This window comes from Lathamus discolor, chromosome 1, assembly GCF_037157495.1.
Source record: "Lathamus discolor isolate bLatDis1 chromosome 1, bLatDis1.hap1, whole genome shotgun sequence".
NCBI classification, from domain to species: Eukaryota; Metazoa; Chordata; class Aves; order Psittaciformes; family Psittacidae; genus Lathamus; species Lathamus discolor.
In genome coordinates, this window is record NC_088884.1 from 77,116,202 (window position 1) to 77,260,380 (window position 144,179).

Consider the following 144,179-nt stretch of genomic DNA (forward strand, 5'->3'; position numbering starts at 1 on the left):
ATATAGGCCTTGCTATATTTGCACTTAACCTGAATACAGCTATGCTGCTGGAAGTGTGACGCAACCTAACTTAAAATGTTTTTGGCCAGTGCTATGCTACATTACATCAGGAAGCATATACATACAGCTTCTCGATATTTTGATCAGTATGGTTATAGCAATTCCAAAGCAAAAGAATAGTACAAAAGTCACATATTAGCACAAAGTTACCAAAGCAAATATTTGTATTGTGGGCCAAATTTGATTGATTTTAAGATGCCTTGATTAGCAACAGATGAGCTAGCACATCCACTAAATATTTCGTTTTTCTTTAGAGAATAAGCAATCAAAAATCTCAGTGTTGTATATGTTCACATTTCTTGGGCTTTGTTAGCTGCCCTCTGTGTTGGACCCCATCAGTTTTACCATCTATCATAATAACAGCAGCGCAGGATGGTTTAAGCCTAGAAACACTACTGTTTGAGCAGAGACTCATTATTTCTTGGGCTTTCTTCAGTTTAAACATTCGTGTTTGTGAATATTTTTTTTTTTTTGCTGTGATTTTATGTCCTGAAAAGGTAACATCTGGTAATGATACATTCTTTTGCTCTTCTTCCCAAGTTGAGGAGCTTTTTGACTGACTAGTCACCATATTTCCACTTTTGGATTTGACCAATCAAATTACCCCCGATCAAGCCCAGATCAGGACTGTCTGCAGATGGAGTCATCTGTTTTCAGGCTGTAAAATTTCAGAAGTTAAAATGGATTAATTTCTGAGTACTCCTTGGATGCCATTTTGTGGTAGCTTTATAAATGTATGACTTGGAGCATGAAATTAATCCCTAAAGCATTTTATTCTTTGACAAGTTTTGCAACAAATGGGACTTCACAATAATGATGAAATCATTTTATTTCAAAAGTGTCAGAATGAGTTCGGCTGTGACATTTTTGCTGGGGCTATAGCAACGTGTTTATTTCTGTGCTTGAAAAAAATCAATAAAGATGGATGTATGTCACTTTAAAGCAAGGAGAACTCTGAGATCCGAAAATATCTATGCATATAGATAAAGTTCATTATAGACTTCTGTAGTTAAATTTCTTCATAATTTGTTAAACAGGGAGAAGAGCTGGAAGATCTATTATCTTAATGATTACTTAATGGGAGAAGACTACTCAAGTTCTGGGACACTGTTCACAGAATTATCTATGCTGCTTGAAGGTAACTATCCATATTGCTTTCAAAGTCTGATTCATTGAATATAAGAATGTCAGTGCAGCATCAGAATAAAGATTAATTTAGGTAATTTGCTATCCAGGGCCAGTAGCAGATGCTTAGAAATGAGCACCAGCTTATGGTTTCATAATACTGCTTGATCCAAGATAACAGCTCGCTGCCAAGAGGGAAAGGCTGGTCTTTCTTTCAGCTTCTGTGCCCTGAGCTCCTGGATTCATAAACCTCAGCTTGCCTGTGCATTTCCGGCACTCATCCAGATACAGGGTAAGCCAATTCTCCAAAATTGCAGAAGAGTCACTAAGATAATAAGAAAAATAAGTGCTTTTGTCTTTGGTGAGTTGAGCTAGTTTGCCTTACGATCAGTCAGGTCACAGAACCAGATGGAGGGGTCATGCACTTGGGAACAGTGGATATGGGAGGAAATAGCAGGGAAGGCTGGATACAAGGAGGAATGAAGGAAAGAACTAGGAAGGAAGGAGTGAGGCCTCCCAGTTGTGTCAGCAGCAAGACATTTGTTTGGCTAAGCCATCTATTGTTCCCTACTTCACACCTACTAGAAAAATCATCTGTTTTTTCCCAGAGAAGCATTTACAGTAGGTGGAAGAGCTCTTTCCTGAATGGAAATAACTAATTTACAATTTATCAACAAGTCTATGCAAGGTCGTGGTGTTTGGTTTTTGTTTGGTTTGGTTTGTTTGTTTTCCTTGAATTTCATTGGCCATTTTATTGCTTGGTCATTCAACATCATGCAATATTTCTGCAGCAGTTCACTGTAGCCAGAGCTGTATGCTGCACTAGTCTTCAGTATCCAGAAACTGTTGGCAGGTCAGTTTTTTAGCCTTTTTTCATGTTAGTTATTTATACGTTGATGAATACATATCCTGCACTGAATTTAGGAGGATCATGACAACTGCTTTTCCATTGTGAAAACTGACTGTACATAGTTCAGTGCTCTCTTTCCTACTTTTTAAGCAATTATCAGTCCTTAAGGGAATCTTTCCTTCTGAACTGAGAGGACTGAGTGCTTTTGATAAGAAGTACTGTTGCCACCTTTTTCAGAAGACAAATTTACCACTTGAGCAACAATTCTCTCCATGTGGTGAGTGACTTCCCTGAACAAAAGTACTGTGATACATATATTTAATATTCAATCTCTTTGGTGAGGAATTTTGTCTGTGATTTCCACCAGAGGCAGGGAGCTGTTGTTAAAGGCTGGGGCCATACTACCACCTTTCACTCTCCTGAGCACTTTGTCAGTGCTAAGCTACAGATTACACATCATGGCAGTTCCATAGCTGACCTGCTTTAAACTCTTGAATAAATATCATTTGATCTGGGTAGTTTTTCGCTGTTTCTCAGTTTCTTCCAAGTCATCCAGTAGTGATTTGTTAAGTTGCGGCAATACTTTCTGGTATTTTAATTAAGAATGTCTCCATTACAGGAAATTCATGGACATTTTTAGTGCCAGTAGATGCTTCTGAAAATCTCAGGTTCTTTTGTAGCTTAGCAGTATGTCCAATCAAAAACATTAAATAAACAGTCATTGTGGTAGGAAAAAGAAACCAAACAAAACTGTGAAGGGAGAGGGGGAGTTACAGGTGGCAGCTAATTGAGTGTTTGAACATCCCAGCTGAAGGAAGGAAGACCTTGGAAATTGGGGAGAACTATACAAGTAAATGTTAGGGATGCCTAGGAACCTTGGCTGGTAAGACTGCAGACTGACAACTGCAAGCAGCTGCACAGCAGGAACCAGCCTGACTTGCAGCCTGGCTTTCCCAAGCCAGGAGATATCTCCTGCCTGGGGAAGGAAGTCAAGACCTAGGGAAGATAGTGCTGGTGGGAGAGTCTGAGCATGTGAAGTAATCAGCTGGTGATCAGCTGGTTCTGAAATAGAAGCCAGTATGCAGATCCACAGTGGGTTGTTTGCTCTGTCTCAACCATACCAGGCATGAGGCAGGCCCACTGTATCTTTACTTTTTCTTTATAACAACATGTTGAGGCTTCTTCATTTCCTTTATTTTCTGTGTCTTGAAATGCACTTTGATCATGTTTTCAACCATTGCTTCTCAACTACTAATATAAGAATTATATTATTATTTTGAGGAAAAGTTTTATGTTTCCCTGTTTACCCGATTCCCAAAACTGGAGAATAAATGAAAGGCTTCACTGTCATTTATCTTGCTATAAAAGTGGAAGAACTGCCAATCCTGGACAAGGAATATAACTATAAATGCAATCAGATCTGGCATTATTACTATTTAAGCTGAAAGTGATTTCCTGGTGTAAGAGTACATTTAATTGTACATTTATTTTAAATTCATTATGTTTTATTCTGTGCAGTTAATTCTCAACTTGTAAGCCAAACTTATGTTTATTCTACTGCAAAGCTAATCTTTAGAAATATATTACTGTTTTTTTCCTGACCTAAAATATCTAACATATAATAGATAGATAGATATTTAATATAGTGACCTGATTTTTAATTAAGATTTCTCTTCGTGAAATTGTTATAAGAGATAGTTCAGGATCTTTTCCAAGTGCTTCCAATTAGATTACCTGCTTAATTTTTCTTTTTTAATGTGCCTCTGAAATTTGGATCTTAAATGCTTATTCAGAGGCTACATGAAGTAGAAAAGTGATTAATATTAACCAGTTTCTCTTAGATTTCAGCCTTTTTTTCTGTACCTTGGAGCCCTTTTCTTGTACTTAACAGACAGGCAGTCTCTTGTTTTACCCAATCCTGAAAACAGCATAGGAACTATTTCATTACTACCTCTAACCTAAGTCAGGTGCTGTCAGTAGTCAGTTATCCAGCTATTCATTTCAAAGGATGTGATGAAGTACAGTAATGTCAGAGACTGCACTAAACATGCCTTCATTATGTGGTTAGCCCAAGCACCACCTTAATCTTCTTCCCAGTTCTGTCTACTCAGAAAAATCCTTTATCCATGAGCTAATGCGTCCTCCCCTTCAAGGCAGTAGGGCAGGGGTTGGCTAATTTCTATCTCCAGGTAGAAGCTATCTAGAAACCAGTTAGGAAGCAACAAAGACATAACTCTTCAATGCCCTTCCTACAAGTGCCCCAGAAAGACACACAATTAATAAGTGGTACATCTGTGCTGTGGGTTGTATGGGCTGCTTTCAGAAACATTCCTCAAGGTAGGGATTTGAAGAACATGTTTCTTGTTGTATTCTACTACTGAGGGTACTGGGTACCTGTGTTAATCTCCTGCTTGACATACCAGATGCTTTATAATTCTTCTTTTCTCTCAAAACTTTTTTTTTTTTTTTAATTTAGACAATGACTGAGATATTTTTGGAAAAAAAAAACTTAAAAATAAAAAAACACCTACATTTATCAGTAAATAACTGAAACTAAGCTTTGCTAAAAGTATAGCAAAACATAGGAAGAATTTGTCTGGTTGTTGTGGTGTGCCCATTGCCAGTAGTTTTTAATAATACATTAGACTTAGATAAACATCTGTCAATATTGCAGTAGTGCAGTTGAACCCACCTTAGGGCAGATGGATAAACTAGTTATTTGGACTGAGGTCCTTTACTGCCCTAATTTTCCATGCCTGCACATCATCCCAAGGAAAGAGGCTGCTGTGCTCATCACCCATGCTATGAACAGTCAAGGTACTTCGTGCTGTTCTGTATGTCTGAAGCACTGCTATGTGGGCATGTAACAAGTCAACAGTGAGGAGGTGAATGTTGCTTCTGACAGGCTAGTTGCAGAGGCTGACACTACTTTCACACTGACAAAACCAGTGTAACCCTTCCCCCAGCAATAGGCTGAGCCTGGGCTGCACTGTGGAGTGGGAGCCCTTGACAGCTCCTCAACAGGCGAACGAGCTGGGAAGGCAAAGTGTTGTGTGGGACACCTATAGCAATAATTCTGCAATGCATTCGTTCTGTGGAAGAGAGACACAAAATTGAAGGAACACATCTGCAGGCCTTGCATCCTGCTGTACTACTTATTTATCTGGCTGATAACACAGAATTGTTCAGGGATTTAATTTGTGTTTTGAAATCACTCTGAGGGAGTTGCCAGAAGGTCCAAGAAAATCTGCTAATTTCCTGTTTAAAAACTCCACAGTCTGTGAGAAAAAAGAAAACCTGTAAATAGTTAAAATGGTAAATAAGTTGGGTTTTTGCAGGGTGTTATTCTTTTTTCTTCTATTTTAAATTTGACTGATTTTTGTATTCCCTATACATGTTGGACTGGTGTACTAATGGCATCTTAAGCACCAGAAATGTTTTACCAACATAATTTCTGAAATGAAGAATGGGTAGATGCTGTTAGCAGCTGATAAAGAAAATCTCACTTAAGGATCATTTGTATTGTTTGTGTCATTCCAACAAGTTGCTTGTCGTTTACTTTAAAATTTGTATTGGAAGACAAAGTAAGTACAAGTGTGGCAGTAATGGAGAATTAGATTCTACCATTGCGTAAAGCTTTGCATGACAAGGAATCTACAGCTGGCTGGGCTCAAACTAGAAGTTTCTTCATGTGATTCTTTCAAATGGAACTATTTACTGAAAGAAGTGGAATCAAATGAAATTTCACTTTAAAAGTGAGTGATATTTTGTGTTTAAAATAAAATTGTAGGGTCCAAGATAGTTTACAACATAAATAATCTGTCTTAGTAAAGATTATATTAATTCTTTTCATTTACATAGGGCTGTTCATCTGGAAGAACTGTATCCTGTGCTGATTTACATCCTGTTCATTTTTCATATATACCAAACTTCTAAGCAGCAGGCTAAAAGTTTCTTACCACTGCAGAAAAGAATTAGAAACCTAAAGAACTGCCAGGAAAATAATTGCAGGTGCATGAAATCTATCAATGCAAATGTTTTCTTTTGTAGTCACTTAGGATCAGCTTGTGTCCACTGCTTGGAGAGAGGCTAATTTCTCTTTACCCTTGCTGTTTACCCACCCGGTCAATCTAGGGCTGTCAATAGTGCACAGAGGACCAGGCATGAATCTGGGAAGCGATGCACCTTATCTGTCTGGGCTGATGTCACAGAATTAAGCATGCTCTAGGAGAGTTACTTTTCCCCCCCTGCAGATAGTCACTTGTGATTGAGACCAGGTCATTTAGGTTTTGGAGAGCTAAGGTAGTCAAAATGACCCCTACCTGACTGCTTCACAGATAAAGACTTGTCCATTTCTACACTCTTACAACTCTGTATGCTAGAAAGGCTTTATCAAAGTAGGTTAAATCAGAGGATATAGAGTTTGAATTGGTCAAAGTATCTCCTAGCAGTTCACTCCAGGAGAAAATATCAAAGGTTTTCTAAAAGTGCAGGTATAACTCCCAGTCCAAATGGGCCTACTTTCAAGAACAGGAAGACTTTAGCATCAAAAACTTCCCTCTGTATTTGTTCTGGGTTTGCTCAAAATGTCTGCTACCAGAATGTCAGGAGAATAGCGGGGTTCATTGCTTAATGTGCTCATATTTCCTGCTGATGTTGGTGAACCACTGGAAACAACCACAACCTTCTATACTGATTCCTTTTCTGCTTTACAGAAACAGACACTGAAACCAGTCATTTGCTAGAATATTTAATCAAGGAAATGATTGAATTTTGGAGTCTGTCTGCTCTTCTTCCTTCACTCTTTGACATTCTACTAACTGCACATGGAGCTCTGTGTAGGAGAGTCCATACAACCCACTAAAGAAATCAGGGAAGTATACTGACAACATTGCTGAGGTGGTATCTCTGGAGGCATGAGGACCAGTGGAGGAGTAGAGTCAATACAAAATGATGATGAAGACAGGCTTTCTTTCTTTAAATCTTATTTTACTAGGTGCTTTAGCAAATAATGAACTTTAAATATTAAATATCTCATTGAAACCAATGTAGAATCCTGCAATGGGACCTTTCTCAACAGAGCTATTTGTGTAAGAAAGCTTTCCAGAGAGTACAAATGAGTTACTGCATGCAGTAAAACGGATGAGCTGGTAGCCTCTGGCTCCCGGAGGGGAATAATTTACAATCACTGCATGAGTCATGGAGACAGGCAGATACAAATACTCTTGTTAGCTCAAAGTTAAAAAAAAAGCTCTGCTCTCCAAGATCAGCATTCCCATCAGGCCACCACCATGCCACATCTTGTACATGTTCTTAGCTCAAAGCAGATAAATAGGTCATTGGGGAGCAATGGACTACAAAGAATTACAAAACTGCAGTAAAGGGCAAGCATTGTCACACTAGTAATTTTTACATTACTCTCAAAGATACTGTTTGAATATTTGGGTTAGATTTAAATATAGTATGTCTAATTCAAACAGGAAATTCTAAGGTAATGTAATAGCAACCTAGCGAAGTTTTACATATTCTTCTTGCACATCTCTACACGAGTGTAGAGAGCCGTTCAGGATAAGGACTGCTTTCTCTCTTGTTTTCTGAAGGGAAGTCTTTTTGACATCTCGTGAAGTCTGATGTTCCTGTGTACTTGTCTTCTGTGAACTTGTCTCATCATTTCTCTAATCTGCATATACTTTTGACTTCCTGAAGCTTCCAGAGGCAAAGATTTCTACAATGCAGTGTGACATTCTTCTTTTTTTGTGCTACTACACATAAAACCACCCCAAAACAACAAACAAACAAAAAAATTAAAGCCTGTGGAGATGTTTACTCATGGTAATGTTCTCTCCTGTTCCATAGCTGTTTTTTAATAATGGGTAGATTCAGCTATTTGGACATGGCAAATAATAAATAGCTGGTTAGGGGAGTTATGTATCTGTGAGCATTTGAAATAAAATACGCACAGAAAAGAGAAACTGATATAAGGTGCAGCAGTACAGTGAGAGGTAGGGAAAGAGGAGAAAGAAAGTAGTAAAGCAAAAGGAGTTATTTCTCTGGAGTTTTAGTTACCAGAATCTTTTGTCAGAACCTAGTTTCAAAACTGCTTAGAGATTGTTCTATTAGTCCTCTTTGGGTCATGCCACTTGTCCATAGAGTGGGTGAAGCGGGCTTTGACTGTCAGCAGAAGCAGACAGATGCTCCTACCTCTGCTCTGTTTGCATATTACAAGGAGCACAAGGAAATGCTCCAGCCTAAAATCAAAAACAAGACAACAACAATAGCTCCAGCACATGCTGTTCAGGTGGCTTTTATGGGAATCAGTTGCTCGTGAATGTGAATAGCACTTGATATTTTTCCTTCCTTCACCACTGCCTCTTCTGCACTACAGAACGTGCCTGCTTTTATTCTCTCCTAATGAGAGGGAAGTGCATCAGCAACTCTTCAAAGATTAGAGATACGGCGGGTACATTGAAATACTCACTATGGTGTCACCAGAGCTACAGGCTTGTTTGTAAAGAAGAGTCTAGCTCAGGTCACTGAAATGCCCATTTCTTACATTTTTCATGTAGTATTCACATGAACATATATCAAATGGCTTGTGAGATATTGCAGCACTACTTCTAATTCAGGTTAAGAGGTCCTTAAGAAATACTTTAGAGTTTATTCTCTGAGGTTTGGTACTTTGCAGTTGCTGTAATTAAAAATGTACAAACAACTAACAGGTTATAACAGTAGCTTGAACTGAGAGGTTGTCTTTCTCAAGTTTCTCTTCTTCTTTGGTTGTTCACATTTCTAGAACCTACAGACAGAAAATGAGGTCTTTTTCAAGAACAGCAGAATACTGCCTCTTTTTTCTAATGCGCCTCTTTTTCTAGGGTCATGAACTGATTCTGCAATCAGCCAGTGCCTAACAAAAGCAATGTACAGTCACATAACAGAAACAGTCTCTTGTGCTGTGCAATTTACTGTGCAATCCCTTGAGTACCATGTAGAGTATCTCAGATAGGCTGGCTTCCATTCCCACTCTTCCTATATATCATATTTGCCCTAGAAATGTTCTGAGATTTACTGTTATACCACTGATGATGAGAAACGAGCTTTTACAGGCTTGATATTGCTCATATTTGGTTGTGGGTTTTTTTTTTTTTTTTTTGCGTCTTTATTTCTTTTAGGGACCTGTTTGACTTTTCACACACTTCAAAAAATGTACGTGTGGCACTTTCCTGAATGAAATAATCAGGGCTCTGTCATTTGTAATGGCAAAATAAAATTAAATAAAGCAAAGCCTGGACTTCTAGACATCCTCAGTGAAAGCTTTCTCTGTACCATTTTCATGTGGTATTCACGGAAGGTAGTAGAGAAGTGGAAGTTTCTCCTTGACTTTCTCTAGATCAATAAACTTCCGATCTCATCAATGTTCTTTTGTCTTTGCTGAACTGGCTGTTAGGAGAGGTGTATTTTCAACACTTACCTCAGCCTAAGCCAGGCAGAGGTTACTGTCCCTTTGAAATACCTTCTGACAGACATGAATTCCAATAAGGCATAGATCATTTTTCATTCACTGAAGACTTGAACCAGAAAGCAAGAGGTGACAAAGCTCAGTCTTGCTAATCTCCTTTCCTCACTTTGCTGAACTTGATCAACAATTGCTGACACTGGCCTTTCTTTCCTTGACATCGGGAAAAGGGTGGGCCTCCTAAATTTATCCCTTCCAGCCTGATGAGGATGTCTACACTTCCAGTAAAGTGTATGATGCAGATAAGGTCATGTATTCCCTTTGATGATCAAACACAGGTGGCCCCACTGGCATCATTTGTGAGGTGGACAAAACCCAGCAATTGAAACACTGAAGTAGAAACAAACAGTTCGCTACACTTGTGCAGATCCTCCCCTGCACCTCAGGGCAAGGGGAAAATACTTTGCAGTTGCATACAGAGTGAAATTACATTCTGGACATTATGCAACGTATTTTTCTTAGGCACTTTTTCAAGCCAAAATGAAACATGCATTTTTACACATGAAGTAATATAGAAATTGATCTGGTCATGTGTGGTGTGATGATTTGAGAAGAGCCGTGTACACTAATATGTATATGTTAGTGAGCTAAAGCTCTGCTGACCTGCTGGTGGTGGAAGAAAACTTGTAACACATGGTTTGCAAAATTTTATAAGCTTCTAACTGGAATTAGTCTGCCTCTGGGAAAGAAAAAAAAATAATCATTAAAACAGGATATAAAATCTGGTATTCCAATGTCATCCTCTATTCATAAGAAATTCACTCTCAAATCATAAAGATATCTCATTACCCTTCTCTTGGGTGCCTGGCATTAGGGAAGGAACTAGGGAAAGGAGAGGGCTTTGAAATATATTTGCATTTAAGAGGAATTAAAAAGCCCCTGAAAGACAGAAATTAAGACATCAGTATAGGATTTTACTTTTTAAAGTGGTAACCTGGATAAATGGTATTTTTCCATGGGAGCTGTATGTGACTCCAGCACAGCTGCTCTCCCCCTGATCTCTGCCCCCAAAAGACATAAAAGCAAACTAAATCAGGACTTTAAGCTATATTCTGACTTTTAGCTGGTTTGTTTTCTCTTTTAAATGAATCTGTAGCTTTGTGAACAAGAATATTGAGATTCTGACATCATGGTGACAGCAAATCTAAATAAAGGTTTGTTGCAGGCAAATAAATAAATAGATAGAGAAGCTTAGGAAGCCAAGACAGGGTTTTTTTTATCCCAGCGATTAGAAAGCATTGCCCATTAAACTCCAACTTGTTTTGGTAGCTGTTGTTGCCAGGATCTTCGTGACAACAGTCAGGAAGAACAGTCTTCCTGACAAGTACTACTGTAACTTTTCCACCTAGGATCAATGGAGACAAGGGTATCAATAGCTGCAGGAGCAGTCCTTACTGATGCATCATGTTTCTGTGAGGTCCAGACATCTTTTGTGGGATTTCATTTGTTTACAGAATAGACCCTTACGTCTGGGATTTTTATGTAACATTTCTGTGAGGTCGAGAGAGAAAAAGACACTGACTAATTCACTTAAACTCAAGGGGACATTTAAGCAGATCGAGACTATTTGCCCATTAAAAATGTAAATTTTTTTTTCCATCAACTATAAAAAGAGTCCACAATAACTGCCTGTCAGGCAGCTAGACCTAAGCAAAATGAATTCCACTCTTCACACCAGCAGGCGTTGTATAAATTAAATTATCAGAGACATCAGAATAACCAGATCATGTCCCACATATGCTTCCAAATACCCTCATGTGGCAAAGCAGTGAAAGTATTATTCCATAGTCCCACTATCTCTCCACATTCGTGCCCCAAATCCCCCATCTGTTGGTGCAGCCATAAAACAGCTGACTGCTGCTGCAAAAAAGAAAGTGAACAGTTGCTAGATGTTTGCTGGCTGCTGTATTCTTTGTAGCAGCAAACCAAATGGAGTACAGAAACCCAACAGGCTTTCTTGGCTTGCAGTCAAACTATAAAATGGTCCTATGAACTGAGCTGTAGCCAACTCTTCTCATGTCAGTTATCCAGGGAAGCAATCAGTGAGGCCTGCAATTTGTTTTGTCTTCCCTATTCCCACCCTTCTAGACTGAGACAGGTATTTTTCTTTCCTCACTCTTCTCAGCCACCTTTCCTGCCCTGCTAGAATGGGGATTTCCCCCCCCCTTATATAAATACATGTCTTTTCTCAGGCATACCAGTCTAAGTATTACTAGCATAGAAATGATATCAAGAAGCATATGAAAAAGCCATTTCCTTTACACTTTCCTTGTAATTATGGTTTAACTGCTTCAATAAACAACAAAATCATTGTTTGCACACATCATTACCCTTGAAAGATTAAAACAGTCTGGCTATGAGAAAGAAAGGAAACAAACGAGCCCCCACACAAAGGAGCAACTTCTGCATGCACCCATTCAACCCAAATTCCAGCGTGTGGCCTCTCCTTGCTAAGAAATGTCTTATGATGCTGCTTCCCTCCTTCTGCCCAAACAGGCCTGGAGTTTCTGAAGAAAGAGGAAGGAAAAGCAAAAAGAAAGAAACAAAAAACCTGAATAAAAAAGAGTAGGAAAGCTTTCTGCCTGCAACCTGCCAGGAAAATCAAGCAGAAAATCTGATTTCCAGAACAAGAGATGAGGCTGGGAAGGGCAAATATTTTAGTGCCTAAGCCATTTTTCAGTTCAGCTGTTGGTATATTATTGCACAGAAGAATGTGTTATGATTTGCACTGAGGAGTGCTAATTTATCATCCCAAAGAATGTATTGGACAGCTTCATTGCACAGACAATAGATACATTTAGCTGGTGTCTACCTTTTGTAAGGCAAGTTTTAAGAGCAGGCTATTGCTTCCTGTGAATTTGATGAAAATGCATTAAGCTTGTTTTCTCTAAACACAGGTTTATTTGATAGGTTCTATGTCCCAATTATACCATTTCACTGCACATAAAATCAAACTCAATGAAGAGCTGTTATCGCTGGATTGTTCAGCAATAGTACAGCTTGGTCACTTTCCTGATTTCACTGCTCTATTATGATGCAAATTATGTTAGAATAGCAGTAGAAAGTGTTTCTCATTGATTATGGAGTTTAAGCTATTTTATAAACAATATATGATAGTTTGCATCATGTCTTATGCAGCTATACGGAATACAATTGAAATAGTACCTATCTTATGCATAATGCTATACACAAGGCACTCCATTTTAGTTGAGGCTGCTGTGTATTTTTGTGAACATCTCCATTGCATTATAAACACTCATTTGCTAAAATAACCCTAGATATGTCATCCAGAGGTATGTCCTTGGCAATCTGATGTTACTGCTGAAAGCTCTGAGTCTGTTGTGGCAATCTTTGATTTCACCCTGTGAGTTCCCCCAGCTTTCAGGGTGATTGATGGCTATCTAGTGAATTGGCTCCAGCAGCCCTAACCAGAAAACCCAGGCTGCACACAAGGGAGTCTTCAGACCTCCACATCTGGCCGTTGCTCACCCAGGTGAAAGCCACACAGGCCTCAGTTTTGGGGAACTCTCTGTCATACCTCATATTCTGTAAGCCTCTTTTTCAAGCAGCAGCATAGTGAACAGAGATGGAAATTTTCCCCTGACCTCATTTGGAGATCAAGGCCAGCCCTCATATCCTCAGGGAATAGACAACTATGTGGGATGAACATGCTGCTTGACACAATTTGTCTTCATGAAAACACTTGACTTGTCAAAAATAAACACTTGCAAGAAACTCTTTGTGCCTGCTATAATTCCATCACTCAACATTATTACAAAAAATGAAGTTGTATCCCATTACTACACACTGCTTTGGTTTTACAACTTGTGTCTTTCTATGCTGTTGTCCCAGCATAGTCAAAATTCTGCAGTATTAGAAAACCCAACAATTAATGTGTTGGGCTAGGCTAGGCTGGAAGAGAAGTCGCAAGGCTGCTTGCATTAGTTTATAGCTTCTTTGACTTAGAGGCTTAAGGGCTTCTTTTTTCAGCATGGTGGTAGCTGGACACCTTTTTCTGTATTTAGAATGGCTTTGGGAAATGAAGATGAGCCACAAAACTGAAGTTGGAAGCTTGGTTTCTCTGCTTAACCATCATGACCAGATTTCTTTACACTTTTGTGATTGCAGAGATCTCTTATTTTGAGTGAGGTTGTGCACATCAGAAAAGCTGTGATTTGAATTTTATAGCACAGGGTAAAAAGGGATTACTTCAGAGACAGTAACTGCACAAAGTCATGTTTCCATCACTCTGCAGGTGTAAGACTGATATGAGAAACAGGCACAAGAACTGGATCACACAGAACTTAAGGTGATTATTCACCACCTTAAAATCATGATAAACACCACTGATTATGATAAAAAAGGTTCAATATTTGGGCTTCCAGAGCAGGTAAAAATACTTTCCAAGAAACTCTTTCTCAGGCAAAGATATATTCCTTCAATAATTAAAAAGTTGTTTAAATGTCTTACCTTATATTTCTATATGAAAATTTGTTTAACATTTTAAACACAGCTTAGATTTTGTATTTCCTGGGTCTGAGGAAAACTACAGGAATAGTAGTGTGATTTATTTCTTGGCTTTTGGGTACCAGCCCACACATTCAGTTCTAAATGAAAAGTTCTTCCTTTACTTTTTAAAAATGAGAATGTTCATATTTGAGTGCTTCAAAAAGCCTGACAAGACACATTTTATGTCTTAAAGATGACAGTCACCTGCCAGTATTTCTAAGGATTTGCTGATACTTACTTTAATTTCTTAATCTTCTTTTAAACTCCCTTCCAAGAGCAGAAGCCCCTGGGTTGGGCAAAGTCAATGGTACAAAAAGGCCCATACAGGTGTGTTCCCAGCAGTATCATATCACGCGAGGAGCACAAGGCATCCAGTGGTAGAACTGCTGTGTAATTTACAGTTACTTTTTTGTCTGAGTAGGGTATGTGGTGGAGTGTGATAACACAGTCATTTCAGGAGTAGCTGTAGTAGTGTAAGAAGTGATCCCATCTGAGCTCCTTAGCCTGTCAACATGAAGTTCCCTTCTCCTTCACAAATTAGGCCTGCAAATGCCTCTAATCCAATTCACTGCAAAGTCGCCCGTGTTACGACTTGCCCTTGCTACTAATCTACCTTCTATTACTCTGAAGTGGGAGTCTTTCTGTAATCCTTCACACAGTCTCAGACTCCAGCCTGGTAATGTTTTAGATCATTCTGCCTAATCCCAGAAAAACTCCATTACACTATGTAAAAGAGGTCAAAACAGCCCATATGCCAGAGAACTCTGTGCTTTATAAACTTCACTGTTCCTGCGTAGCTATGACAGTTCAACAGTTACATAAAAAATTGTAATAACACTGCAAAAGCTGCCAGGGCTCCAAGATGAGCTTTTGTACCAGTAACAATGAACAACACTTGTTTCTGTTAGGGAAAAAAAAAAAGAACAAGCCAGCATCTACAACTTTGGAAGGAACAAACCTCCACTGTGCCTAGCTTGAAGCAACTAAAGGTTCTTATGAGCTCTGTCTGCGCTCTGGCTTAAGAGAAACATACATCAAAGTAGTTAATGCTCCTCTCCCACTGTTTTGTTAGACATGAGTACAGGTGTACTCACATGGTTTCAAAGGTCACCATATAACAGAGTAATGCCCCATAGGGTAATGATGAAGTTTTCTTATGGAGAAATCCCAATTTATCAACATAACAGCAATCAATTCACTACTGGATACTCTGTTGTAGCCTTACCTTTACCCTCTGCATGCCTAACACCTGGAGTGGATGCCTATTGCACGGATTTTTTTCTCTTTTGTTTTATTCTATGGAATTTGAGTAAAAGCTTTTAAGCTGCTCACAAGATCTGATAATCTCTTAGTCCCCAGCAGCAATACTTATCTTTAGTTAAAAACACTGCTGTGCTCTTTAACGAAGACTGAGAGACACCAGTAACCACAATAAAAAAATATTGCTTCCCTTAGAAGGTCAGATTGCTTACACTTGGCATTCTCAAATGTTAATGTAACACTACTAGAAAGCAAAGCTTATATATACCCAGTTACTCAGAGAAGATGATAGCTGGGAAATGTGCCTTCTTTCTCTGTCTCTGGCCCTTAAATGGACAAAAGCAACAGGGACAGGTTGCAGCCTCCTGAGAGTGAGATAAACAAAAATCCCAAGGTCTTCTTAAGAAATAGGTGCTGGTACCCATGCATGGCTTTAAAGTCAAGTGCTGCTGTCACAACTGGTGACTGACCAGCAGCCCTGGGTCGCATGGTGCTGGCTTGCAATTGGCTCAGGACAGTGACTGGAACTACTGTGTCTTAACAAAGATGGCTGTGGTTCTCAGAGTCACTAGGACTCTCTCCTATCTTCTTCTGCTTAACACTCTGGACCACAATACCCCATCTTTCTCAGCTGCTTCCTCCAATCCCCTGTGGGCCCAGGCCCAGAAACCTGCACCTCCATGAGTGCAAATGTTCTCTCATCCCGGTTTCAGTCTCAGATTCCTTCCCCTGCAGGTCCATCATCATTGAATCTGGCTCCCCACAGCTGTTTCTATTCCCATTGGCCCCACATAAGCATTTTGCTTCTGGGAAGTTGGGAACTTTCAGTGTGGAGACAAGAGTGAGTAAAGGCACAGGCAAGTTGGAAGTCTTCTGGAGCTCCACACCTTCCTGCTCTCCAATGCCCAGGATGCATCTTGAGCTGCTCTTCTTTTATATCTCATGTGCCTGCTTGCCAACTTTACCATATTGATCCAGTCATCCAGCCCCCTAATCAAACACTTTCAATCTCTTTAAAGGTAAACTCCATCAGGAAGCTGTCTCCCTCCAGATTGCCCTCCACCAACACCCATTAGATAGGTTTCCCCTGCCTTTTTGCTATCCCACTCTTTTGATATGCATCTTCCTGGACACTGGGTCCTGCTACAAACTTGAAGTGATAAGGGGAAAAGATGAAAAAAATCATAGAGTTTTGAACTCCTTTAAACAGTTTGACATGCAAAGGCCTCCCACTATCTCACAAGATAAATTCTGCAAGAATCCACTCAAGCTGCCTTCCAGCAAAACAACCCAGAGCAGCACAGTACAGGCTACAGCAGAGGGTATTGCTGCATGCATGTGCCTGTCTATGGATTTCTCTGCAGCTGCTTACTCCAGCAGTCTCTGATTTTGTCTGCCTCATAGCAGGATAACTGGACAGATATATGACTGAGATATGCATTAACTTACGTAGTATATACTGACTACTCTTTTCAAGGGCAAGGCATTGTACATAACAATAAGCTATCACTCTGGTGTGAAAATACACTCATGGTTTTCACCCTTTGAAGGAGTTTCCTTATACCAGGCTTGGAAATGGCAAGTGCAATAAGGCAGTACTCTTTTGCTCTCCCAAAAGAAAGAATGAAGAAGTTATGACTGTGTATCCTTCCCTTCTAATATAAGCCCATTTTATGAAATCATCATAACAACTTGGGTATGCTGGGCTGTGTCTGCTGATAGTTTTCAATTCTGCTATCTTTAGGTAACTGTATTGGTCTGTGGCTCAGCTGTGTCTACATCTATTAAGAAGGCAAGTTGTATATGTTAGAGAGTGATCAAGTCAACGGTTGGTGATGGCCTCCCTGACAGCTGAAACCACAGTGACTGTTTTATGCACCGCTCCCAGTCACTGTGTTTGCTTCCTGCTCTCTTCCCTTTGCATTTGTCTGCCCAGCACTCTTTTCTGAATGCTGTCAACTCCAACACAGCAAATGTTTTATGCACAGGAGCAGCAGGCTTGTTTCAGGGAAACTGTGTCCATCCTGGAAGTAATGACTACACTTCGTGATCTTGCCAGTTTAAGGCCAAAATATTCAATACCTTTGAGCTTGTCACTGTCCTCATGTGATCCATGTGGTTGCTGATAAAAATCAAGGGTCTATTGCAACTACAATAAAGAATCAGATCTGATTTTTGCACAAGGAAAGGTAGGAGCTGAACAAATACATAATAAGCAAGGAGGAGTCAGGAATTTGCCCTGGGATTAAATGTTCATTTTTAAGTATATCTTTGAAAAGTCTGAGTTTTGTTTCCAGTTCATACATCTCCAGGAACTGTAACCACTGCCTGTCAGCACCACAGAGCCAGGAGAAATTCTGTTTTCCCTCCTATCTTATTACTCAGCAGAAGGCTAGTCATAGCTGCCCAAAATAAATGTGACTTCATAATATAAGGCCTTCACTATGCGTTGCAATCCGTCTCTTTCTCTGGGTAATTATTTCCTCTTTTACCTTCCATCTCCTTCTTCCAGCATACTGAATTTAAGTGACAGTGCCTAGGGCTACTCATTCATGTAAAATAAAAACCACTGCAGTCTCTTATTTTTAAGTGAATGAAAAAATGCAAATTTTTTTAAGTGAATAAAAAAAAGTAAAACTATCAAATTTAAAACAATTCTCAGAAGAAAAACCCTCACCAAGACAAATAAAAAAACCCCATACACTGCTAAATTTCCCTCATTTACACCACTGTTATTAATCTTTGACCATATTGGCAGAGAAAACCAAGGGGTAGAAACTCTCATTAAGGAAACAGAACAGGAAAAGCACAGCCCTGGAGGTCAAATCTTAACTTTTCAATAAAGATGTCAAAGGCAAACTACAGCAGCTAGTCTCTTTGTTCCAGTGTGTGCTCTGCAAAAGAGCACAATCCTTGACTTCAATTCCATTTCAAAGCAAAATATTTATCATTTCTCAAATTTGAAGGACACTCATTTTCCATTGGAAATATCACAATGTATTAAATTTTTATATGTAACTTCGTATGCTCAGAATTTCAAAATTACCATAGAACATAAATATGGATTTTATTTTTTTTTTTTTTACCATTGTTAGTCATGAAACAAAGGTGCTTATTGATAGACACAGAACTGACCTGAGTTTCAGGAATTAGAAGTATGCAGGCAAGACATTGATATATTTTGATATCCCACCTCACAAGACTAGAGAGATAAATTGCTGCATTATCCTAGATATATCCAATATTGAAGAAAAGCATAAAAAGCAACAGTTTCAAAGCCTAAAGCAACTTTACCTTCTTCAGCATGTGAGACATTCTTTCTTGCATGAGGTTTTCACCATGGTTTCTGTATTGCTAAATTTTCCCCACTGGGAGAGTAGAAGACTGAATTAGCATTTGGGCTGTAGTGTTGAGTACCACATAAGGGATGTTACAATGCAAACTATTTCCTGCTACACCTTTTTTTTTTTTTTTTTAAGTTTTTTTTTTTTTTAGGGTTTTTTTTCCCCTTTTCATTTGGCTTTGTTTTAGAAAGATAATTTGAAAACCAAAGAAAAAACCAAAACAAAAAACCCAAATACCAAAACAAAAAAAAAAAAACCCAAACAAAGATAAAAAACCCCCAACAAACAAACAAACAAAAAAACCCCACAAAACCCAATCAAACAAAAAATATAAATATCACCTCCCCCTCCGTGGACTATATTCTTGAATGTAAAACTTAATTTAACTTCACTATAATCCTAGTTAGAGCAGCTCTCTAGACTGGGCATCCTATGGGAACAGTAAGAAACTGTATGGCAATGCACATTCCTCAGCTTTTAGAGAGAAAGAGAAATCAGAAATGTGTACTCTTTAAAGGTAAAATCCACAGAGACAAATATTAGCATTTACATTATTCCAGTGCCCTTTAGTTGAGATCCAAATGTATCTTGTTAAATTACCACCTTTAGGCAATCTATTCTCTCTGCAAGTCTGAAAATGCTCTTTCATATGCCCAGTAAAATGTTGTTTAGCCATTAATGTTCACAACAATATCACAGTTATTATTTGACACAATTTTAGTCTTCTTTCCTCTCAAAGTTGGAGTCACACTAGGAAAATCAGGATGGCATTTGGGTGTGATCTCTTTCACTCAGTATCCAAATAGTAAACTCCATATAATGTCAACCTTATACGACTTCAAAATGTGGATTTTGCAAAAAAATTTTTGAAGATACATATCAGCACACATTCCTTCCAGATGAACACTGCATAAATAATAATTAACAACCATCACTAATATGATATAGTACTTAAAAAGTGGATCAAGATTTCAGTGCTCCAATGACTTCTGATTTGCCTCTCAGGTTCTGCCATGACAATGTGGGTCTGGAGCTCTTCCTCTGGGACAGAAGTTCTTGTGCTGTCAAGTGGCCACTCATCCACTATATCCATTCATCTTTGCCTAACGTGCCTACAAATAATTTTCCTGAGTGAATGGTGTTTGCACTTGAAAACTCAAAATGAGATTACCCAGTGAGGTCTTCCCCATTGTAAAATGAAATAATTTCCTTGTTATCTAAAATCTAAAATATTAGTATTTAATTTAGTACTCTGGATACTCTAACAAGCTGACACTGCCAATGCATCATTCTTGCTCCAAGAGCCTCACTCGAGACTGCCCTATTTCTTCAGCTTGACAGAGCCTACTTGTTTCATCAAGTGCCTCTCAGTGATCAAAACTAGATTTCAGCATGGTCCGAACTCTCCTCCCTGCGATCTGGCCTGAGGTCAAGGAGCCAATCACTTTCTATATGTTTAAGCATTTTGTTTCTAAAAAACCCTATCACCAAGAGATTTCCTTCTTTCATTATGTTACTAAAAGCAGCATTTGATCTGGAGGCTGGCTTCCCCCAGCTGCAGGGAAATTGCTAGATACAGTGTCATAGATAGACTAGATGGCTGCAAGAACTGAAACCCCTGCTACCCACCCAGCATGTTGGATGAAACCCTAAAACTCTATGTTTGGCATCCCTTAGGGCAGAAGTTCAGAGCTGCTCCTTTCACCCCCGTCCTCCTCTTGAATTTACTGGTTTCTTTAAACCACAATTTTTTCTCCCACATGAGTTGGCATCAGCAATTCATCAGGAGAGCCCCTATCCCAGTTCTGCTTCCCTGCCCCTGATGGGAAGTAGACCAGCAAACTGATACAGCTTCTCAGATGGAATTAAGGGGCTGACACTCTCACAGTCACCTTGGATGGCCAAGGGTTCACTGGAAAGGCAGGCTTGTAACCAGAAAGAGTGTGTTATGAAAAAGGGCATTTCTTCACAGCACCAAGTGCTGCCCCACTGCAAAGGCCAGACTTGCTGCTGGTCCTCCTGTAGTATCATCTATGTCCTAGACAATTCTTTCTTTCCTTGGGCTTAGTAGGTACAGCAAAAAATCAGGAAGGTGACTGCAGTGCAGCAGAACGGGGAAAAGACAAGGGCTAGCAGTGTGTGCAGAGCTGGGGTCCAGGGCTTACAGGAACAGAGGGGCTTTTAGTGTGCCTGTCAGGTACCCCATGCAAGAAAATGAAGTATTTCCCTATCCTTTCACACCCTAAAAATAATAACCTTGCTCAGGAGGAAGCTCACTTCTTGTCCTTCAGAAACAGGAAACATGATATTACAATCACATTCATTCTTTTATATCTCCATGACTTGAATACATTTAAATCCCAAGTGATTAGAATGAAGAAGAGCAGAAAGGAAAGATCATTTAGGGCAACTTAAAAAAAAAAAAAAGTCCCCAAAATCTTTCTTAAATTCAGATGCTTTGAAGGAAAGTTAAAAAATGGCATTTTATTCTCTCTGCAGCCACCATTCTCCTCCAGAGCTTGCTGGGTAGATCATGCAGTAGCAGGAAGTTAACTGCCTGTAGCGGGTTGACCCTGGCTGGACACCAAATGTCAGCAAGACCCCTTCTATCAGTCGCCCTTGTCAACTGGACAGGGGACAGAAAATATAACAAAAGGCTCATGAGTTGAGATTAGAACAGGGAGAGATCATTCACCAAGGACCATCAGGTACAGAACAAACCCTGTTTGAGGAAATTATTTTAATACCAATTAGAGTAGGGCAATGAGAAATATTACTAAATCTTAAAAATACGTTCCTGCCCCATCCCTTCAGTCTTCCCCTGCTTAACTTCACCCCAGATTTCCCTACCTCCTCCCCCTAGCACAACAGAGGTATAAAGGATGCAGTCAGTTCACCACATGCTTTTTCTGCTGCTCCTTCCTCCTCTTCCCTTTCTCCAGCATGGGGGTCCCTCCCACAAGAGACAGTTCTTCATGAATTTCTACAGCACAGGTACTTCCCACAGGCTGCAGTTCTTCTTGACCTACTTCACTGTGAGTCCCTTTCACATGGTGAAACCCTTCAGGAACAGACTGCTCCACTGTGGATCCCTGGTGGATCAGAGAGATAAACAAACCTCCTCCAGCTTGGGCTCCTCTCACCATGGTTCCAAATGTCCTCCAGCTTGAGCATCCTACAGAGCCACAGCCTTCTTCAGGTATCCACCTGCTACAACATAGGATCCTCCATGTGCTACAGGTAGTTATCTGCTCCACCATTAACCTCCATGGGCTGCAGGTGGATATCTGCTCCACCATTAACCTCCATGGGCTGCAGGTGTATACCTGCTCCACCATTAACTTCCATGGGCTGCAGGTGTATACCTGCTCCACTATTAACCTCCATGGGCTGCAGAAGCATAGCGTGCCTCACTGAGTTTTTTCATGGCAGGCTGCAGGGGAATCTCTGTTCTAGCACCTACAGCACCTCCTCCTACTCCTTCTTCAGTGATACTGGTGTCTGCAGAGCTGTTGCTCATGCATTCTCGTTCTTCTTTTCAGCTGCACAGTTCTCCCACCCTTCTTAAATATGTTGTCCCAGAGGTGCTATCACCATTGCTGATGGGCTCGGCCTTGACCTTGGTCAGCAGTAGGCTTGTCTTAGAGCTGGCTAGCAGTGACTGTATTTGATATAGGGGAAGCTTCTAGCAGTTTCTCACTAAGGAATGCTTTCATCACTTTGGACACAGGACTGAAAGCTTACTGCAATACAAGGTCAACAGCAACACCGAACAGAGGGGCAGTGTAGACCAAAGTTTGGGAAGCATGCAAATATCCAGTGCACTTTAGGGGCTCTGAGCTGCTAGTCTTCAACAGCTTGGGCATAAGGCAGTGCAGTGTTGCTTAAGGGCTGGGGTTGTCCATGTCAATTGATTGGAGAAGACAGGGTTCAGTCTGGTGAAGAAGCTCCTTTGTCTGTGAAGTTGGCCCAACTCTCCTGAAGCAAAGTCTTTACTGATCATATGAGTGAATGAGTAAGTCAAAGGCTTGCAACAGAAAAAAGGGTGGAACAAAGGCAGACATGGAATAACTCGGTCAGTTACAGTTACTCAAAGATTTGACAAAAACACTCACAGGAAAACCTATAAAACCCCAAGAAAATGCAAGCAATGGATCAGAAGATGACAATTTAGCAAGACCAAGAATTAGACTGTTCTATGGAGCAATCAATAAAAGCCAACATTTCCCCATCCCATTGGCTTCTGCCTGGCTGGCAGACTTGTGAGGATGAAGTAGGGAGGTTGCATGCATCTTCAAAAAATATTCAGGGGGTTGTATGGTGATGGCTCATGTCTATATAAGTGCGAGAGACTATTAAAACCTGGACTGCTAATATAATTTTATCATGTGGCATTATGCACAATTAGTTGGTGGCTTTGATACTGTTTTCTGTATTTGACCCTCAGTAGTGGAGTGTTTGAACATCAGGGCTCTTTAACATCCCTTGATTTGGCTCAGAAGAACTTTTCCTATCACATTCACACACTATGCCTATAGATAGACTGTGAATCATAATTTCCATTCTAGAAGAACTGCTGATATATTATCTTTTTTTTTTTTTTTTAATAATATTTTGGATAGTTGACATATTTTGTTTTAACATTTTTGACTGAAATTAATGTTGTTGATGTTCCCAAATTAGAGTGTTTAGTTTTCTGGACTCAGCTGAAATTTTATTTGAAGTCAATTCAAAATGAACATACCTCTGCCAATGGTGCTGCAGGCCCTTGGCTTGCCACTTGCTTTGAGATGAAGCTGCAGTGACCTAGGGGAAATACAGGGTGGAATAAAGGACCTTGGCCTGTAATGGAGCATGAGGCATAAGTCATGTGAATTCTGACATAATAGGACTTGAAATGTTCAAGTAGAGCATATTTCTGAATAGATAATTATGCCCTATAGTCATTCTGTCTAGGAGACAGGATGCACTAGCATGACAAAGGCAAAGGAATGGGACATTCTCACTCAGAGAGAAGCAGTGTCTGTAACAGTGAAACCTGTTGGAGCAGATTGACATGTGTTTTGTTCCAAAAGGCATCCACAGCAAATTTTAAGGAAGAAAAGACATGTTCATAGTGTGCAAGAAAAAAAGAAAACAATGCTACAAATAGCACTGATGATGAGCCTGGTTTTCAGTATCTGTTATCAGTTCTGGGAGAACAAAAAAGACTGCAAGACAGCAGAAGAGCAGTTGGATACCTTGTTCTCCTCCTTCTCCAATAAGTACATTGAAGGTATTGATTCAACATACTTGTGCATAGGGTAGGGTGCTGAAACATTAAATCCCTCGTTCTCTCTGTCATCTGATTTGGTTATGATAATCCTATGTAACAATTGCATAGATTCATTAGTATGCTTATGATGCTGCAAGGATATGCTAGAAAATATTTCCGCTAGGTTAATAAGGTAGGCTAACAGCTTATTTTATGATTATTCCTATTAAATTGTTCTCAGTGAGGTCTGGTCTGTCTTTATTTTCTCTGTACAGCAGAACGAAAATGTAGTGCCATTTGCCACATGCTAAAACCAGAGATATATGCCCGGCCTATGAGGAGTGTGTAGAGTAGAAGCATGCCTTGCATTATATTTTATTACACAACACAGAGGCAGAGCTATGCAGGAAAAAAACGTTCGAGGTTGGCTACTGGTAACTTATAAAAAATCTAAAGAAAGCAACCAAACCAACCCTCCTCCTAAAGATTTTAAGACTTTGTTCAAACCTTAAGATAGGCTTTAAGACCCAAGATAGTTCTTTCTCACTCAATGAAATTGACTCTTTTTTGTTCAGGGAAAATTAAGTCTTTCTTGAGACTAAAGGCAGGGAAAAATGGAATAAACTATGCAAATAGAGGTATTGGGTGATGTAACAGATCCTCTCTCTTGAATACTGAAGCTATTGCAGGGTTCTGAATTTGCAGTAATAGGGCTACTCAATGTGTATGATGTCAGTTAATAACTTGTCCAGAAAAGTGTCAGACACTACCCTATGGAACATTCATGTTTTTCTCCCATTCCACAGGGAAAAACAGTTTCTGAAAGTTCCTGTGGGCATTTTCATGTCACCAGCACAATGCTTTTGAAAAAATTTTTAAAACTAAGCTGACCCAGGGATTTCATTATGTGAAGTTCCTTCTTAGGCCACAACCCCTAGGACACCTAAGTTACCTAGCACCCAGTCCAAAAGTTTATCTATGATGATACATCAAAGTTTCCTTTATGGTGTGGTTCAGAGTATTAAGCCAGAAAGAAGCAACTCCAATGGATGCTCGGTAACAGAAACTAAAAGTAATTTCAAATCTATTTTTGCTTTGAAGTAGAGCATACCACAAAAAACAAACAAACAAACAAAACACACACACACAAAAAAAAAAAAAAAAACACAAAACAAAAAAACCCAAAAAACCCCAAAACAAAACAAAACCAAAGAATCCCACAAAAAAATCCAGTTCTGTTGACCAAACTGTGCGTCGATCATTGGAAAAAATACTGGATGCCAGCACCTTTCTGTGTAGATTGGAACTAATCTGCCAGTAGGCCTGGAGTATGTCAAGTACATTGCCACAAATGGGAAATATTGGTGGCAAGTTTTGCACTAAAAAAAACACAAACCTCCAAAAAAACAAACAAATCAAAACAAAACAAAACAAACAAACAAAAAAATCCCTCAGAAACTAATTCCAGATTTTCTAAACATATTTTGATGAAAGACACCCTTTTCTCTGCTCTTCTGCCTGTGTTCATCACGGAGCTCAAAGTATTTGCCTCATTGCACACCAGAAATGGTTTGTCCTTTACCTGCAAGATGAAGTAGCCCCCAAGGTAAGGGGCACAGTTCCCAAAATGGGCTCTTCAGTCATCACACAATAAAGTTCAATCCTGCGGGAAGCCTAATTTATGATGGCATGGACACAGGTCCTCTGTGGCCTGAGAGAGGAAGCAATGGGAGGAGAACAGGAAGTAAAGAGGGAAGTCAAGATTCTCTGAGACAACTAGCCAGGGTAAATCAACTAAATATGAACGAAATAAAGTTATGGACTTCTATGGAGTAAATGCTTTATTACTGTCATATGCAGACAACATTACGCTGTTTTAGCGTGCGCTGTATAGCTATCATAAGAAAAGTGTGCCATCTTGTGGGAAAATGTGGAAAATAGCAAACCGTGTCTTCACATACATTTTGTATACATTATGGCAGGTGCCTCCACGAACAAACATTTGTGGGAATATTCAGGAGGTCACTTCCAAAGGAAAGACCCCAGCCTGAACACTGGTGGACCAAAACCTTCCTAGATAAGTTCAACTTTCTAATCTAAAGAGTTATGTGAGCTTTGTAGTTCTAAGGTTGAGAAAATAAACTCAACCAGGAGATTTATTTATTATTATTATTATTAATAATAATAATAATATTATTATTATTATTTTATTTTTATTTTTAATAAAAAATGCTTCTCCCAGCCAGCTGTGGACTTCCACAGCAGGCTAATACTTGCCCAAAATCAGTCAGTGCAACCCAGCTATCTCATACCATACAAATCCGTGAGCTTTTTAAAGAAAAGGTATCCAGGTTGATCAAAAGAGTTGGAAATGAAAAGTAATGGAAAAGAAGAAAATCAGAACTTGCAGAACAAAACTTATATCACCAGGGCCTCAGTCTATGTAATTCTTGGCAAAGAACAAGCCAGCAAGACTTCACATCCAAGAGAATGCATTTATATTAGCAGTACAAAATGAAAACTAGACAATAGCAACAAATGTCTTGGTCAGAGATCAAATACTCTACAGCTAATCCTTGGATTATTTATACAGTTCAGAATAGTGATGCTTTTCAAACAGACATTTGGAAGCGAGTATTACTGGGTTGCTTTTGCTCAGGAGTCCTGTTGTGAGAGAAATCCCGACGCAGAGAAGATGAGAGAAGAGTAACATGCATCTGTGGGATCAAGGCATACAGATGGAGAAGAAAGGTGGGGGAAGTTGTCCTTTACCGAAGAAAGGAGAGGTACGAGAAATCTGATGTGCAAAAAGAAGGCTGTGCTGCATTCTTTTCTTCCCCAGTGACTGGAGCCAGAGCTTTCTCCTCTGTTGGAGCCTGCCCACGGCCCTACTGTTGTGGAAGGGGTCTCAAAGCCACCTCTTAGCCTCTCTGCTCACACCAGGTTCAATAATTGTGGCACACAGCTTCAAAAGTAGGAGGTTAATCAGTTCTGTACAGCCCAAGCTGCTCAAGCTTCACAGCTGGGCTTACCCTTTGACAGGAAGGAGTGTCAGATGTGTCTCATTAGCAGCTCTGCTTTCCCACAGCCATTTAAATATTGCAAAATATGAAAGAAAATTCCACTGACTGGAATACAAAACTAAAACCAGAACTGAAACCAAATCCCAAACACAGGTTAGGACAAGATGCATTGCTATAAAATCATATTTGAGACACACATGGTTTAAATTAAAAATGGCTGAGAAATGCTAGACAGTGGAAGGACAAAGGATATTAAAAAAAATAAAAAGACTGTTGTAAGTCTTAATAAGCAACAAAAAGGGAAATCTGATAACTTTTCATATATGCTGCTTGGAAAGTTTCCTTTGTTACTAACAGTCCCTTCAGATATAACAGTGTCCAGTGTAGCAGGGAGATAATTTTTAGTCTGGTTTGTTATTTTCGCATGAAGAATGTTAGTTACAAAATAAGGAGAAGGTCAAGACCCAAAACAAACAGCATGTTCATGTGATATGTCCATAGTGTTGGCAGAACCTATTTTGAGTGAGAGTAGGTCCGTGGAGTAGGGCAAGATTCACACGACTGAATTTAAAGCTCAGATGATGAAGTATGGAGCTTGATTTCATTCTATTCCCTTGAAGTCAATAAGGAGAGAGGGGCTCCAGGTAGAGAAGTTAGGATTCTGTTCTATGTATGAAATGTGGCAGGTTGAATTAGGATTTTGCTGTGTCCATATTACGTTAAGGATGTTTAGTTCAGTACACCAGACTGTATCTAGTGCAAAGTAAAATTGTATGCAGGATAGTTAGAGTGCCCACAGCAATGTATTCTTCAACCTATTGACCTGTCCTGATTGTGCCAAACTGTAACTTGTGTAAACACTCGCATGTGTTTGCTCATGCAGCACTGAACAAAGTCAGCTTGGACAGAGTGCTGAGTAAACACAGTTATACTGTCCCTATGCTAACTCGTGCAGAAATAGCTCAGAAGATATTTTTGCAGAGCATTTCCTTTACCTGCTAGAAAGATCAGGGAATGGCAAACATCAATCACACTGTCCCCTCAACTTAGCCAAAGCAGTTGTCCAACACCCTGCCTTGTGCCATGCAGGCTTACATGCACAGAGCTGCAGCCTTAACACTCAGGGCAACCAGGAATAATGCTGTTTTGCTGGTGGGGGAAAATGTCAGCCTTCAGCAGCAACAAAGCCTCTGCAGCAGACTGCAGCAGGGCTTTGGTAAAGTGGATGGAAGGGAAAATGAGTCACAAAGTTGGGATATGGCCCTGATATTGAGAAGAGAGAGAGAGAGGGAGAGAAGTAGCAAGGAGTCAACCTCAGTACCATGTTGCAGAAGGCTTTCTTGCATGTAAAGGTGGATTATGTAAACCTGTGCTGATCACGTCATGCCACTGATAAGCTTCACCTGTGAAGCTTCAGACTTTTAGTTTCATTAAGTGGGGCTTCCAAACCACCAAATTTGACCCAATTTTGATTTCCCAAAGCTTGGGATAGGGTTTTAGTCCCATATTTTGTTCCAAGGTTCCCTCTTTAACAAAATAATTTCTTTCAAATATGTAGAATATACAAAATGTTGTTGACAAATCTACACGTGACACTATTTCAATGATTTTTCTTTGGGTTTTTTGAAGACTAGCCCAGACTCTCAAGAAGAACTGACATATATTTCCACTTATACTTGCTTCCTCTGACTTTCAGCTGGATTTATTGCTTAATTCCCTCTGGAGCCTTGAAAACTCTCAGCCATATGATTTTTGATAGGATCACTTCTGGGGCAGATCATCCCTCCTCCCTACCCCATCTCTCTAGGAAATCTCCCTTCTACTCTTTCTAGTGACAAGTTCTGCCTGCATACCAGGGTGCCTAAAAAAACCAAACACAATATAGCAACTGTAGCTGGTTTACATGGGATGGACTGTATCCTCCTTGCACAACCATGCAGTGAGGTGGAGGAGGCAGGATATGAGGCCCTCTTCAGAGCCCATTCTCACAATGCATGAGAGCCAATTAAGGTCCCAGAGAGTGAGTAAAGGTGTGTTAGTAATCACCTTGGGACACTATGAGCCTAGGTCAGCCACCAGCAGATGAAGATAAGTCATTTCATGGTTTAAAGCTAGTCCCTGGAGGTTTTAGGTCAGAATTCCAAAAACCCTGGATGACAATTTTTCATCATTTTTATTATTTTACAGAAAGAAGCAGTAGGTGACCTTATTTCAGCTCCTAAAAGTTTTTACAAGTTACAGTACATTGTGTAAAAAAAGCTTTTCCCTGTTCTGCACTGGTGACGGCATCTGTTTTCTGAAACTGGATCTACTTGGTGCTAGGCTATGTTGTGGTTGAATTGCATAGACAGTTTTATGTCTCTGTCCTTTAAAACACATCATTTTTAAGAAGTAGCCCACAGTATTTTTTTTGGCTGGATCTTGCCAGACTCTTTTGAGATTTTAGTCTTGCCAGATATTGTTATCATAATTGGTGAAATTTTTCAGTACACTTATTCCCCTCTGTAAATAAAGGAAGCCCTGGGCCTGCACTTTTCTAAAGACTGAAAGTTATGTGGGATTTGTGCTGAAAAATCTATGCTGGATTTATATGTCATATGGACATTTTTATATTGTGCCATATCCACATTTAAACCTTTGTGTTATTTGGTGCTGTTCTGTGCCATTCTCCAGACCACAGATTATAGTATTTCCTTGATGTTCTTCTATCAAGACATATACTCCCTGCCAAAATTTTTGCTTGCTGGTTAGACCTTTTTCCTCTGGATCCCTGTCTCATTCTCATGCCGGTTCTTTGAGCCAAATCCATCTGTAGATGAGTAGAGGAAAGGAAAAAGGCCTCACAGCAGTGCTGCAACTGTTCCCCTAAGAGGCCCTGAGATGATTAAAGCTAAAAGGAGAGCACTCTCTCTCATTACCTCAGTGAAAGTGAATGCTCTCAAGTGTCTCTTTTCCATTACCACAGCATTTGCCAGAGGCTGAGGTTTGTTCAGGAGCTGGCATGTCAGGTATGGTTGATCTCTGAGGCTTTTGAGGGAGCCAGAAAGAAAAAATTAATGGAGCAAGTAAGAAGAAGCTACTACTTGCATTGCTCTGAAGTATACTTTGTGAAACTTGAAGAAATGGGGACACACATAGAGAAACTCTGTGACCAGACTCTTAGTAAAGTCACCAGTGGACAACTGTTCTTTAAAACCAGGCCAATCCCATTATAGCCCTTCATTCATTATTCTTCCCATGTTTTGTGAGTGTTCGGGTCAGCCTTACTTTGAAAGATAAATGAATTCAACTGTGTCTTTGATACCACATATTCAGGAAGGACAGAAGAAGCGCTGTAAAAATCCTCTTGCTAACTTAATAACAAAAGTCAGAATGACTGATCCTCAGCAGCCTGTTCAGATCAGGAGCTAGGGTAAGAGAAGAATCTGACAGAAAGCTGCAAATAAGGTACTGGAACTGCAGTGGGATTCTAGCCCAAGGAAGAGCTTCCAGGTTTGGTCCAAGCAATTTAAGTAATGGAAGGCAGCTAAGTCAGTTTCTCAACTTTTAGTTAGACAATCTCTTCACATTTAACCCAGCTTCATAAAAGAAATTTTCTCAGGAAGGCCTGGTAAATGGGACAGCAAAATAAAACTTTGGAGATGTCCTCTCATCAAAATGATCAGTGATTGTGATTCTGATTAGCAAATCTCTAACAGACACTAGAAGAAGTGTCCATCCTTGTTTAGACAAGACCTTGAGCCACCTGCCCTTGTAGTTGGTACTGCTATGAACAGGTTGAACTATGTAATCTTCAACCTTAATTTTTCTGCAATTCTGTGAATCTGGTGATACAAGAAGGCTCTAGAACAATAGTAGTCATTCTTTAAATGTTATTCATGCATTTTAAATGATGATTACACTATTTCAGAGCCTGTTCCAGTATTCAGTACTTCTGTACTGAATTCCAGACTTCAGGAATTTCTGGAGAATTACTGAGTACGATGATGCAGGGTACATGATATACCAGCTCAAACTTCAGTGGGATGAAAGAATAGGCCAAGTGTGTAAGACTGTAAATACTAGTTTCACATAAGCATTTTTAATTTAACTAACATGGCCATACATGAAGCATGTGGTTTAAAGAATGTGGTCAAATTTAAAAAGGCCTTTCTGAGGTTTGCCTTAGAAAGAGAGGACATTTTATCTTCCATATATCTTCTCACCCTAAGACACCTCTGAGCAAGTGTCCTGATCTTATAAATGTTCCTTAATATGTTTCTATATGTAATTGGCCAATTTCAGCTGCAATGACAACGTGCTGAATGTTCAGTCTGCAGGATCAAAGACTGGACAATCATGAGTTGTGTGACAAATGTGGAAGTGTCAAAACAGTTTACATGACTTCAGGCTGAACTTGCCAAGTTATTCAGATATGTAAACATGCAGAGGAGGCCAAAGACAATTTTGAAAGCCCCTCCATTGTTTGGGAACGAGAACCCAAGATTTTGAAGGTCCAAGTCGCAAAAGAATGTTGTCATGTAAAGTGAAATTCAGACACCTACGTTCAAACTTTATGGTCTCATCATCTGCTACCTGTTTGAAGAATCTCCAACAGAGTTTTGTTAAAGGGGGCAAAGTGAATTCACTCAGGAAAAAAAAAAACATAGTTTCTTCCTAAAAGAGTGAATACTTAATCCTTTTGGTTACTTTATAGAGGAAGAACTACGTCATCAAATTTGCCTTTGAACTAGTATGGAAATATAAGCATTCAGCCAGAAGAGATGAGGCTTCAGTTCCTAACTCCAGGATTATTTCTGTTTATTTTAACAGATTAAAATCATGATGCTCACCTCTTGCTTTAGGCTGGGTGAGCCAATGGAAGGCTCTTCTGCCTGTATGATAAGGACACATGCCATCAATTTTCCTATGTCACTGGACTGCTGTTGTGCCTGGGGCATGATGGGGCTTTGCACCCAGGCCCTGAATAAGTGCCCAGCTCATATGCAATAGACCTGACTCTTTCCAGAAGTGTTGTTCTTTGACATGCATGCAGTAAGTCAGCAGTCAGCTTTCAGGGTTTATTTATGAGAATTTTTATTGGATTTACAGTTAATGGTTTATTGATTTTCTGTTTAGTTCATGAGGAGGTGAAGTTTATTTTCTCATGGCTTGGTGTCACTGAGAAACTATCATTGAAAACTTTATTAGAAGTCTTTTCATATCTTTCTGTCAATGCTTATAACAATACAAACTGTAACAGTTAATAAGCCCATTCCTACTTAATGTTAAGGGCTGCTTTTTATTGTTGCTTTTTAAGATACAGCCAAGTTAGCAATCCACATTTAATAGCCAGTCTCTACTGTCCTGCTCTCAGCAGGTAGGTAGAGTGAGAAACACTTACCTCCAAGAACTCAGATCTTCACATTCTTTACAGACTTACACAGACTTCGTAATGAGCAATTGTAATAGTGAGGGGAAGCTGGGGGTTTTTGTAATTGTTGGTGGGGTGCTGTAAAGAAAGGAGCAAGAGTTTATTATTAGTGAATATTCACAAGGCAGGCTGCTGAGAACTGTGTGTGGGTTGGGGATGCTTTGTTTGTTTGTTTTTAAGAGGAAGCAGATGCAGAGTTCAAACATTAATTTCCAGGCTAATCTGTGCCTGATAGAGAGCAGGCTCTTGGCCTGGCTTATTGCCCCGCTAGATGAAACCTCACTGTTACGTTCCCCTGGCAGGGTGGTTCTGCTGTCCTGCATGGCTGACAGCGTAGTAACTGGCACTGAGTGTGGCAACTTCAGAATGAGAAATTCTAGGGACAAGGATCACTGGAGGTGGCATATTAAACTCTGTTAATGCTCCTTTTTGAAGACAAAGCTCTCTTACTGCTGCAGTTTAGACCAGTAATTGTATCCCTCCCCAGGTGGGAGGGATGCTTTTGTAATCAATATGAATACCCAACAGTAGGAAGGGAAAATATGAGCAAGAATAATCCTCTGCTAAGGAGCTTGCAAATTAAATACAAGCACATTGTTTCAGGATTTAAAGAGATTAGAGCAATGCAACATGGACACTGGGCTGGCTAACCCCAGCCTTCCCAAGCTCACCCTTCTTAGCCATCACCTCACTTAAATGACCACATGTGGAGGTGAGGAACCACAATTTTCTTTTGCTCTCTGACAGGTCTGTGCATTGCACTCCTTGTATTAGCAGTTGCAGTTATCTCAGCAGGTACAGCACAAGCTGAGCAGTGCATCTGTCTTCCCTTCAACAGCACTTAAAGGGATTTCCAGTAGGCAAATGCCTTCCCAAAACCAAAATGTTCAGGATGTATTCCTTAAAGCTAGTCAGCCTATATGCTTAGATGACACCTGAGGACTTGCAGTTTCCTGTTTTTCCTTCAGGTTACCCCTGGGTGACACTGCAAATCCTATGTCCTCCTCACCCTTTTAATAAGACTCCTCAGTTTCATGGCCTTTTTGATGACTGATTACAGTACTGGTAGAGCAGATGTCTCACTGTAGTTTGGTACCTGAAAATAGACTATCATCCTGTAATTATACACACACACTCCCTCTGCCAAGCTGCTGAGAACTTTTCCATAGCATCACATTTTTCCAGCTTATACCTTTCTCATCCTCCATTAAGGCAGAACAGCAAATTCACACAAATGTCTTTCAGTCTTTTATAACTTTATAAACCAAAACTGATGCACAGTATTAAAAAATGTCACACTTGGGTTGCTCCATATTGACTTCATGTCTATCATGGTAAAAGCAGCTAGATTTACTTAAATAGATTACATCAGTCTGTTGACTACAAGTATTGTCCTATTTAAGGCTCCATTTAAGTAAGAGCTCTGTGAGTCATACTGTCCAAAAAGCTATTCTTATGTGAAGCACCAAGTATCATTTCTATGTGAAGAGTACCAGTATTCTTTTCAGGATGTGAAAATGAGAATATTATGTGTTCAGTTACACTGACTGAACTCTATGGAAAAAATCAAATCTTGCCACAGTCACTCTGTTCTCCACCTCTCTCCTCAATGTATATCCTATTATTTTCTGTCTTTTCAGATGAAGCAGTCATAGGTTATGTTTTCTATATTGGTTGGTTCAGCCAAAATTAATAATCTTATTAAGTTCTTGTTCAAGGGTCTTTCCAGCCCTTTTTTTCCCCCCAGATACTGGACTTTCAGAATTTCTTTGCTCTGTAACAGGTGGAGTCTGTGTTTTGTAGGTAACTCCCCATATAATTAATTAGTTGAGTTGAAGTGGCCACCCAGGAAAACACAGCAATGTTTGTTAACAGTGCTTCAATTAAAAGAGTGTCTAGGTTGACTACTTGGTAAGGTTTTGTAACTTGATTACCAGCAAGGGTATGAGCAGCACTTGAATTACAGCTCACATCCTCAAGCAGGTGAGCAAGTCATAGGATAAAGTCCCTCTGAACTGATGTCCCTACCTGAAGTCCAGTGCAAATTAATGTTGCTGCAAAGACAAGCTCTCCATGCAACAATGCAATGATGGTTGTCCAGCCCATTAATTTCGGTATATTTATCTGTGCCACACTGACTAGAACCTAATAAATAAATACTAAATGACTAAGTAATTTAGTATATAGCAGTATGTGCATATAAAGGCATAGAACAATTTATGTAACAATTAATACATTGAATTACTTCTCTGTGTTTAAAAAAGTAACATTAAGCACTGAAATGTAACAGAGATTAGACTTCAGTTCTTCCAAGCACAGAATGGAGATATTACAACTAGTTTCATGTAAAACGCTCATGTTGGACTTCCCAATGTAAAAATCAAAAGGTAATTGCAGGGTAGCTCTGTGTGGATGTATAATTACTTGGAATCAAGGAGCTGTGAAAAACAGTTATTTCCAGCTTTGTACTGCCTTCATTTTCAGTGCTGAGAGGATGGGCACAACATGTAAACATTTTGATGGCTGTTTCAAGATCACAAAAGGGGGTGTCCTATGTTATCATTGTAATGGGTCTTACAGATGCTTGACAGAACATAACAGGTACTATATCTTCTTTCATTTCATTGCTTCATTTACTGAAACAAGAGTTTTATGGGAATTTGATATTGTTGTCATTGACCTTTCCTCCAGAAAACATTTACTACCGTGTTCTCTATCACTAATCCTTTTGGTGGCACCTATGTATAAGGAAAAGTAAGTCTTCTATTTACACTCTTTATCATACCAATCTTTTTTTTCTTTCCTGTTATATTTTGATGTAATAAAAAGCTTTTTAAAATTATCAGTAAACCATGCCTGTGAAATGTACCATCTAGGAGCAGAAATAGACCTGGAATGAAGATGAGTCTTAAAGGAGAGGAAAAAAAAGGAAGTATTTTACATAATGAATCAGCAAAACAAAAATAAAAAGATGGTTTTTCATGTTTCTTCATTCTACCATATCAAATATGAAAACAGCAAGCCTGGGGCAGGGGTAGCTGCTTTCCATTAAATGACAGAAAGAAGGGAGAACTGAAGAAGCTACTACACTAGTGAAAGACACATATCACCTCCCTGTAACAGGAATGTAATTTTCAAATCCTTTGCTATACTGCACCTGTGTTTTGTTCTGAATTTGTTGTGGAGTTTGTGCCAATAAAATTTTCACAGTAAGACATTTCTTTAAGACAGTACTGTCTAACTAGGGACTTGAATCTCTTCAAAAAGCAGTAAGATATTTTTCAACTAATAGTTTACAGGCTAAAATGAGAGTGGGTTTGAGGATAAAATTACACTTAAGGCTTAAGCTGATCTAATGACTTCCTACCACTGAGATTAAAAGGTCTCAATTCCTTTCCCCTGCCTCCTGAGCTGCACCTCTCAGATGCATACTCTCAAGCCCATACTACGCCAGTGGGGGTTGCATACCTGCTGACAATGTAGAGGACCAAAGATCTCATTTGGCTTAACAAAGGGTCCAGTAGGCACCAGATGGATCAGAAGAAGGGAAGCAATGCCATTCACTCAGAAGCAGTAGGAGTGGGAGTCAGTCCTCCCCATGTTTCAGCCTGAACAGTTAGATGGGCACAGCTACACGTACTGTGTAACTTACACTCAGGCTTACGATGCAGGAAATACTGAGCTCTGCTGTGATTTAAGGTTCAGATGAAAACAAACAAGCCCTCTAATTTAAAAAAAAAAAGTAAAAAAATCATTTAATCCCAGTTTATAAAGTGTGGCAGTGACAGGGACATGCTGTCTTTGTTTCTCCAGGTAAAATGGGTTTTTTACATCACTACAAAAGAAATGTTAGGCTATCAACAAGACAGTATGTGTCAGGCAACAAAAATAATCTTGGAACACAGAAGGACTATAGGGAAAAAATGGCCTCACATGAAACTGGCTATTGCATCCTGGATTTCTGTCTAATTCTGTCTAATTCTGTAGCATCTGAGACACCCCTTAAGAGGTGTCTCACGCTTAATGCTTTGTATAACCTAGTGCTATTACAGTCTGAGAGCTCTGAAAATGCTTTTCACTGTTACACATTCAGCAATTACTGCTATCACTAAAAGGCAGCCATTCCTGACATGAAACACTAAGACCATTTTGTGCCATTAAAAGCATCTGTTTAGTTGGAAGGGTTAATAAGGGTTTGCTGTCATGGAATAGTTCTGCACAGTGAAGTTAGCCTAGGAATTATTGTAATTAAAAGCAACTAACTGACCCTGTGGATAATTAATAAAAACTTTCAATTAATAAAAAATTTCACCATCGGCCTTAAGAATGCTGTCATGAACTGTCATGAGAATCATAGAATCAGCTAGGTTGAAAAAGACCTCTAAGATCATCAAGTCCAACCATTATCCCAGGACTGCAGAGACCACCACTAAACCATGTCACTGAGGGACTCATCTACATGGTTTTTGAACACTTCCAAGGGCAGTGACTCCACCACTGCCCTGGGCAGCCTGTGCCAGTGCCTGATCACCCTTCCAGTGAAGAAATTCTCCCTCATATTCAATCTAAACTTCCCCTGGTGCAGCTTGAGGCCATGACCTCTTGTCCTATCACTTGTTACCTGGGATAAGAGATCAAACCCCACCTCACTCCATCCTCCTTTCAGACAGCTGTAGAGAGCAGTAAGATCCCCCCCAAGCCTTCTCTTCTCCAGACTAAAAGAGTGTCTTTAAAGAGGTCATGAGACTTCCTGTGTTTGTGGCTATTTCCCGTGTTTCAGAAGCTGTGTCCCATGTTTCAGAAGGATTCCTCTCAGAAATAGAACCTGAATCGCTAGCTGTTTGAAGTGTATCTGGATAAAAGGGGAATTTCCCATGCAGGAAGCATTTTTCTAGGACACGTAGTAATTTGCTCTTTGTGCTTATGTGATTCCTCTATAATACGAAAAGTGTACAAAATCAACAGATTCACCAATTATATCAACAGCTAAAAAGTAAGAAAAAAGGGTGTGTAACCTGAAAGTTTAGACACTTTAAGTTGGGTCTCCCCACACCCTTTGCCCAAGAAACTGAGGTCATTAGAATCATAGAAAAATTCAGGCTGGAAGGAACCTTGGGAGATTATCCAGACTGAACCAGTCCAGTTGCCTCAGCCTTTCTTCCTGTCTCATGTCTTTCAGGCCCCTAGACCTTCCTTTGGATGCTCTCCAGTTTACTGCTTTCTCTTGTACTGGTGTGCCCTGAAATTGGACACAGATTAGATAGGGCTCCACCACTACTGAGAAGGAAATAATCACTTCCATCTACTTGCTAACAACTCTTCTGCTAATTCAAACCAATAAATAATTCAGTGTGTATCTCATGTTTTTCTTTCAAACCATCTAAACTGGAGATTCCTTATTTGTGTTGAAGGCTGGTATTTCAAGCTTTATATTCCCACAATGACTGCAGAAATGGTGTGAATTGGCCTTGGTTTATTTTCAAATTAAGGAATGCTGGATTCTCAGGAGAACATTAGACTCTGTCAGCTTGTGTTTTGGGGGAAAGCATTAAACATCTCAGATATAACTACTGGAGCAGACACTAAGACACATCTGCTGCTGTAGATCTCATAATATGGAAAAACAAAAATTGCATTGGAAGGAAAGTGAAACTATATATACGGTTTGAAAGGTACCGTTCACCTACTGGGGATGCCATTTGATCCAACATAGTGTTCTCTCCTAGAATCCTGGGCAGCCAAGCTGTTCTGTTCAGGGATGAATCTCTAGATCCTGACACAAACCTTCTTGCTGGGAAACCAAAAAACATAAGTCCCTAACTCAGATTTTCTCTTCACCCATTCTTTGGCCCATGAGTGATGTTTCCTTTATTGGGAACTGCATCAAAATGCCAGTACTCACTAGATAGAATAAACTAACAAATAGACAGCCTTACATGAGGCTTGGTCTTCAGCCCAGCATAACAAAAGCTCTTCTCATCCTTACAACATCCCTTTTTCCTAGCTGAAAAGTGAAACATCTCATTTTTTTTACACAGACAGGTTTGCTGCTGCTTACAAAGTTTTTCAGAGCCTCAAAGGTAGTAGTAATGTAGTTTGATAATGACTCTTATCATGTAAATCAATGCTGCAGTATCTGTTCAACTGAGGCACAAAAGGATTAATCCTTGTCCTCCTCTTACCTACCAGCAGTCCACCTTTCCCATGCTCTAGTATACCTGCAAATCTTCATGTCAAGGAGGTTTTCCATTGTGGTTTTAGCTCAACCCTGTTGCTGTGTTTTTCCTGTCTTGCTGAAGAGCCCCAGGATAATGATGTATTAAAGGCAGGGCAACATGTCTGAAGTTATTTCTATAGTCCCAGTTCAGAGCCTTGATCACCTCAAAATTGCTATTCCTCTAGCTTGATAGGTAAGCTTAGTATTAGATGTACACCTTCTTCACTGAAAATTGATTGCTCCTAAGTTCCTTAGCAATTTTTGGGGGCTTTCAGTTAAACTTTTTACTTTTTGCTTATTGCAAATCACAGACTAAATTACCACAGATGTCCTAGTGTACCAGAAATCCATGGGAAATTATCTAATTAAATGGTGTCATTACACAGTAAATTAAGTAGTAATTACAATACAATAAGTAAATAGAAAATGCAGACTTTTTGTGTGCATGCTACTCAATTATAACAGCAGTTAATGAATTTGAGAGATTGAACATAAGGCATTAACAAATTAAATAGTGCATGTGGAACGGAGAAAACACCAAGTGCAATGCTTGATGCCATTTCCACACTGAACCATTTCTAAGCTTAACTTGCCTGTATTTGGGTCAGCAAACAAAGCAAATATTAAAACAATGGACACCTAAATAATTCAATAAACCAACATGAATACAGCACTTTCTCACCTACAGGAGTTTGTGATTAATACAAACCCCATAACAGTTTCTTGCTGGAACAGCCCTGGAACTCTTTATTTGGGCATTCTTTTTCAAGGAAACCTTAGGAAGCCTAATCTTGTGTTAAAGGTAATGGACAAAAGTGAGACTATTCTTTCCAAAAAGTATGTGATATTTTACCATTTTATTCTTTCCTGGGTGGCATCAGATTAAGGAACTGCAGTCTTGATAATGAGTTTACGAGGTGAACTAATTTCAGCTGCACTATCTGAGAGTACAGTAGTTGTGGTTAAGGCCTGGTTTGCCTTGAATAGCCATAAAACCAGCAGAAAGCTGGCGTAATATATTATTCGTATGTAGAATCAGAGCCAAGGGTGTGGAGTATGAATTCCTGTACACTCAGAAAGTATTATGGAATTGAGTTCTCACTTTCAGTGTACTACCATGAAGGGTACCTCACATGTGCCTATTTGCCACTATGACTGTTATCTGCCTTTTGGTGTCCTCTTTAGCCCTTCATTTAAAATTAACAGTCATAGGGCTATGTAAGTTCCATTTAAGCAGTGATTTTCCTTATTTTCACAAAGGTTGAAAGCTTTTTCATGATGACACCTGTTTGGCATGTATGAGATTAGATGCAGCCAGAGATATTCTGGTGGGTAATACATTATCTTCAGCACTGCTTCATTTTGGCAAGAAATTCTGGTTACCTGGAGGATGTACAGGGTATGTGGAGCAATGAGAGCAATGAATTTTGGAACAAATTCACAAGAGATAGAAAATTCACCATAAATTTGCAGAATTTTACCAAGACAGGACAGCTTCCCAGACGTATAAGTCAACCATCCCTTAGCTTAGTGGAGCAAATAAGGGATTGGATTCAAATTTGTGACTGGTGCTTTGCTATAGCTCAGCTTTTATGACTTTCATAGTTCCTTTTGATGTTTTGATAGAATGGTCAAGTACCAAACATGACAATAGCCCCATCCAACCACTCAGTAGTTTATCAGCATCTGTGGAGAGGTACAGGGAGCAGTGGGGAGTACAGCAATAACGTTGTGTGGCTGTGTCAGCAGTGCTTGCACAGTGGATTTCATAGAGCAGGCTGTACATAGAACAGCCGCTATTTGGTTGTACAGCAGTGTGGAGAGCATCCTAGAATATGCAGTGGTGCAGCAACAGGTATGTTTGAGCCAACTGCAAAGCACCATTTTCCTTTTATTTCAGAACACATTAAAGCTTAAAAAGCCTTAACAAATCCCACTTGTAGCTAAATCCACACTTTATGTTTTCTGTAAGGTAAAGTCTTGTACCCTTTAAGTGTTATGAAAGAAATCATATGAACTTGCAACCTTAGCAGAACAGATTTTTTATAGTCCAAGTGTCCAGAATATACTTTCATGACAGAGAAAGTATTTCAGATCAAATCATTCCATATTTAATTATGATTTTTTTTAGAAATACTTTTAAATAGGTTTTTTCATGTTTTCAGAAAGCATCTTTACAGCAGTAACCAAAATAGTAATTCAAATATCTCCTTTTTCTTTTTTTTTCCCAAAGCTTCAAACTGATCATAGAATCATAGAACCATAGAATCACAGAACCATAGAATCACAGAACCATAGAATCACAGAACCACAGAATCACAGAATGGTTTGTGTTGGAAGGGACCTTAAAGCTCATCCAGTTCCATCCTCACTGCCATGGGCAGGGACACCTTCCACTAGACCAGATTGCTCAAAGCCCTGTCCAACCTGGCCTTGAACACTGCCAGGGATGGGGCAGCCACAGCTTCCCCGGGCAACCTGTGCCAGGGCCTCACCACCCTCACAAGGAAGAATTTTTATTTATATCTAATCTAAATCTCCCGTTTTTCAGCTTAAAGCCATTCCCCCTGTCCTATCACTACATGCCTTTGCAAGAAGTCCCTCCCCTTGTTTCTTGTAGCCCCTTTTAGGTACTGGAAGCTGCTCTAAGGTCTCCCTGGAGCCTTGTATTCTCCAGGCTGAATAAGCCCAACTCTCTCAGCCTGTCTCCCTAGGAGAGGTGCTCCAGCCCCCTGAGCATATTCATGCCCTCCTCCAGACCTGCTCCAACAGCTCCACACCCCTCTTGTGCTGGGGACCACAGAGCTGAGCACAGGACTGCAGCTAGGGTCTTAAGAGAGTGAAGTAGAGGGGAATCACCTCCCTTAACCTGCTGGCCACAATCCTTTTGATGTAGCCCAGTATACACTTGGTTTTCTGAGCTGCAAGCACAAACTGCTGGTTCAATCTGAGCTTCTCATTGACCAAAACCCTAAGTCTTAAGTCTTACTTAAACTTTGAAAGAGAGACACAACTTTCTGCACCTATTTTAAAAAAAGTTAAATAAAGTCTTGGTACAATAACTGAAACAAACTTTAAGTAAATCCTAAAACCTATCAGAAGGTGGGAAAGGCAGCATTCAAATGAAATGTGAACCTCAGCTCTGTGCTTGATTTTAAGTCCAACCTCTTTCTTCTATTTCTTCAGGCTTTGAAATTTTCCTGAGGAAAGAAGGACAAAATGTTATTGACTTTTTTCTTCATTTTTGGATAATTGGAAAGCAGATCCACTTCTGGCAGAGCAGAGAATTCTTTGACCAGACTCAGCTGTGCTGTGCTTCATGGCCCTCTGCCCTGTGCTGGGTTGGTGAAGACGAGCAGCCACAGCCCCATGGCCACCAGGCAGCCCTCAGGGCCAGCTGGTAGGTCTGCCCATGTGAGGACAAGGCCCAGTCCCACTGTCTGTATCATTCCATGGATACAGGCAGCACAAGCCTTGAAAGAGATGAGAAGAAATTGCAAAGGCTGTGGGCTTCTACGTGGCTTTTCCTCTAGTGTCGCAAGATTCAGGTGTCTACCGACCAAGGTCACACCTGAAATCTTAGAAGCAGCTACTGAAGGTAGAAACACCAGCATTTCACCCTTTTTTGGTGGCAGCCGTCCGCCCCATCAAGGCATTTGGGAAATTCCCAGTGCAGTGACTGCTCACTTGAGATATACTAATTTTATTCTACCAAACAAATTGAGATTTGCTTTTATATTTTTTTCAGAGCATATATGAATTTCTTAAACTTTTCCAGTGTTTCTCTAAATACTGATAGTATTCAGGAAATACTTTCTTTCTTCTGATTATATGTAGCCCTCACATACTTGCAGATGCTATTAGAAGGGCTTTTACATTGTATTCATAGTTTTAGTCTTGCAATCTGTCCTAAACTGAAATTTTCTTTCAGAAAATAGGAATTCTTTGCCTGCAGTTGGGGAACAATGCATTTTAATATAAAAATAACTCCAGGCCCAACCAAATGGTCCATAAGGCACTAACGAATATGATACTAATTTTCTCCAGACAATTTAAACCAAATGCAGCTCCTATCAAACAGCAACATACCTTCCTAACTATCACAGATACCAAACATCAGTGGTGTCATTTTCTCACCACAAACCACTAATTAAAAAAAAAAAAAACCAAAAATAAATCTCTCTAATGCTCCTTTGTTAAGAACAAACCATTCATTTAGATAGGATTCATAGCTTTCATGCCAAGTTTGAGAACCTGAAAACTTAATTTCTCCTGGGAGGGAGAAGTGTGCTTTTTTCCTTGCTTAATACAACTCTCCTCATTTTGAAAAAGCAGCCTATGAATCATAGTGGAACTTCTTCCTGTGTTCTCCCAGATGACCTGTCATGGTGACAGTGGGAACACATGCTATGGGTTCCCTTTCCAGCAGTTATTGTGGCTGCAGAGAACCTTTGCATAGTTAGCTTCTTCAGAGAGATTGTGTCTCTAGGAGAGACTATTTGTGCCACTGAAGGGTTACACCTCTCCGTCCATCATTCTATACCCTAGTTACACCAGTTGAAATGTGAACCAGGACACAGCAAACGTTTTGTTTTGACTTCTAGGTGTGCAGTTTTTTGTTGGCCTATTACGGGTATCAGCACCCCTCAGCAGCACCCATGGTCCTAACTCTATGTCTTTTACACGGGTGTGGTCTAGAGCACTTTCCCAGGCAGTTGCAGAAAAACTATTCTGCCTTTTGTGGGGACAAGAGCAGAGAGTGAACTGCTGAGAAAAGGCTTAAGGGGCTGCAGATGGACTCATACAGGTTGGTCTGTCACCTCAAAGCAAGGAGATGGGATGCCAGCCCAAGCTTAGGCAGATCCCAGGGTATGACCACCAGGCATAGAAATCTGCTAATCCAGGTCAGAGGCTGCTCCATATAAGAGCCTGCTTTAACTGTGCACAAAAAATTCAGGCTAAGACACAGCCACAAGCTAAATAAAACACATTTTTCCTTTCCCTGTCACGATGGTGAAAACTAATTTTAAAAGTATGTGCTCATTATAAGGCTGACAAAGAGCCCTCTGGGTGTCTTACTAATTACTGCAATAGCCTTGGGTGGGGTCTTGGACATTTGGTTACCTTCTTGTGCCAATGGGGTCAGCTGCCTCCTCTGTGGTGATGTATGTGCATGTGGGAGAGAAAGACAGCATTGGGAAGGCATTGGCCTCTCCTGGAATTCAGTAATGCCTCAGCAGACTATTTGGCAAGCCACAGGGAACTACAGAGAATAGGCACTTGTGGATATTATAATTGGGAGCAAACTAATGAGAGCATCTGGACAAAGAAGGAGGCAGAGTAAACAACCACAGGTAAACTGCTTAAAGCCACAAACTTGTCATTACAATGTTTGGCTTCCAACTCTCCTTCTGCCATTCCCCTAGCCCAGAGGTTTACACCAAGAGGAAGCAAGACAGTGGGTCACTATAAGAGGATGCTGTGAGACAAGGAGGTAGAGAGAGGTAAGAACAACAAGCAGAGCAACTGCAGCTGCTGGAGAAAATGTAAATCCTTCTTGCTTTGTGGCTGATAGTGGGTCAACACAGTGAGGGCAGCAGTCTCTGCTTCAGCATCTGAATGTCCTGTTTCCTTTCTGGCAGTCAAATACCAAACATAAAGTTCCTCCCCATTCAGCTATCCATAAAAATCTAATAGCTGTTGCAAATATTACTCTGTGGTTAAAATGGAACTCCTGAAATATGCACCCTCTCCTAGAGGGTGTTTCAAGACCAAGCCCTAATTTACTAGGAGAAAATTAGAATAACGTCAGAGCTATTATCTCCCTGGGACACATGCTTGAACCTATTTATCTGCTAAGTTTCTTTCTGCTTTCCAACTAAAGACAGCAGGACATGTGCGTCCACAGAGGGAGGGAGTGGAGGGAATAAAAGAGGTTATTGTCACAGAAGCAGTAACCTGCAAAATCTGCAAAGCTGCCTTCATCTTTTCCCTTTGTTGTCCAATGTTTCAGAAATAAAGCTCAGCTGTTGGTGTTTTTTATTCGGCTTACTGTCAAAATAAAAATAAGAAAAGAAGACGGTGGTTGAAAGTGAGAGAGGGAGAAGAGATCAACCATCTTTATTTTATAATTTCAAAAAGGATTATGTTAAATTCCTTTTTTAATCTGCTTCCCCACTTTGCTAACATTTACATTTAATCTCACTTTGATATTTACCAGCATCTGCTTCAGCATAATCTGTGTCTTTCCCTTATTCTCCCATTTTGACAAAACTGTGGCATAACTGTAGATCCAAGATTTTAAAGGTACAGGGTCACATTTTGCTTTTCCTTCAGTTATGCTGCGAACAGCCAGCATTGTGTGAGGAGACAGAAGTACCATTTAAAATGGAATTCTACATAATTTTGGAGCACTTCACTCATCTGGTCCTGTTTGTTTAGTTGATCAAGAATTTATACAGCTCACAAAGGGAGTTTATCTAATAATGACCTTAATAATGATATAGACCCTACATTCAGAGATTACTGGGGCATAGAAGTGGTATCAAGAAGACTGTGTCTGAACACTTTTTCTGCTCTTTTTTCCAAGTGTTGTTTGGTTCTTAAACAACCTGCTAGCACACGCTATGCACAACAACTACAGTGCTGTTGCCACTGTAGTTGATAAACAGCATCTAACTGTTTTCAGATAAAATTTGCCACACATACTTTCCATATCCAACCAGCCCTTCACCCCTTTGTTAGCACAAGGCATGAGATCTGTCCTAGAGGGGAACAAGCTGCAGGTGACTGAGGCCAAGTATTTCCCAGCTGCACCAGCCTGACCAGCAGAATTGCTGGGAAGACAGATCAGTTAGGGGCCCAGAGCTGCAATGAGGTTGCAGGAGTGAATGGAGCTGTGCTGGCCACAGCAAGGGTGCCTGTCCTTATCCCCCAGCATTGAACACAGACTTTTCCTGGTGTCTAAGAGAGATGGTGATATTCATGCCCCAAAAGGCCCTTCAGTAAATCAGCTCCTGTAATAATCAGTAGAAACATGAGGCTGGGAATGCCCAGTATCCTGAGGCTATAAAACTCTTGAGTCATGTTGTGACTAAATCTCCAGAACACTGCGCTAAGTTGAATTTTCTTTGTAGGTTTTTTCTCATCTCCAGAAATGCTCTGCAGTTAGGCTCAAACCTGTGCTTCCATGCTATAAATGCACATGCATTTATCAGGACGTTACCTCTTCCACACTCCTTCTCCTGTGCTCTCTTCCTCCTTTTACTGTCTGCCCTGCATCAATGCACCAGTGGGGTTATTCCTTACCTCTGCATGTGCTCCTGACCACCTTATTTCTGCATGAGAGCACTGTAAGAGCTTTCCAGCTCTGCCACATCCGTTAATCCCACCAAGACTGCTTTGTTTTATGGCTGTCACTGTGGGCTCCTGTAAGTGGGGTGGGTCTGGTGTGGTTTTGCCCAACTCCTATCATATTTTCCTCTGACTCTGTTGATGTCACCTGGCCTCTGCAGCCTGAGGCCCAGATGTGTTTGCCTCTTAACCACTCCAGATTGCAATGCCAATGCACCCTCTTGATGCTGAGCTCTTCCAGGCAGATCCTGAAGATTAGAGACAGAAATTCTGCTTGATGAAACTTAATATCTAAAGCATGGTTTAAAAACAGGATGTCACAGCTGTGTGAACACAGATACACAGAAGAGAGACAGATTGGCATCTTGTCTTGCATTATGCATTTGCTTGTTTCTCCAAAGAGGATATTCATAAAACCTGTATCTGCAGATAAAAACCTACCACTGGTTTCTGTGGAGCCTCACACAATGATTTGGCTCTGAGAGAAACCAAACTGGAAACATTTCTTCAACTCTTTGCATAATCCTTTTGAGCTTTATGAGCTCAACTAAAAGAAGTACTAAATCCTAGCCATTCTTGGTTTGGATTTTAGTACTCAAACCTCAGTTAATGAGGTTTATTAAGGCTAGTTCTGCTTATCGTATCTGTTGTTACATGGGCAAATTAATGCTGAGTGGAAACCAAGCTTCCTTCCCTGCAAAAGTTTTTTCCATTGTCAAAAATGTTCTGTCTGTGTTTAGACAAATCCAATGCTTCCCATCTTTTGTTAAAATGGTTTCGTGCTGTGTAAGTGATTAATCATTAAGAAGAAGAGTGAAGAAGGGTTAACTAGGGTTATAAAGTGCTCATGGGATGTGGAGGAGCCAGGCTGAAATCCCTGCCTCAGTTGATATTGGTTTGCTTGAAGAAAATGGAGTGCTTACAGCAGAGGAACCTGAAGGACTCTCTCCTCATGTAGGCAATAAACAGATACGGCTCTTGTCTCAAATGTGGGATTCACAAGGACCTGAACCCAAGTTTTCCATTCTTTGTAGCAATGCACTGTAAGATTTCATATGCCTACTGAGGACTGGATGTTCTCTCAATCTTGACCAACAGTACCCTCTGCGGTTTAGAGATGTTTCCTCTTGGAAACATCTGGTACACACATTTTCCCCTACCTGCAAAAACTTCAGTTTCATCCTACTGATGTATTCCAAGAAGAAACACACTCATACAGTTCCTTACCAACTCCACATTACCTGAATTTCATTGATTATACAGTTTAGAAAAGGGGTACAGTGCTTTCTCCCTCTCTTCTGTAGTTTGGCTATCATTATCTGCAAACACTTCTCTTGTTTTAGCCACAGGTAATGTACAAGAAATAGGGTCAGTCTGTCCTCCATTACAGTTTTTGCTGTTGCATATGACAAAAACAGTTGGGAACAACAGTTCAAGCCCCATTGAACTAAGGCAACTTAGCAATAGGTAATTGTTCAAGTTACAGATATGAGCTAGGACTCTCTCAGTGTGTCTGGTACCATTAGTACACTGGAGGTTTGGTGCAAGCTGAGTTCATCAGACTGTTCTCTTGCCCTCTTGGCACTTGATAGCATAGCCCAGGATGCAAGAAGCAGCTGACACAGCTTCTGACAAAGAACAAGTACAAATATCAGAGAGGTAAGTTCACTCCAGTGGAAGAGATTCTGTACTACCATGCTTCACAGGTACGAAAGACAACTTTCCCTCTCACTGAGGGAGCTGCTCTAATCTGTAACACTCTCTCCCTCCATATGCATACACACACACATGCATATACCCTTATAGGTATAGCTCTTCCATAAAAAAGAAGTAAGTGAAAATTTGCTGGTTTTTCTATTACATTTGCTTTCAGGCTTTTTTTGCCAAGCTAAGGAAGGAAGAAAGTGAGAGCACTTCAGAAAGAAACCAGCCCTTACCATTCTCAGCAATGAGAAAGATAATTTGGTTGTGTTTTCACTCATTCACTGTGCCACACACAATTAAGAAGTATTGGCAGATAATATGAACACTATGCTCTTAATTTTGATGGTTTGTGGGTGCTAGGCACAAGAGAGGAAGCCTGTTCTGGAAGGGGTCAGAGAAATGTAGCAGGCAGCAGCACCACAAGCTGAATTTTCCCTGAGGCAACACGTCTAACACAGTTGGCAGCTCATTTCTCCTGCCCTTGGATGTGAGCTGCTTCTGAATGCCTCCCTTGTGCTAGCGTTGGTACTGAGCTAAATGTGGGCTTGGTGCCAATGATTACAATTCCCATTAGCTGGAATATACATTAACTTCAGAGGCTGTGGACCTCTCCAGCAAGGGAATAGGCTGCTGTATACAGACATTATTTTTCTGGAAGAGAAGGAACTCTGTTGTGTGCCTTTTATTCACTCACACAATCTCTTTGTTTAGTTTTCTTTGGTTTGGTTGGTTTTGATTTGGTTTGATTTGGGTTTTTTTTTTGAAACTGGCACTACTGAAAATGTCTTATAAGGGCCCTGGGCCAGATTCATCACTGCACTGTAGCATTTTAGGTTGTCAAGCAACGTGGCACTGGGCGTCTGCAGCCTGCTGGGGATGAGGACATACCCCAGCAATAGGCGGCTCCTCCAGCCTGGCAGGATGGCTGGGAAGTTTGCATCTGCCTCTGCTTCACCACGCACGTACACACAAGGCAAGAGTGATGCAGAGGGTTGACCAATGTACAGGGGGGTTGTGCAAGGGGGGTTAGAGGAATTTTGCTTGTTTAACAGAAAGTATTGTTTGCAAATACCTATCATGCTTGCCATGCAGTACCAGGACAATAAGCTACTGATAAGGGGGAGAAACAGACTGACAAGGGGGAGAAACAGCTTTGCAGTTTGGACTTTGACCAGACTCCTAAAGAGCGTGTGTGACAGCTAGAGGTGAAAAGTTCAGGCTCGAGGAAGACTCATTTACTTCATCTTGAAGACCCCTACTCACAAGAGGAAGACTCATTTACTTCATCTTGAGATCCTCTCCCATGACCACTAGGAGGCACTGCGCAGGTGGAAAGGACTTCTTAGCTCATTATAATATAAAGTGGGTCTAGGACATGAATATGTATAGGTGTGTTGTGCAATCTCATGCATATATATAACTTTAGAAGATAAATATAAAGGGAAACCATGCTGAGGCACGCATGCCTTTGGAGGAGCTATCCCCCATGCGTCTCAGCGCTGAATAAAAGCATACCTACTTTGCAACTTTAACAAGTTGTGGAGTCTATCCGCCCTGAAAGCCTGAGCAGAAAGAGAGGGGTGTCACATCTGGGAAGAAAGTCTCTTGAAGCCACAATGTTTTAAAGCAGCTGCGAGAACTCTTTTGAAAGGAGGGCATTTCCCATGGTTTACACTTACCTTTGCTCCTTTATCTTAGAATGAACCTGCCACCCTATTCAGATTTTAGCTGTAAGCATGAGTTGTTAATCAGCTGCCTCTCCTCCTGAAGCTGAAGATACAATCTATGGCGTTGATTCACTTTACAGCTGTTTATCGAGAAAAATCCTGGTTCACAAGTGGGAAAAGTGTGTCTTGAGCAACCATCCAACACTTCATGTGTTCAAGGTATCGATTGTTCCTTTAGTCTGTGCAGCCTAGGAGATTTAATTGGTCCTGCCCTCTTTTTCCTCTACAAAGAGTGCGTGGGCTGTCAGTAAAACTGCATCTCAGCTCGTACAACCAAGTTGCTGCTTCTCAAAAGGGAGCTGAGGAAAGGCCTGGAGAAGTGAGGAGCTGGCATCTGCTCTTGATTGTCCTCAATCTTTCCCACCACTGAAACAGGTGTCTTGATTTTTAACATTGAGGAGCTGGTCATTTTTCCCATTTCTTAAGTCTACTAAGCAAATTTGTGTGCTAAATGTCTCTGTTGCATAGGTCCTTGGAGAATGAACCAAGACGTGACCCGTTTGAATGAAATAAAGTGAAAATTCCTTTGTCTCTGTGGCTCACTACAGAGGCACTACTAGTATGGTGTATAGATGGGAGACCTAAAGCTCCCCAGAGCCTCAGCAGAGGTGAGGGCTCATATGTGCTGAGTATGGCATAGAAAGTCCCTGGCCAGAAGATTTTACAGTCTAAAGTAATAAACAGATGAGGAACAAGGGCAGCATTGTCTTCCCTTTTCTGCATACAGGGAACTAAGGCAGAGAAAAGTCAATGGTTTATTCAAAGTTTGCACTTTGCCTGAAGCCTGTATCACACAGAGAAAGAACCAGAAGGGACCCCAGGTTCCTCTTGAAGACCTTTGCTACAATGTTGTTCTCATATTTGAAAACTCTGATGCTTCAGAAAATTATTAATTGCTTCCTGAGCCTCTGACAGCCAGGCATACTGCTAGCATGGAAAAAGTAAGTCTTACATCTGTGAAGATCTGCACATTCTCAATAGATCCAAAGTGTCAGGCACATGTCAGGCCTTTTGTTTTTTGAGAATGTTTTGACTCCCTGCATCCTCCCTGCCTGCAAACTGGTTTAAGGGGCTTATTTAGGCAAGTAGAAACTGGCCCGCATGGATGCTCGAGGGGAAAGGAAGAGCTGGACCACTCTTCTGCTTCCATCTGAAGGGTATGTGTTGAGCTATCCTCTCACCTTGTTCCTGGTTTTGTTCCTGGTTTAAATCACCTGCATTCCCCTGAAAGGCCCCACCAATGCTACACTGGAGTAAACAAGTGGGAATGTCAACTAACCAGCAGAAGCTCTGAAAGCTGAAGAAGTTTTCAGAACAGGAACAACTAGATTGAGCTTTCATGTTGCATCTCCCATTGACTCCCATTGAAGTTTTATATCAGGCTTTTTAAAAAAGAACCCGTCTTTGCTCAGTTTGTGTGTCAGTATGCTGATACCATAACCCCATCTGTATCTGTCGCTCATTCTTAATCCCAACCCTCTTCTGTCATCCTCTTTGTATGATCAAACCTCATCTCACTCCCATTTCACTCTTTATGTAATGCCACTGCATTACACCCCTTCTCTAATACTATCACTAGATAATTCATCTTTACTGTGTCTTTAATCTCCTAGTTTTATAAATATTAGCCAGAGCCTTCGCTTTTTTTTTTACCCAGAACAATTTCCATCCACAGTTTCAACAAATTGGTGAATCTAGGACTATATTCTAAACCATAAAATCTGTAGAAAGCTCTTCTCTGGCTCTTCTTGGTAATAACTTGTGGTAATGAGCTCATGTTTATTGTTTAATATTTCTCTTTGCACCAGAGATGGTATCAGTTATTCTTGCTTTTGTATTGTAATGTTCTGGTTTTGTTTTGTATTATTTTGTTTTTTATTTAACCATTCATGTCTTTATTTACTGAGGAGAATTTTTTCCTGCTATTCTGATGATTTAATCATAAGACTCCCCCTGTGAATGTTTGCTACTGTCATTATTGACTTTCTAGGCTGAAAGACAGGAAATTCTCTGCATAGCTGACCTTCCTTTATGATATTAGCGGCAATTTGTGACTGAAAATTCTTGTCTGCTTCACTTCAGACCTCGTCCTGCAGTAGCAATACTAACAGCATTTTCTGTTGCTTAACTGCAAGTCATAGCCTTGATGTTTGCATTGGCTGTGTGCCACTGGAGCTTATATTGGCAGCCAACAGGTTGCAAAAAAGCAGAACTGATGAAATCTTTGAAAAGTTTAATTTTCCAAAAGGGTTATGCTGCATTACCCAGTACAAACTACATCCTTATAAGCTGGTATAAATCAGTACAGATTCTCTAAGGTAGGCGTATATCTAGTGATTTACATCAGCAACTGCTCTAGCAGCTGCAAAGAGAATTAACAGTCTGTATTTTATAAGGTGCAACAAGTCAGGCTTCCATCAATGACTTTCCACGCTAGCTTCTGCTGACTACTGTATCTCCATGCTCCTTCCTCTGTGAATAGGTGTGAGAAGCACCACCTTGACTGCTGCTTGAGGAACGGAACAAAAATACCCTTATACATTGTCTTCAAAATTTTTTTGGAAAAAATGGCACCCTTAATTCATAGCACAACACACATTTGACCAAAACAGCCTTACTAGCACATCAGGTTTATGAAGTCTTGATTTAGGAGAGACCCTGGCTCAGCATTGCTGAGTTTAACTGTGGGCATGCTCAACTTTGCTGTGAGCCATCTTCACAGCCCCAATTTCAGTATCTCAGCTATCTGTACAGTGCCTGCGGAGAAGGCGTGATGTCTGAGAATGATTCACATAATCCAGGCTGAAGCACAGAGACCATCTAAGCTAGTCAAGATGAAATACCAAGGAGAAAGGACATATTAAATATCTTTGGAGCTTAAAGCTAGTGGGAGTTATTTATCTCTCCTCAGGTTTTCATTGTAAACATAAACCCCCTCCCAACTTTTTATGTCTAAACCACGAGACGGTTCTCTTCTTAAATTAGTGTACTTGACTAGGATACAATAACTTGGATTCAAATACTTCTTGAGCTCTCATCTCTTATATGACTCTGGTGGATAATGAAATATCAATGGAATGTATTCTGCTTCTAAATAAAAAGATGGGTAAGTAGTTAACGCCTGCATCTTATGTGTGAGTGTTGTGATAATGATGAAAGAGTCGTCCTTTCATTCCTTCTCTCTGCCACAATGAATTTTTAATTACATTCAACAGATAGTAACAGATTCAGCAACAGAGTTGAAAAGCTTCACCACAGAAGATCCTGTTAGTCAGGTCTTAGAGTCACCACTTATGATATGTATTCACATCTCCTCAGGCAAAGAAATTATCTGGCCCAGGACGTCATACAAAGCAGGCAACTTCTCAAAAGATTAAGTCAAAGTAAAATATGTGTCCCATCTGCTTCCTGATTATGTGGAAAAAAAACCTGAAATGGGCAACATGGGACTTGAGAAGGGGCACTTGCCGTCATATGCCTTTGTAAATATGAAGGCAAGTCTCAATATTTTGTTTGAAATACAAAATACGATGTGAGCAGCTCAGTCTTTTCAAGGTAGATACAGTGATACAGGCATTTGAGGAGCCTCCCAGGAGAAGCTTAGGCACACAAGGAATTCAGATATCTGCAAAGCCACATGGGCAGAATTTAAATGCTGGTTATTTAAATGCTGATCTGTAAAGCATCAGCTCAGCATCTAAGTGCTTTTGTGACCGTGAGCTCAGATAGCTGGATCAAGGTAGCAAGAGAGCTCTGGGGCATAAGGACAACTAAAAGATGCTTCAAAGTCCTTTCCAACTTACAACTCCATTGCACTATATGGCTATGTGACGTTCATCCTGGCTGCTGTTACTTTGAGGCTGGGTGAGATTCTGCCATCTAAACTGTTGCTGCAGAACGATGCAATCTCAGCTGAGCAGCCAGAAAGAGTCACTACGGACAATGAGGTTCAAATGCCAGTAGTCCAGTTTTTTTCAACTTCTTTTCTTCTCCTGGGAGCTTGTGTACAGCTATTTTTTCCCCTCTCTTTGTGCTCCTAGTTATGAGGGTATTTCTTGGCCTCTTGTGAAAGCTACTTTATCTTTTTTGGTAGGTAGCACTGGTGCTGTGTGAGCTGCTGCAGTGCCAGATTAAGGCCTTTTATTTGGGGCATAGGAGGGGATCACCTTTTGGTTTCTATTCCCAGCTCTACCATCAATTCATCAGTGTCTGAGTCACTTTGTGTGTATGTCTCCATTTATACATCTCTGTGGTGGGAAGGAGACTGTGTCATGCATCAATACTGTTCCACTGTGCTGGCATACTAGCAGGCAGATGCTGCATTGCCTATGGTGCAAGGCAGGGCTCTGGCTGCAAAGAGTTTCTGGTTCACAGGAACTTCCTCCCCACACATACTGTTTTCTAATTGAAACAGGGCAAATCTAAGAAAATATCTGTTTGAAAGAAGATTTGCAAGGGACTCTCACAGCTACTGAGGTGTCAGGGCAGAAATGGAACCTCGCCTTGGGTTTTGCTCATCAAAGCCAAAGTTGAACCGACATCATGAGCTGGTATTCTCCAGTGAAAAAGAGATTATTTTTCTTGGAATAGCCACAGGCTGCTGATCTTGGATCACCTTTGCCTCTCTATTCTTTTTTTAGATTTTAAGTTATTTCACACAATGAGCTACTAGAGAGGACACATAAGGGCACATCCCCTGAAGCACTGGTTTCTCCAGAGCATCCCTTGGGAAATACAGGGTTTCTAAACTCCCAGCCTGCTGAAGTTGTCCTGTGACAGCACCTGTGATGAAAAGGACAGTCTGGAGTGTCTGCTGTCACTCTGCATGGGCTGCAAAAAGGCAGCTTGCAACTTTCCTGTTCAATCTTCACCCACTTCTTTCCTGCCTGCCCTATTTCCAGGTTCTTAAAAAGACTGTGTGGGAGTAGCAATATCTACAGATACTGAGAGCATCAGGACGGAGGAATCAAATGGAATAGCTGCTCCCTTAGTATCTAATCATATCACTGAGAGTGGCATAGATGTCCATTTTCACCTCAAACAGCCTGCAGAGGCAGCAGTCAGTCACATCTTTCCTGTGCCTGAAAGGTCTAGCAAGTACTAGGAGCACTGGAGGACTTGCAGCTTGGGTTGGAAAAGATCATGATCCTTGAACTCTGCCAGGGATGGGGCAGTCACAGCTTCTCTGGGCAACCTGTGCCGGTGTCTGACCACCCTCACAGTGAAGAACTTTATATCTAACCTAATTCTCCCCTCTTCCAGTTTGAAGCAGTTACCCCTTGTCCTGTCACTGCATGCTTTTGTGAAAAGTCCTCTCCAGCTTTCTTGTAGGCCCCCTGGAAGGCTGCTATAAGGTGTCCCCAGAGCCTCCTCTTCTCCAGGCTGAACAAGCCCAGCTCTCTCAGCCTGTCTCCATAGAAGTGCTCCAGCCCTTGGATCACCTTTGTGGCCTCCTCTGGACTTCCCCAACAGGTCTATGTCCTCCTTGTGTTGAAGGCCTTGAAGCTGAATGTTGTACTCCAGGTGGGTACTTGAGTGAGAGCAGAACTGAAGGGCAGAATCACCTCCTTCAATCTGCTGCTCCTGCTCCTTTTGATGCAACCCAAGACATGGTTGGCCTTCTGAGGTTAAGTGCACACTGCCAGCTCATGTTGAGCTTCTTGCCAACCAAAGTAATCTCAAAGTGTTTATATTTATAAATACTGAGGATTTCTACCCTGCTTTAACATCCAATGTAGTTGAAATGATTCAAACCTCCAGCATAGGCAGAAAATGCCTTTAGCTTAAACTGATCAACTATCTGGTAAAATATAATAATGAGATAAATAGAAGCTGTGTAGATGAAATGCCCTGAGTATGCTTGAAAGGTTTATTTCCTGGCTTCAGCTGGAGGGCTTTCTACTAGGAAGGATATGATTTTCTGTGTATGCATCCACATGTGAGAGAAAAAGTTCTACAGGTTTGAGGGGTATTTACATTTCTCAGGGAGACGCCACAGGGAAACCATTTCTTATTTTACACGGACCTGTTGTATTTACAGCTGCATTTCCTGTAAGAAAAAAAGATGTGAATGCATGATTCGCAGTCATAAAGTAAAATTTGCCTTTCAGCTGCGGTACATGCAGAGAGGCAGTCAAAGGCGGAATTCCTGAAGACTGAGCTGAGGAGTGTGGCCTTGAACCACAGACTGGGAGAGCTTGTATTTGAGCTCAGATGAGGAAAAGACTGCTGGAGAGGATTCTGTAGCCAGACTCGGAGAAAGGAGAAATACATAATAATAATTAAAAAATCACATAAAATGTAGCTTCCGAGCAATATTTCTAGGGTCTCAAAAAGGAGAGAGCAGTAGTAATTTTATACTCTCGTATCCCTTTGAGCTGTATGCCAGTATTCTCACACGTCTTCTGTCTTTCTCAGTTGCTGTTCCTCTGTTGCTCCAAGGGTGCTTGCTCCAGAGGCTGGACGTGGAAGGGAAGATTAGGGAAGGAAATACCTGGGATTTTTCTCCTCTCCATTTCTAGGCCAGAAATGACAATGAACAAGAGGGGGAAGTGTCCTGTTGCTGACAGCCAGGATGTAGAGCCATTCTGCAGAGCTCTTTCTGCAAAATAGTTCTGATTCTGGTTTAGAGGGTGATGGAGCCTGTCTATGCTCCTTCATTCTCTTCTATCAGCTGCTGTTTTGTTAGATGTAAACAATGAAATTATATGGAATCTCAGAAGAGTTTCCATCCCTTCATCCCCAAATACCACTGAAAATGTGTTCCTTTGTTACCCCACAAGATTTTAAGTTTTCTCATAATTTTCTTTCATTTCTCAAGCCTGCAATGCGCATCCCAAATGCTGCTTCTCCCTTGTGTCACTCTGAAACATATTGTTCACAGACCCTGCTGACATTACTTATTATACCAGTGTAGTTAGTTAGGCTGATGCAGTTACGTTAAGGAAGCCATTTATATCCACTGTGTTTGCTTGATAGAGAACTTTTATTAAGGCGATTTACTAAAATTAAGGGCTACTTCCTCAAGCCCTCCCTGCTGATTGAAGTCTTTCCAGTAGGAGTTACACCACAATGTTTTGTCCTCAGTGGTTAACAGATAATTATCCCCTTATTATGGTGTAAGTAAGTTGCACCTTCTTGATCAAAATTGTCTTGATGTACATCACCTCAGTATTGGCCATGCTAATGAGTGGATCCACCTCCTCCAGGCAGCAACTCATCCTGTTCCAGGTGTCTTATCTGGGCTAAGTAGGAATAATCATCTTCTCTTGTCATCTGCCTTTCTTTCTCCCTCTCTCTAGGGAATGTTAAACTAGTTTACTCCAGCTCCGTAATTTCCGGGCAGTATGAGTGAGCCTACTCTTGGCTTTAACTTTCATTCAGACCCATACTAAATATGTTACAGTAAAAAGAGTACATAGCAAAAGAGTTAGTTAGCCACCTTCTGCTTGAATTAAACCTTTTGTCATCTCCTTGGCATATAAAATACTGTCTTACGTTTATATGCTGTAATGTGGGAATAACCTGAGGCAGCCTGAGCACAGGAAAATCTGTATATGTAGGAAAAGAAGGGGAGTTGCCTTAAGCAGGACAACCTTATTTGACCCTCCTCCTTCCTTTACAGCTGGTGTTACTTGAAGCTGGGACAGAGAAGAATGAGGGGAGTGAGGCTAAGGCCAGATGCTGGCATGAAGCACATAGAAGCTGAACAGTTTTTCTCCATGCCTTCCTGCCAGTGCCCATTAATTCTGAGCCACAGTGCCCTCTGTCATTCCAGCTCTTGATCCTTTCTCTTAATTCTTCTATTTATACCTTCTGAGCTGGAGTCTCCTTTCTTATGTGCCAGTTTTACACCAGTGTAAATTCATGTTTGTGGATTTGCTCCTGGCTTACACTCACCTATAAAAGGAGAGAATTAGACTCATCACTTCTAGGCACCACATGGAGTATCCCCTATCCCTTGATTCTGCTAAATACTCCTTATTTTTTGTCATTCTGTTCCAACACACAGTAACCTGCTGTTACTTATTCCAGTGCTGTATTCCCACAAAGCACCCCTCAATGCTGCTGCTACAGCTGGGCCAGGGAGAGTACGTACCTGCAGTTTCCTACATGCTGGGCTGCTCTGGCATAAACACTTCCAGTGTTGCCTTCCCTGGGGCCGAGGTCAGTAAGGAGACCTCTATCAGTAGCCTTGTCCGCACTATCTCTCCACACTCAGACTGGCTACTGTAGATTGTCCTTAGGATTGATTGGCGTTCGCTTTAGTATCATTGAAGAGCCAGTTAAGGATTTGGACCTTCCTGTTCTCTTCACTGGCCAAATGATCGAAAAGACCAACTGGTCTAAGTGTGGCATTTTATGTTCTTAATAAAGGAGTGATTATATGAATCACAGTAGCAAAATGTTCTTGCAGAGCACATACCCCACTCCCTGACTTTAGCGTCCAAGGGAAGCTGTATATCATTCCAGACGAGGGTTTTACTTTAGACATAGGTTAGCACATGGCCTCCTGCATTACAGAGCAGTAGCTGCTGAGCTAGGATCCAAAAGTGTCCTTAAATGAAGTTACTTGTGGCTCTTTATTGGACAAAAATAAATTCCAACTGGCCCATATAACAAATGAAACTCAACTGCAAAAATGTAATGATATTTATTCACACAGCTGCCAGCAAACTCACATGCACTATGAGTCATTCCAGATGTGGATAAAAACAAAGTCTGTCTGTGAAAGTAAGTTTCCTGATCCCGAGGAGACTTGGTTTGGGAGTGGAGCTGCACACTGACTTCAGCTGTACTCAGAACAGACAGGTTCTCCTTCAAAGGGGGAGGGGGAGAGGAAAAGCCTTTTATTTATTCCTGAAAAGAAAGGAACTAGGAAATTAAAAAAGCTACTATACAGCTAGACATACATATTTTAAAAAGAAGGATGCTTTGGAAGACTTTACTGCTGCTGCTGTTCTATTACAGTGCTCATGCCACTGTGACCCACAAATGGAACAGAGGTAAGATTTAAACATGAAAAACTATTTAATAGAAAACTTTGAGGTTTTAGATTTGGTCTGAAATTATGTTACATTCTACATATATTTATATATAGTATATATAAATATATATATAATTTGTCTCTTCCAACTCTCGAATTCTTTTTCTCCTTTAAACAGGTCAGCTAAATAATTATATAGACAAATAGAAAAATACACATGCATAAATCCATAAAGGTAAAATGCTATATGTATTGTATTATAATATAAATGAAATATATAAAATATCCCAAGAACCAAGCCAACATTATTTTCTCAATTTTTTATTTCTCATTCTTTCTCTCTTTTCTCCTGCATTAATAAAAATCGTAGATGATGAAAGCTTAAATCAAAAGCCTTTGCAGCCACAGGTGGCATCATCCTCTGTTCCACCAGGCAGATACCTCATAATAGTAAACACAACAATGCCTGGATTTTGAAAGGTGCTTAGGAATGCCTACGATGTTACCCTGACAGACTAGCACATAGAATATAAGGAAAGTTATTAGGCTTCAGCTGCCAATATGACAGTATGTAGTTGTGACATATTTGTCCTCAAGTGTATGACAGTAACATATGAAATGTTTTGGGACTGTTGGATTGTATAGGAGGTCCTTGCTTAAAAGCTAGGGATGATGTCCTTTCCCTTTTATGTTTTATTCTTTCCTCGGTATTTGGCATGGGTTCAGTAGCTGCTTGAAGTGGAAAAAGGAAACACCTCCCAAAAGATTTCTTTGGTTCTGATATTGAAATTCACAGATATTTAAACGAACTGGAGTCTGTTAAGACCTTAAGCATTCAGGTGCCCCTGTCCTCACCCCAGTCTCCCATGTCTTCCTCATCATAACTGTATAGCTGATTTCTTTCTAGTCTACTGTTTGGGTTTGGTTTTGATTTTACAGGGGGAGGCAATGGCTGAATGAATCAATGAAGAGGTATGCAATTCAGCTAGGGCTGTATGAATGCTTAGTTGTTCCTTGCAGTTAGTGGGGTTTACTGTCAGGGCAATGGCCTGGGACTCAGAATGGCAGATTCTTTCCCCAGCGTTTTCATCAGCCTCTTGGATGATACTGGATGAGTCATTATACCTGCATCTATCTTACTTTTCTCTTGCTGTATAATAGATGGTAATGACACCAATTGTCATAATAAAATCTCTTAATTCTGTAGATAAGTGTTCATATTTTCAGAGGTGACACGTAAAAGGGTGATAAAATCAGAACTAAATCTGTATATATTAAAAAAACCCAACCCTACCTTTTGAAAGAATGAGGTCACCTTACCTCTGAAATGGAAAAAAAAAAAGAAAAAGGAAAAGGTTCATTTCCATGGAATAATCTCTATGCAATTTAAGGATGTTCTTCAGTTTTGCTAACATGCTTATTTTCATTAACAACACAACCCTCAAATGAATCCATGCAACTATTAAAGGCCAATTTAACTGCCATGAATATTTAAAGAAAAACATCAGTATTCTATTATGCCTTTTGGGAATGCAGATTGTTTTCAATTTGGAAACTCTAGAGTTTGGTTTTTGAGACTTCAGAGGGAAGAGAAGATTCATTCCCCGTTGTGATAAGGAATTCAGTTCTCACAAATACTGTATACAGACATTTGCTGAGGAGGAAATCACATTTTTTCTCCACAGCTGTTGGGACTATTCAGCTCCAAATATGTTTTAGAGGCATGACTCCTTCAATAATAGCTACTTCAGAGAACCTCCACTCCCCTAAACTATCTGTCAGCCCAACCAATGCCATCTTAATTTGCAGTATCTAGAGGCCAGAACACTGTCCTAATTTTTGATTTGCTTAGAAACTTCAGAGGAAATTTGAGTACTGAGGCACGACACACCCTTCTGCACACTCAGAGCTCTTCCGCCCCTCCACAAATGACAACTGACTCTGGGTTAAACCTCAGTCACTTAGGTCTTATCCTATTCCTGATCTAAGTTTTGCAGTGGAGAAGCAAAGACAGATCAGCACCTGGTCTGATGGAAATGAAAGACAGATCTGCATATGATCTCCATTTTTACTAGCAGTCCAGATTGTTTACAAACCAGTACGACAAAGGATCCTGCTTTAATTACCAACAGTGGTTGGTTGCAGCAGAAATGAACAGTCAATACTGGATAAAATAAAGTCCATCTTTCATTGTTTTTTCACTAGGGGGCACTGGGGCAGCCTTGGATGCCCCGCCCTTGTAGCTAAGTATTGAAGCTTTGGCTCAAGAAAAAAGGCAGATGTCAGGAAAGATGAACATACTTGTGCTGACTGGTGAGTGAGAACTCCAAGCTGCCACCTCCCTTTTCCCTTTGCTTTTACAAGTGTCAATGAATGGAAATATATATATATATATATAAGCATTTCTGGCAGGAAAATGAGTGGTTTTGTTTTCCTTTTTGGTTTTTTTTTTTGTTTGTTTGTTTGTTTTTTTTTTTTTTCTCTTTTTCCTCACTCACCCATCCATTTGTGTTATGAATATCACACTCTTCAACCTGCCTAGATCCAGCTGTGGACATTGGTCCAGAAGTCATACACAAAGCTTGGTCCCTAGGATGGACATGTTCAGAGTAATAAGGAAAAGATCCTGAATGGTGATGAAATAATTTGCTTGTCATCGTCTCAGGTTTCCTTGAAACTATTGTAGGATTAGCTGTGTGACATTACACTCTCAGATTTTGTGAAGCACCTCTTTAGGGAGAAAAGAAGTGTTAGGTCTCTAATGAGTGATATTCCCTATGCGATGGTAAAGGTGAGGACAGATTAATTTCTGAAGGTCACAAATAAGAATCCCAGATCTTAAGAGATGTTTTTGCTGGAGAAACCAAGGAACAAATCTTGTTGTCAACAAAAATAAACAAAAAATCTCCCATGCAGCTGTGGTAACTAGACAAAGTGTCATTGCTTCCACTCAGTTGCATTCATCAAACTAGTCTGATGAGCACCGGTACATTGGAAAGCAGAAGTTAGCTTCAGAACTGCAATGTAAGAATTGCCTACTTCCTCAGGAGAAACTTCTAAGGCAATCCCTATTAGCATGTTTCACCTTAGCTGGCTGTAATTTGTTTGCTGTAAGGGCTTCATGATCTAAATGGCACACAAACAGAACTATGCTTAGCATGGTTGCTCAGGGAGCGAAGATGCATTTTGATTTTCTGTGTTGAAGACATGAAATAAGAAAGCAAAAATTTTCACCCTCGAGTGAGAAAATAATGTAATAGTTGTATTAGCCCACTGACGTTTCATGCTTTTGGGGAATGGTTGTGCTGTGCCTTTGAGACCTCAAAAGCAGTTACTACAGTTCAGCCAGCCCTATCTGGTCCGAGTGCATTATTTTGTCTCTAGAGCTCTGTGAAAGTCAAATGGTTATTCTACAATATCAGAGGAACAGTTTGCTCTCCTTAGAGGCTTTCTGCAGAAGGAATTTCTTGAAAGAACAGAAGGCCTATCCTCATAATTTCCTCACAGCAGTGCAAACTTTTAGTATTTGCTCTAGTGTTGTGGCAACTGAGTTTGTGAGTTTGATGGAACAGCTGCTACATGAGCAACTTTTGCTGGGTGCTTCTGCTTGTGGGCTTAGCTACAGCAGGCTGGCAGGTCTCTGGTGCCAGGAGGGGGAGGACTATGTAGAAGAGAGAGTTAGGCTGTTGTTAGAAAGCCAGACAGTCCTTGCATAAGGAAGCTGTATTTAACCTGTTCTATATTCTGTAATCATTTGCTATGTATCAGGTTGCTGGTGATCTTGCTGTGTGGGCAAAGGATGAATGCCTTGGAAACTAGTGCATGTGGTGCATCCCCACACCTTGTGACCTTATTTGTCTTTCTTCTTCCCTCATTTCACATTGCATCCTTACAGCCAGGCACTCCCTTATTGAACAACTTGTGGGATTCCACTGCTGACAATAACACTTCGTTTGGCATTTTTGGCTTGGATAGACAAGCAAAAGGAGTATGTCCTGAACACGGCATGTAATTACAACACAAATGGTCAAACACATATATACACGTATGTCCAGAGAGCTTTGAGTATACCAGGTTATGGTCTTGTTAAAAAACAACTTGTCCTACATTATAAGTCATAGGAAGGAGGTATTAGAAGAATATTTTCTGCCCTTTAAGCAATCAAAAGAAAGCAAGGACAAAACTACATTTTCAAGCAGATCTGGAAAATACGTGAGAATTAATGAACTAAGGAGGTAACTAGAATATCTGCATGGCACAATGGCGCGTAGAGTAGAGATCACAGACCCAGGGCCGAGAAAAGCTGCCTGCCTTGCGCTTCACATAGCAGTGTAAGGACTCCAGCTGGTGTCCCTGCAGGATGGTAGTCACATGCATAGGATGTGCCCAAGAGAATGAGTTCTGCCTTTCAGCAGGGATCACCTGGTTGGACCCAGTACCACACTGACATGCTTACACTTCTGGCTCTGACACCTCTGCCCTAAGGCTTTACTGTGTGGCACAGACGTGGCTCTCCTATTTCTTGTGGCAAATTCCTTGGGCATCAGCTGCGGTAACAGACTGAAACTATTGAATAAAGAGCTGTTGCAGAAAGAGCAGTAACAGAGGACTGAAGAAGGGGCTGAAAAGGGATTACTTATTAGTACCTGGGAAAGCTGCTTGGTGTTAAGAAATGTAGCTAGAATGTGAGAGTCTCTTAAAGGTTTTCACCTGTGTAGGATAAATATCCAATAGGGTAAGGCTGCAACTGTAATCAAAATCCTTTTCAGCATGTCCTGATTCCCCAAATACTTCTTTGAGAGCAGACTCAATAAATTTAACCTGCATGGAGGATGATCACTAAACCAGAATTCACAGTGGACACCTGAAACTGAGAGATGTAAAGGATTCTTTAAAAAAAAAAAAAAAATCAAAGTTTCTAATCTCTTCTAGGGCAATGAGGCCAAACTGTGATGAGATCAGAAAGAGGATAGATTATAGACACTTCTACAGTTTAGTTTAGATCACAGATGGGTATTGTACTTTATAAAAGCAGTCATGCTGTTAGCAAGGAAGGCTCTAAGTGATTCTGAGGCTCTTTCTCCCCAGGAAGCAGCCAAAAAATGGCTAAAGATTACAGCTCATACAGTCATAAACTAGATAACAGAATCAAAAGTTAGAAAGGAGCTAGACAATTTTGAAGAAAATTGTGTACACAACAAGTGGAAGACACATGAGGTAAAGCTGTTTTCTGTTTGATTTGTGCTAGACTAAGTGAGAACTATGAGCTAAAAGTGACACCAATAGAATCTTTTCAGTAACCCCAGTTCCATCCCAGTACTGAGGACTGGCAAGTCAGTAAGGCATTTGTTGCCATTTTGCTCTTTTTTTTTTTTTTCCTCTTTCAGGATTCTTCCATTTTAGGACACTACATTCTGTAGCATCCCATTTATTTGCCTCAGTCCCAGGTATAGAACTACCATGGGATCTGGATCAGTTTGAACGAGAGTCCTCATGTCCCAGCCAAAGTTCAGCTCAGAAGCACCTACTGCCATTCAAATCCCTCCTCACACTTTCAGATGGAAATATCTCCCTTCACCTGACCTTTAACAACCATCTCACAGCTCTTAATGTATGCTGCTAAGCAAATGCTCCCTTCCACAGGTGAAGTAGCTCTGTTAAAATGAAATAACTCATGTATGCATGCAAAGACGTAGAGCGCTCTGTGAGTCCCCTCCTGATTATTTTACACTTGACTGATGTGCCTAGAGACCCCATTGGTACCTGGCATTATGCGAATGCACAGAGTGAAAAAAAACCTTTCCTTCTCCAAAGAACTTTCAGTGTACTTAAGGAGAGGAAATGTTAGCATCCCTTTTCATTGTGATGCACAGAGTAATTAAATCAGTTGCCCCAAACCTCTTCAGGATGGCTCTGTGTGTATGGTCCTGTATGTTGTGATTTTCAAAAAATCTGTTTCTGAAGCATAAAATGCTTTTCTTGTTGGGTAAATCATGCCAGATTCATCAGGAGCAAATGACTTCTCAGGCAGAAGAAATTTTGTCAAAAGCACTGAATAGTACAATGTCATTGAAAGGAAAGTCAGCAGGTCTTAATGAACAACACCAGGCTGCAGAGACTCTGATTATTCAAATAGTGACAGCAAGATGTAAATTGCTGAGGTAAAGCACTGAGTGGTAGAGCAATTAACTTTGTATGCAGTGCCTGTGCCTGGGTTCAAGGCAGGGCAGGACCCATAGGGCCAGCGTAGGTTACTGGAGATGAACACTGGTGCTTGCCTGCGTTCACAGCCTGCACCCACCTTCAGCCAGGCTCTGAAAAACCTAATCCTAACCTTGGTTCTGCTGCAAGGAGCTGGGTCTGTCCAAGATGCAGAGAAGCTAACTGGGTACATGGACCCAGCTGCAGCAAAACAGGGAGCTGTGTGAGTGTCTTGGTTTGAAGTGGGCAAAGTAGTCTGCTCCTTGTTTTAACTTCAAAAGCACCTAAATGTGCAAACCAGCAACACTGAAGTCAATGGGAGTTTTGCCACTCACAGGAGTGAGGCCACGATCTCGGTCATTCTCTGGAATTTGGTTTCCTGTAGTAACCCTGGTTGTTAAAAGCTTCCAGCCCAAATGTGTTATTTGTTGGTTAAAGTGGTTTTCAGCAAAATGGCACTGGCATGGGTGAAGTTGGTGCAGGTCTGCTACATGGATAGTTGATGGCAGGAAGCAGAGGAAATGTATCAAAGCATCATAAAAAGATTAAAAAAAAGGCAACTTGAGGATAAGCTGCAAATAACACTTGTGGAGAGACACACAAAAAACTGCCTCCAAGGGGAGAGTCACCTATGGGGTATTCTCTCCCAGTTGAAGGATATAAAGCCAAGGAAGGGATCATCTGTGCCTCTATTGCTCCTGTGTTTCTCATTACCCTGAAATTCTGTTTTATTTGGCTGTTTCTGTTGCAGCTTTACAATATATCCCCCACTGCATACATGTTCATTCAGGGACATTAAACTAGACTGTCTGCACCACAAGCCGCAGGGCTCCCTTGCCTACTCAGTGGCTAACCCTTAGCCACTAACTCTTTTTACCCCACTGAGGGGCTCCAGGGTGCAGCAGTGACCTGGCTCCCCTTTTCTCACTGTCACCGTGCTCATGGCAGTGCAAGCTCAGTGCTGGGCTTGTAACTAAAAAGAATGTGAGGAGGAAGGGAGCAGAGCTAAATAAGCTCCGCTATTCCCAGTTTCCACAAACATTCCTTTCCTCTGGTGAAAGCTTATGTACGGCCTTTCCTGGCCCAGTTTGCTGGTTAGGCTTGGCAACACCCCTGTTCCCCTGAGATCAGCACACATACTGCTCATCCTCTGGAAATTCCTCCCCAGCCACAGGGAAACAGGTCAGCAGCCAGGAGCCAGGCTCCAAACTCATTGGGTATCTCTCTGCTCAGGAGGAGCCAGGTGGGTAGCTGAATAAAAGTTGCTGAGAAAGGGAAAAATAAGTTGTTCAAAGCTCAGAGGTTACCTGGGAGGAAGCGGGACAGTGGAAGGGCAATGCTGCACTGCAGTCTCTTGTTGGAGACCCAAATACACAAGGTCTGCTGCGATGCTTGCAGTTACCCCACCCTCTGGCATGGCACTGGGGGAGCAGAACATTCTGGTTAGTTTTTGCAGAATCGTGAAGAGAGTAAACTGCACTGGACTAGATGTAGATATCTGCTGTGAGCCAGAACATCAGGATTTCATCATCTCCATCTATTTGGCAGGTGGTGGCATGCCCAAAACAGCACCAATACTTCTAATCTCTGTCTTGGAAAAAATACCGACTTTTCAATCTGGCAGGGCTTATCTGAGCCACTGAGAGGCAGAAAAGAAAGGCAAAGGTGAAAGGCAGACATGCTGTGAAAAAATAGAGAAAACGCTGGAGGTGAAAATGTCAATGGAAGGAGGTAGCATGAATGAGAGGAAGAAAAAGGTAAATTGCGGAGAGACAGAAAATGTGATAAACATGAATGGGAAAGATTAAAGCACAAAGACTTTAAGATTAGGGTAGCTGACTCTTGTCAGCATGGTATGTATCCCCATTTGAACCCATCCTTCGGAAGATCCTCATCTGTCACAGCTGGTCTTCATCTTACCCGTCTGCTTGTCAGGCTCATGGGATAGTTCAGTTTCTTGGGAGCTGGCACTGCCTTTTTCTCATGTAAGCAGGATTTGTGCTTGCTTCTGGTCTGACCAGCCTCTCAGCATACTAGGATGATGAGAAAAGCTAGTCTGGGCAGTTCAACACTGATCACAGTATAGAAGTTAAAGTTACTGCTACTGAATCAGCAATACATCAAGGTGCCTGCACAGCTGTTTGTTTTTTTTCATGTGTGTCCTTTTGGACTTTCTAAACTATGTAGGTACGAAAAAAAGGACTTCCTACAGCCCAAGAAACAACCTGTTTTATTCCACAGAAGCTTCAAGAAACTTTCTGGTTTATGGGGCTGTTGGGCTACAGCATTTCCCATTAATGCCAGTCATAGTGCCAGAGCTGCACAAGTTCCTCTTTCCCCCTGTCAGACCCTTGAGGGATGGATCAAGTTCTGCAAGCTCTCACTTTCCTCCCTGGTTTTCATAACAGCCATGACATTAAGTTTCTGTTTATGCCTGACACTGAAGGAACACAAAGTAATTGTTTATTCAATTTATTTATTAAATGCAGATTTTATGTCTGAGGGAACTGTTCATGTCTTAAGCCCCCTTCTAAAATAAAACACATTTCAGGCATGCCTCATTTTTATTTACTGCAATTGTTCATAGCTTGGCACTGAACAAACTCCATTTCCAATTAAACACTACTTGTAGACATCCTAATATAGTACAGCCTGTGTTAAATGAAACCATTCATTTGTCACAGTCGCAGCAACTTCTGGTTTTCTGGATTGTCATGCCAATTTGGCAGAAAGCTTTGGAAGGTAGTAAGTCTAACGACAAAAACATATATACTGCTTGTTTTGTTGTTTTCTACCACTGAGGTTTTTAATAAACAGTACTCAAAGGGGTTGACCTACCCTGACTCATACTTAACAAACCAAAAGCTCAGTTGTGCCCCCTCAAAGACAGAAGAATAGAAAAGTACCCAAAAGGTTTTTCTGCCCTGGGTTATCCCATAATAGGAATCAGATTTAGTCACCAAAGATCAGATACAGTCAGACTTGCTTAGGCTCAAGTGGCAAAGGGCAGTGTGTGACTGCTGTGTGCTGGGCTCTCTAGCAGAAGGATGAAGATGATGTGGCCCTGCTTCCACACAGGATGCCTGGGAGAAGTCAGGGTGAAAAGAGCAGGCCACACAGTGTCTGAGCTCAGTTCAGAGGATCCCAGTTTTGATGAACCGAGTATTCATACAAGGTGTCCTCTGTCAACCATCAGGAACAGCCAAAACCTGCTTTCTGGCCCAGGCTTGGGGTTTTCAGCTTCATTATCTAACCTTCCTGCCTTTCTGTATCAGGTACCTCTCTCACTGTACCCTGTCTCTCCCTAAAACCAGCCCTGCTGCAGAGAGTGGGAAGACAGCCACCACTTGGCTGAGGTCTGGACAACGCCGCATTCTGCGGATGGAGGGAATCCTCCAGTTATGCAGAGAGGGGATTTAGATGTTTAGCAATGCAACTGGGAAAGATGAGGCAGTCACAAGCTGGCAATTGCACAGGTTGGGGCTTGTCTTGCTATGGTCATGTTCACAGCAGGGAAATGTGGGCTCCAGCTGACGAAGAAATCTTTTTTAAAGAGTCTTCCTGGTAAATAGCTAAGTGCTAGGGTTACTGTAAGCAATTGTATATCCCTAGAAAGACACTCCTTTTCTAGCCAGAAATGGTATTTAGGGAACAGGCTGTTGGACATTCGCTGGGAATTTCTGGATGCCCTTCAAACCCTGAATGACTAACTGTATGTGCCACAGACAATCAATCTATCAGTCCAGCACACACCCAGTTATGTCAGCCCTAATCTCTGTGCATGCTGCTCGCAGCCAGCATGTTCCAGCTGAGGTGAACTCCAAAGCTGAGTGACGTGCCCATATATGCTCCAAAGGAACATGTGAGGGCTCCTCGGTGAAATGCCACCTTCAAGGCAAAGAGCTCAGTTTCTACTTGCACACATTTGTCACTGAGGTAAATGTAACCAACTCGTCACATGTCTTAAATAATCAGTACCCCTCCTTCCTCTCTATTTACATGATTGAAGATGGAAGTGTGTATCATGTCCAGCTGGCTTTTCAGACTCATCTATGATGTCCCCCTGGAGCTTCTAACTTTTGGTTGAATCTGTGCTGCCAACAAGGCATTAACTGTTGAAGAAGCAAACATATCTCAACTGATACGTCTGTACATGAATGCTGCTGAAATTCAGGCTGGACCTCAGCACCCCCTGAATGTCTGCCCACTGAGGTGGAAAAGAGTGATAGTCCTTCTCACTGCAATTCAGCTGGGAGCAGCTACTTGAACATATTGTGATTTACTTATCTGTTTTCAAAGCCCATTTCATTACCTTATTGGTGCTTTTGCTGACAAAGTAGCCCATGCATTATTTAAACAAAGTTATAATCACCTTGTGAGAGTCCTTTTCACAACAAACTGGAGTGCTCACATAAGCCTCTCTGTAACCCAATGTGATGGGTAACAGCTGCTAATCCAGCATGTCCAAGGACCTCAGCCATGACAAGCTAGTTTGCATTTTGCTTCATCCTTAATATCTTTGCACTGCTCAGAGGTAAAAACAAAACTTAAAGATTACTGGGGCTAGTATTTAGAAGCATAAATATGGGGACGATCAGTCCCTGCCTTATTTTATGGCCATGCAAAATGTCAATCTACTCCTATAAATCTGTTGTATTAGTGTGCTCCAGGATCTCAGACAATGATTACCTCTTACCTATACTCCAAAGACCAGTAATAAAATTCCCCTTATATGGCAAAAGACTATCATGAAGATGATGTAAGACAAATATCAATTCCAGGCTCATAATCAGATGATCTCTGCAAACGTCTCTGGAAGATCATTACCACCACCAAGCTGAGGAAGAACTATCATGCAGAATTATCACACGATGAAGTCTAGTTTTACAAAGGATTGCTCCTCTAGGGACAATAGTTGTCAGATTGACCAAAAGATTTTTGACTGGCAGCCTGTAAGAACCACCTACGGAGTGTATACATGCTGCCAAAAACTTTTCTAAGCGAGCACCTTTCGTTATGCAATCTTCAGAGTGTTTGAATTAGTTACAAGAAAGCATAAATCTAGGGAAAGACAGGTTGAAATTTACAGTGTCAGCATCACAAGAGCTTGACCACTTCTCCACAGTAATAATGTCTTCTTTAGCAGTTAGCATGCACAGAGGAGTTAAATCAAAGAATAAATTCCCAGCTGGTTTCAGTCAGCAATATGCTAGATGTTTTCACTGGAAATTAAGTCTTCCTCCCTTTCTCCAAATTTATTTTTCCTAAGTTTAGAGCATGAGGTTATTAACATTTTTTCCTTAAACATTTTCTTAGCCTATTTTCCTGTAAGCAAAAACCTATTTTACAAGTTCACCTCAAAAGACTCTAGGAGAAGAGAATATATGGTAAGGAAGAGCAGCACTGAATCAAACATGTGGGAAAAATTGGCAGGGTCGTCTTGGGCTGGGAGCCATTGAGGGATGGCATCCATAGGAGCAGGAACTGCAGCAGCAAAAGATGTTAAGTTTTGAATTTTCACCAATTTCAAAAACAACTGTCAGCGTTTTTGTGTCTTTCGGGTCCTACTCCTCAGAAAACAAGATATTTGGGTTATTTTGTTGGCTGTAAGATTTATGTAGGCCTGAATCTAACCTTCTTCTCTTCCCTCAGATCCCAATCATGTCTTTCACAGCACAGGACTCCCTGTGACCTGGCTACCCATAAAGCAGCATTACAGGGCTGACAGTGCCAGCTCAGGTCATCTGAGGACCTTGTCCACAGTGTCCAGCTGCCTTTAGCAACTTGCGACACTCAAGGTTCTGGCAGGTCTTTATGTATTTAGTGGTGAAATCAGTTCTATGTCAGTCTCAGCTTTATTTCAGGAGACTGAGAAACCTGAAAGATCTAGGAATAGTCAGATTTCAGGAGAGCATGAGATAACAAGAAACAGTGAAAAAAATGACAGCTTTGTAGAATGGAAATCCCATATTTCCATGGAGTGTGGGGAAGGCAGCTATAAAAATAATTTTTGCGTTGATCTTTCAGATTTCTTTGCTATGCTTCTGGCAGTATCACAAAGATTGTCTTGGCCCACCATTGATCTGCACACATTGAAATTCACTGATTAGATTTTGTAGATTATTATATTTGAGTTCCATTATTTTTTTAATACTATTTTCATGCAAATGCAGAAATTAACGTAGTGGGGCTCAGACATTCATGCAGGTGTGAACTTGACAGAATAGATGCCTTCTTACAGTGCCCCTCGCTCACTGCTGCAGGAGGGGTTCCCCTGCCTCTTACCCAGGGATACAACACAGCTTTTCACCCTTCATATTCTGCTCAGGTGGCAAAACAGCTGTACTGGTCCAGTTCAGAAACATACCTGAATCAATATTCAGCTCTTAGTAACTTTCTCATACTTCTTTATCATCACTACTAGAAAATATGCAATGGTTAGAAAAGGAATTATCTCAAGAAATAATTCATTTCCTCACAAAAACAACCAAGTATGCCCCTACTTTATTGGGCAAGGCTGATTTACACTCTTTCTCTATCCAGCACATATTCATGTCATTAAGAAAACCAGCAGCAGGTGCACTGACATTTGGAGCTCAATGAACAGCTGGAAAGGCAGCTGGGCTTTCCCTGTTTTTTAAAGAACAAGTGAAATCCCAGAGCAGAGGAAGTAGAAAACTAGGATTTATGTATTCTCCTCCTAACAATTTATTTCAATTGGATGGGGATTTGAAGGAAAATGGAAGACAATTCTGACTCTTTCTAATCTAGGGAAGAAGAAAGAGTCAACATAATGTTCATTCCTTCTCAATTTTGAGCTGCACTATTGATAATGAGTTTGAGGAATAGCTTGTTTTGCATGTGTGCTAGGCACAGCTACAGATTGGACAAAGAAGAGATTCAGAGCAGCCCTCTGGAGAAGGACTTGGGGGTGCTGGTCGATGAGAAAATGAACATGAGCCGGCTTCAGTGTGCGCTCGCAGCCCAGAAAGCCAACCGTATCCTTGGCTGCAGCAAAAGGAGAGTGGCCAGCAGGTCGAAGGAGGTGATCTGCCCCTCTACTCTGCTCTTGTGAGACCTCACCTGGAGTATTGTGTGCAGTTCTGGGGTCCTCAACATAAAAAGGACATGGAACTGCTGGAACAAGTCCAGAGGAGGGCCATGAGGATGATCAGGGGACTGGAGCACCTCCCATATGAAGATAGGCTGAGAAAGTTGGGGCTGTTCAGCCTGGAGAAGAGAAGGCTGCATAGAGGCCTTCCAGTACCTGAAGGGGGCCTATAGGGATGCTGGGGAGGGACTCTTTATTAGGGACTGTAGTGATAGGACAAGGGGTAACGGGTTAAAACTTAAACAGGGGAAGTTTAGATTGGATATAAGGAGGAAATTCTTTCCTGTGAGGGTGGTGAGGCACTGGAATGGGTTGCCCAGGGAGGTTGTGAATGCTCCATCCCTGGCAGTGTTCAAGGCCAGGTTGGACGAAGCCTTGGGTGGGATGGTTTAGTGTGAGGTGTCCCTGCCCATGGCAGGGGGGTTGAACTTGATGATCTTGAGGTCCTTTCCAACCCTAACTATTCTATGATTCTATATGTGGGTGAGCAGTTCATACACAAATAAAATAATAGTTTGTTATCAGTTCAGTAACAGTTCCTAGCTCCACCATAAAATGCTTGAATTTACTTGCTAGTTGAAACAATTCACAGACTGCTTAAGTGAATAATTCCAGGATCCCCATAATTTCTGCTGTTTTTCTTTACGTCAGCTAACAACTCCGTGATCTCAGGTAGGACAGTTCCCATAGGATAATTCAGCACAGGACAATTCAGTCATCAATAACAAGAAACCTTCATCATTTTTCTTAATCTGCAGATCATAAATTTTGAAGTCAGAATAACCATATATTTTTTCAGTTTGGCCACCTGCACAGAATTTCATGTGTCCCTTTCAACATATCCAATGCATTGTACTTCATTAACACACATTTCTGAAAAGGCAGACACTTCAAACTGGAAGCCATCATGAAATGGGAATCTGCTAGTTCTGTTGTTAACATGTAGTAGGGCATTCCCATTCTGCCAGATAACAAGGCATGATAATTTCAAAGAGACTTCTTGAATCTACATAGTATTGGTCATTTAGATAAAGCACATGATATTGTTCCTACTCTGAATAGACATTTTATGGAACTAGTCAATGACAGCAGTTGATATTTAGACTGAAGAATCTGAGCTGTCATTTGTGATAATAAAAAAGTTCATACTGCTCCCTGCTAGATGTGTGGTTCAAACTGGATCTTTGATTCCTTTCTCACTATCCAGTCTGTGAATAAATTTTAGATAGTCTTTGTTCTGGTTGAATTTGTTAAAAGTTCTGGGGGATGTAAGCATAAAGGGAAAAACGTTTGGCAGCTAGTGTGGTCCTGCAGCTAATCCTCACCTCTAGCAGGAGCAATGACTACACTAGTTGAGGTGGCCATCCACAGAAAGGAGCCCATTAGTCTGGTGGTCAGATCAAGCGTGTGCAGGCATGAGAAAGGACAGGGCTGATATCCATCATTATGTCATCTGAGAACTGGACTGTCCTAAAAGCAGTTAGACCACACTTGCGCTGGGAGTTTCTCACAACTAGGAGCGCTGATGGCGTAGGAACTGTGATAGGGAGTGAGACAGCTAAAATCTACCAGTCTTTTATTGGTTTGCTTTTCCCCTTCATTCATGACCAGACAGAATACTGGCTTGACTCACTGTGTGGCCATGCAAAGCAGCGTCAGCAGAAAGAGAAGGAGGGAGAGCCTCACTGCAGGTCCAGCGTGCCAGACTGCCCCTTGCAGCTGCAGCTGTGATTAGGTCAGCCTCAGCAAAACCCTAGCTTCTCAGTTGCCTTTGCTTGCCAGGAAACCAAGGAAGCCTGACTGAAAAAGTAAAACAAAATGTAAAAAAGCCATTCTAAGCTACTGGACACCTCTCCTCTGTGGGGTGTCTCAGCTCTGCGTAAATATATACCTGGGAGGAGGTGGTGTGAGGCTTGAACCCTCCCCTCTGGGCTCTGTGGTGGTAGTACAAAAAGAGAGCAGAGAACTGGAAAGAAAGAATTTGTTTCAAAGGGATTTCTTTTCAGAGCAGCAGTAGCATTATGCATAGAGCTCTTGGAGCTGCTGCAGCTCTGCCTTTTCGCATGAAGCAGAGCTTTGATTTTAAGTGCTCTCACTCAATTAACAGGAGTCATCCACTTCACTCTGCTATGGTCCTTCCCTATGGCTCAGAACATAAACACCAAGATCCAACTCTATTTCCTCCCTCCTTTCTCTGCTTCTTCCTGAATAAATGGAAGTAGATTGGATCATCATCCGATCCCTCCACTTGCTCATTTGTAAGAAACATTTTCAAATTTGTTTCACTAAGATTGCTTTGTGTCTTTCCCTTGTAAGAGGTGTTGTGAGCAACACAGATTGGGAAGGAGAGCTTGCAATGAAGACAGATATAAAGCACTGGTTCCTTTTCCATCTCTGCCTAAACTTTCCTGTGTTGCCAAAGTTGCTTATTGCGTCTGTGTTAAACCTATGGAACAGAGTATTTCCTTTATTATTTCCTTTCACTCATACAGTGTTCACCATAGTCTATCCCTAGTTCCTGGTAATATGGCAGCAAATGGAAGGATAACAATATATTTCACGTACTTTCAGTTTCTTTGTGTTCATTTTTTTCTCTCCACGCCTTCTGTGATAACTTTAGTCCAACGCATTAAAGGCGTCTCTTGGCTGACTGCATCTTCTTTGGGTTTTTCTTGTGAGATTTATAATTCCAGGTGGGAACACCCTTCTTATGACCAAGGGAAGAATAAATAACACAGGGGATATTGCTACAGGCTGGTACAGACGAAAATGCTGCATAATGGAAATTTCATCTGAGGGAGTAAATTCTAGACCATTCTAGTTGGTTGATGCCAGTCACAGCTTTGAAACCATTTTACTTAAATAATAAGAAAAAAAATCCTCCACCTCTCACAAATACAGTCTCGGAGGCATCATTTCGTTCTCCAGCAATGCACACTTCTGTAAACATAAGTGGTTTTCTGGTCTTTCTAATACACCTTCACTTTTCTTATTCATGCCAAGTAGCTAGAAAGGCTATTATCCCTCTAGATTTTATATAGAAACTCTATTGCACGTTAATCTAAAATAACACATCTCAGGACATTTATGAAGAGCAGAAGTTAGGTTGGAGTGGGTTCTGTTTTATGGAACTGGGATACCCTTTCAGATTACATTTGTTTCTTAAGAAAAGAAAAAAAATAATAAAATATAACTTTGAAAAAAATGGTTTTATGATGATCTAAGGATTTGAATAGAATCTGGTATTAATTCTAAGTGTTTTAAATGGGGGGGGGGGGGGTGACAACTTTTGTAGGGAGATCACTTCCTACATCCTTATTGACAAAACTTAGACTTTTGAGATAGAGCTTTTTGCTCTTAACCACTCTTTTTATAACTAAAGAAGAAACAAATTACTCTTTGCACTTTTAGCCAACCGTCAGGAATAAAGAGAGACCATTGCCACTATTAATTTTAGTCTTAGGAGCCCAGTTAGCAAGGGTGTGGAGCTGAAAGTAAAAAAAAAAAAAAAGAAAAAAAAAAGCAATTTCTCTTGGTAGCTGCTTTTAAAAATATGCTAGTTCATGTTGGTTTGTAATTAAAATGTCTTCTTCATCTCACAGCTGTGCTCTCTTAAGGGTCATTGGGATTTAGTCTCCCAGTGATGGAGATTTAAATGTATTAAAGTTAGAATGCAGAAACCTTTGCATTGCAATTGTTGTCATGGGAGGTACTTGCAATTCCAGATACAAGCTTCAGAAGTTAGCCTACAGCACTGAAGTGTTTTCCCTGTCTTTCTAGGGTTTTGTGTGTGTTTTCCTTATTTTATTCCTCTTATTCTTCCTACATCTTCCTACTCTTTCAGTTTCTCCTGTCCTAAGGCAAATTGTTCAATGACTTGTAATACAGCAATTTTGATACTGAAAAGCAAAAACTCAGGAAGCATAGAGAAACTATGCCTGAGCATGCTCTACTGCAGGTCTAGCCAGCCAAAGCTCAATTTCAACCCTGGCAGTGATTGCAGGCCCAGACAGTATAAATACCTTTCAGGTGGTGCACACACATCCTTCTGGTGATGAGGAAAGTGCAAGACAAGAAGCAAAGGATGGGATTGCTATGCATGAAACCTGTTCATCACTTATTAGCACTGCATTTGTTGTGATTTGTGTGCAGTTCTGGTGTCCTCAACATAAAAAGGACATGGAACTGTTGGAACAAGTCCAGAGGAGAGCCACGAGGATGATCAGGGGACTGGAGCACCTCCCGTATGAAGACAGGCTGAGAAAGTTGGGGCTGTTCAGCCTGGAGAAGAGAAGGCTGCATGGAGACCTCATAGCAGCCTTCCAGTATCTGAAGGGGGCCTATAGGGATGCTGGGGAGGGACTCTTTGTCAGGGACTGTAGTGACAGGACAAGGGGTAACGGGTTAAAACTTAAACAGGGGAAGTTTAGATTGGATATAAGGAGGAAATTCTTTCCTGTGAGGGTGGTGAGGCACTGGAATGGGTTGCCCGTGGAGGTTGTGAATGCTCCATCCCTGGCAGTGTTCAAGGCCAGGTTGGATGAAGCCTTGTGTGGGATGGTTTAGTGTGAGGTGTCCCTGTCCATGGCAGGGGGGTTGGAACTAAATGATCTTGAGGTCCTTTCCAACCCTAACTATTCTATGATTCTATTTATGCTACTACTTTCACTGCCCACCACGCACCTTCCATAGGTCAACACCACTTCACACTGAAGTTTTACCATTGGTTCTGGTACAAATACCTGCTGCAGGCACAAAGCAGCAATGACTTCTAGGAACTGCCCAGCAGTCGCTGCAACAGAATAGGTTCAGCCAGTCTAGATCACTCATAATTTTTGCCTGGCATTTTAATGGCTGCTGTTTCTGCCTACGCAATCACTCTGAGGACAGTGAAGATTTCATGTGCTCTGGGAAATGCTTGAATTCATCTTGAAGAATCATCTTCATCTTTCAAAGAAGTCAGGGCTAGTGAGAAAATCTCTAACCAGGTTATCAACAAATATCTTCTTTTGACAGGAGACTCTGGGTGTGCTAAGACCCTTTTAGTGCAAGTTCCAGGCAGGTTAGAGAAAAATGTGGTGACACAAGGAAAATTTCCGGCTCATTAGTGGAACCAGCAATGCTCCAAGCTGACTAACAGCAAGCTTAAAAAGGGATATGCATCTGGCCTGGGAGATGGCTTTTTTGGCTCTTGCAGAAGCCCACATGAAAAAAATATCTCAGCATGGACATACTTTATATTTTATTAATTTTTCTAGCTATGTGATGTTTAGGCTAAGGAAAAGCTTACACCAGTGGAGCATAATTCAAATGCTTTGTTTCTTTGGGCTTGTCATGGGGCAGAACAAAACAGCGGTAGCCAATAAATGTGTATAAATATGTTTTACATACTTTACCATGCCTTCATTAACAATAACCTAGAAAGTTTTGCATTTTCCTTTCATTTAGGGGGCAGTATGCATGTTTGTTTCCACACACCAATGCACTCCAGTGCTGAAAAACTGTTTTGCAGTAAACACTTTTATTCCCTGCTTTAGAGATAAGATAAAGCCAAATAGGGAGAATTTGCTGTCATTATAATTTGGGATGCATTAACTTCTTCCTGTTGAAGTCTAGGAGTCTGGACTTCAAAAGCTTTGGGCAGGAAAGGGAATCTTGTGCTGTGCGGGATCAAGCTGGATGTACTGCTGAGCTTGTAGCTGTTTCTCACTACTAAGGGGTTCTTTTGAGCTTGCAGTAAAAAGACAGTTGTGGTGGTCTGAGAGGATATGGTCTTGCAGAGCCCTGTTAATCCCTGTTACAACTGCTGGTGAAGACATAAAGGAGACATCACTTTTCCTTTTTAGGGCTATCACTGTACAGGAACTGCTGCTGTCTGTGCAACTGCTTCCTGCTTTGCACTCCCAGAAATAGGGGCTGGTCCCAGGAAGTCCATGATACCCACAGAAATTATTTTCATGAGTTACTTTGAGTCAGACCCTAGTAATCTAAGACAGGAGGACACAACTGGCAGCCTGCTGACTGAATTTGGCTTATAGGACAACTCCAGCTGGGCCACTGCCTTTCACCACATCAACAGGCAACTCCCCTTTGCTTTGTTTGCAGGGAGACAGGAGTTTTTGGCCCACAAGTCCTTCTTGTTCCTCTGCTCCTTCTGTCCTTCATAAAAGGGGTCCCACTGAAGCAATGAGATAGCCCTTTTCCATGCCTCTGAAGTAAATAAAAATAATTCCTACTGAGTTGTGACCTCAGCTAATCTGTGTTCATGGAGCCCTGGGGAGCTGTACGTGCTTTGGAGCAATTGGCCTGATTCATGTTTTTGGCTTCATAACCTTTCATAGAAAAAAAGGGCATTGATGGTGCACAAATAATTGAGCACTCCTGCAACTATGCTCTGTACTTACTGAGCAAACACATCACAGGCAGCAGTTGGGAAACGGTGAACTGGAAAGCAAAACTAAACATCTGTAACATCACCAGTAAAACTACATGGAAAACCTGAGACCATCGCAAATGTTTATTACGAGGTTAATGTGGTACAGAAAATTCTGACATGGTTCTTAAGACAGATGAAAGCATCTTTAAAATAAAACTATTGTCAGCCTCAGATGTGACAGTATGCTTAAATTGTAAAGAAATTTCTAAGCTGTTATGAGCTAAATAGTTAGAAGCAGGCAAATGAGTTGGCAAACACAGCTGCAGCTTTTGTTTAAAAACCTGGGTAGCCCTGAAGGAGAGGTGGAGTTGGGTCAACAAAGCTGTGGGAGACTGGATAGGCTCCTGCAGTGAGCAGTGCAGAAAACAGGGGCTCCTGTGCCACATTTTGACAGGCAGTTTTAACCACCCTTAGGAGCAGACATGTTGCTGCCCGCTGTCTTCAGGCACAAGCAGTGATGTACTCCAGGGCACAGGATAAGGCTGTTCAGAGCTGGGCAGGTAGGCTGGGATGCATGTCTGTGCCCAGTCCACTACTCTCCTCCACCTCCAGCCCTGAGACCTCAATGGGCACAAGAGAGGTCAGATCAGGGAGCTCTTCTAAGGCCCCTCTGAAGAAGTGATACATAGATACACAATAGAAAATGTTTTCAGTAAGGATAATAAAAACCCCTTATTTTTCTTACTTCGTCTCTGTCAATCATAAGCTTTTTATTATGTGACTGTTCAGCCCTCAGGACATAAGCACCCACATCCCCACTGAGATGCCTCGACACATTTGTAAGAGAAGTAAAACCAGTAAATCACTAGGAGTCTCTTCACTGACTTCAGAGATCACTGGGCTGGGCTTTCTCTTGCTAATACTGATCTCTGCTCAGACATTCACAGCTACTGTCATTGAAATGAATTAGCTGCAACATCAACATAAAGTGATGCATATTGCTCTGCATCTTCCTATGGAATATCTGCTTGGTGGCTTTTCATGGTATTCCATTACGGAGGAAAATAGTAAAGAGTGGGTAAGTCACAGTAATAGTCTTTTGCTGTTCTTTGATAGTGCACCACTAACTCATGTCAGATATGGAAGTAACTGCAGGAAGAAATAAAGCCAGCAGAGAAGCTTCAAGTAGAATTTACAGTCACTAAATGCAGAAACTGGCTTCAAATCTTTCTCTGTCTCAGCTTTTGTGCTAAATTTACATGTGCGTTAAGTAAGTGTAATGAAAATCAGAAAGTGCTTACTCTGAATACTTACACAGTCTCAGAGTAGCTCGTGAATTTATGGAAAGGACTGTGTAGGGAGTGATGGTGGAAGGATTTGACTATTGTGCAGAAAGAGAGAGAGAGGAAAGGAATGAAATAAAATGTAGATCAGGAAAATCAGATCATTGTGACAAAAACTAATGAGCTCTGAAAGAGTTTCTGAGTAGATTCTCCAAGAACTGCAACAAAGTTTGATATGTATTGGGAACAAGATGATGAGATCAGGGAGTCAGTGCTAGCCTGGTCCCTGCAGAGGGTGGCATGCTTCTGATATGCATACAAAGTCCTTTCTCACAATATAACAGCTCACACTCTTGTCCCTTTGAATCTTCTAACCTAATCCATGTTATCCTGGGAACACCTGGGTAGGAAAACTCAGCTGCTTTCTGAGATTCTGTGATTCAGCAAGTGGGTCAGTACTAAATTGCTAATATGGCATTCATTTTTGTGCAAGTCCTTCACTGGGGTTTTTCTGGCTGAGTGGTGATGGGCTGAATCTGATGACTCCCAGCTCAGCTCCATGGTGGGAATCTGCACTTGGCTTGAAAGTGAAAAGTGATTGGTGTAGTGACAATAAGCAGAAGAGCACTGAAGGAAAATGCCACAGGCACCTTTTCCATGACTCAAAGTATATTTGAGATGTAAATCGTCTACATATGTAAAGGCTGCTTCCACTGAAAGAGGATCTAAAAGAGATAAAAATGAATTGTCATCATTATGGACTGGATTTCTGCCAGCTGCTTAGCAATTAAAGTTTTAATTGCCCAGTAATAAAAGTTTTAATTACTCAGCAATTAGTGTTTGAAGTTTCAAGTGATTCGCATGCACTTAATATCATTCTCAAATTGCCAAGAGCAGAAGGTGGAATACCTCCAGTGTGTCTCAGCAAAACTGAGCAAATGGGGTGAACATCAGAGATTGAGTAGCAGCAGAAAATGGGTATAGCCCAGTTGCCAGTGGTCAGCCAGACATTCTTGCAGAGTAGAACCTGCAGGCAGCTTGTGACCTTTCCCAAACTCACCACGTCCTCAGCTGTGCCAGACAAGTTGGTTGGACGTTAAAGGCATCATGCTGGAGAAAGGCTACTGCAGAGACAAAGTCCTTTTCAATATGTCAGTTTTTTTGCTTGGAACATTCATGATCTGTAATATAGAATTAGATGTGTTCTATACTCTGGACTGTACAGGTCACTGATTCCACAAATGCTCTACCTCACTGGGATGCTGAATTTAGGGGCTATACATATGTTTTCTGTCTCATTTCCATGAACCAATATCTGTAGTACACTTTGCAGTAGTGAATTGTTGAGGGCTTTTTAACAAACAATGAGCATGTGAGCGATCCAGGACTCTTGCCATTGGTTAGAGTTTGCAGTAAGGATTAACGGCCTAGTTCAGGTTACTTCAGGGCAAAGTTGTGGCCACGTATGTGGAAGTTCTTCAGGAGGAAAACAGCTCCCGGATGCTGAAGAAGGAACCAATCAGCTGTCTTTGCATCATGTGTAGAAACCAATCATTGTAAAGCTTAAGCGCGTGACCAAGCTTGGAAGCTATAAAAGGCAGTGCTCTGAAGTGAATAAACATCAGTTTCTGATTACATTAATCAGCGTACTGTCCGTTGATCTTCCGCAGTGAATAAGTATCTGATCACAGCAGACTTTGTTGTTTCTAGCTATAACACTGTGAAGTATTAAAGTCATAATAAATGGGATTCGCCTCATTGAATGTACCTATCTTGTCTAAGCTGGTAACAGGCTCAATGAATAAAGATAGGCATCTCCAAAGGGTGAGTCACTCTTTCCAGACATATATGACCAGGACAGATAAGGTGATCTACTCTGAAGGAGTTACTTTTGTCAGCTAAGGAGAGACTAACATTTAGGCAGCTGAAATATAGGGTCTTAGAAGTGTGATGGTAGGAGAATGGCCTGAAGAAAGAAGGCTTTGTTGAGGGCCATTATTAATTTCCCCTTGCAGAGCCAGGAGAAGAATATATACTCCAGGCAATGCCGATATTGCAGTTATCATTATTATTGCTTACACCATGGCTGCACCTCAGAGTCCCAGGCTTGGATTATAAATCACTCTGTATTAGACTGTACAGATACAGGACAAGCAGCTAAGCTCCATCCTTGGTAGATTAGAGTCAAAGCAGACCACGTCAACCATTTTATTTACAGTGAGAAGTCACAGTGTAAAGTCTTTGCAACAAGAAGTTCTTTGGTTGAATCTACTGTTGAAAAGTACTTCCTCTTTTCAGTGTTTGCCACCCTATGAAGCCTCACTTTTCCCATTATTATTTTCCAGCTATGCTTTTCCCAGCTGCTCAGCGATTCAAGAGGTCCTCAGCTGCCTTCCTTAACCCAGTGCTACAAAACTCGCTGGAAGATGTGGTCCTGCTTTATGAGGTTCAGTATACTAGAGCAGATGGTACCTTAAACTTTAACCAAGGCTGGGGTTATTGCACACACTGGGTTTATCCATTATCTGTCTTCATGGCACTTTTACTCATTCCTGCAGTAAACCCATTGCTGACTATGTAACAGCTCACCAAAAGGGAAGGAACATGTATGGGGAAGGATATGTATGACAACCTCAGCTTTTTCAGCACTTAAGCAGGCAGCAGTTGCCTACAATACCTCAGACTGGTGGGTTCTAGTTCACTGACAGGCAAAATGAAAACCAAAGCAAACGGCTTTCTACTGAAAGCAACTTTCTTCCAGAACAGTTATGTATTAACAACATAATGCATTAAAATTCTTTGGTTTAAATCTTAGTCCCAAGAGTACATTGCAAAGTAATCCCAAGGGCATGAGTGTTTCACTTCAAAATAATTCAGGTCCCCTCTTCCACAGCAGTGGAGACTGCAGATATAATGCACAGTCTACAGTATCATATGGTCAGCTAACGAACAGTGGCCCACCTGAAGAAGGTACATGGGTCAAATCTATCTATCCCACACCTTGAGAAACTGGGATTGGAGTCCAAACAGGGAAGATGTGCAGGGAGGCCACTGCTGTGCTCTCTCAGAGAGCTAGGCCACTGCTGCTATCCCTGACAGAGTAAACAGCCTTTCCAAGCTCTGCTGCTGTCTCTTTAATATCCATGTAGCACCAGCAGCAACTCATGCCCATTTTGGACAACGGAAGACTACCTAGATTTTCCTTTTCTTCTCTCCTTTCCCCATAGCCTGTCTCTAATTTTGCCAGGTGGGTAACACAGAAGTCTAAGATTTACATAGAGTCTTTCTGCACCACCTCCAACCAGTGCAATGAAAGTTTTGTCTCTATTTGACCTGAAGTACATGAAGGACATGTTTTTAATTCACACTTACTGTGCAGAGTCTCTTGGAGAAGATAAATAGCTTTCTGTGTTCTGATTTTGTACCAGTTTCTCTTAGCTGAGCTTGACATTGACAAAAGTCAGAGGATCTCCATCAAAGATGAGGAGCTTGCTTCACTGAGGAAGGCTGCTAAGTTTGACACCATCTGCAATGAGATTATTCCCAAGAGCATCACAGAGATCCGCAGGCTGAGTAGCATGCTGTCTTCCTACCCAAGGGTCCTCAAGAAAGAAGACTTTGAAAGGACAGTTTTGACCATGGTCTACACAGCCTACAGGGCTGCTCAGTCCCAGGGGCACCAGAAAGACGCTTGGGCTGAATCCTTTGTCAGTCTTTACAAAGCCCTGAAACACGACTTGATGTTTCCATACAACAAAGACACATCATAGTGGGAGACTTGATGCAACGGTAACTCAGCCACCTCTTGTGGTTGATAAGGGACACATATAGCACGTCCATCACTTTATGCTGTAAAGAGTTTAATAGTCTGCTTCAAGAAAGATTATTTGTTTTCTAGCTCCCTCTTGTGGAATCCACTTTCTAGTTCTATGTTAAATGGAGAAAAATGTTATCTTCAGTCCTGGGAATTCGATTTTTGTGCTGGCTTGGGAGGCACATTCTGTGACAGGCAAAGAGAGTTCAGTGTATGCCCCAGACAGACATGCCCTTGTTTCGTCCTGTGGGTTTCCTATAAGCAATACAGAAGTATACTATGCTTATGCTTACATACCTATGCATATGAACTGTAGAATGCTGATTTCTTATCTAGGGAAACAAATTCATATTTTGGCTGGCCAGAAAAAGAATATTATAAAGACATGCAAAGGCCCTCTGAAAAAGGCAGAGGTTTCATAACTGTCAGTCTAAGAAATTATGCCGCATATTATTCATTCCAAATATTCTTCTAAATAAGCACTGTCTGATTCACTTCATTTGGCTGAGCCAGTTTTTAATTGCAATAACATCTGCAGAAGACAAAGGGCATTGTGGATACCAGCAGCAAACAATGCCTCTGAACATACTCTCTGCTCCCTAGAGCTGCCCTCCCAAACAGTCTGCAATGATTCTTTCATTATTTGCACATGACTTTGCTTCTGCTCCTTGTTTTTTGAAGGGAACATGTCCTCAGCAGAATCAAAGGCCCTGTTTAATTTAATGATGACACATTTTTCCTGGTTCTATCACTTGAACGTAGGTCATCTAAACCCACGCTTCAGAACCCTCCTGAGGCAAGGGAGGAAGGTGCATTAAAGCATGGTGCTGAATTTAGCGATGTGGCTCATTTTTTGTAGTAAATTATATATTTACTTCTGTGTATATGTGTGTGTATGTGTGTGTATGTTCATGCATAGGTGTGCATGTAAGTGCTGAGTACATGGCTGTAAAAAAAACCGTCAGGATTCCAGCCCCTGTTCTGAATCACATTTAACTGCTTTTGCATCACCTGAGCAAAAGGAATGAACCCTTCTGTGTCCATTAACAGGGATACTCCAAGGACTGAAGCTGAAAAACTCCATCCAACACCACCTTGTTGCAGCAAACAGCAAAGAGCAGCCAGAGCACACTGGATTTGGCAATTATTCATGGGAATGTGGATCCACAGCAGCCTTAGGAACAGGCAGCTGGACAAAGGGCTTATAAAAGACAGTCAGTCCTGTTTCTCCCAGCAATTTCTGTATGTGTATGCATGACTGTACAGGTTTGCATTTAGATGCACTTATGTGTAGGTGCACTTTCATACCTGAAGATGTTTGTTGGCCATCTTCAAAGCCTGGCTGGCATATGGCAAAGAAAACGGAAAACCTCAACCACAAAGCTATGAGCCACAAGCATCTCAGTCTCCTCTGCTTGCGCACACAGCTCAGGGCCCACAAAGCAGCCTTGCGCTACAGCCCACATGCTCTTTAAGCCTTGAGAATTAACACTGATCATGTGTTTGTGTTTTCTTCCCATACCATGCTTTATAAACACATGGAGGGGAAATGCCTTAAAGTGCACTCCTGCCTTTCCAGCTCTGTTTCTTGGCTCCCTGAAGCACCACTTGCTGGAAGTGCCTGGAACCAGAGAGATTCATAAATCTCTTACAGCCAGTGGCTCCAAGTCTGCAAAGATAACAAGAGTGAGCACCACAGCAAGCATGCTAGCAGTTACTATCCAGAGAAATACGTCCCAGCCATGCTTCTCATTGCAAAGCAAGACTGTCCAGTGGTCAGAATTTACTCATCAGCAAGTATCCCATAGAAAAGAGTTATGGATAATTTTGAATACCCAAACATTCCCTATAGCACACATACCTCTCAACTTAGTAATTGGAACCTTTATCTCCTAAACAGAAAATAAAGTTTTTCTGAGTTTGTGTCCCTCTTACCATTACTGTGTGTAATGTAAAAAAGATATATTCCTTGGGTATGTGCTTGGAGTGCCCAAGTTAATTTAACAGAGACTATCAACGTAATAATAAAAATATTCTACATAAAACTAATTGGGTTTGCATTGTATTGATTCCAGTGGCAGGTTTACTGTTTAGTAACTTGCAGCTTGTGCAATTGGCTATCTCAGACTGTGAAACTCTTCATGGGAGTAATGGTATGAGAGAAGAAGGAACACTCTTCCCTTTGATGGGCAGAAGGATGTAATAAATAGGAATTAATATGCTTTGTTTTCCCGAGTTCAAGTAAGAAGGGGAAGTCTGTCTCAGGGCAGCTCTTCGGGCTTAGGTCAGCTTCCCTCCCTCAGAATTGCTCATGATGCAAGCAAAGGTTGCCTGCTCCCCAGCTCAGATTGCATCTCATCACTTCAGACTGAGTCATGTATGTAGATAGTCTCTCAGAGGGTAAATAGCCATTGCCTCTAGACAGAACATTTTATCCACCCTTTGACCTTACAGATTGTAAAAAAGTGAAACAAAGCACAGATTTTTTAAAAAATAAAATATTTTAATTTTTTTTCAGTATTTTAGGCATTTTTTTTAGTTTCTTTAAAACAACCGACAAACAGATATGAATTCCCTACCTGGTATTGGCCAACTCTAAATTTTCACATTAACTATATATTTATTTCTAGAACTAATTGCTAATTTTGCCTCAAAGGTCTCAAGGTTCTGTTGCTTGACAGAAGTTTCAAGGTTTAGAAACATTACAGAGTCTTAGATATAATTACTAATTCCAGGAAGAATGCACCCTGCACATCAAACTCCTCTGCAGGTCTGTCTGCCAGCTCTCCAAGACTCTGTCACAGAGTTATTTCAGTTCAATCTGGGGAGTTCAGTTTGTGTCTGACTAGAGGAGTGTGAGTAGTAGACAGGCAAGCAAGGTTTGAGAGTGTGCAAAATCTCAGCTGTGTGGCTTTCTATGAGATACAGAACAAATAGATACCTTTCTACAAGTCCTGCATTCAACCAGCCAATGGATTCAGTCCTAAATCTCCAGCACTTTCTGCCCCACAAAAAACATTAATAATGGCCGAGTTGTAGAAGTGTTTATCCACTAGAGGACTAGAGTAAAAAACCTAAAAATCCTCAATTTGAGTCTGAATCCTATGGTTACTGAGGGCACATGAATCAGTACAGAGATTAGCCCATGCCTTATGAACAAGTGACGTTCATGGATCAGGACGAAAGAAACATGGAAGACAAAAGATACTGTTTAGAAAACAATGGTTATTTATTTCTCATCAGTACTGGGATCTTGAAACAATAACAAACTGTTCAGGAACTTAAAAAAGGTCTTTTTGTACGTTTGTGTGCATGTCAGAAAGAGGAGGCTGCTGATTTTCTCAAAAGTTCTTACTGGCGTTTGGATAATGGGTGGAGCAACTACTACCTTCTGCAGTCCTCATTGGTGAGTTAGAGTTGAATGAAGCTTTTTAACAAGTTTTTGTCTTGCGACCAAGTATAATCTGTGTTGGAATTGCCACGCTGTGAATTCTAAGCTCAAGACAAAAGTAGGGTAAAGGTAGATACAAAGTAGAAGCCAAAACTATAGCAAAGAGACAAAACCTGGAGAAGTTGCAGATGGTTTAATTTTTATTTTTTTATTTTTAAGAAAGAATACTTGTATATTTGCTTCTGTGCAATAAATTGTTGGTTTTGATAATTTTCTAGCAGAAGAGAAACCTGTATTTCAGACATTCAAACTGCCAAACTGGAGGAAAAGCAGCCCAAAACATATCTTTCCTGGTTTATGAGAACAGGAATTACACTACTAGATGATGGAAGAAAAAAACTTTCCAAAACATGGGGATAAGGATTCAACACAGCTATACCTGTCATTTTGAATGAAAAACTGTCAGAAGATCACTATGTTCCAACTTGCAAGCTTCTGCATGTTATGGTGTGAAAATAATTTGGATCTGCTGGTGAGCCCTACATAAACTGAATGTCTTTTTAATTGAACAATCTTTTCAAAACAACAGATTGAAGAATAAATAAATTAAGAAAAATATTTTAGGTGATTGGGTGGGGATAGGAAATGAGGCAGTGAGACACCTTTCGGGGTAATCCAGGTACAGGTGAAGGAAAACGTGGAGTGGAAGGTGGAGTATCTGAGGAATCTGAGAAGAAATCCAAGGACAAGAAAGCCACCAGAAAGTAAAAGAATATGGCAATGATAAAGGAGATTCTCCGATCCAGAAATCTCTTGCTCGTTGTTCTCATTCCACTTCTGCTGCTTCCTCTGCCACTCTTACACCCCAGTAGCGTGAGTACATTTTCATTTTCTTTTTTAACTAAACCTCTGAGTTCAGTAGGTGGTCATGCTGGATCAGTCTGCAGTGTGAAAAAGAAAAGCAAAGACCCAAACAAGCATCGCTCTTAGAAAAATCAAGGACTTAAATTTAAAGGATTGGGAAGGTCATTGAGAAGTCGTCATAGTAAAAACCAGAGCTGCCTTTAGTCATGTCACAAACAGAGCTGAAAAAAACAGGTGAAGCTAGTAAAGCACTACTGTAAAGGAGAAATATTGTATCTTTTCTTTTTCTACAATAATGTGTGTGTGGAAGGGGAACAGAACAAACACATCCATAAAATTTCCTTTAAGGAGAGGTCTTTAAAAGGAATACTTCCTGTGCATTTAGTTTTTAGTAATAAGTATGTATGGAGGGACTTTCGATTTAGTGTGGGTTTATAGGGCAGCAACTCAAGTGATGCAGGAGCTAGGACTCAGTGACAGACATGTAGGACCATACATGGCACTAGCTATTCTAAAGCATGTGTAGGTACCTCTACTGAAACATTGCAGATCTGGCAGTAGCTAATAAATGATGTCTCATAGGCATACACAACAATGCAAAGGAGGGAACAGTTTGTGCTTAACACACAGACAAGGGAATAGGAGTAAATGCAGCTACATTCCTGATACGATTTCGAAGCTACTGAGTGCCCTTGGCCATGTGGTTAACTCCTCTCTATGCACGTCTCTACAGTTATAAACCATAAAATAAGAATGTTTTCCTGCCTTATAGAGATGGTGATATTTAACTTATCAAAATGTGCAGTGTATTAAAAATTTTGCAGCTGGTGCTTCCACATAGTCCTAGACATAAATCTGGCCAAATGGTGCAGCAATTCCAATTCTGTCCTCTACTCTGCTAAAGATTAATTCTTCCTTCCAGTACCAGAGGATTTGTGAATACTTCTGCTTTATCAAATAGAAAGGCAAAAGGCTAGAAATTGTATAGCAACTTTCAAAAACAAAACTGTAGTATTTTGCATTGAAAGGAAAACAGGATTCATAGAAAGGAAATGTTCCTATACTGCTGAACTGTATGTTGCACTTTGAATGGGTTTTCCTGCCCTGAACTTCGATGTATATCTCAGCTGTCCTCTTATAGTTGTTTTCCATCTCTTACCTCTCAAGATAGAATGAATGACAGATAATCATGCTCTTCTTCAGAGAACAGCAGGGCTCAACAGTTTATAAAGGCTTGTTTTTAAAAAGAGTTTAGTCTCTCTCAATGTCACTGGAAGGGCAACATAAGAACAGATACTCCTGACATGTCCATATGACACTATAGCTGCAGTATGTTTTTTGTCCCTTGAGAACCTCACCTAGGAAACGTGAGATTCACTGCATTAATATTTGTCACTTTTGTTTCCTCCCTGATGGACACAGAGGCACACAATGCAACAAGGAGACTCTTTAATAACCAAGGGAATTGTAATAGCATCTTATGAGTGCTGAGAGAGAAGTTAACTAACACTACTGCTGCAAGAATTGCTACTATATGTTACAAGTTCCTCTGTGCTATTACTCCGCACCTCATGGTGTTGCTTTACTGAGAAGTGATATGAAAAGACATCAGATGATGTTTTACATCCATTTTATATATACCTGAATGATCACAGATGGTAAATTATAGCTGTAAATCTGACCCAGGGTTAAACAAATGTTTATAAGTCTATTAAGAAAACATCTACCCCAAATGAACTCAGCTGACAATACACTGTTTAAGTGGTTTAGTGTAGTACTTACTTTATTACAATCCGTTGACTATGATTACTTCTTAAACCTGAAGATTAAATTTGCCTCCTGTTCACTTACTTGTGTTTTAATTTATCATACAATTCTATTAGTTTTCTGTCTTTCTTCTAGAAGTCAGAATTACCAGGTGGTTTATATTTCCATTTCTGCAGGGAATCGGCTTGCAGTTTCTTAGATCAGCACAACTCTGGAAACGTCAAAGGAACATTACACATGTAGTGGCAAGAGAAATCATAGTGAGCACTAGAACTCAGAACTGTTTGCAGATGCAGCTAATGGGAATACTGTCCACAGCTTCTTTTCTGTTGTTTTAGGAAAAAGAATGGTTGGGTCGAAAATAAACCTGAGAAAATTTTCTTGAATTCTTTTTCCCTTTCCAAAGGGAACAGATGATGTATGTTCATTCATCTTTGTTTTTACTTACACAAGCTGAAGGAAGAGATTGATAGTGTGATCCCATAAACTCAGAGAAGGTAGTCCAGAGGCTAGACTACCTCTTCTTTGCACAGCTTAACCACATGCCTGCATGCTAGATATGCAATGCACATCATTAAGTGGTCAAATCTCCAAGATTTGATCAACAGAATTTGTTCTTATTTTAACCACTCTGAGATCTTCAGATATTTTAGTTCTAGCAGTTTTATGCACGATCCTTATTGTGTTTTTTTTTTTAGCCATTCCTTTCTTTCAGCTCCTTTCCTTTCATGTAAGAGACTAATTGAAGATAGGTGGTAGTCCCTCCAACCATCACTGTTTTCCTATTCTTTGCTTCAAGCCCTGAGATGAGTTTAACAGTAATTTTCAACTGTACAACAAGAAGTGAAAACAATGAAACAGTTAAAATTATACAGCCGCTACTTCATTCCAGTACTTAGTAGCTCTGGTAACCATTAATTAAATATATAAATCCAGTTCAATTAAATAGAAGAGATTAATATGGTTTTCTTGGAAACGAGTTGTTTCAAAGCACTGAGAAAACAGAAAGTTGCTAGACAAGCTGATTAAGCTTTTAGTGAAGATTATAAAACTTGGCTTTCCTAGTACTTCCTACTCAGTTTTATACCATTTTAAAATACGAGTTATTTTAGTTTTGTTTGTAAATTTGTTACAGCCTAGTGTATAGGAAACAAAAAGGCTCGGTGCCCATCTGAGCTAGGTTTTGATAAAGATCCAACCTCCCTTTTTCCTATTCCATTCCCATTAAAAGTCTAATTTACGGCTACACACAGAGGGGCAATAGAAGATAACAAGCTATGCTCAAAGAAATTAAAGAGAAGTCTATTTTTGGAGTAAGAAAATAGTTTGGAATGCAGTTAGGATGAAATTAATTTTATAAATTTTTGTAAGGTATCTCTTGGATCTTACATCTGGACTGCTTTAAAATAAAAATCAAGGTTTTTTCATTAAGAGGCGTGCTTCTCCTCTGGATGTATGACATCCAGACAACTGCTGGATGTCATACAGAGCCCATGCAAACATAGTAACTTGTTAGCAGAAATTAATGAGCTAAAAAGTCGTAAAATGTGTCAAATCATTACTAAGTCACAAAAATGACCCTATGCTCTGCCCTTTGTGGAATATTAACCGTGAAGTATGATGTAGTTAAAGGTGACTGAGCAGAAAGCTGGCTAATGTTTACAAGCCAATCCATCAGTTCTGTGACTCTCATCTAAAATAGTTCAGTCTTCCTAGTAGAAATTACTACAAACCTCTGATGCCTGTCATGTCACCTTTTAAATTATTTAAATTTTTAAGTAATTTTTGTTTGTTTGTTTTGTAAAGAGTGATCACTCAAAGTTGTTACAAACTGAACACCAATCTTTGGGAGTTTCAAACGGCATAGCTATTCCATTTTGTAAAATGCATGCTTCACAATCCGTGGAGATTAAAAAGAACCCTCTAATCTCATCCATTCTAAATCAACATTCTCTAAGGTCTTTTATATTTTTTTCTTGGTAGTAATGAAGCTACAACTGCTATTCAATTTTTAATTTCAGTATTTTCCTGAAGGACATGATCATAGAGGGCTAGTGAAACCTCTACTGGAGGGTTAAAACCTAAACTACTCTTCTATAATAGTTAAGTAAGAGAAACAGATATGCACATTCCTGTGTGGTTCAGAGTTCTTATCCATTCATAAAGGAATAATCCAGAGCTAAATTTCTTCAGCTTTTCAGATACTCTTTCTAGTCTCTAAATTAATTTGAGGTTATCTGATTCAAAGAATTTACGTTTCCTGATAACCTTATTTCAGCTATTTTGATGGTCCTGCCTGCTTGTATTAGAGCTGTTTAATGTTACACTTTTCTGAAATAGGAGTCAGAAAAAGAGGCCTGTCAGCTTCTGGATAAGTTTGCAACCTTTAAGCAAGTAAAGGAAATGGCACGTAGCAATCTATCTTGACTTTTTGTCTGGACTGTGTTCTTCCTCTTTTTGCTATAAGCAGTACTGAAAAAAGAGGAGTATGTGATTGTGACTCTTGGTTAGGGGTAATGTAAAAAGGACGTGCAAATACAAGCTGATTCATTCCATTGAACCCACGTCCGTGTATAGTCTTTCTTCAAACTTCACTACCTTGTTCATAAGACTGATGGGGAAAAACAGAAGTGCAATACACACTCATTGATTTGCACAAGATTCTGGGGGACTTGCTTGTGTGACTTCTTGAAAGCTGCTTAATTTGGGAGTCATCCAGTCAGGAAACAAAAGTAATGAAATTGTGTTTTAACCCATTCAAATAGTGTTTGTGAGCAGTGAATTTTCTAAAAAATAGCCATTGTGAACTGTGGAACCATACAGCTCAATAAGTTCATATCCAGTGAATAGTGAAGAATGTTTAGATTTATAGCTGGTGTTAATCAGTGCTGATCTAATTCCATAGAACTGCCAGTTAGCCCTAGCAATTTTTGTAATTATTAGCAGGAAATGTCCCCAGGTTTCTAAATATAACAAATTGAGCCTAAGAACTCCACTGCATGCCATAAAGGCATACCTATTAACAAAAAATGGACTAGAAGACTTCTGTGGAGTAGCTGTGTTTTCCTGTTAAAATAATAGCAGATAGTACCTTTCTCCACCATATACCAGAACCTTTGACAGCAGCAAATTTGTTTGATCAACTCTGTTAATCCACTGCCTATAAACCCTTCAGGTCTGTGGTCTTCTTCCACAGGTCTGTAGAATTACTTGAGAAAATAAAATCAACTGATGAAAAGCTTAGGTTTGCACACTGTTAAAAAAAATAATCAAAACAATTTTTCAGAGTATTTCCCCCCAAAAAGCCAAACTGTAGTTTTATCCATGCTATAGCAAATACAGATGTTCTCATCTGATTCTGAAAACTACAAGTTCCTGTTCTTGTCCAATACCAGAGAGAAATACCAGCTCCACAGGACCAATCTGAGGAGTTGAACACTTGGTAAGTAATGGACTATTGCAATCAAACAAACCCGTAAATGCACATGGAACAATTATTCTGCTGATAAATATGTTTATCCCAATGTTTTGCCCTAGCTGTTGCATGAAACCTTTCATTAGCATCATCTTCTGGAACTGGCCTTTCAGATGATAGCCTAGATTCCACACCCAAACAGCTGCACCTTAGAAGGTCCTTATACAGTCCTTGTTCAGTTTATGTCCAGGTACCTGCAGTCTAATAAGTCTTACAAACGTGTCTACAAGGTTTCCACAGCAGGTCGTGAGGCAGTCATGTAACCTCTGTGCTTTCTCCCTGCAGGAAGCTTCATGTGCCTATGTGCTGATCGTGACTGCTGTATACTGGGTTTCTGAAGCGGTACCTCTTGGTGCAGCAGCCTTAGTTCCTGCTTTCCTCTACCCACTTTTTGGAGTCATGAAGTCCAGTGAGGTCAGACCAGTGTGTGCTTTTTATCATTTAATATTCTTACTCACACTTAATTATTTGAATAAAACTAATCTTAATAGACTAACAAGACTAAGAGCTGTAGGAGGAAAAATGGTGCATCTTGTAATGTGTAACTTGGGCTGACCAGCTCTTTCTTCTACTGAAGATAGATATAGGAAAGGCTATATTAGTCAAGAGGTATGTCCATCCTGTCAGCTACTGCATCACAAACAATTCCTAAAACCTATTGCATCAAAGGATCACAACTGTCTACTTCTCCAAAACCATGTAAAGAGCAGTTATTGATTATGTATAAGGCAAGAGATTACCTGTGCTAAACACAGTTACCATTTACCAGTTAAAACTAGGTAATTTTGTTATCCAGGTGAATGTCTAGTCGTTTTTCCAAACTGTAACCTTAGTGCTGTCTGTAGCCGTAAGTTTTAAGGCAGAGTAGCCATACAAAAAAGTCTCTGTGATCAGTTCTGAATTTGCTTACTTAAGTTATTTTTTGAATGTTACCTTCTTTCATGATATGCCAAAAATTTATTTCATTTCACCTACAGCTTTCCCCCGCTACATTTTTCTCTCTCTTTTTTTGAGGGTGAGGAGGCATCACTCTTGATTTACAAGGACTAGAAATATGGATAAGAACACAGAAGATTATATAGCTACCATAAAACTGTTGAATTTCTAACACAGTCTAGCTCTGGGAATACCCGTAAATGGGTCAAGCATGAACCAAGAGTTTTATGACCTGTCTTATTCCTCCCAGTAATGTGACAACTGTGTAATATAATCAAATACATTTCCATACCAGCACAGTTGAATATTTTCAGGATTTTTTTTTTTTTTAACATAAAGGTAAAGTAGTTATATATTTTCATTACAAGAATCTGCAGCGTATTGGAGAAGGAAAATTTAAAGGCAGCCTGACAGAAATTCAATGTAATATCAAATTATATGACAGCGAGACTACTGCAGAGAATGTATTATTTGCTTTAGGAACATTAAAAAACCTCCGTATTTTAATATAATCAAATCTGACGATGCTGCAGTATTTCCCGTATGCTGTTTTGTAATGCCAAAGAAACCCAGGGCTTTTGCATAGCAGTTTAAGGTACAAATAACTCACAGGGGCTTAAGAACATGACTTAGTGTGTTGTATATATATGTATGTGTGTGTTAATAAGAATATTAATATTTGCTTGTTTCTCAAAAATGGTTGTGAAAGAAATAAAGGAAAGCAACAGATTCTTTATGCTGCTGGCTTGAAGGATTTCTTTCATTCAGTTCAAGATCTTTTTTTAACAAAATAGCAGGAAAATAAAGAAAGTTCATGGGAAAGGAACCAGTGAAAGGAAGCCAGAAGAGAAAGATATTTAAAAGTTCTGGCAGACAGCTATGATGGCCAAGGCTCTTTAGGCCATGATGGGGATTTGTTAAATAATTTAATACTTAATATGCTGCAACATTCACAAAATAACATTAATGTCATTATTACACTTTTATGGAGGAGCATCAGTATAACTGAGGACAATGGAAAAATACTGCTTCTGCTGATTTTAATTGTTTTAAAATCCTGGCACCTATGTTTTGTTAGAGGTATAGTTTTGAATGGAAGAGAGGATGTTTTTGCAAAAATATCACAGTAAAAACTTGGATAGGATTATGTCAGAGAAAAATGAAAATTTTTGCTAGACTCTAAGCATCTGTTTGTAACTTTTGTTTTCTCCCATTTTGTTTGCTTTCACACAAGAGAGTGTCTGTGTGAATGTTTCAGCTTGTTTCATTTGTTATTTTTTCAGTCACTTCACAGAATATCTTCTTAGTAAACCCCAGATTCAAGAATGCTGTTTTAGAGGATCATGCATAATTTCTGATATTTTTCCTGAGCCAGTTGATGTTTTTGCTCAACCTCTTTAAATTAAAGCTCTCTTTTTTGAAAATTTAACCTATTTTCTTGATAGAATGGAGATGGATTTCCATGTGAAAAGCTCTGTCACAGGGTTTGTGGATCATCACAAAAATATCCCTTTATTGCATTCAGAGAGCATGTCCCAAAGGACATTTTTCCTGAACTGTAATATCCCTTTATTGCATTCAGAGAGCATGTCCCAAAGGACATTCCTGAACTGTAGGTACTACGGATGCCACATCTTGCCCAACATTTGAACATGACATAAAAAATATAAACAAGATAGACAATGACACCTCCAACATTAAAAAGCAGCTGAAGCACATGAATAAACTGCTTTCAGAGCAGAGGTTTGTCTGTGGCTTTTTCAGTCTGGGCCTTGCTGAGTGTGACTGATTGTCTGCAGGCAGTGAACATCCCGCTCAAAGAAGTAAAATTTCCCTTGATTTCTTCAAAGCTGAGAAACCTATCAACAAGTGGGTATTGAGCCTTGTTTTTTGTAAGCACAACATAAAATATTAAAGAGAACATTTTTGGCTTATGACTTCTTCATTTTTTCCAGCTCCCTGTCATTTTTTCTCTAGAGAGAAATACCACGATACCATATTTCTTCTCATTCAGCATGCTCTCTGTGTAGGGTAATTATTGCTTTTTAACTGACTGTTTCCCCTTTACCCTTAATGCAGGTGGCTGCTGAATATTTCAAAAACACAACTTTGCTCCTCATGGGCGTGATTTGTGTAGCAGCTTCTGTAGAAAAGTGGAATCTTCACAAGAGAATTGCCCTGCGCATGGTCATGATGGCTGGAGCAAAGCCAGGCATGTGAGTGAATCTTTGACTTCAGGATAGTATGAGCATGATAGCAGCAGCTTGAAAGATCAAATAACTGTGAATTTCCCATCCATGGGCAAAAGGTCTGGGGCTCTTTTTCATACCCATTTTGCCTTTCAGAGTTGGACAGCTTCCAATTTTATTTCATCCTCTTTCTGCCAGCTCCTACTCCTTGCCTTGTTGTCCCTTTGATTTATATTTTTTACTGATACTGGTTTTAGTCTCTCTGTTCCTTCTCTGCCTGTTATTAAACAAGCACAAAAGGATGCTTAAACCCTGGATATGTTGAAAACTGCTGTTTCTCACATCCCATCACGATTCCATGTGGCAAAAGTCTTCCAATGGTACGTTGTCTTTCTTACAACAGTTATCAGCACAAGGCAGCATTTTATCTGCACACAGCATAAAATTTTGGCACCTGCAAAAAGACCCCATTTAGTTATCAGTTAACTAACGAAACTGTTAGGCAAGGAGGCCTTTAATATTTCTGAAAGTACCTCAAAGAGATTTCCCTGTGTTGCACTCTAGGTTGCTTCTTTGCTTCATGTGTTGTACCACAGTGCTCTCCATGTGGCTTTCCAACACATCCACCACAGCCATGGTGATGCCAATTGTGGAGGCAGTTCTCCAGGAGCTAGTGAATGCTGAGGAGGAGCACGAGGTCATCAGTACTGCAGGCAGCACCATTACTGAAGAAAACAAGCCAATAGGTATTTGTCAATATTGGCCATTCTTTTCTCATTTGTTTATCGGTGACCAGACTTGTTGATACACATTATCCAAATTCTGTCAAGGTCAGAGCTGTCTGACTTGCACTACCAAAGATGCTGGCCCACACTCTTTCTTTTGTACTCCGACACTTCTTTAAAAAATTAAAGAAAGTTTCAAGATGTGACGGGAGAATTGGAGCCAGGAAACTATTTATAATGAATTAGGGCATGCACTGGAGTTTGTGTGTCATAAACTCTTAGGATTTTACAGGGTTGGAAGGAAATCTCTGAGAAGAAATTCAAAGAAATGTAGAATAGACCCAAAAGCATGCTCTGTGACAATCTAACACTTGCCAATTTACCCCTCTCCTTCCAGGCTGCCTAGGTCAGAGCAGGTGTCACAGAAAAACCTGGTAAGAGCTCCAAGGTTCATTTTGTTCGTTCCTTCCTAGAAAGAAAGTATTTGGGAAAAAAGGAACCTCTCTTTTCTTGCAATTCCTGGATTCCAGGCTGGAAATGTTTTCATCTAACCTTGCCTATTTTATGGAGATAAGATACTATTTTAATTGCCAGAGGCACATGATCAGAACAATATGACTCAATAAAATGCTGCATAATGGTCTTAGAGCACCTGAGATGGCTTGGACAAGTTTTTGTTTGCTGTAGCGTCTTCAGGTTCAGTGGTACGGCCCAGTGGCTCAGCTCAGTTCTTACCCTAAGGGCTGCTTTCTCTTCGTTCATTGCAGATCTCAATGAAAAGCATGGCCAACATTCACTGGAGCTTATCTTCATCAACGAAGAGTAAGAATGAACCCTGTACATCACGACGGGAGATATGAGCCCTATGCATGTTGAAAAGAGATGAACCCAGGAGTAGAGCCAGGAAGGGCAAGCAGAAGCTTACAAGTGAATGTTTCACATGTGACTGACAAGGAAGGCTTGTATGAGAAATGGGATTAATATAATGCTTTGGATTTAACTAAAACTTCCCAGTATTCATTTGGGGTTTTTAACTCTATGGTCATTTTAGAGAGAAGGAAAATATTTTTCAGGGTTTAAACAATCTTTTTTTAAAGTCTGTGTTTTGTACTGTATAAAAGAATGCCGTCCACAGATTCTTATTTCTGCTCCCCTGAAGGAACAATGATGGGGAGGACCCAAGCACAGTATGGAGTAACCATAGGATGTATCCAGTGGGAAAACACTTAACAGAGAATTCCTGAGGAAAGTCTGAACTGTCTACATTCAAGACAAAGATGAAAGCAGGGGAGCAGGGGGAGGAGGAACTAACAAAACTTATCCCTCTTCTCCACCAAAAACCTGTAAAATATTTCTTTCAATATAAACAAAATTCTTCAGAAGCTTGAGACACTAACAGTTTCAACCAGGTCTCTATTTTGGGTAAGATCTAGTAAGGGTAAAAGGCCAAATCAAGAAAATTACTAATTTTTGTCAGATTATCAAGTTAACTAGCAGTTCAAGATACTTGAGAGAATATTCGAAGTTATCATCTTAAAATTATGTTATAGGCTAAATCCTGAAGAGCATTTTCTTACAAGGTGTGAGAATAAATTGCACAGTCCTTTATTGAGCTCCTTCTATATTGTTAACAAGCATTTAAAATAAAAGAGAAACAAGTTTTTGCTACACCTTTAAATATTTACTTTAAAACGAACACTATCATTCAAACTCCACATATTGATGACTTTCAGTTAACTTGCAAGTTCTGAATAGTTTTGTCATTAGTCTGGAGACATAATGAGTTCTCCAATATTCACTCTGCTATCTCTTTTTATCCCAGACATATTTTTCGTGAGGTATAGAATCAAGTTTTCTGTTTGGCATTGTGCCATTAATCTCTTTAAGCCCTACTGAAGAGTATGTGTCGGATGTTTCATGACAGAACTATTATAAAAAAGTATTACTTGAAAAAGAGCTTGAAATTTGGTGGGAGAAGAAAAGTAGTACATCTTCTGGAATTAAATCTGGTTTCAGTGTCAAAATAAAAGTTCAGCTACACAGGAAGGATTTTTGTGAAGGCTTTAATGTGATACAGGTAGGTGCTCAGAAAGCATTGGAGAGGTTGGCAGAGGAAGAATCTGAGCAGAACAAGTCAGCAGTAGCACTGTATTGCTCAGAGATTCACTCTGCTGTGAAGGAGTCATTTCCTAGATTGGGGTATATACTCCCTAGAATATGTATTTTTTTCTTGCATGGAGGTGGAACCCCATTACTATACAGGTAGAGATAGAGCTGTGAAACATAATGACGAGCCTGGCCAAGTCACAACAGAAGAGGTACTAATAAATAGAGGTCTTCACCATTTCTGTAGGTCCTAGTTCTCCAGCAGATGTTGTCCCTCCTACCCATGATGTGTGCCTTTTAAGGAAGCTGGGTGAACAGGCATTTTTAAAGTATTATTTTCCTTTCTTTGTTTTTAGTGCTACTACTACTGACTTCAACTCCTTGATGCACTCAAAGGTATTGTCATAGGTAGTATCTTCTGAGTTATATTGTCTTCTAATGCAGGAACCATCAAAGTGCACACAGGTCTGCAACAAGCTGCTCTTCCCTTTATTTCAAACATATAGTGGTTGCTGGCAGAGAGTACATAATGCAGAATGTCCTGATTTGCATTTAACCTACCTGCCTGCTTGCACAAATCAAATTAGAGAACATGAGCTCTACAGTGTTCACTGTACTTACTGCTGGAGGTCCTGAGACTGAGTCAGTAAACTAGCAATTCCATACAGTTTATAGCAAGTTCAGGTTCAGATATGATCTTTTATTGTCCAGGTATTGCCAGCTTCTGCAGCTGAGACACCTCCGTTACTAAAACAACCCACACATATCACCAAGTCTTAGTCTCTAGCAAGGGACCTGTTAGATTCACCTACATAGCAGAGGGAGAAGACCTAAACTTATTATAATCTTACTTTTAAGATCACATGACAAAGCATCAGAAATCCTGATGTAAGTGCTCCTAGGAAGAGAAGAAAGGCTAATCCAAAGGCATTTGCCTCCCTACAGAATATGAATGGTGTGCACATGATAACCAACCCTATTGGAACGATGAATTCTAAGAACAATGGGCAGCACCTACCTCAGGTAAGGTAGATGTTAGATCTGGGGGGTGAGGGAAAAGGCAGATGTGACCATCACCTGCTCCCACTCTTTCATATTTGTTCCTTGAAAGCTGTGTTAAATGAAATCGTTCTCCACCATCCTACAGCAGCCATGGCTTAGCCCTTTGCTAGTTCTTGCTCCCATTTAGATGCTCCTACCACAGGCATGTTCAGAAGACCTTCCCCCAGTGGCCAGTACAATGCATTTTAGCTTTACATTCAGTAATGTGATCACAAGTTTCCTTTCTTATTTCACTGTTCTGTCCAGTTTATTTCTGCAAAACCTCCTTGGGAAAAACAAACAGACAAACAAAGAAACAAACAAAACCCCACAAACCCACCCCCCCAAAAATCCCAAACAAAACAAAACTCAACACAAAAATAATAGCCCTGACTCAAAAAACCCTACTCAGAACTAAACCAGCAGCAAGCATGGACCATTTAACTTCTCAGTCGACTAGTCTTAGCATCCACTTTTTGTCTTGCCAAACACCCACCACCAAAATCTTTCATTACATCAGCCCATTGCAGAATTTCTACTTCTCCTCAGTAGATCCAAGAAATGATTGCTGTTTGGACTACAATTATGTAGTATCTTGACGGTATAAGCTGATGTCCAGGAAAGATTGGCCTAAAATCTACACGCAAATTTACATTCATAGTTCAAAAGAATCTGAGTGTATGCTTCCAAAAAAAAGGTAAATGTGCTGCTCCTGATACTTAATTATCTCTTATACCCATTTCCAATACATAATCAGTGATTATTTTGTAACTAATATATTCACTTCACTTTTAACCTAGAGGGATTTTAGCCAGGGTCCCCTCGCCATGATGGTGAACCATAGCATGACTGGTTTTACTACATAAACCCAAATTCAAATTATTAAAATTAACAAATCTATCTGAACCATTTGCTGCATTTTTCCTGATTCTAAATTACAACCTGGGGATGCATGTGAAGTGCCTTGAAGTACTGTTTGTTTTTTTCAAGTTGATTTTTCAATGCAGAAACTTTCCTGTCACTGCTAAAAAAGCTTATTTTGGAGCAGCATTTTCCTGCAACTTTTTCTTCCATATGCCCATTGCACAGCCTTTTTCAAGCTGTTTCTGAGACACCTAGCACTCTATTCCTAATTAGAAGCGCTGAGCCTGTACAAGTGCAAAAAGACCACCAATCTTATGTCTGGTGGCTGCTTATAAGCCTCAAGGATTATGAATTCCTACTGCTGCAGTTCTAGCATCCTGCCCCTGCAGCCCACAGAGGGTTTTGGTATCCCTCTGAGATTCCAATCAGAACTGGAGCTGGCCCAAACCATAGCCAGAAGTCTGATAATTGTTTGTCTTACATTTCTGCCACAGACCAGGCAATTTCAGGCCCCTGGACAGGTTTCTAGTTCTGACCGCATTTAATCCCTGTGAAGAAAAAACTGCCCCCTCTTAAGTAAACCTGTTGTTTCTCTGGGACCAGCATTACCATGGCATTAGAGCCAGTTGGCCTCCTGTTCTGATCACCTGCTTTCTTTGGTTAATCTATTCCCTCACAGGCTCAGATACTGGTCCTGCCTCCTAAGCCCTCAGAACTGGGCCTGACCACCAAGTACCGGTATCAGACCAGACACGACCACATGGTCTGTAAATGCCTCTCACTGAGTATCTCGTATGCAGCAACCATTGGGGGACTGACGACCATCATAGGGACCTCGACTAGTCTCATATTCTTAGAGCACTTCAACAAGTAAGTGATATTCTGGCTGTGTGAGAACGATGGTTGGGTCATTATTGTCTCTGTGCCTTTCCCCACAGGTTATCTACCACCTCAACGAACCCTTGTAAGACAGTCTGTAAAGGCAATTTTGTTTCCTCCTCTCATGTAACGGTAATGTAACTTTTCTTCATGCACAGAGCTGATTCTGAATATCTACTGCTGCCACTGTTGTCATGGTATCCTTCATTTCTCTCTCTGAAATGGTGTTAGCAAAGAAAACTAATTTTGGAAGCCATCCTTAATCCAAGGATTCAGATTTTACTTTATTTTCAAAGATCTTGCTGTTATGACAATTGCACCAAATGCACGTCAGACATTTTTGTCAGAGCCCAGCAGACTACAGTCATTATTTGTGTGATCGACAGTAAGACATAAATAGAGATTCTAGGTGAAATAATTCTTTAGTCTGTCATCATTAAAAAGAGCTTTAACAAAATCAACAAGTAAGGCCAGAATTTCACTCCTGATAACTCTAAGGGGTTTTGTGTGAGGCTAGACAATCCAAAACATCTGGTCTTAAAGGAGAGAAGTACTATATGGCTCATCTCTTGGTCAGGCACGGTCAATGATTGACATTCTATGGCAACTGATCTCCCTATGCACATATAACGCAGCTGTTGCAAGCACATAGTGACACAATTTTTCTATCATGCTGTGACATATATATATGTGGGTGTGCATGTGCATCTATGTATACTGGAGGTGCCTGTCCTTTTGCTGTTCTAACTTCTTGTGCACCCTTTTTTTCCTTTACAGCCACTACCCAAAGGCTGAAGTGGTGAATTTTGGAACCTGGTTTTTGTTCAGTTTCCCCATCTCCCTCATCATGTTGGTCCTGACTTGGTTCTGGATGCATTGGCTGTTCTTGGGTTGCAAGTAAGTGCAGATTGTTCAAGATGCATGGATTAAAAAAACAGGGAATCTGTGTCTCCTCTAGAAAATCTCTCATAATGAAGTTTCCAGTTGCAAATGGCAAAATCTAAGCCACAACTTCCTTCTTCTTGATGGAACGATTACTGGAGGAAATCTTATTGCTTAACTGCACTGCATAGGCAGCAGTGTACAGTATTGCTGCTTGAGACTGAAGTGCCTGGGTATTGCTAATAGAAATCTACTATGCATTCAACGTTTTTTTTTACTCTTATGACCAAGAGGATCCCATTGTGGACTAAAAACCTTGTTAAAAGCCCTTTCAGAAAAGTACAGCTTAAAAGATGAATAGAAACCCAACTACAAGTGAACAAGTTACTTTTCAGATCTGCCCCCAGCTCAATGAGGTTAATGTAAGACCAGTTAAAATTAAAAGTAAACAGACTCCATACGTATTTCTCTAATAGCCTAAGAGATGCATACCTTTTGATACCAGTAAGTCCCTCAGCCCTAAAATAAGAAAAAGGTTCAGTCTCACAGTTCATTTGTACCACGTATGTGCTTTGCAGTACTCAGCAACAGCAGTTAGTGAAAATTGCCTGTGTGCATTTAGAGTGGATTAGTTAGCTTGCATTAAATTTTGGTGCAGACACATTTACTCAGAATTAAAATGACCTTAATTTGGTTTAGTTTACTCTTAAAGCTGACATGACTAATTTGTTTCACCTAAGATAATAAATACGTTGATAATGACTTCTGCTTGCTGCTGACATTGACTAGATTTGAAGAGGTAATTTAGAGATGAATAGCTCCATGCCCTTCTTTCAATCAGTATCCTGAGCCTTGTAGTTCCAAATTAAAAAACTAAAGTAAGATTTTTGAGGTTTTGGGGTTTTTTTGTTGTTGGTTTTTGTTGTTGTTTTGTTTTGTTTGTTTTTTGTAGTTTCGGGTTCTTTTTTTTAAATTTTGAAAAGAAACAGGCCTTAACATGACCCTCAATTACTTTTTTTTTTAATAAATATAACTGAAATTCCACATTGCATCCAAGACCTCCTGCTGCTTAATGATGTTCTAAATAATACTGGCGACTGACGCATTATTGACTTTTTGAGAAGGACTGGTTGATTCCAGGCCTCCTTAATCTCTGAGTCCTGTTCACTAGAGTTCATTAAACATATTATGTTAGGATCTGGGCTACAGTACTCTGCCCTCACATCCACCTAAGCCTAGAAACACTTACAACAGGCTTTTATAACAAGCTGTCAAATGTCTGTGAATAAACATTTACTGAATTTCTGTAATGTTAATGTTCTTTTCCCAGGAAGCCCATTGTCATCAATGGGTTCTTACCTGGCTCAGTAAGACCTTGCTTTTTAGGCTCTAGACTAGATCAAAGAGGAAGGATAACAGACCCATCAAATGATTTTTGTCAGCAAAGCATAGCTAAGGGTAGAATCATTAATATAGAACTGGCCATTATTTAGCTCTTCTCTTCAGCTGGAATTTACTGGAGTGTAACAGCAAGGTTTGAGAGGAAATTTAAATACTTAGAGGTGCAGTGCTAAGGGCACTAAAACTAAGTGTCACGTAAGTGCCCATTTACAAGTGAAATGAAAAGCCTGTTCAAAACGTTTTGTTAACCAGACATGGTCTACCTGCATCTTGAGCTATGCAGAATCTTTAGAGAATCTGTCCTTAACCAGATACATAGAAAGAGATTACAGTCCATAGTTTGGCCGGTGCTATGGCATGGATCTCTAGTTGGGTACCAAATAAGATATTGAATAGCAGGACCCACGGTATTTCATTCACTGGCGTCCCTATTGCTGCAGCCTATTTTAGACTGTCTTAGCTGCAGATGTTTCTCAACCTACCCAGCACACCTTGTGACAGAGGGCACAGTTAGAGTGGAAAAGCAGAGATCTGTGCCTCAAGCCACAGCAGAGTAATGCTACTGGAAAGAAGAAAAGTAAAAGGTTGTAATGAGCCTACAAGCATATTAATTCAAATCAGGAATGTCCGGGCTTTGTTATAGTATGAAGGCAATCTGAATAAACTAAGGATTTCACCTAATTTTCATACAAATGTGGAGCAGGTTTAAATATATCTAGCTATGAAATGTGTTTGCACTTGTATGTCCCTGGCAGAAGTACAGGGATTTTTCACCAGGACAAAACACTAGATTGATTGCCTTGGTCTCCGTGGCAGAGGCAATTTGGTGCTACAGTGATTGTGCCTGATTTAGAAACAGCTGATATTAGTAGAAACAAACCGGTCGTGAAAGCTATTTGGATCCTCAGCTCAGCTTTCCCACATTGCTTACTGTGAATCCTGTATCCTGGGCTGCATCAAAAGGAGCATGACCAGCAGGTCAAAGGAGGTGATCCTGCTGTGAGACCTCACCTGGAGTATTGTGTGCAGTTCTGATGTCCTCAACATAAAAAGGACATGGAACTGCTGGAACAAGTCCAGAGGAGAGCGACGAGGATGATCAGGGGACTGGAGCACCTCCCGTATGAAGACAGGCTGAGGAAGTTGGGGCTGTTCAGCCTGGAGAAGAGAAAGCTGCATAGAAGCCTTCCAGTACCTGAAGGGGGCCTATAGGGATGCTGGGGAGGGACTCTTCATCAGGGACTGTAGTGACAGGACAAGGGGTAACGGGTTAAAACTTAAACAGGGAAAGTTTAGATTGGATATAAGGAAGAAATTCTTTCCTGTGAGGGTGGTGAGGCACTGGAATCGGTTGCCCATGGAGGTTGTGAGTGCTCCATCCCTGGCGGTGTTCAAGGCCAGGTTGGACGAAGCCTTGGGCGGGATGGTTTAGTGTGAGGTGTCCCTGCCCATGGCAGGGGTGTTGGACCTAGATGATCTTGAGGTCCTTTCCAACCCTAACTATTTAGTCTAGTCTAGTCTAGTCTAGTCTAGTCTAATTTTCAAGTCAAACCTGGGCACAAAAACCAGACCAGGCCCCATAACATGTTGGGTACTCCTGATCCAACTGAAAAGCAGTCCCCTATTAAATGTCTATTTACAGCTGGCCTCTTGTCACAGTCTGTCAATGTGATGACAAACTATCCATTGGAGGCTTCTGGCACCAGAAAAAATCTAGCCAATGCCAGCTGTTTGAGGAATACCAAACAAAGGGAGACCAGCCACAGCTAGAGGTGGCTCAGAGTTATCAGCTAGTATTAGTCAGACCACCTGGGGGTACCTTCCTACTACTCCGTCTAGGATTGAATCTCAGAAGATATTGAAACTAGACTACGCAAAGTCACTCATGCACTAATTTCCTTTCCCATTGCCATCAAGCCTTGCCCCACTTACATCTTCTCTCAACAGGCCCTGGCAACTAGAATTTTCAGTTTGCCTCATTACTGTTATTTTTTATGAGGGTTTGCTTTTTTGGGTTTTGTTGTTTTTTTTTTCAGTTGATGCCCTTGTCTAATTTTACTGTGCTATTTCCCTCAGTTTTAAAGAGACCTGTTCTGTGAGCAAGAAGAAGAAGACCAAACGGGAAGAAATGTCAGAGAGAAGAATTCAAGAAGAGTATAAGAAACTGGGAAATGTCAGGTAAACCAGACCTGCCTTCCTCAGGAATTTGCCTCTCTAGGGAGGAGCATCCTTTCATATTGCCCTCCATGTTGTTTTTGGCTCATGTAGGTTGTTATTAAACTGTCAGCTCTTTCTTCTCCTTTCCAGGATAGAAGCAGAACTAAATGTAAAAATGAACTGATATTAAAGACTGTTAAAAGCATGCATTCATATAGTTGTTTATTTATTTCTAAAGAAAAAAGAAATAAAATGAAAGATTCAGGTTTATACTAGGATCCAAAGGTCACCTGAGTCAAAGTTTGTCTCTGCCTTTGAACTAATATGCAAATTGTTAGAGAACCCCACTTCGCAATTCAGCCACATACTTATTTTAGTGGATAGAAGTTCCCTGTTTAGCTGAGGCTTTGCAGCAGTCTCCCATGCCATGAGATGTCCAGCCTTCCCAGTTGCCACCATCTTTTTTCATGGTGGCAAGAAATGTCTCTTGAAAAGATTATTTTGCAATATTTTAATTTTTCAAACGGGATGATACCTCATAAAACCATTATTCTCAAAATATATTTGTGTTGTTCAACTGAAATGTTGACAGATCAACTCGCTGAATATGATCAACTCTGAATCTAAACTGTTGTTCAGACTGTGACTAAATATGAAACCATACTTAATTTAAATCTACCCTACATTAATTAAAACTCAATATCATCAAGCCAACTTGTATTTGTGCCACGTGTTTAAAATATCAGTGTAATTTACATTACAATTTGTTTGTACCTTTACTACACTTTTAAAAAATGCAATAAAATCTGTTTACAGTGGAATATTAACATAAGCTTTAACTTGTTAACACATTTAATTAGATAATAATCCAAATACAAAGCATTTATAGATATTCTCCCTTAGGTCTTGCCCATGAAAGATTGAATTGCAAATACGGATATTTTTAGCTTAATTTTTTACTAGGTTTAGAGAGTTTTCAGCTGGGAGCCAAATGTAAAATTCTTTAATTCAAACTAGCCTGCCTTTCTATTTTCTGTATTTTCTGGGTTTTATCCTGGTTTAGGGATTAATTTCTACTTTTTCACTTCTGGAACTTCCTCTTGTTTTTTCAGACAGACCATGGATTTGATTCCTAGGGTTTTTTTCTTTATTTTTATTTGTTTTACTTCTAGCTATCCTGAGATGGTGACTGGATTTTTCTTCATTCTGATGACCTTGCTTTGGTTTACTCGTGAGCCTGGCTTTGTACCAGGATGGTCATCTTTTTTTGAGAAGTAAGTGAAATTACCTAAACAATCACAAAGGAATATAGCCTTGCTTCTTTGAAATTTCTGCAATAATTTTTGGCCTTATAACATTATCAGCCACTTTTAATAAGGTGGTGAAAACTGAAGTCTTGTTAATCTACATCTGTTCACATGATGGAAAATTGTATTCCTTCTCAATAAGCTGAGTGAATTAAATAGAGAAAGTAAAATAAAACATATTTCAGGTGTAAAAAAATAGAAGGGTCAGATTCTGAAGTTAAAACATTTTAGTGCATTCATAGAGAAGCTGTCAATGGAATAGGTTGCAAAGTAATTAAAATTGCTCATTTCAATTGAATATTGCATAGGTGGTGATTGAAGCAAATAATTGTTATTTCATTTTAAATAACGTTGAATCAAATTTTATTAAAAGAAACTATAACACACAATAAGCATATGAAAGTATAAGTGATCTAAAGTTAAATTTTCTTTACTTTTCTACTGCATAATTTTTTAATTTTTTTTTAATCCTAATTTTGATAGAAAACAGATTTCTAATATTGGGATTTCCTGAGGCTCTCTGGAGTATGGCACTCCTCAAAATATTTTCTCAGGATGAGTTTTAAGCATTTAATTTAACATCAATCTACAGTTCATTTCTAAAGGATCACTTGGGTGTGGCTTTTCCCCAGAATGTGTTTAGAATTTCTTGCTTTTGGTAAACACACTGTTTTTCTCTACTTCCAAGTAAACCAAAAGGGATTCCTTTTTTTTTTATCCACTAGAATATTAAAATTTGTTGAACAGTGGTTGAAGTTGGCTATAAGAGTCAGTTTAATAAATAGGAAAAAAAAAAACAATTTGAATCTTTAATACGTAGACATATATTTCCAGTGTGCTGTTAGTAAGACTTCAGATGTGGATATACAACTTCACGTGCAACAATTACTTGGAACCATGTTCCTTGTTTGGAAAGGTTTCTTTTAGTGTACCTTTATGATAACCCTACTGTTTCTTTCCTAGGAAAGGTTACAGGACTGATGCCACTGTCTCTGTATTTCTTGGTTTTCTCCTTTTCCTGATTCCAGCAAAAAAGCCTTGTTTTGGAAAACGAGAAAAAGGTGAGGAGGATGGAGCAAGAAAGAGATCTGGCACATATTCCAGTGCCCTTCATGACATATTTCTATTCTCTGTAAAATGTTCCAAGAAGAGATTTTTATTGTGGTGGATCAGGGTTCAGCTGATCCAATATCAGCCCTTCCTACATCAAACCCTCACTTTTGTTGCTTTAACTTCTATTGTCTCATCCAAAAAATGGCAAATAGATCTCTTGCCTGAGGCCACTATCTCTTCTTAACAGAGTTAATGAAATTTAGGACTGAGTTTTAGGAAAGGTTCAGATGGAGTTCCATATAGAGAAATATAATGGTGATGCTTGCAAAATTGGCTGAAGATAAGCTCTAATAAATAATCTGGTCATCACTTATAGAGCAGAAATCATTGATAATGTCATAAAATAAGCATAAAAGAGGTCACTAACTGTCAGACAAAGTGTCAATTTTGTGCAATGCTTCCCTTACAGTCTTCTTGACAATAATTTCACATTCACATTTGGGTAGCACTCAGTAGTGTTGACAAGTTTGCTGTCCAGGCTTTCAGCAGTCCTGTGTAAAAGTCATATTGCCTGCATAGTCTTATGTATAACTACAAATGTATGTAGATATGTTATTTTTTATATTGACATATATTATGCAGCATTTAGGAAAAAAATAACACTAAGAAAATACTCAGGCATCTAAAAAATAATGTCCTCACATAAAACCTAGGGGCATAAATACACTTTATCAAGCTTTATGGCCTAGTGGAAAGAGTAAATGACCTTCTTGGAGAAAATAACCCCACTGTAATTTCATTTCTCCATTTTTGCATTCTATGTGTATTTTACATGTGTATAAACACAACAGAGAACATAGTCCCTCAAAAAGCTATAGAATGAAACACACGGGTTTATAACTGCTAGCATCAACAGATCAGCCAGGGGGAAGGCAGGGCATTTGGAATTAATAAGCTGCATTTTCTGAGGCCAAGCTAACCAGAGAAATAGGGTACATGCTTATTCACCTCTTTCACAGATAGTTCTAAGATAACTCTCATTAATACTACATTGTTCCTATTAGAATGAAAAATGCAAAGATCTTTACAAAAGGGCCAATGTAACTCTGGTTACACATTTGCTCTATTTTGATACAGGAGATGGTGAAAAGTCAACAGACATTAACACACTGGATCCTATTATCACCTGGAAGGACTTCCAGAAGACCATGCCCTGGGAGATTGTAGTATTGGTTGGAGGAGGTTATGCTTTAGCAGCTGGATGCAAGGTACTGATTTGTATTTTTATCCTCCTTCCTAACAGAATTATAAACCTGGACTTTTATACCTCTGTATGTTCCTATGCTCACCAGTTTTGATTTACAATGTGGGTACTTTCAAGTTGGTACACAATCTACTCCCTACTCCCTGTACTCAATGGACAGCTACCTAGCTAACAAAAAGATGGTTAGGACTTGTTAGTTGTGTGAACATCTGCCATTTCAGATGTTTTTTCTAAAGCATCTAAATATCTAGATATTCCTACAAGGCTGGCAGACAGGACACGGGATCTCAGGGAGATGTCGCACTTTCTCAACTAGCAACTAACCAGATAGAGGGGGAACACCTCAGCTGCCACTGGATGCTCTTCTTTGGGCAACTGAGTCAAGTTTCTAGTGCTGACTGGACAAATAATACTCTAGGCTTTACTGACTATAACTACACTCAGTATAATTCATGAATACACATCTACCTCTCCTATAGACTTTTACATGTAGGCAACTAAATTTGTATATTTTAATCTCAAAATGAATTCTACCCAGACTGTACAATCCTTCACCACCAATTTGCAATACTCCAGATGCATAAGAAAGAGCAAAGATCAGTGTAATACTAAAAATACCTTTTTAGTATTATTAACTGCCAACTGTAACTCTTTGTTACTAGGAGCAACTATTTATGAGGCACTCCAGTGAAATTCAGTTTACTGAACAAAAGAAAATGCATAACACACTGACCTGAACTTTGTTTATTTGCTGGTGGCATTCTCTGATGCAAACTGCTCCAAAGAGGAATCTGTTTTAAAAAATATACTAAGTATTCAGTAATTCTTGTGCTTCTGACCTTTCTCCAGACCTCTGGCCTCTCCACATGGATTGGAAGCCAAATGCTTTCCCTCAGCAGCCTTCCCTACTGGGCTGTAACTCTGCTGGCCTGCATTTTGGTGTCACTAGTAACAGAGTTTGTCAGTAATCCAGCAACTATAACCATCTTTCTACCTATTTTATGCAGCATGGTGAGTAAAAACAATGACATTTTCAGTCTGTTGTTTCCTGATAGGCTCCTGGGAATGTTTCAGGATGTCAGGGTATTGGCACTCTATTTGCCCAGCCCTGGCTCCCAGTTGAATATATTTTTTAGCTTAGGAAAAATAATAAACTCAGGAAACCAAAGGCATATTTTAGCACCGAGAATTTATTCAATACCTTTCAAAGTGAAAACAGCTGCTGCGCTGACAGGTTCATAGTCTGTGTACAAGAAAAGGTGATGATGTAATGAACGTAGGTGAAGCCCATATAAGGCTTGAGATACTTTTATCAATGTTATTGTAAATCCGATGTTCATTAGCAATTAGTCACACACTCACTACTTGTAAGAAAAGACTGTAGTACTGAATTTTATATCAGATTTAAATGTATTCAAGGGGATGATCTGGTAAGCATACCATCGTCCAACATAGAAAGCAGCAATGTTTGTAAGAGACAGGAATAAAACAGTAGATTGGTGACAAAGGCAGAAGAAAGAGACACAGATTTCATTTTATACTGGAATAGAAGTTACAGAAAATTCTCTGATTTATTTTCTTTCTTTGTAATTCGAAGCTTTTCTTACCAAGAATGTGGGTCATTAATCGTGTTTCCCTCTTATAGCAATTTTATGTGATTGTCCCAAAGTATATTATGTGAACAGCTCTGAGTTAATATGAAAATATGGTCAGATGAAAATAAGTAATTATGTTTGTATGGCTTATGAGTTCAGATTTACTTCTGCTCATGCAGGAAGAGACTCTCCTGAAAAAAATTTAGAGCAGTAATATACCTTTAGTAGTCTGAATTGCCATCTTAAGGCAGTGTCTCTTTTTTGACTGCAAAAGTAACCTGGAAACACCTCCCTCCCCAAAATGAAGTTAGTCTTATGAGTAACCTTCCATTTCCCTCTGACATAAAACTAGGCCATGGCAATGTAAACAAAAATGCAACATTTCACCAATACTAAAGGCTGCAGTGGAAGAACAATTCTCTAGACCACCGTAAAGTGGCATGTGTGTTTGGACCACAAACACCTAGCTTTCTCAATCACTGTTTAGGAGGACTTCACATAATGGTCTCAGCATATTAGCAATTAAAAGAAAGACATTCTTCATGTCAACTGGCTGTGACTTCTGTTGGGCTAAGACTGAAGTAGCATTCAACGTTAAGATCCAGAAGACACAACACAGAATGTCATGGAAAACAAGTGGGAGAATGAGCAAAGGTGGTCTAATAGTAACAATATCCACTCTCCCTCACTGTGAAACGTCTCAAGAGAAACCCCTGGAGCATGATCAACTCCAAATTTTTGCACTTCTTCAAAAAAAAAAATAAAAACAAACAAACAGCCAACCAAACAAAAAAGATCCAAAGCAAATTAAAAAAATACTTCCATACTTAAGTTTAGAAACTGGGGAAATGAGATCCACAGAATCTTGTCTTCACATAAAGCAGAGAGGGTCCTTTCATCCTAACTATGAGCAGTGGCTTTTCTTGGTTAAGTGAAACACCTCTCTCTCTTTCCAGTCAGAAACCCTACTTATCAACCCTTTGTACACCCTGATTCCTGTCACCATGTGTATCTCATTTGCGATGATGCTACCAGTGGGTAATCCTCCAAATGCCATTGTCTTCAGTTATGGGCACTGTCAGATTAAGGATATGGTGAGTCTTGAGATCAGGTATATCCTCCCATGCTTCATGAAACCCCAACACCTTGTCCCCATATCAAACAGCAATGATAATAACTGTGATATTGGTGCTAGTATGAAGCCTGCATAATAGAGACTGCACTGCTGCCTTGCAATTGAGCTGTCAGGTTAAGAACATCCATACATCTGCTGTATGATATATATATATCTATCTCAACTTTAATTTTCATGAATGCAATAGTCTAAATTGGTATTAAAGAACAGGAGTACACAATCCTTTGCATTGACCTGCTAAGAAAAGCACGGGAGAGCATAAGAAATTAGATTACCACATAGCTCCACAGTAAGTCATGTAGCTATCACCCTGCTATGAGTGATATAACTCCGCATTCTGATTATCAAATTGAGAAGTACAAGTGACAAACTGAGCCGTTTTCCAATGTACTGCATCAGCCCCTGACTACCACTCCTGAATACTCCCTACAATCGACAGTCTGATACATAATACTCGCTGTGAATTTCTGGATCTAGGATATTAGTACACACAGTTAATCACACTACATATAAGTATACATACAGACACTCTACTGCTTTCTTTTTTCCATGTTAACTGTTCCATGTTAGCAAGCTGCCATTGACCATGCTCTGATGTGTTTTGCTTTTGTAGGTGAAAGCTGGCCTGGGTGTAAATCTGATTGGCCTAGCTGTGGTCATGGTGGCAATCAACACTTGGGGAATTAGACTCTTCCAGCTGAATACTTTCCCAGAATGGGCAGCGGTCAGCAACATCACTAACCAAACATAATCTCCAAAGGAAAAAAAAAATAAAAAAATTGCGAGACCAAAGTGAGTTGGGACAAAATATTGGACCTACAATGCACATATGAAGAAAAGAGAAAACTTCTGGATACACAGAACTAGGATCCATAGGAAAACCATGAAGAGAATCCACAGGAAGGTCTTCTGCGTAAGCTTTTCAGTTCTGAAAATCAGTATGAGTTAAAAGGAGAGATTAGCTTTGCTCTGTTATTGCCTTCCTTATGATACATAACTCTGAAAAAAACTCTCCTCCAAGTTGTCTGCCTATGGCGCTTTCATGCCTGAGAACAATTATGTAGGACTTGTAAAACAGGGGATAGAGGACTCCAGTGACAGAAGACACTGTAGTCAGTAGTAGGGTATAATCCTACCATTAATTCCTTTAATTCTTTATTAATCCTACCATTAATAAAGAGAATGGAGAGTTTTATTCCCAAACCCAAAGTTTTAGAAGTCTACTTCTTTCAAAGGCTAATTATTGTTCTTCTTTTGAGGTGACGCATCAGCATGTTGGAAAATATCCAACACCTTTTCACCTCACCCATATGGTCTGGACAGAAACACAGCTACCAACTATTAGCTACAGCAATTCAAAGGGATAATAGAAGACACTAATCAGATAGGAAGTCACCTCCTCGGAAGCAGAATGTTGTTTTCCCACAGCACTATTATAGTTTCCAATATTGCAGTACTTGCAATCTATACTTTGGAAGGAAGAGCTTCAGAAACAGAAAGTTTTGTTCAATACCTACTTTCTTTGCCTTCGTACTGCAGCTTGAACTCTTTCAGCAGGGGAAGCTGTGACCACTAAAACCTTACCAGGCCAACAGACCCATTGCTCTCCTCTCTCTTTGGCTGCTGTTTAGATAGTTATGATTCCTCTGACAGAGATGATAGTACAATGACATCCAAGATGTCATTCAGTGCTGCTCCATGAAGGGAGAGGGCTGAAGTGGAGTGGTGCTGGTGTGTCTCCTCATCGTGTGCATTCACTTGAACATCACACCCACCTGCTCTCTAGCAGCCCAGAGAACAGGCACTTCAAATGTAGGAAACTGTGACATAGAGCAGATAACTACCAAATCAAAAGGCTAACCTTTTTATCATCTGCAAAGTGAATGCCCTGCTTTTCTGATTGGATCCTTGTAATACTCAGTAAACCTTTTCTTGTATTATGTCTTGTTTTTAATAATTTGTTTAATGTCAATACATTGAAGCTGTGTATTAGGATGATTTGATCTAATGTAATCACACTATACCTATACTTTAATGAATTTTTATGCTTTCCACTTACAATCTAGGCTCTCTAGCTCTTAGTGTGAATGTCTATTCTGCAAAAATAAAATGTCAATAAAATGAACTATTCACGACTGCACATTTTGGTGCTACATGAGAATATAAATAAGTTATATTTCACCTCATAATTCAACAAGCCCTTAGTAAAGTACTTTTGAGACAGAAGGAGGTGTTCATTTACTGCTTCTGTCAAAACAGAGGGATCCCACACACTTGTCTTGGAAATAAACAGGTACAGTAAAAGGTCATAGATTGACAGACAGGGAAGCAAGATGGGAAAAATCACAAAAGTGTGTCTTAGCCCTTGTACCAAAAGCAGGAGACAGGATCCTTTACCAAAAAATTGCAATTCATAACAGCTCCTTTAAATTTGGTTTTGAAAACCAAAGTGTTTCGGTGAATTAATGGTTCAGTGCCTCTCTATGCACTCCTAATCCATGAAACCAGACCTCAACTCTTCCTGTGTTCCCCCTATCTTGAGCCTGCTCCTTTGCTGCACCCTTACATATAAAGCTCGCACTTGCCTTTGGGATTCAGATCCTCCACACCACTCTGGCTCCCCTCCCTGTGTGTCTTCCTGCTCCCCAGCAAGCAGCTGCTGCTGGGCACTGATGCTCAAAGCAAAAGCACCCTGGCTGACCTCCCAAAACAAGCTGTAGTCCCTCAGCAAGCTGCACCCAGTACCAAAGCTGCTGAAGCAGGAGAGGCTGCAATACCTGTCCACCAACATGGGCAGCTTTCTCCAGGAACAAGCACTTCAGTGGGTGGGGATGTCTGCAGTACCAAGGATTCTGCCCACACAAACAAACAGGACATATCTTTTCTCACAGTCCCCAAAATTACTCTCAACCATCCTCCCCCAACAAGAAACTCTATTCTGTCTTGCTCCCTTCCTCAGGCTTTAGCTGTTCTGTGCCTTTTACTGATCTCTCATCTTCTACTCCTTTTCACTTTATATTTCACCCACAGCCATATTCAAACTGCATATCTTCTCAACAACAAATCACTCTCCACCCTCCTAATATCACTGCTCAGCTCAGATCCTACCAGGCCTTGCAATCCCACAGCTTTCCCAGAGGATATGAACATAGAATATTCTCATTTGCAAGAGATCAGCAGCTGGTAAGCCAATCAGTTTTAGGGATATCCAAGATTACCCACAAATCAAACAGTGTGGCCACCAACACTCTTCCGTAATAACACCAATTGCAATAGGTAAATCATAGAAGCCTAGAATGGTTTGGGTTGGAAGGCACCTTAAAGATTGTCTAGTTTCAAACCCCCTGCCACGGGCAGGGACAACTTCCACTAGACCAGGTTGCTCAAAACCTTGTCCAACCTGCCTTGGACACTGCCAGGGGCAGCCACAAGTTCTCTGGGTTTGGTGCTGGGTTCTGTGCTGCACATCTCAGGAAATATTTCTTCAGAAACATTTTCATGAGTCTCTGGCATAATTTGTGTCTCACAAGATTGGTACAGAAAAATTTGCAGTGGACTGGGGCAAAGAGTTTCCCCAGCAGCTTTTCCTCCTGCTTTAGTGCTCTCAGCACACTTCCGTGTCAACATGGCACTTCTCAGTACCATGTCTCACTGGGCATTTGCAGGAAAGCAGTGCACTGTACTGGCCTTTTTCCATATCAGATCAGTCAGTACGTGCACCACTGCAAGATTCTACCTTAGGACATACATGTGTAACACCCTTCATTTCACTGAATCATAGAATCATAGAATAGTTAGGGTTGGAAAGGACCTCAAGATCATCTAGTTCCAACCCCCCCTGCCATGGGCAGGGACACCTCGCACTAAACCATGCCACCCAAGGCTTTGTACAACCTGGCCTCGAACACCGCCAGGGATGGAGCATTCACAACTTCCCTGGGCAACCCATTCCACTGCCTCACCACCCTTACAGTAAAGAATTTCTTCCTTATATCCAATCTAAACTTCCCCTGTTGAAGTTTTAACCCATTACCCCTTGTCCTATCACTACAGTCCCTAATGAATAGGCCATCCCCAGTATCCCTATAACCCCACTTCAGATACTGGAAGGCTACTATGAGGTCTTCTCTTCTCCAGGCTGAACAGCCCCAACTTTCTCAGCCTCTCTTCATACGAGAGGTGCTCCCGTCCCCTGATCATCCTCATGGCCCTTCTCTGGACTTGTTCCAGCAGTTCCATGTCTTTTTTATGTTGAGGACACCAGAACTGCACACAATACTCCAGGTGAGGTCTCACAAGAGCAGAGTAGAGGGGCAGGACCACCTCCTTCGACCTGCTGGTCACACTCCTTTTGATGCAGCCCAGGATATGGTTGGCTTTCTGGGCTGCAAGCACACACTGAAGCCAGCTCATGTTCATTTTCTCATCAACCAACATCCCTAGGTCCTTCTCTGCAGGGCCGTTCTGAATCTCTTCTTTGCCCAACCTGTAGCTGTGCCTGGGATTGCTCCGACCCAGGTGTAGGACCTTGCCCTTGTCATGGTTGAACTTCATAAGATTGGCATCAGCCCACCTCACAAGCGTGTCGATGTCCCTCTGGATGGCATCCCTTCCCTCCAGCATATCAACCGGACCACACAGCTTGGTGTCATCGGCAAACTTGCTGAGGGCGCACTCAATCCCACTGTCCATGTTAGCGACAAAGATGTTGAACAAGACCAGTGCCAACACCTCCCTGACGGACACCACTCGTTACTGGTCCCCAGTGGACATTGAGCCATTGACCACAACTCTTTGTGTGCGGGCATCCAGCCAGTTCTTTATCCACCAAGTGGTCCATCCATCAAATTGATGTCTCTCCAATTTAGAGACAAGGATGTCATGTGGGACAGTGTCGAAAGTTTTGCACAAGTCCAGGTAGATGACATCAACTGCTCTACCCCTGTCCATCAGTTTTGTAGCCCCATCATAGAAGGCCACCAAATTGGTCAGGCGGGGTTTCCCCTTAGTGAAGCCATGCTGGCTGTCACCAAGCACCTTGTTGTTTTTCATGTGCCTTAGCATGCCTTCCAGGAGAATGTGCTCCAAGATTTTCCCAAGCATGGAGGTGAGATTGACTGGTCTGTAATTCCCTGGGTCTTCCATTTTCCCCTTCTTGAAAATGGGGGTGAAATTTGCCTTTTTCCAGTCATCGGGAACGTCACCTGACTGCCATGATTTTTCAAATATGATGGACAGTGGCTTAGCAACTTCATTCGCCAGCTCCTTCAGGATCCACGGATGGATTTCATCAGGTCCCATGGACTTGTGTATGTTCAGGTTCTTAAGATGGTCTTGAACCAGATCCTCTCCTACAGTGGGCCCAAGGTCTTCATTCTCACAGTCCCTGCGTCTTTCTTCCAAGACTTGGGTGGTGTGGTCAGAGCATTTGGCAGTAAAGACTGAGGCAAAGAAATCATTCAGAACCTCAGCCTTCTCCAAATCCAGGGTAGCCAGTTCTCCTGATAGCTTCTGTAGGGGGCCTATGTTGTCCCTAACCTGTCTTTTATTCACAATGTACCTATAGAATCCCTTCCTGTTATCCTTAACATCCCTAGTCAAGTTTAATTCTAACTGGGCCTTAGCTTTCCTAACCTGGTCCCCAGCTTCCCGGACAACATCCCTGTATTCTTCCCAGGCCACCTATCCTTGCTTCCACCTTGTGTAAGCCTTTTCTTTCCTTTGAATTTTCCTCAGCAGCTCCTTATCCATCCAAGGAGGTCTCCTGGCCCTTCTGCTGCACTTCCTTCTAGTTGGGATGCAGCACTCCTGAGCTTGCAGTAGGTGATCCTTGAACATCAACCAACAGTCTTGGGCCCCCTGCCCTCCAGGGCTATATCCCATGGAACTTTACTAAGCAGGTTCCTGAAGAGGCCAGAGCCTGCTCTCTTGAAGTCCAGGGCAGAGAGCTTGCTGCGCACTCTTCTCACTGTTCTGAGGATCGCAAATTTGGTCATCTCATGATCGCTGCATCCAGGGCTGCCCTGGAACGTCACGTTTCCAACAAGCCTTTTCCTGTTAGTGAAGACATAAGAAAATAGAGATAAAGTATTTAGTGGCATAATCTGAGCATCACAAAGGAAAGTAACAGTAGACTAACAACAAGTTTAGGGTTAGGCAAAGCTACATGGCTCCTACTGTGACAGCAATGGGTGCTGGTTGCTGCCTTTTTTTAAATTAAAATAAATGGCAAGTGGACAAAGAAGTGGGAAATTTTCATTGATAATTTGCAACATACTGTCACTCAGCTTCAGGTTTCTCTTTTCCAATAACCAAAACTGAAGTATTTTCTTCAAAGTGGAGATAATCTGATTTCAAATTAAGTGATTTCCAGATGTGTGGGGAGTGAAGGCAAAAAGATTTGCAGGAAAAAGATTTTGCAAATGAGCTCTGAGGCCTTGGTGCTTGACAAGCCCTGGAGGATGAGCTGGGGCGTTGAAGGACAGGGAAGGTTGAAGAGCAAGCCTTGGGGGGATGGGTCAGGATGTAGTTGTGGCTGGAATCTCAGTTGGAGGCCAGAGGATGTGAGGGTTGTGAGAGGGTCTGCAGCACTGTGATTGGACTATTTACCTGGAGAGTTTTACAGGGGCCAATGAGATTGAACGTGGCTGCTTGTGCAGGTTTGGAAAGTACTGAACAAGCGGATAAAAAAGGCTTGGTTGTAGTAAAGTTGGATTTGAGTGTCCTCATCAACTTGAGTCCACGTCGTGAAACGTCACACAGACGCTTTCAATATTCAGCACACACATCACATCCTAAAAACAAAGGTTCTGCTTTCAGCACAGAATTTAAGATTCCTATTCAAAAAGTGTAATAGCTAGTAGCAGTATACTATTTTAGATTACAGTTTTATATTATCTTTTATTAGAATCCTATTAAGGTTACATATATATTTTTTCCACTGTGATATAAAACCTGAACAATTTAACTGAAGTAAACAAAGATTGTTTATATTAAGCAATTCTTCATTCTGTAGCTGACAGAATGATGTTTTATTCTCAGAGAAAAAGGGCATGGCATGGTAGCTACACTTAACCCTTGGACACTGGTTCCTCAATTCTCTCTGGTTTGCAGAAAATGTGAATATCAGAATTTAAAACAGGCCCTTAGATTTTTTTTCATACACTGATTAGTATCTTACTACTTGGCTTGCACCTTTGAACTCAAAGATGCAGTTGTCAGAGAAGGGCTCTGATGAAAGGTTGTGGAATCCCCGTTTCCACATAGAAAACCAAGTTATGTTCCACTCCAGCATTTGGGCTCATAGGGTAGGAAAATTACTAGTGTAGTTATGGTTTGAGTCAGTGATTTACAGGAATTGGTTATATAGGTATTTTCCAGATGTATTAAAGACTAAAGCCAGAATCAACTTAATCAGGAACACCTATCCTGAAGGCAATTTATGAAATTTATCTTTCAAGAAAATAATTTTGAACGTCTGTGATTAATGTATGATTCAGGTGAAAAAGCAAATAACATCCATAGCCATTTTATCTCAGTACAAATTCAATAAAAATTACTTTGGCTTGGTACTTTCTAAAGTGAATGCTAGCACGTACCCCAGAGAAGTGTAACAAATAGAACTAAGTATCTCTTTCTTGTCCATCTGAGGCAAAAATAAAAAGAACTGTACAGGAAATTTCTGTATGGTGTCTGCCAGTAATGTATGCACTCCAATATCCACCATAAGTTCCTAATATTCAAAGTAATTCTGCATCACATACAGCAGATACTGTTTTTTACATGTGAATGCCAATTTCTGCAAAAACAGATATAATCTAGGTTTATGAAATCAACTCTTTATTAATTCTGAAAATTCCCATTTATTCCTTTGCAACATTTCAATTTCGCCATCAATCTAAACGCCACCTGTAATTTTGGCAGTCAGTAGTCTGGGCCCTTCAAAGCATGTTTCTGGATGCTCAGCAGGTGTAACAAGTCTCTCCAAGAAATTACACATAAAGAAGTCATAACAGCTGTTGGTGCACACAGCTGCCAGCACCACAGGACAAAGCAGAACCACAAAGAAGAATCATAGTGGAAAACTTCTGCCTTCACAAAGGCAATAAATGTTTTGAGTGATACCACAACTCACCACAGCATCACCACTGAGAAATGTCCTGTGCTGCCAGATCAGCTACATCTTAGAACTCATTGTGAACAGTGATACTCTACATTAACTAGAGCAAGCATCTTTACCTGAAGTAATAATAAAAGCTTCTGATGCAGATGATGCTACCTAATGTAAAAACATCAGTCATTGGGTTCATTAAACTCTTCCCGGTCCTTCAGTAATTCCTCTTAAGTATAACCCATTTATAAAGAAGGTGGCTGGAGGTATCTGGACAGGTACATCATCCCTGACAAAAGCCCTGACAAAGAAATGGCCAAAGTCATCACAAAGCCCAGACAAAACAAAGCCCTGGCAAAGGCCCTGCCAAAATCACTGCTAAAAGAGCTGCAAAAGAAATGAGAAAAGCCTTTGCAAAAACCCTGGAAAAATCCCTGATTAAAGCCTTGAAGAAGGCCTTTCAAACACCCTGACAGAACCCTTTGCAAAAGCCATGCAGGAAAAATCCATGACAAAATCTCAGTCAAAATCCCTTGCAAAAGCCTTGGCAAAATCTCTGGCAAAATCCCTGGAAAAATCCTTGGAAAAAAAACCTGGGAAAAGCCTTGGCAAAAACCTTGGCAAAGGCCCTGTCAAAGGACCTGGGAAAAGATCTGGCAAAAGCCCTGTCAAAATCTCCACCAATGACCCTGGCAAAATCCATGGCAAAAGCCTCTGCTAAATCCCTGGCAAAAGCCTTGGGAAAGCCTTGACAAAGGCCCTTTCAAAAGCCTTGGCAAAATCCATGACAAAAACCCTAGAAAAAGACTTGGCAAAATCCTTGGCAAAAACAATAGAAAAAGCCATGGCAAAAGCCCTGAGAAAAGCCTTGGCAAAAACCCTGTCAAAAGCCTTGGCAAAATCCCTGGCAAAAACCTTGGGAAAAGCTGTGGAAAAGACCATGGAAAAATCCCTGGGAAAATCCCTTGGAAAATTCCTGGAAAAAGCATTGGCAAAATCCTTGGCAAAATCTGTGACAAAAGCCTGAGTACAAGCCCTTGCAAAAGCATTGGCAAAAGCCACGGAAAAAGCCCTGCCACAATCACTGCCAAAAGTGCTGCAAAATACATGAGAAAATCCATGACAAAAGCCTTGGAAAAGCCCTTGCAATAGCCCTGGGAAAATCACTGGCAAAATCCCTACAAAAACCTTGGCAAAAGTTCTGGCAAAAGCCTTGACAAAACAGGAAAAGCTTTTGCAAATCCATGACAAAAAAAAACTGAGAAAAGCCTTGGCAAAAGCCTTGGCAAAATCACTGGCAAAAACCATGGCAAAAGACTTTGCAAAAGTCCTGGCAAAATCCCTGGGAAAAGCCTTTGAAAAATACGCTGGAAGTATCTGGGAAAAGCCCTGACAAAACCACTGTAAAAAGCTTTAGCAAAATCCACTGCAAAAGCCTTGGCAAAATCTTTGGTAAAAACCCTGGCAAAATCCTTGGGGAAAAAAAACAAAAAACCCCAAACAAACAAAAACTGGAAAAAGCCTTGGCAAACGCCTTGGCAAAAACCCTGGCAAAGGACTTGGGAAAATCCATGGCAAAAGCCCTATCAAAATCCTACTAATGACCCATGCAAAATCCATGGCGAAATCCATGGCAAAAGCCTTTGGAAAAGCTGTGGAAAGAGACCAGGCAAAATCCATGGCAAAATCCCTTAGAAAATCCCTGGCAAAACCCATGGAAGCCTTAGGAAAAGCCCAGGCAAAAGCTCTTTCCAAAGGCCTTGCAAAAGCCTTGTCAAAGGCCCTGGCAAAAACCCTGACAAAAACCCTGACAAAAGCCCTGTGAATGTATCCAGCAACATTAGTGGCAAAAGATTTGGCAAGATCCCTACTAAAAGCCTTGGTAAAATCCCTGGATAAGCCCTGGCAAAATCCATGACACAAGCCTCCCTAAAAGCTCTCCCAAAATCCCTAATAAAAACCTGTGAAAATGACTTGTCAAAGGCCCTGGCTAAAGCCTTGGCAAAAGCCCTGGCAAAAAGCCCTGCGAATGTGCCCGGCAACATTAGTGGCAAAAGATTTGGCAAGATCCCTACTAAAAGCCTTGGTAAAATCCCTGGATAAGCCCTGGCAAAAACCTTGGGAAAAGCACTGGAAAATACCATTGCAAAAGCCCAGCCAAAATCACTGGCGTAAGTGCTGCAAAAGACATTAGAAAACCCCTGGTAAAATCCCTGGCAAAAGCCTTTCAAAAAGCTCTGGCAAAAGCTCTGGAAAAGCATGGATTTTTATAGGGCTTTTGCCAGTGATTTTGCAAAGGCTTTTCCCAAAGATTTTGCCAGCATTTTTGCCAGAGCCTTTTCTGAGGGCTTTTGCAAAGGCATTCGCCAGGGCGTTTTCCAAGGCTTTTTGCAAGGCTTTTCCCAAGGTTTTTGCCAGAAATTTTTCCAGAGCTTTTGGAATGGATTTCGCCAGGGCTTTTGACAAGGCTTTTACCAAGGCTTTTTCCAGTGCTTTTGCAAAGGCTTTTGCCAATGATACTGACAGGGCTCTACCAAGGGTTTTGCCATGGATTTGGGCAGAGATGTTCGCATGACATTTTCCAGAGCTTTTGCCAGGGGTTTTGCCAAGGCTTTTGCCAGGGATTTTGCTAGGGCTTTTGCCAGGGATTTTTCCAGGCAAAAAAATTTGCCAGGTCTTTTGTCATGGATTTTTACATGGATTTGGCCAAGGCTTTTGCCAGTGATTTTGTTAGGGCTTTTTCCAAGGCTTTTGCCACTCATTTTGCCAAGGGTTTTCCCAGTTATTCTGCCAAGGCTTCTGTAGAGCTTTTGCCAGGGCTTTTCCAACACTTTTGTCAGGGATTTTGATGGTGATTTTGCCAAGGCCTTTCCCAGGTATTTTTGCAAACATTTGGCCAGAGCTTTTGCAAGAGCTTTTTATAAGGTTTTTCCAAATGCTTTTGCAAGGGCTTTTGGCAAGTATTTTGGTAAGGCTTTTTCCAGGGATTTTGCCAGTGCTTTTCTTTTGCCATGGATTTTCCCAGGGACAATTGTAGGGCTTTTGCAAGTGATTTTGCCAGCGCTTTTGCCAGCATTTTTGCTAAGGCATTTTCCAGGTTTGTTGCCACAGCTTTATCCAGGGCTTTTGCCAAGGCTTTTGCTATGGATTTGCCAATGATTTTCCCTAGGCTTTTGTGAGGGCTTTTGCAAGGGATTTTCCCATGGATATTGGTAAGGCTTTTGCCATGGCTTTTGACAGTGATTTTGACAAAGCCTTTCCCAGGTATTTCCCCAAGGATTTTGTGAGGGCTTTTGCCAGAGCTTTTCCAAGACTTTTGACAGGGCTTTTGGCATGTTTTTTAAAAATTACTTTTGCAGTGGATTTTGCACGGAATTTTATCAGGGTTTTGTTGAGGATTTTTCCAAGGATTTTGACAGGGCTTTTGGCATGGATTTTGCCAAAGCTTTTGACAAGTCTTTTACTAAGACTTTTGCCAGAGCCTTTGCCAGGGCTTTGCCAAGAATTTTGCCAGGGCTTTTTGCAGTGCTTTTCCTAGTCCGTTACATGGCATTTGCCAGGGCTTTTACCAAGGCTTTTGCCTGTAATTTTGCCAAGTATTTTGCAAGTGAGTTTGCCAAGGCTTTTCCCAGGGACTTTGCCAAATCTTTTCCTGGGGATTTTACCAAGGCTTTTGCCAGGGGTTTTGCCAAGCTTCTTTTGAGACTTTTGCCATGCATTTTTCCAGTGATTTTGCCAGGCCTTTGCCAGAGCTCTTGCAGGGGCTTTTGCCAGTGATTTTGACAGGGGTTTTCACTGTGATTTTACAAGGGATTTTTCCAATGCTTTTGCCAGGGCTTTTTCCAGAGATTTTGCCAAGACTTTAGCCATGGATTTTTGAGGAGATCTTACAAGGCTTTTTGTAAGGCTTTTTTCAAAGTTTTTTCCAGAGTTTTTGCCATGGATTTTGCCTGGGATTTGTCCAGGGATTTTCCAAGGCTTTTGCCACAGATTTTGGCAAGGCTTTTGCCATGTATTTTGCCAGGGAAAATTGTACAGCTTTTGCCTAGGCTTCTGGCAGGGCTTTTGCCAAAGCTTTTTCAAGACTTTTTCCAGTGTTTTTGCCAAGAGATTTTTCCAGAGCTTTTGCCATGTATTCTGCCCAGGCTTCTGCTGGGGATTTTGCCAGGGCTATTATGAAGGCTTTTTCTACAACTTTTTCAAGGTTTTTTCCAGTGATATTGGCAAGGCTTTTGCGAAAGTTCTTGCCATGGATTTTGCATAGGCTTTTCCCAGTGATTTTGGCAGCGATTTTAGCTTGACATTTTCCAGAGCTTTTGGCAGTGATTTTGCCAAGGCTTTTTGTCATGGATTTTACCAGGGCTTTAGCCAAGGCTTTAGCCAAAGAATTTCACAAGGCTTTTGGCAGTGTTTTTTACAGGGTTTTTGCCAAGTCTGTTGTCAGGGCATTTGCCAAGGTTATTGCCAAGGATATTGCCAATGATTTTTCCAAGCCTTTTCCCAGGCATTATACCAAGGCTTTTGCCAGGGATTTTGTCAAGCCTTTTGCAAGTCTTTTTTCCAGTGATTTTGCCAAGTCTTTAGCCAGGGTTCTCGTGGGGTCTTTTGTCAAAGCTTTTGCCAGGTATTTACCTAGGGCTTTTACCAGGACTTTTATAAATACGTTTGCCAGGGGTTTTGCCAGAGCTTTTCCCAAGTGTTTTCCCATGGATTTTGCCAGAGTCTTTGCAAAGGCATTTTCCCAGACTTTTTCCAAGGGTTTTTATGGGGCGTTTTACCAGTGCTTTTTCCAAGGAATTTTCCAGGGTTTTTGCCAAGGCTTCTGCCAGAGATTTTGCCAGGGTTTTTCACAGTGATTTTCCAAGGGCTTTTGCCAGGAATTTTGCATGGCTTTAGCCACTGACTTTGCCAGGGATCTTGCCAAGGCTTTTGCCACGACTTTTGACAGTGATTTTGCCAGGGCTTTTGCCATGGCTTTTCAGAAATGTTTTGCCAGGCTTTTGGCCGCTATTTTAGCAAGGCTTTTGCTATGGAATTTGCCCAGGCTTTTGCCAGTGATTTTGCCAAGGCTTATTTGAAGGCTTTTGATGTGGATTTTTCCATTGATCTTTTTCCAGGATTTTTGCCACAGCTTTTCCTAAGGTTTTGCCAGGGCTTTTATCAGGATTTTTACAACGCTTTTGACAAGTTTTTTGCCAAGGATTCTATCCAGGATTTTTCCGGGGCTTTTGCTCCATTATCCTAGAGTCCAGGGATATGTACTCTGGTGCCTTGGACTGTTTATTTGTTCTAAACCTTTCAAAAGGACCAACATTCCTAACAACTAATGCCATATGTTAGTTTTTACGCTTGGGCAGTGTATCTTAAAAATAGTGGAGAACTAATGATCCACAGTGAACGTTAAGACTCAATGAGACTGAGCTCCCTTTTAACTTTGGAGGCAGCAGGTGACTGTACCACCACTCCAAGGAAACCGGTCAACTCCTGACTGTGGTCACAGGGTGGATGGTGTGGCAGGTATATCCACCCTGACAAAATCCTTGACAAAAGCTCCTGTAAAAGCCTTTGCAAAAGCCCTGGCATACAGAGTGGAGCTGGGCATTTTCAAGGAATGTCTATACCCCACAATTGCTTTGACTGCACCCTGTGAAGACAGTGGACTGCCTGATCCATGTTACACTGAATATGTGTCATTAATGTTGGTGGATCTTTAATTGCATTAGAACAATACATTTTCTTTGCCTTTAATTTATTGATTCCATGCCATTTAATTGTACCACTGGGTTTATTGAGTCTTATGGGTTTAGGCAAGCCAATGCAAGGGCCCTGAATGTCTTTATTGCATTGGTCAGCCTCTCCTGAGACTCCCATTCATCTTACCTTAAGTTCAGAGCCCCCCTTAAGCACAGATATTGAGCTCCCACCTCCTTTGTTCATTTGGCCTCATCTTTTGCATAGTTGCTACACTGCAGTCTCATTTCCAGTCAACTCTCTGACTCCATCTCCTTTTGCTTAACAGGCTTCTTGAAATGGATCTTAGGACTGGTTCACCTCCTTGCTGTACCTGGGGCATATAATGGACCCCACTACCAGCCACTGATTCTTACTGCCACGTATAGTGGTGCCCCACTGGTGAGGACACTAGCAGCGAGGAGATCACCCTTGGCTCCTGATTTTGTAACAAGAAGTGCCTCTATAGGCAAACCAGCTGAAAGGGAAACCTAAAGAAATGCTGAGGGAGTTGGCTGATATTGAGGCCACTCTGTATTGTCTTTGCAAGGTTATGTTGACCTAGGAAGCTCCCAGAGGACTAGAAGCAAGCAAATGTCACTCCTGGCTACTGAGAGGAAGACTACGGGAACTACAGGCTGGTCAGTCACAGCTCAAACCTTGGGAAGGTGATGGAACAAATCCTCCTGAAAGCTGGTTCCAAATATAGTAAATACAAGAAAGTGATTGGGAGTTATCAGCATGAATTTATGAAGGGGATATGATGCCTTCTCAGCCTAGTAATTGTACAACAGAACTACTAGTTTGGTGGATGAAAGGACAGCAACTGATGTTGTTTTGCAAGGCTTTTGGCAAGGCTTTTGAGAAGGCCTTCCCCAGCAAATTGAGGAAGCGTGGACTAGATAACTGAATGGTAAGATGGATGTAAACCTGGCTGAAATGTTGGTCTTGAAGCCTTGTGGTCAGCACCACAGAGTCCAGCTGCAGCCAGTCTCCAGTGGGGTACCCAGGGAAAAATACCAGGGCCAATACTGATTTAATGGACACTGGCATATTTATTAATGGCCTCCACAATAGAGCAGAGTTCACTCCTGGCAAGTTTGTATACAGTACAAAACTGGGAGGAGTGGCTGGTGAACAAGATGGCCATGTTGTCATTCAGAAGGACATTCATAGGCCAGAGAATGCAAAGTCCCATATTTGAGGAGGAATAATCCCACATACCAATACAAGCTGGAGCTGACTAGTTGGAAAGCAATTTTGTAGAAAAGGACCTGGGGGTCCTGGTAGACAAGCTGAACATGAGTCAGCAGTGTGCCCTTTGAGGCAAAGAAGGCCAACAGTACCCTGAGCTGCATTAGGCAGAGCATCCTCCACAGGCTGAGGGAGGAGATGGTCCTTCCCCTCTTCTTAGCCCTGGTGAAACACATCTGGAGTGATTCATCTAAGACTGTATATTTTAGCTGGCAATTCCAGCTATCCACATGGGCATTTTGAACTTGCAGAAGTTCACAGTACCCATGTTAAGTGAGAAACTTGCTCCTAGGTATTCTTGAAGCAATGAGCTTGAAATGTAGGTTAAAGTTGATGGTCTTTTAGATTTTTTTAAATCAGTCATGTTGGTGCAAAGTCTACACTGCTGGATGTGATCATTTAACATTAATGGAAAAAGCAGGAGCTTCCACCCCCCAGGTTAAATTTTGACAAATGAATTTTCCCATTTCCAATAGAATGCAGATCTTCAGAACAGTGAATTACTGCTGCTCACAACAAATGACAAGAAACCCTGAAAGTTACTTCATAATGAATTTAATTTCTCTTGCAATGTTCCAAGAACTAGGGCACTACAAAGTGTGAGGTACACATAGAAACACAACTAACAGGATTCCAGCTGGATCAGGTAAAAACGGGTTACAAAATATTAGGAAAAGCAGTAACAAAAAAACCAAATGATCTTATCCAGTCACATATCACCTGGTAATCCAGATTCTGAAACCCTTGAAAATCAGTCCCAGGAAAAGTTCAAGGCTACTCTTTTCAAAAGGACAATCCAGTTCTAGGACACAGGAAGTGGAGGAACCTCCCCTGCCAACCCTTTACTTGATCTTTGTTGCCTGAAAGGTAAATTGCATCCTTGGTGTGTGCACAGAAGTGACCTGGATAATATTGCTCTGTTAGGACTTGTCACTGGGAGGTTTCTTCTTGGCTTCCACATCCTTCTTAAAATCTTCCAGCTTCTTTGCAATGTTAGGAATCTTTAAAGACAAAACAAACAACAAAACCCACACAAATTAAAAAAAAAATCCCAAGCTATATGAGCCTCAGCAGGAAAGACAACACCATGAAGACAGCAAGAAATTCTGTTTCTAAGTTTAAATTGGTTTCTAAAAGAGACTTGCTTCCAGGATCTGCTACCTTGCACAGAGGTTAAAAACAAAGCAACATCAAGCAAACAGCAGCTGAAAGTACCTCACATGAGGCTTCAGGAAATAGATTGTTAAGACTAAGATTCAGCCAGTGGTAATGAGAACAGCAGGGAGGAAACAAGATCACTTTTTGCAGTAAAAGTAGAAAGACCAGGCTGGCTTCCTCACTGAAAGGACAAACTGCCAATAATAAGCAGATTTAAACACTGATGCACAGACTTTAATAATAATTTTTAGATTGCACTATACTGGTCACAAACCGAAAGAAAAGAGATGTTCAAGAAATTTATGAAGAAATACTTTCCCATGTGCACCTCGTGGGAGTCAAAATTGCCCATTGGAGATTTTTATTGCATTGCAAACTGGTAACCTTTTGCAGTTTCACACTTGCGTGAAAATTCAGTTTACCGCTTGTGAATTTAAAAACTTCAGCTTTGTCTTGCAAATAAAAGCATTTTGAGAAAATAATCTAACTGTAAATTTCGACAACTTTATTAATTAGAAAAAAATCCAAAACAACAGCCCAAAACCAAGCAGCAACTTTTAAGGGCAAGGAATATTTTCTCTCATAATTCTATCTAAAGCTGAGAATTGACAACACAGGATTTTACAAGCTGATTAAAATGAATGTAAAGCAAAGTTCCCACTGATAGTTGGGGGCAGAAGAAGAGGAAGAGAGAGGGCTTTTGCTTCATATGCAACCTGACCAAACAGACTGCAATTCTCTCACTGGATGGTTTGAAGCTGATAGTACAGGTAATATCGTTAGTTTCTCTCTTGCTTTCCCTTTCAAAATTAAGCTGTTAAATTAAGGACCCCACCTGTACCACACTTGACATTTATACTAAACCAAGAGAGCTCCACTGCTGTCAGCAGAACCCTCCATGCACTTACAACTAAGCACATTCACATCCAGCTGCAGAATTAGGACCTCAGTATGACAGGTTTATCATAGATGTCATCTAGCACAAACTGTCCTCAATACCAGCAATAAAATTACCATATTCATCCTGCAAGTCAGTGTTACCTTCTCAGGTAATCATTTCCTTCAAATCAAAGGCATAAGGCCCCCTCTTGTGGCAATACTTTATTAATGCTGTGAGGAAAGCATCACGCCACGCTTACAATACATATTGATACACCCAAATATGTTCTTATGACTACATTTTCATAACACTGTAAAACATATATAAACCAGCCTTTTATGAGTACTCTTACTGGAGTGACTGGACAGGAAACATCACAAAAATATGTGCATGAGCAAGGAGCAAAAAAGTAAGAATTCTGCCAGCAAGATTACTTCAATACTGAAGGTGAGGTGAAAGCAAAACATAAAAAACATAAACGTCAGAGATTTGAGCCTCAACAGCTTTGGGGTTTTTGTTTGGTTGGGCTTTTTTAATGGCTAATACAGACTGCAAAAGAAAGAAAATAAAGGAAAATAAATTATGTTAAATTTCATTAACTACGCTAGCCTGTAAACGGCTAAGTGACATTGCTGTTATAAGGAATTCTGCTGACTCTGCAGAAATTAAAAGCTTGTATTGAAGACCCAGTTCTAAATCTTCAGCTCTAACTCTCACAGTGAGAAATCGCCATTGATGTGAGAACCGAGGATAGAAAGTTCATTTTCCTTCTTTTCTCATTGTCATTGTGAGGAAAGGAAATAAAGATTGAAGGTCAATACACTGAAGTAGGAGCAGGTGCTGAATTTTTTTTTTTAAAAAGCTGACAAACTTATTTTCATTACTGGTACAGAAGAGGGAAATTTCGGATGCTCTGAAGGATTTTTAAGTAATAAACAGGTGGACTGAGCATATAACACTGCAAGCACACAGGCTATCAGTCAGAAACTGGTATTTTAGTGCCTGTACAACTCACAAGCAGATGCTAAACTTTTTCTGTTTCTCCATCTCTACCTATGTAAAGACCTGTTTATCATATCTGTGCTCTAGGGCCCCAATACCAGTTAAGTCTTTAAGCATTCCTTTATCACAAAGATGTCAGAGGTGGGTGTTTTGGTTCAATTTACATTCAAGTTCATCTGTAACTAAAGTCAGTACTTCTGCAGTCTGTTTAAATAAAATAAATCATCTAAATAAAGACTGATTCAGTTCTGAATGAGAGAAAACAGCCTTATATTTTAGTTTCAGAATAGGTTTAACTTTGAGAATGTAAGGATACTCACATCATAGTTCTGAGCCAGATACATCCCAACCACATTGCCAAGAGTAAAACCAAGCTAAAAAGGAAGAAAAGGAGAAAATAACAGTTAACATCAAAAGCATATTGGTTAAAATTTTAAAAATAATTAAATAGGAATATTGCAAGCCATGTAAAGACTGAAGGTCTTCAATTTCACTCCTACTGAATTTCTCACCTTCTAGAGGGGTGCAATTTTACCCATCCTCCTCACCAGGAAAACCTTGCCATCATTTCCAAAACACAGTACCATTGGGTTTTCAATACACATCTGCAAGACTACTTGGATCAGGCTATGATCATCTTTGTAAAATTCTTTGCACACCCACAAAGGCAGTAACTTCAATAAAAATGGGAGAGACAGCAGCAGGGACCTACATAACAGCACTCTTGGTCCATGCCTGGACATACTAAAAAGATGCTCGGTGCTGGAAAGGGACATACATTTACAAAGACATAACACAGTAATATACAAAGAAAAAAGGTTCACAGGCTTGAATGCCAGAATCTCTGACTGCAAAAAGACCCAATCTTATCTTAAAGGTTTTAATAGTAGAGCTTCTCTATCAACTTACACTGATGCTACTTCTCTTCTGCAACAACTAACTGCACATTCCAGACCCTTTCAACCCCAAGAGATTAGTTTTGAGCCAAATCCACTCTGATCAAGGGCCTTCCCTAATGCAGGAAAGCACTGCTGCTTGGAAGCAGGGCACAACCTCTTTTGACAGCTTTGCTGACTTGTAGTTGCTGAAGGGTGTCTACAAAAATGTCTACGAAAATACACCCTGGAAGGAGAGAGAGAACAAAACAAGCACAGTTCCTGGCCCAGACCCTGTTTGCCCAATAAGGAATATCCTCAACTGTAACAACGCTTCTGGAGTAGGATAAATTATTCTCTTCAAAAACAGGTGATGAGATCTTAATTCAGCAGCTCCACAAGATCCTAGATTTCATTTTTATTGTTACATTTCACAATAAGTATGTCCTATATTATGAAAGCTATTTTGGAAGTGGACACTACTAATACTGTGCCTTCATTCACTGACAGTAGACAAATCACTGTATAACAGCTGAAGCCAGTTCTGTTTAAGAAAATTGTTATTACTCATGGTCATTGCTTCAAAATAAGACTATTTTAAGAAAAATAAAACCACTGTCCACAATAACAACTTTGCCATCACATCCTGACTAGACATCTTTTCCATGCCCAAAGCAGGATACAGTACAGATCATCTTTTCAGTGATTCAGACTCTGGTGAAAACCTAGCTACAGAAAACTAAAACTGGTTGACAACTGCCAAATGACTGCAAGTTACTTCAGTATTTTCTTAAACAATTTTTGGTCTTATTCTTTTTTTATTATTATTTTTTAAGGAGCTTAACTTTAACAATTTAAGAAAAGGTAGAGTTCTTTTTATGGGTACTGCACTGGTCATTTGCTCTTGTAGTTTCAATTACCAGTTAAAGAAGTACTCTGGGAGATATTAGCAAATATGGCACTGACATAAACTAGATGGAGCATCATTCAAGCAGAGGAGAATTATCTGAGAACTCACCTGAAAATACAAGCCAGGTCCCTGTTTATTAGCAGTTTCCTAGGGTTTCACCCTAGAAAACTTCCAAAGAAGGGATAACTATCATATTCTGCTTATTTGGTACAGCCAGTACCAGGATCAGTACTCCTTTAAAGCGTACTCCTTTACTGAAAAGTCTAGGGCTGCATTCAAGAGCAATCCACCCAGTTACATTTACTTTAGTAGCTGACAATTCAGAGGGAAAAACAAAACAAAACAAACAAACAAAACAACCCCAAACCCCTCCACTATTTAGATTTCAATTATGTGAAAAGCAAAAGATACAGACGATTAAAATGTGCATGTTAACGAAGGACCACAGGGCTGATGAGAGTTCAGGGTCTTTCTGTTTCTGCCCAGCATTTCAAGTTGCATTTTAAACAAGTGTTTATTTAATGCTTAACTCTGGATAGCAAAACTCTAAGGTTTGCAAGATTACCCCTTTATCTCCCTGCTACAGCCATAACAAGAGCTCAACACCCAATCTACACCCAAAGGGAAGAGAAACTCAGAATTAGTATATATTTTTCTAACTTTCAGGTGCTAATGAGGAATCAAAATTAGTATATTTTTATTTAGGAACCTAAAATAACAACAAAAATAAAAAGAGAAAAGTAAAAATAGCAGCAAGCAGTAGAATTGATAAACACAGAAACGTGGGTTTCTCTCCATCAGAGTGGAGAGAGACTATATACAGCTACAGGAATGATTGAGGCTTTCATACATGTTATTATGAAGGTAAGAAATAGGCCTTATTTATTCATTTTATAAAAACAGCTTACAGTAGGCCATCTGTTCTTGCTCTGTATCAACACTTGTTATGATGACAATATGAAACTTATTATTCTATAACTAAATCACTCTTCCCCCAACAGAAAATGAGAATATCCCTTATTGTTTGTACTTACTGAACATATCTGAACAGAACTAAAACACTAAGGCATCCCTCACATCACCAGAATGAAAACCACGAGGTTACTTCCATGCTTTGCTACTGGAGAAACCAGCAGCTTTTTGGTCAGGTAAATTATTTCAACACTTGGCAATAAAACTACCAGCACTGATCTAGTACTTAACGAACAGTGGCCAGGCACCTAAGCTGAGATACCCAGAATAGTTCAGGGGAAAGACAGAAATGTATGTTAAAATGAGAAAAGTACAAAAACATTCAGCCTTTTAATTCTGGTGTTCTTAAGGGGGATTTAACAAAAGGCAGTAATGGGACAAGATCCTTTGCCTTAACTTCTATATATAAAAATGTACATCTCCAGATATTAATTGTTCATGGTGACCAGGATGACAGGAACTGAAAACCTGCTCTCACCGGAGGGAGGTATATATACTAGTACAAAGACATTTGAGCAGCAGGAGGGCATCACCGTGAGCAAGCAAAAACTGCTGTATGCCCAGTGCAAATTAAGGGCACGACTCGGAAGAAAACCAAATCAAACCAAAACAAGGCAGGAACTTAATTTCCACAGCAATTTAAAGGCACCGTTCTGCGGGGAGCGGGGATAAGCCCGGCGGGTACCGAAAGCAGGGCGAGGAGGCTCCAAGGGACAGGGCAGGTCTGAAGGAGCCGGAGGAGCTAACCCTCCCGAAGCGCACGCACAAGGATGCTGCGCCGCCGGGGAGCCAATGCCGGGAGCAGCCCCAGCGTTGAAGCGGCCTCAGGGCCACGGGGGCGAGTCATGCTACGGGCTAGGAACGCCGAGGACCCGGGGACTGAGAGAAGAAGCCGCAGACAGCACCCCGGACAGGGGAGCGTAGCGGAGGGGAACCCACCCGCCCTCCGCTGGGTCTCCCCGGAACCGCACGCAGGTGCGGGCGGTGACCGCACACAGCCAATTTCCTCCCTCAGCCGAGCAGCGGCCCCTACCCGCCTCGCTCCGCTCCGCCCCGCCGTGAAATGGCGGCACCGCGGAGCCTTACCAAGAACTGCAGCATGGCGCCTGCCTGCGTCCCTGCTCGCTGGGGAAGTCAGGCGGGCGGCGGCGGCTCCTCTTCCGGGTGCCGGACCGCCCTCGCCGCCACAGGCGCGGGGAGGGCTGCGCTGAGCGCCGCCTGCTCTCGCCCCTTGTGCGGCCCCGGGGTTGCCCCCCCCCGTAGGGTGACAGTCGGGGAGGCGGCTCCCCGACGGTTTCGGGGTTAAGGAACCGCGCGGAGGGCCGCTGGCCGCCTTTTAAAGCGCCGCTGCCATGGAGCCTGCCGCTGCCGAAAGGTTGCCGAGCTGTTAGAGTCCGAGGTTTTGCACCTCAGGTGATTTCAGGCTGCAGAAAAAGGTCAAGGGAACTGGGCACGTAGATGCGGGTGAAATACTGTATGATTTGGGTGTCCCCTGCCTCAGTGTTTGGGAAATAGCCTCACATGCCAGAAGAGGCCAAACGAAAGGCTTTTGTTTGTCTGTTTGTTTTATATCGTTTTGTTTTGTTACCTCTTCCTTACGCAGTATTCGCTACATCACATGTGGGGTCCCCATGGCCAGGTTGGGTTCCCCAGTGTAGGAAAGACTTGCACGGACTGCAGTGAGCTCAGCAGAGGGCCCCAGAGCTGACCAGGGCTGGAGACCTCCCTGCCCGGAGAGGCCGAAGAAGTGTGATCTGTGCCATGCGGGGGGTCCTAACAGCAAGTCTGGGGGCTTAGGAGGTGGGTATTGGTCAGTCATGCTCTTCATAGTTGCACATGATGGGAGCATGAAGGGGTAAGATGAAATGAGAGGGCTGGACTAGATTTAAAGATAGGGAGTTTTGTCACTGATGGGAGGCAAGCAGAAAACCAGCTGGCACAGTCTGCCCAGAGAGATTGTGCTATCTCCACCTTTGAAGGTTTGAGAAACCCATCTGGGTTAAACTCTGAGAAACCATCTCTAAGCTCAGAGCTGACCCTTCCCTGAGTAGGAGGTTGGACTGGGGGCTTCTCGAGGTCCCCTGCCATCGGAATCATTCGTAGTCACTGTACTTAATTAATTGAGATTTGGGCAGTAAATATCAATTAAGGAGACTTCTGCTGAAAATCAGCAGGGGATCAGAGACTTTGCTGCACTGTATTAAAAATATTTTTCACATACCATTCCAGATTTAAAAAAAAAAAAAAAAAAAAAACACAAAACACAAAAAAGCCCCAACAAATAACAAACAAACAAACAACTAAAAAAACAACAAACAAACCACCAAAAAACCCAAAAACCCAACCCAAGCCCCACCACCACCGAAACCCCCCCCCAAAAAAAAAAAAAAAACCAAACAAAAACGGGGAAAAAAAACTCAGAAACCAATCTCTCTCACACACACACACCCGAAAAAGCCCCCAAACCACAAACCAACAAACAGAGAAAAACCCACAAACAAAAAAAAAACCCAAACAAAGAAACTAAACCCAAGTCCCCCAACACCAGCCCCCCCCCAAAAAAAAAAAAAAAAACCACCACCACCACCACCAACAACAACAACAAAAACCAACACCAAAACAACAGCATCACGTGGCTATTTTGGGACTATCCTGAAACCAAGTTAACTCCAACTAAGCCACCATTCCCAGAAAACTCCGGTGTTCCACCTAGTAGAAAGCCTTCTTGGCTCAGGTACCCTAGCGAGAGGTGAAGATATATCTTCTACTGATTTTAGGAAAGGAAGAACAATAAGTAACTTTTGGGTCTGGTGATACTGTAGCGAGGAGCTGGACTTAAGGGAACTTTCTCCTGAGTTTCAGGCTATACCAAAGTAGCCGTATTATGCTTCCCACCCTCTGCCAGAGCTGACATACGGAAATGGCATGCAGAGGTTTGGATAGATGTGGCACAAAAGCCAAGGTTGGGATTCCTTGCCTTCTGGAATGGCTCTCCCAGGAGCCTTGGAAATGAGCTTGATTCTGGAAACAGGAACAAATTGCCTGGTACTAACTGTTTTCCTGAGGCCTTCTACATGTGTGCAGGAGGTAGTATTACACACTCCATGCACATGTCAGAAATTAGAAGGAGCAAGGCTTTCAGTAATAGTGTCTCCACAGTACCTCTGCAGAATAACAAGGCTTTTCCTGTTGTTTGCTCATTAAAAAGGTTGTTTTTGTGCTTAAACTGTGATGAGTGCAATATCTGTTAGACACTCTTGGCTCAGCAGTACTGTACACAGTTGTTTTCCTACATGCTATGAATTTCTGCTCTGACATTTAACGGGCAGCCAAAAATATTTCTTTCCTTTAGAGTAAATCCATTGCATTTGCATCAGCCAACACTGAATCATTTTGAGTTAGAGACTGCAGAGTGTGGGTATGGTGGATGGCATATGTTATTGGAAGGAAGAACTCAGTCTGACAGCTATAAATACAGCTATCATGATTTTATAGCTGGGAAAAACAAAGAAAAAAAAAAAAGAAAAAGAAAAAGAAAAAAGGAAACATCTTCACCTCAGACCAGAGTCTCAATAAGCAGGTAGCACTTACTCCAGCCTGGGCATTGGCCGTAACTTGGTTAGTGTGCATTTATTTAATCTTGAAGAAGAGGCTGACAAGACTCCCTATCTTCCAGCACCACTGTTGCTATTCTGGGCAATGTTCAGGAGGTGGAAGTGGTCCATTGTACTATGCAGCACCCTTTTTGTTTTGCTTGCTTGGGGATGGGTGGGTTACATGGCCTACTTTTCATCTGTTTTGCTTTTCTCCTTCCCTCTTGTCCTTCCACAGGGTGGTACAAGTCATAATCCTTCTCAGACCAGGGGCTCGAGGCTGCATGGGCTTTCTTTAAGGTAGCTCTTGCAGCTTCTCTTGTAGCTAGCAGCTCTTATGACAGAAGTTGATTACAGCATGTGGAAAATAAGGATGGGATGAGGAGCAGCAGCCCAAGTAGGAGTGCACTGAGCTTGTGTGATACTGAGCTGGCTGCACTCAGCTGAATACCCCAGAAAAACTGGGGCTCAGTGAGACTGACAGCTGATTTGCAGAGTCTTTGCTTTATCCTCTTCCATCTTGCCATTACACGCATTTTAGGAAATGGAGTCTTTTGTGTGGGAAAACAACAGGTCTGAATCCAGAAATGTGAATATCTGCAGTGTAAAGAAGAATGTAAAACTCATGGAGCACCAGTGAGATCTCAGGAGCCTCTGCATGAATTCAGTCAAAACCAAAGCTGAAATGCTGGTTATCAAGTAGTGAGTTCTTCAGTCATCTGCAGACAAGACATATATATATAGTCTGATAATCTTGAACAGCTATGTGCAAGGAAGTTGTAAAGACTGCAGTAATACCCATACATATAACAAACAACATCTTTGAAGACCAATTGTCCCTCATAACCAAGAATCTTGAAGAATAAGTTACTTAAAATAAAATAAAAAAACCCAACACAACCCCCCCCCCAAAAAAAAACCAACAAAAAATCCCAACCCAACCCAAAAAAACCCAACAAAACAAAATTCCACAACAACAACTAAACCAACTCATATTTCCAACTGAAATAGGGACAAAAAAGGTGCAAAAAAGGTATAATTTTGTGTACATTTGCTGATGATTAAGACTTTCTCAATGTTATCTGTATTATTCAGGTGCTCTACGAGTATAGTCAAGCCCATGAGGCATGCAGAAAGCTTGTTTGTCAGGAACTACTGGCTATTCTACATTATTCTCTATTGCTAAATACATTTTAACAAGCATGTGCAAGTATATATATGCTTCAATCTACGGAAACTGAGAATGCCTTTCTTAAAGGATTATATTTAATTCACCCTGTTTTTTACAATGTTTGCTGATGTGTGAACATACCAGGACAAGGCAGTTTTGTATGCGATTTCCTTGAGCTAGAAATTCTGTAAAACAAACACCAGATGGGGCCAGAAAACCACATATTGAAATATCTGTTTACATTTTGTAATGGTTAATCTTTAGATTTTGTTTTCTGCCCATTTTCTTTTCTTCGCCTTAGTAAAATATCTTTAGTATTATCTACGAGTTTTTGAGGAGATGTAATGAATTATCCAGGACTTTTTTGTCTTGCTGTGGAAACATGCACCATTTTAGTACATAATAGATTTAGTACATAACAGAGTGTATTATACACATAATACGTAGAGAACAATATGAAATAAGAACAGAATTGCAGGTGAAGCAGCTTATCAAAAACTCATCAGATATTACTAACTTTAAATATACAAAGTATAATTGCCTACCTGAAAAAAAACCCCAACTAATTAGACTTTCCATTTGCGTCTCCTCATATCTTTTTCAGTGGAAGCGTAGTTTACTGCTAATTTAAACTTGCAGAAAAGATCTTTTTCAAAATAACTTCCTTTCCTTCCTATCTCCTCTTAAATGCTGTACCTCAAAGATCCTCCAGAGTTCTCAGATCAATAGCCTTGTATATTTTCTACAGAAAAACAGAAAGCATCACCGACTCACCATACAAGCCTGAAGTTGTTTAAGGAGAAGTTTTCAAATGTGGTTACTGACCAGAAGAGATAGTTGTGTTATGGTGGTTCATTCTGACCCTTTTAAAGTCTAACATATACACAGAGCACTAACAAAGATAGTTTGTGACATGGCCTAGTTCTGTACAGAAAAAAATAAAAAAATGATAAAAAAATATTAAAAATAAAAAAAAAAAGTCAAACGGCTTACTTTATAAAAATATCTGCATTTTTAAAAAAAGAAATTACATTTTCCTCACAATGTATGTGAAAGTGTTAAGTCTTCCTCATATTAGCTGCACACCTGAGTCTGCCCGGCTCTGTGTAAGTGATTTGTCCGGGGCAGAGAGAACAGCTTAGCTCTTCCTAGGACCCTCAGACAACCTGCAAGTGTTTGCTCCCCTGCTGCCCCAGTGGCAACAGGCCATCGCCAACTTTACCCTGAAGCTACAAGATATAGAAATGTTCTTTAAACAGCTCCTCCCCCAGCCAAATGAGATATTGCCCCCAGGACAAGGAATTCAAGAACACTGAAGCCTGACTCAAGCAAGAAATTACTGAGCAATTGTACCTTTCTGACAGACTATGGCCTGACAAGAGCAGTAGTATGAAAAGAAACAGATAACACATGTAATTCCTTTCTCTACCAGACCTGCAGAGGAGGGTATGAGTGCCAGTCATGGAGATCTAGCTGGCAGTTTCAAGCTGTAACTGTGCATGCAGCTGTAGGAGCTCTTGGTTCAGCTCCTCACGTTCTGGTTTAGAGACAATAATCACAATCACATCAGATGTCAGAAACTGGGTAAATAGCCCCATCACCAGCACACCAATTTTCTGAAATCGCTTTTCAGAGCAGCACTAGAGCTTTTTAAGTATCCAAGTCCTATCAAATGTGCAGGAAAATGAGCAAAGAAATAAATGTTATTTATAGCTAAGCCTGCTTGCTTTAAGCCTGCTTGCTGCTCCTAAGGCCCTGAGTGCACCCCCAGGCTCTACAGTCCCTACTGCCACCCCTGGATTGTGAGACAGAGCTGGGAGAAACCTCACACAGTGGCTTAGGTCTGATGGTGTGCTGGTGCTCCAGTCCTCAGTTCTGTCTGAAGCAAAGCTGCTGCTGTCCTGGTCACTGTCACAGCCCAGCTTCCTGGTCAGTCAGATCTCTGCCCCACAAGGGCTTGCTGGACTACCACCAGTATGTCCGCCCCACATACACAGGGCAATCCACCCTACTGTTCTTGGGGCACTACTTCGTTCTCACTAGCCAGAGCAAAGTCACTTGTTCCTGAGACGGAAAGAAAATAGAGGAGCTTGGCTGAGCAACCTTTGTGGAAGAAAAGTCAGTGCCTTCAGAACAGCTATAAGAAAAAGTCGTGTGTGATATAATTGAAAGAATATAATTAGACTGTGTTTGGCAGAACACCTGAGTAATAACCTGAGATTTAAGTATAACTACGTCTTCTGGGTGTGAGTGTGGAGAGTATTTATGGCATTGGATGACTGTTGCTGTCTCTCATCCATACTCCTCAGTGTGATGTTCTCTGTCACAGCCGGCTTTCTGGCAGAAAAACAAGCTCAAAAAAAGCTTTGGCGGTGAACTCAAGAACTCACTATTGTCTGAAGTGCAGATGAGCTGCATGTTCTTTAAGGCAATGTTAAATAATTATATAACAAGACATAAATCTGTGCTGGGACTGGAAAATGGGTCCTACTTAAAAAACACAACCTTTTTCTGCTTGGGTTAGTTTTTCACATGACTAAAAATGGCCAGCAAGAAGCAGGCATCTGTAGCAAGCAACTGTGCTAGGAAAGCATGTACCATCCTTTTAGTGGTAATGTGGGTTTATTTAATATCACCATGGGTTTGGAACTTCTTAAGCATGCTTTCTGCTGCTAAGGTGTTGCTGGCTACTAAGACAATAAAACATCACAGTGCTATTAACTCGTAGCCTTCTTCCACATGTGTTCCAGAGTCATTCAGAGCTTCTCGAGTTAAGATTATGTGGTATGTAAGTAAAAACCATTTAACGAAACAGCATGCTGGCATTTCAGTGATAGTCAATAGATGGTGCTCTTTTCCTGAGTAGGAATTTAAGAACTATTTTTCAATTATAAAAATATTATCAGCCTCTCAATCTTTTATCCCACAAATAATATTTATTGAAATTTAAGTTTCAAACACTTTTTTCCTTCCAAAAGTCACTCCAGATTTTCACTGTATTTCATAACAGAGAGAAAGACACTGGCTTAACTGACCCACTTCATTAGATTCGGTGGAATAATCTTTGCACTTTACCAAAGAGCTCTTCAAAAAGAATCAGAATTTCTGTCCGTATTTTAATTAGCTCTCCTCTTTCCATCATATGGTTGGTTATTCTGCTTTTTATTAAAAGCAAAACAAAACAAAACAAAATACCCCAAACAAAACCAACCGCTCCTCCCCCCCCCCCCCAAAAAAAAAAAAAAAGAAAAAAGAAAAAAGAAAAAAAGCCTTGTCCTGTCTAGTGTTATTTTCTTAGACATTATTTCTTCAGTTTATTAAAATAATCTGAATGTAGAGATCAACTGTAGGGTCAGAATTTTCCCCACCTGTTCTACTTGTAGTAGGAACATCAGAAGAGATTTTTAAAATCAAAACAAAACACAACTCTTGTCTTGGAAAGGTTTCCAGGTTTGCCCTGGGAGAAGTTTAGGTGACTTAGATGAGTCACAGAAGTCATGACTTTGCTGGGCTGTGTCTCTAAATATTCAATTAATCTCTGATGCAAGAAAATCGACAGTGGTGCTTTCTGCTGAGCCCTGTTTATATTTACTTTTAGCCTTCAATGGAAATTAAAAATGTGCACAAAGGATACACTTACTTGATTACAATTATGTGATATTAGCTTGCTTTCTGTCTGGTTTGGTTTTTTTTGTTTGTTTGTTTGTTTTTTATGACTGTCATAGTCACTAGCAAGCAATCAGAGTGCAAATGCTTCCAGTTACCAAGTTAGCAAGAAATTTTGTGCTGTGCTTCCCACGTTTCTATCACTGAAAAAGACAATCCATTTAACCAAATCTGGGAAGCACAACTTCAGTGAATGCTCTTTGGCAGCCTTGTCCCTGCCTGCTGCACTGGGGAGCTTCAGAGTCCCACATCTCAAGCCTTCTCCCAGCTAAGTATTTTCAAGGAACCAGGGAGGATTTAAAGTTTCTATTGCTAGTAAAATTCAAAAGACTTCAGATAACTTTCTGAGGTGCTGGCCTTAACTATAAAAGTGCTTGGGTGTTTAGTACAAAAGCTAATCTCATTCTTATCACTATAGTGTCTGAGAAAGCCAACATCTCAGGCTAGTGAAAGGAAGGAAAATAAAACCCTCTTGAACTGAAAAGCTCAGACACTTCTTAAATCTCTGCATTAAATAATAAATTAATAAACATTTTTCCCCATAGATTTTAGTGTTTGATTGATAATCATTATTTTTATCCCATGGTATCCTCAAAAGTATCCTAGCTATGAGGACATCTTGACCTCTTTTCCATAGCCGCCCACTGTGTGCCAGGTCTTGTGTGACAGCTGCCCTTACAGAATATAATATTTAAAAGAATTTAATAAAAATGAAACAGAAAGTCTGGACATCATAATATGTACAAGCTTTTTCCTACAGTGTTTTTTTTTTTTTAATCTTTGAATGTTTCTTCTGTTTAGGCCAATGTGGTGCTACAGGAAGTATACAAATTGCTGTGGTTTCAAACAGCTAAAGTCAATGATATTGTAGGATATGGGGCTTTAGCTTAAGTGAAAATAATTTTTTTGCCAGATTGGTCAATGTAAGATCACTGTGCTCTATAATTGCCTGCAATATGTCATTTAGAACAGGCAATTTAGTTCTGTTCCAGTAACAGAGAGCTCTCGCTTTCATAGATACATTGAGATGTGGAGAATGAGATCCTTCACTTCAATAGCATAGTTTTCAAGATGGACTGATAGATATGTCTGTTATGCTTGGGAGCATTGTGGCTGTATAGGTTGTAAACTCCGTGTGTGAGGAAATGTGATAGACCTAAGGGCCTAACTCCACATTACGAAAAGCATTGGGCATTTAGGGCCAGCTTTACAAAGGGACTTATGTCTTGCCTCTGAAAGATTACTGAAGTAATGAACTGAGGTGATCTAGCTGACCCTAGCTTCTCTGTGGTAGTGTTTCAAGAAACAGCAAGGCAAGCTTATGCTTCCATGAACATTGTTAGTCACACTCTCATATCTGTACACTATCAAAATAACATGGCATGTTCATGTATAAATGTCATGTAAGCTTTATATAATATCACATATATTTTAACATGTTGTAAAGATTTAAATGATATTAATTAACATGCTCTGATGATTCTGAATAGGAAGAATTTTCACTCCCAAGGAAGCACTTTAAATACATTATTTTTTGTTTCACATTGAAGCATCTGTTGCTGTTGATGTTTAGTTTCTGAATGGGAGAGGAATGAGTAAGCTCAGGGATTAATTGCTATGTGTATTTGATTCTGCATTCTTGTGGGAGGCTAGGCGAAGTTGTCTTAAGAGCTTTCTGAAGTGTTATTGTGTCGTACAACATGTCCTAGTTCTTGTTCTTGCAAGTCCTTATTATAATGTTCCTGACCTCTGCAAACTATTGTAGGCCAAAACTAGCCTTAGAAAAACTATTTTCTGAAAATCTTATTCTTATTTATCACAGGAAAAAGAAAAATAGGGAGACACAAGTACTTCAGTTTCACCTAAATCACTGTATTGGTCATGGTTTTCAACATCACATACAGTTACATGCTCTTAGTGTGATCCTGCATGGCAATTCTTACATATTGGTGCTTAAGTAGTTAAGTGGGTATTCTGGCCTGACTTTATTTGCTAATTTTGCACTGCTTGTTTCAGGATATCATGACAGGTCCTACTGTTTTCTGGGCAGAACTTCCTTCAGAATGCTGTTTACAAATGCTTTTTTGATTTTTTTATTACATGAAAGCAAGAGTTGTTCTTCAGATACAAAGATCTGTGCTTCTCAAGAAGCATCTTAATATACTGATAGTAGTTGTGAGTTCTTTTCACATTAATTCATGTCTTGCTACTCAGGTCAAAGCAAAGACGTTCAGGCAACATCCATTTTAAAGTGAATACTAATAAACAATGTGATGGTTAATGAGCATGAGGATATAGACTTGAATAACAGGTATCAAAAGCATGCTCCCGTTGCCTTAGTAACCATTCGTTCCCCACTGAGGATTTAACCCAATATTCAACATAAGTTTAACCCTCCACTATTCAGATATTTCTCTGTTGTAGTAAACAGAAACATCTCCTAGAGCCTGAATAAAATTGCTGGAAGAAATGGTAGCTAATTTGTAATTATAGCAGATCTTTGTCTCCGTTCACTGTTCACCTGTTAAATATCCTAAGGACAGGACACCTTCCCCTACCCTTTCTGTTTAAGAACCCTGCACACAATGGTCAAAAGCCTCCTTAAACATCACTTTATATCTGAGGATGTTTCTGTGGAAACCCACAAGTAAACAAATATTGTTCTAAGGTTTGATTGTTTAGAAAAGTGGTTATCAAAAAAGAA

General features: G+C 40.6%; 3 protein-coding genes across 5 annotated transcripts; 2 read left to right on the forward strand and 1 right to left on the reverse strand.

Annotated features, from left to right (window-relative positions):
* Nucleotides 1-1,114: 1,114 nt before the first annotated feature.
* Nucleotides 1,115-85,141, forward strand: FAM180A (family with sequence similarity 180 member A). Of its 3 annotated transcripts, XM_065681531.1 has the most exons (4): nucleotides 58,108-58,357; nucleotides 81,655-81,755; nucleotides 82,738-83,098; nucleotides 84,174-85,141. In XM_065681531.1, the coding sequence occupies exons 1-3, from the start codon at nucleotides 58,282-58,284 to the stop codon at nucleotides 83,077-83,079; spliced, it is 519 nt and encodes a 172-aa protein (XP_065537603.1). In that variant the 5' UTR covers nucleotides 58,108-58,281; the 3' UTR covers nucleotides 83,080-83,098; nucleotides 84,174-85,141. The 3 variants fall into 3 exon arrangements, with proteins under 3 accessions (XP_065537612.1, XP_065537603.1, XP_065537594.1); XM_065681540.1 differs by lacking the exon at nucleotides 58,108-58,357 and adding an exon at nucleotides 1,115-1,198 and having other exon boundaries at nucleotides 82,738-85,141; XM_065681522.1 differs by having other exon boundaries at nucleotides 82,738-85,141.
* Nucleotides 85,142-90,719: 5,578 nt separating this feature from the next.
* On the forward strand, nucleotides 90,720-113,762 carry SLC13A4 (solute carrier family 13 member 4). Its single transcript, XM_065664153.1, has 17 exons — nucleotides 90,720-90,777; nucleotides 92,707-92,810; nucleotides 92,906-93,034; nucleotides 95,636-95,772; nucleotides 96,310-96,491; nucleotides 97,238-97,292; nucleotides 98,933-98,972; nucleotides 99,522-99,599; nucleotides 101,161-101,351; nucleotides 102,138-102,257; nucleotides 105,720-105,821; nucleotides 106,973-107,074; nucleotides 108,071-108,168; nucleotides 109,298-109,428; nucleotides 110,274-110,435; nucleotides 111,976-112,113; nucleotides 112,768-113,762. The coding sequence occupies exons 1-17, from the start codon at nucleotides 90,720-90,722 to the stop codon at nucleotides 112,903-112,905; spliced, it is 1,965 nt and encodes a 654-aa protein (XP_065520225.1). The 3' UTR covers nucleotides 112,906-113,762.
* A 14,025-nt stretch (nucleotides 113,763-127,787) lies between these two features.
* On the reverse strand, nucleotides 127,788-134,303 carry STMP1 (short transmembrane mitochondrial protein 1). The gene is made up of 3 exons (XM_065681553.1): nucleotides 134,132-134,303; nucleotides 130,609-130,662; nucleotides 127,788-128,249 (listed from the first exon to the last, which is right to left on the reverse strand). Exons 1-3 carry the CDS (start codon nucleotides 134,144-134,146, stop codon nucleotides 128,169-128,171), a joined length of 150 nt encoding a protein of 49 aa, XP_065537625.1. The 5' UTR covers nucleotides 134,147-134,303; the 3' UTR covers nucleotides 127,788-128,168.
* Nucleotides 134,304-144,179: the final 9,876 nt, after the last annotated feature.

Coding starts and splice junctions, on each gene's coding strand:
- STMP1 (XM_065681553.1), bottom strand. Junction 128,250..130,608: donor ATCTGGCTCAGAACTATGAT/GTGAGTATCCTT, acceptor TTGTCTTTAAAG/ATTCCTAACATTGCAAAGAA.
- SLC13A4 (XM_065664153.1), top strand. CDS start 90,720: ATGACCCTATGCTCTGCCCTTTGTGGAATATTAACCGTGAAGTATGAT. Junction 90,778..92,706: donor GAAGTATGATGTAGTTAAAG/GTGACTGAGCAG, acceptor ACCTTTCATTAG/CATCATCTTCTGGAACTGGC. Junction 112,114..112,767: donor ACTGTCAGATTAAGGATATG/GTGAGTCTTGAG, acceptor TTGCTTTTGTAG/GTGAAAGCTGGCCTGGGTGT.
- FAM180A (XM_065681522.1), top strand. CDS start 58,282: ATGCTTTGGAAGACTTTACTGCTGCTGCTGTTCTATTACAGTGCTCAT. Junction 58,358..81,654: donor GACCCACAAATGGAACAGAG/GTAAGATTTAAA, acceptor ATTATTTTCCAG/CTATGCTTTTCCCAGCTGCT. Junction 81,756..82,737: donor ATGTGGTCCTGCTTTATGAG/GTTCAGTATACT, acceptor ATTTTGTACCAG/TTTCTCTTAGCTGAGCTTGA.